This window comes from Chenopodium album, chromosome 22, assembly GCF_948465745.1.
Source record: "Chenopodium album chromosome 22, dcCheAlbu1.1, whole genome shotgun sequence".
NCBI lineage: Eukaryota > Viridiplantae > Streptophyta > Magnoliopsida > Caryophyllales > Amaranthaceae > Chenopodium > Chenopodium album.
Genome location: NC_137855.1, coordinates 3,354,948 through 3,477,016, shown reverse-complemented (window position 1 = coordinate 3,477,016; position 122,069 = coordinate 3,354,948). Strand labels below are relative to the sequence as shown.

The 122,069-nt window shown below is 36.0% G+C and overlaps 16 protein-coding genes, 1 long non-coding RNA gene and 7 pseudogenes across 28 annotated transcripts; 4 read left to right on the top strand and 20 right to left on the bottom strand.

Moving 5' to 3' along the window:
* Window positions 1-696: 696 nt before the first annotated feature.
* LOC145605303 (wall-associated receptor kinase 17 pseudogene) lies at window positions 697-5,624 on the bottom strand (annotated as a pseudogene). 3 transcript variants are annotated; one of them, XR_014105033.1, is made up of 3 exons: window positions 5,467-5,619; window positions 3,764-4,956; window positions 697-2,115 (listed from the first exon to the last, which is right to left on the bottom strand). The product of XR_014105033.1 is annotated as a wall-associated receptor kinase 17 pseudogene, transcript variant X2 (transcript). The 3 variants fall into 3 exon arrangements; XR_014105034.1 differs by lacking the exon at window positions 697-2,115 and adding an exon at window positions 2,981-3,158 and having other exon boundaries at window positions 5,467-5,594; XR_014105032.1 differs by having other exon boundaries at window positions 3,764-5,624.
* Window positions 5,625-6,252: 628 nt separating this feature from the next.
* On the bottom strand, window positions 6,253-11,882 carry LOC145604685 (wall-associated receptor kinase-like 1). Of its 3 annotated transcripts, none has more exons than XM_081660597.1 (3): window positions 11,749-11,882; window positions 8,877-10,644; window positions 6,253-7,564 (listed from the first exon to the last, which is right to left on the bottom strand). In XM_081660597.1, exon 3 carries the CDS (start codon window positions 7,548-7,550, stop codon window positions 6,513-6,515), a length of 1,038 nt encoding a protein of 345 aa, XP_081516723.1. In that variant the 5' UTR covers window positions 7,551-7,564; window positions 8,877-10,644; window positions 11,749-11,882; the 3' UTR covers window positions 6,253-6,512. The 3 variants fall into 3 exon arrangements, with proteins under 3 accessions (XP_081516723.1, XP_081516725.1, XP_081516722.1); XM_081660599.1 differs by lacking the exon at window positions 11,749-11,882 and adding an exon at window positions 11,154-11,480; XM_081660596.1 differs by lacking the exons at window positions 8,877-10,644; window positions 11,749-11,882 and adding an exon at window positions 7,685-8,151.
* LOC145606234 (wall-associated receptor kinase 17-like) lies at window positions 9,641-10,561 on the bottom strand. Its single transcript, XM_081662271.1, has one exon. It carries the CDS (start codon window positions 10,559-10,561, stop codon window positions 9,641-9,643), a length of 921 nt encoding a protein of 306 aa, XP_081518397.1.
* Window positions 11,883-11,906: 24 nt separating the features above from the next.
* LOC145604686 (uncharacterized) lies at window positions 11,907-17,558 on the bottom strand. 2 transcript variants are annotated; one of them, XR_014104952.1, is made up of 8 exons: window positions 17,321-17,558; window positions 16,466-16,566; window positions 15,771-15,848; window positions 15,596-15,667; window positions 15,173-15,270; window positions 13,467-14,180; window positions 12,782-12,870; window positions 11,907-11,987 (listed from the first exon to the last, which is right to left on the bottom strand). XR_014104952.1 is itself a non-coding variant. In XM_081660600.1 (6 exons), exons 1-6 carry the CDS (start codon window positions 17,342-17,344, stop codon window positions 13,612-13,614), a joined length of 942 nt encoding a protein of 313 aa, XP_081516726.1. In that variant the 5' UTR covers window positions 17,345-17,558; the 3' UTR covers window positions 12,957-13,611. The 2 variants fall into 2 exon arrangements, 1 of the variants encoding a protein (XP_081516726.1); XM_081660600.1 differs by lacking the exons at window positions 11,907-11,987; window positions 12,782-12,870 and having other exon boundaries at window positions 12,957-14,180.
* A 2,368-nt stretch (window positions 17,559-19,926) lies between these two features.
* LOC145603565 (uncharacterized) lies at window positions 19,927-36,816 on the top strand. Its single transcript, XR_014104875.1, has 4 exons — window positions 19,927-20,104; window positions 20,181-20,252; window positions 24,797-24,882; window positions 36,540-36,816. It is a non-coding gene; the product is annotated as an uncharacterized LOC145603565 (long non-coding RNA).
* On the bottom strand, window positions 20,597-24,289 carry LOC145604880 (wall-associated receptor kinase 2 pseudogene; annotated as a pseudogene).
* On the bottom strand, window positions 25,425-28,849 carry LOC145603563 (wall-associated receptor kinase-like 8). Its single transcript, XM_081659490.1, has 3 exons — window positions 27,627-28,849; window positions 27,017-27,193; window positions 25,425-26,831 (listed from the first exon to the last, which is right to left on the bottom strand). Exons 1-3 carry the CDS (start codon window positions 28,558-28,560, stop codon window positions 25,636-25,638), a joined length of 2,307 nt encoding a protein of 768 aa, XP_081515616.1. The 5' UTR covers window positions 28,561-28,849; the 3' UTR covers window positions 25,425-25,635.
* Window positions 33,828-36,510, bottom strand: LOC145603564 (wall-associated receptor kinase-like 8). Its single transcript, XM_081659491.1, has 3 exons — window positions 35,510-36,510; window positions 35,204-35,380; window positions 33,828-35,023 (listed from the first exon to the last, which is right to left on the bottom strand). Exons 1-3 carry the CDS (start codon window positions 36,441-36,443, stop codon window positions 33,828-33,830), a joined length of 2,307 nt encoding a protein of 768 aa, XP_081515617.1. The 5' UTR covers window positions 36,444-36,510.
* Window positions 36,817-37,846: 1,030 nt separating the features above from the next.
* LOC145605976 (wall-associated receptor kinase 2-like) lies at window positions 37,847-40,439 on the bottom strand. The gene is made up of 3 exons (XM_081662046.1): window positions 39,488-40,439; window positions 39,193-39,369; window positions 37,847-39,045 (listed from the first exon to the last, which is right to left on the bottom strand). The coding sequence occupies exons 1-3, from the start codon at window positions 40,437-40,439 to the stop codon at window positions 37,847-37,849; spliced, it is 2,328 nt and encodes a 775-aa protein (XP_081518172.1).
* Window positions 40,440-40,963: 524 nt separating this feature from the next.
* LOC145606233 (Protein kinase superfamily protein) lies at window positions 40,964-41,410 on the bottom strand. The gene has a single exon (XM_081662270.1). The coding sequence runs from the start codon at window positions 41,408-41,410 to the stop codon at window positions 40,964-40,966; it is 447 nt and encodes a 148-aa protein (XP_081518396.1).
* A 3,515-nt stretch (window positions 41,411-44,925) lies between these two features.
* Window positions 44,926-47,722, bottom strand: LOC145606232 (wall-associated receptor kinase-like 8 pseudogene; annotated as a pseudogene). The gene is made up of 3 exons (XR_014105227.1): window positions 46,747-47,722; window positions 46,226-46,405; window positions 44,926-46,151 (listed from the first exon to the last, which is right to left on the bottom strand). The product of XR_014105227.1 is annotated as a wall-associated receptor kinase-like 8 pseudogene (transcript).
* Window positions 47,723-51,061: 3,339 nt separating this feature from the next.
* Window positions 51,062-54,546, bottom strand: LOC145604705 (wall-associated receptor kinase-like 8). The gene is made up of 3 exons (XM_081660628.1): window positions 52,911-54,546; window positions 52,637-52,816; window positions 51,062-52,305 (listed from the first exon to the last, which is right to left on the bottom strand). The coding sequence occupies exons 1-3, from the start codon at window positions 53,887-53,889 to the stop codon at window positions 51,122-51,124; spliced, it is 2,343 nt and encodes a 780-aa protein (XP_081516754.1). The 5' UTR covers window positions 53,890-54,546; the 3' UTR covers window positions 51,062-51,121.
* A 1,937-nt stretch (window positions 54,547-56,483) lies between these two features.
* LOC145604684 (pentatricopeptide repeat-containing protein At1g10270-like) lies at window positions 56,484-58,952 on the bottom strand. Its single transcript, XM_081660595.1, has one exon. The coding sequence runs from the start codon at window positions 58,869-58,871 to the stop codon at window positions 56,919-56,921; it is 1,953 nt and encodes a 650-aa protein (XP_081516721.1). The 5' UTR covers window positions 58,872-58,952; the 3' UTR covers window positions 56,484-56,918.
* Window positions 58,953-59,966: 1,014 nt separating this feature from the next.
* On the bottom strand, window positions 59,967-65,130 carry LOC145604683 (wall-associated receptor kinase-like 2; annotated as a pseudogene). The gene is made up of 4 exons (XR_014104951.1): window positions 65,003-65,130; window positions 61,937-64,151; window positions 61,588-61,704; window positions 59,967-61,354 (listed from the first exon to the last, which is right to left on the bottom strand). The product of XR_014104951.1 is annotated as a wall-associated receptor kinase-like 2 (transcript).
* A 1,782-nt stretch (window positions 65,131-66,912) lies between these two features.
* Window positions 66,913-69,566, top strand: LOC145604681 (putative wall-associated receptor kinase-like 16). Its single transcript, XM_081660594.1, has 3 exons — window positions 66,913-67,801; window positions 67,895-68,011; window positions 68,240-69,566. The coding sequence occupies exons 1-3, from the start codon at window positions 67,003-67,005 to the stop codon at window positions 69,418-69,420; spliced, it is 2,097 nt and encodes a 698-aa protein (XP_081516720.1). The 5' UTR covers window positions 66,913-67,002; the 3' UTR covers window positions 69,421-69,566.
* Window positions 69,567-70,504: 938 nt separating this feature from the next.
* Window positions 70,505-72,190, bottom strand: LOC145606231 (protein NUCLEAR FUSION DEFECTIVE 4-like). The gene has a single exon (XM_081662268.1). The coding sequence runs from the start codon at window positions 72,188-72,190 to the stop codon at window positions 70,505-70,507; it is 1,686 nt and encodes a 561-aa protein (XP_081518394.1).
* Window positions 72,191-73,009: 819 nt separating this feature from the next.
* Window positions 73,010-75,533, bottom strand: LOC145606230 (wall-associated receptor kinase 2 pseudogene; annotated as a pseudogene). The gene is made up of 3 exons (XR_014105226.1): window positions 74,705-75,533; window positions 74,476-74,595; window positions 73,010-74,232 (listed from the first exon to the last, which is right to left on the bottom strand). The product of XR_014105226.1 is annotated as a wall-associated receptor kinase 2 pseudogene (transcript).
* Window positions 75,534-78,947: 3,414 nt separating this feature from the next.
* On the bottom strand, window positions 78,948-82,050 carry LOC145605242 (wall-associated receptor kinase 2-like). Its single transcript, XM_081661282.1, has 3 exons — window positions 81,060-82,050; window positions 80,834-80,950; window positions 78,948-80,556 (listed from the first exon to the last, which is right to left on the bottom strand). The coding sequence occupies exons 1-3, from the start codon at window positions 81,922-81,924 to the stop codon at window positions 79,367-79,369; spliced, it is 2,172 nt and encodes a 723-aa protein (XP_081517408.1). The 5' UTR covers window positions 81,925-82,050; the 3' UTR covers window positions 78,948-79,366.
* A 1,140-nt stretch (window positions 82,051-83,190) lies between these two features.
* Window positions 83,191-86,669, bottom strand: LOC145605773 (wall-associated receptor kinase 2-like). The gene is made up of 4 exons (XM_081661837.1): window positions 86,545-86,669; window positions 85,055-86,025; window positions 84,820-84,939; window positions 83,191-84,562 (listed from the first exon to the last, which is right to left on the bottom strand). Exons 2-4 carry the CDS (start codon window positions 85,887-85,889, stop codon window positions 83,370-83,372), a joined length of 2,148 nt encoding a protein of 715 aa, XP_081517963.1. The 5' UTR covers window positions 85,890-86,025; window positions 86,545-86,669; the 3' UTR covers window positions 83,191-83,369.
* A 207-nt stretch (window positions 86,670-86,876) lies between these two features.
* LOC145606229 (putative wall-associated receptor kinase-like 16 pseudogene) lies at window positions 86,877-87,713 on the bottom strand (annotated as a pseudogene).
* A 2,571-nt stretch (window positions 87,714-90,284) lies between these two features.
* Window positions 90,285-95,740, bottom strand: LOC145604616 (flavin mononucleotide hydrolase 1, chloroplatic-like). The gene is made up of 7 exons (XM_081660519.1): window positions 95,383-95,740; window positions 94,363-94,438; window positions 93,383-93,434; window positions 92,465-92,579; window positions 92,296-92,366; window positions 91,329-91,416; window positions 90,285-90,725 (listed from the first exon to the last, which is right to left on the bottom strand). The coding sequence occupies exons 1-7, from the start codon at window positions 95,616-95,618 to the stop codon at window positions 90,584-90,586; spliced, it is 780 nt and encodes a 259-aa protein (XP_081516645.1). The 5' UTR covers window positions 95,619-95,740; the 3' UTR covers window positions 90,285-90,583.
* A 4,330-nt stretch (window positions 95,741-100,070) lies between these two features.
* Window positions 100,071-105,008, top strand: LOC145604761 (protein TRIGALACTOSYLDIACYLGLYCEROL 3, chloroplastic-like). The gene is made up of 10 exons (XM_081660706.1): window positions 100,071-100,662; window positions 101,163-101,291; window positions 101,392-101,487; window positions 101,584-101,667; window positions 101,762-101,823; window positions 101,937-102,012; window positions 102,160-102,267; window positions 103,886-104,061; window positions 104,144-104,228; window positions 104,409-105,008. The coding sequence occupies exons 1-10, from the start codon at window positions 100,471-100,473 to the stop codon at window positions 104,445-104,447; spliced, it is 1,047 nt and encodes a 348-aa protein (XP_081516832.1). The 5' UTR covers window positions 100,071-100,470; the 3' UTR covers window positions 104,448-105,008.
* Window positions 105,009-105,291: 283 nt separating this feature from the next.
* LOC145605238 (receptor-like protein CLAVATA2 pseudogene) lies at window positions 105,292-108,209 on the bottom strand (annotated as a pseudogene). Of its 2 annotated transcripts, XR_014105017.1 has the most exons (2): window positions 107,875-108,209; window positions 105,292-107,547 (listed from the first exon to the last, which is right to left on the bottom strand). The product of XR_014105017.1 is annotated as a receptor-like protein CLAVATA2 pseudogene, transcript variant X2 (transcript). The 2 variants fall into 2 exon arrangements; XR_014105016.1 differs by lacking the exon at window positions 107,875-108,209 and having other exon boundaries at window positions 105,292-107,866.
* A 7,583-nt stretch (window positions 108,210-115,792) lies between these two features.
* On the top strand, window positions 115,793-121,077 carry LOC145605552 (CBS domain-containing protein CBSX6-like). The gene is made up of 2 exons (XM_081661621.1): window positions 115,793-116,606; window positions 119,846-121,077. The coding sequence occupies exons 1-2, from the start codon at window positions 116,263-116,265 to the stop codon at window positions 120,747-120,749; spliced, it is 1,248 nt and encodes a 415-aa protein (XP_081517747.1). The 5' UTR covers window positions 115,793-116,262; the 3' UTR covers window positions 120,750-121,077.
* The last annotated feature ends 992 nt before the right edge of the window (window positions 121,078-122,069 follow it).

Below are 122,069 nucleotides of genomic sequence, written 5' to 3'. Positions count from 1 at the left end.
ACTAATCTTGTAAAAACAAGTTTCATGAGAACATTTGGGCTGAGGAAAAACATTAGTTTAATGTGCACATTTGATAATATATATCTTTACCTAAGTACTCCTATCATATAGCAACTCCTATCATATAGCTGAATGTTTTTTGGGGCAGCACATGAGTTAAGACTTAAAAGTCGGTGAGAGGAAAGAATCAAGGAGAGGCAATGAAATAGAGAGTATTGCCAGTTCCTAACATTCAGAACTCTGATAGTTGCATAATAGCACCAGCAATAGTTCAACTGACATTGCTAGTAGCTCTATCAGTTAGATTAATGACACCAGAAAAGCTGTATAGAGCCAAGTAGCAACCTCACTATCTCAATACCAAGTCAAGAGCTAATGTTCGGTTGGTTTAGTCTGTTTTGATTTGCACGGAACGATCATAAGGTCTGGTGATTGGAGATAGATTTGCTGTGTTCTACAGATTACACAAATTTGGCCAGCCTACAGAAACAAATCAATTCAATTCCCATCTGTTTTTTATGTTTTCAATTGGTAGATGGGAATTAATGAATTATTGACTCATTTCTCTTGCTTTATACTGTAAAATGATTGAAGATATGGCCAAAGAGCACATACAAGGGAAATTGGAAGCAAAGGCATTAAGAAATATACCATAAGGTCCAGAACCTTTCGGTATTCTAAGAAAGAAAAACAACAGATCGAATTTGGAGCCTGTTTTTTCCCCCAGACACTATATATATTAAGAGCGAGTATATATACCTAGATCCTGAAAGTAAAGACAGTTGTACTAGGAGACTAAAAAATTGAAAGATTGTAAAGATTAAAGAGTACTTATCCTAAACCAAAGGACCAAAGCTACTGTTATTCCGGAGAAACTACAGTACTGCAACTATATTAGATACATTACAAACTATTTCTAACTAATCAACTACCTGCTGTCTTCTGCTGTACGCCTTGCTCGTCTGCATAAGTTTCTAAGCTTGAACAGTCGAACCTGACATGTCATACACAATTTCTGTACCACTTCATGTCTCGCCCTTGTATGCTCCAAAGCTCACCAGCAACATCAATCATTGTCGGTCTCTCAGCTCCTTTCTTTGCCACACATGCCAAGGCAAGCTCTGCAACCTGTTGAATCTCATCCCTACTTGCTTGCTGCACGACCTCATTGTTGATCATTTCCATCATGCAATTCTTCCCCACAGCTGAAACAAAAAGGTCAACCAAGTCTGTTCCATCTCTGGCCATCAAAAGGGGCTGCCTTCTGGTTAATAGTTCCAGCATAACAACCCCAAAGCTATACACATCACACTTGTCTGTCACCTCTTGAGTTTCAATGTGTTCGGGATCAATGTATCCTGGAGTGCCTTTAACTGGCCATCTTTGGGGAGGTTTCCCTGGTGTAATGGACACTGAATAGCAAAAGTTTGATAATGTTCCATGGAATGAATTATCAAGTAGTATACTTTTTGAATTAACATCCCTATGCACCACTGGCTTTGACAAGGCATTATGCATATAGGATAGTGCATAGGCTGTATCAATTGCGATCCTCAAACAATCAGCCCACTTAATACGCTTGCTACACGCAATATCACCATGTAAACACTCAAAAAGGCTTCCATATGATACGAATTCATACACTATCATTGGTACAGCTGTCTCAAGGCAACATCCATATAGTTTCACCATATTGTCATGATTCATCACCATTGCTGTTGACGCAGCAGTCAAAGAGAGATCAACCAGTTCAGGCTTTGGTTCTAGCTCAAGCGCGGTTTCAATGGCAACAAGACGGCCTTCAAGGGTTGCTTTATAGATGGTGCTATGAGCACTAAAGCCAAGAATGGAATCAGGGTCAAAGTTGTCCGTAACCTTTTCGATTTCCCGGCTAGAGAAAATCTTCAGCTGCCCAGCTCCTTTATGTTGGCCTTGGCTAAGTGCAATCTGTTTTTCAAGCAGAATTCCACCATTTTTGATAAAATTTTCCTCCCGTGATTCAAACTTCGACCGTCTCTTGTTCTTGTACTTTGTTTGAGTTTGACCCATCTATATCTTGATGAATAATTCCTTGTTTTAGCCCAAAATTTCAATCACCTCATGAAATCAAATTGCCTGTGAAGCATAAAATATGATCAGCATATTGTAAGTTAACAATACAAAACACAGATGATAGAAATTTGACTCTTGAATAAAAAATTTATGATTATAACTCAACCCGATTATTGACTACAGACGAAATAGTGATCTACCTTTGAAGTTTGAACACATCTATACTTTTTGAAATGAAAAACTCAAAAAATAATCGAGGAATGGATGACAGAAAACTCCTTTTTGGGATAAAATAATCAGTAATAATAGTGAGATCTACCGTTGACTTTATCTACTCTCTTTGGCATTTTATTATCTAACAGGTTTTAGGCAGGATGCAGGACGGCCTACTATTCCATCTGGTCCTTTCATAATTTTTGATTGCTGCAGGCCTGCAGCTCGTTTTATTTAAAATCATATAAACAAATTTGTATTTAGATGTTTTATTTCTAAAATGTTACTTCAGACACTAAATGATTACATGAAATTCTCACATTCAATACATTTTATCAAAGCCACTAGTTCAGACTTCAGAGTGATGTGCAGCCATGGGCCATAATAATGTCATTTTAGATGATACAAAAATTGCAATAATTTTACTCATGGGTTTATTAATCTCAGAGACATCGAAACTCGAGGTCACAGAGAACTGTGACATTCATAGCTATCAGGGTTGGTAAGTTGGGCCGCTCCAGGAGGCCACCCCTTGTGAAACCAGGAAGGCCACAAACCTTAGCTAGATAAACTAAAAAATGCAGGAAAGGGAGAAAGACAGCAAGAGCAGTATTACCAGTTGATGACAGTAAAACAAGGTTTCACAAGGTATATAATCTCATTTTCCAAATAAAATCTGGCAGAAATTGTACAGACATATCACATATGTATACGACGTACTAGATTACTAGACACAAGTTCATTTCTAAACACAACTCTAACATTTAACTACACAAAGTAAATGCTCTGCATGTTTGCTCCATTGGATTGGTAAGCTGTTGCCTTCTGCTGAGTACCTGAATTTTTATACCTTTCTGCATCATTCTTTACAAAGCCTGAATCTTGAATATTTCCTAGTCAAGAAGAAAAACACATACATCCCTTAGCAAATGCCCAATGCATGTGGTCACTGTGGACATGAATACCTATGACCGCTGTGAACCGTGATGCTTACTATTTCTAATAATTCTTGATAACTAATTGTGCTTGATGTGTTCAATCGGGAGGACCAAAAAAATTGATTTTTTAAAGCGAGAAATTAGAACTAGTTTTTCATTCTATAAACCGAAAATGATTGAAGATGTGACCAAAGAGCACATAAAAGGTGAATGGGAAGCATATATAGGCATTAAGAAACATACCAGCCCCATTTTCGGTATTTGAAAAAGATCAACTACGTAAACAGTCCTTTTTTTTTTTTTTTTTTTTGGTTATTAGTTATCTTCAGATACTACTAAAAAACATAAGTCTAGAAAAACAATCAAGTTTACCTTAAACCTGAAAGTAGAGAGTATTACTAGCAGACTAAAAAGTTAAAAGATTGTAAAGAGTATTTATTCTAATCCAAATAAAGGACCAAAACTACCATTCTTCCATAGCAAACTACATATTTTTTGCACCAAATACTAGATAGTAGAAACAAATGTAAGAACAGGATTCTAGAAATGTCAAAATTTACCAGAAATGTCCTCTGCTGTGTGCCTTGCTCGTCTGCATCTTTATTTCTGGGCTTGAACAGTTGAACCAACACAATTTCTGTTCCATTTCATGTCTCATCCTTGTATGCTCCAAAGCTTACCAACAACGTCAATCATTGTCGGTCTCTCAGCTCCTTTCTTTGCCACACATGTCAATGCAAGCTCTGCAACCTGTTGAATCTCATCCCTGCTAGCTTGCTGCAAGACCTCATTATCGATCATCTCCATCATGCAGTTCTTCTCCACATTTGAAACGAACACATCCACCAAGTCTGTGCCACCTTTGGCCATCAGAAGAGGCTGCTTTCTGGTTAATAGCTCTAACATGAAAACGCCAAAGCTGTATACATCACACTTATCTGTTACCTCTTGAGTTTCTATGTATTCAGGATCAATATATCCTGGAGTTCCTTCAACAGGCCATTTTTGGGGAGTCTCCCCTGGAGTAATGGACACTGAATAGCCAAAGTTTGCTAATTTGCCACGGAATGAAGAATCAAGCAGTATACTTAATGACTTGACATCCCTATGCACCACCGGCTTTAATAGGGCATTATGCAGATAGGATAGGGCATAGGCCGTGTCACTAGCAACCCTCAAACAATCAGCCCACTTTATACGCTTGCTAGGTGCAACATCACCATGTAAAGATTGAAAGAGGCCACCATTTGGTAAGTACTCATACACTAGTACTGGTATATATGTCTCGAGGCAACAACCATAGAGTTTTACCATATTGTCATGGTCCATTACCATAGATGTTGAGGCTTCAGTTAAATAAAGATCAATCATTTCGGGATTTGGCTCACTTATATCTAAATGTGGCGGGGCTTTGACAGCTACAATACGATCTTCAAGTGTTGCCTTATATACAGTGCTATAAGAACTGCTGCCAACAATAAGATCAGGGTTATAGCTATCTGTAGCCTTTTCGATTTCCCGGCTAGAGAAAATCTTCAGCTGCCCAGCTCCCTTATGTTGGCCTTGGCTCAGGGCAATTTGTTTCTCAAGCAAAATCCCTCCATTTTTTACAAAATATTCCTCCTTGGATTTAAACTTTGGCTTTCTCTTGTTCTTGTACTTTGTTTGAGTTTGACCCATCTATACCTTGATGAATGCTTCCTTATTTCGGCCCGATTTTTTGCTCAGCTCATGAAATCATATTGCCTGTGAACTGTAAACCCACAAAACACAGATGATTAATTGAGTTACCTTTTTAAGGTTAAAGAATTACACACCATTACAGATGACAAATGAACCACTTTGACTAATCTCTTCTCTTGGACATTTTAACAAACAGGTGGTAGGCGTATAAAAACTAATGAGATACTGTTGGAATTATCCACCTTTACCAATAAAAAAAAAATCTTCCAATGAACAAAACATTGAGCAATTTTATTTGTTCTTGATCTTGCTTATTCTTGTTTCTCTTTGTTGGAATTTGTTTGGAGATAGAGCTTCCTGTACTTGTGCAAATCAATAGAAAGACAATTGCTCTGGGTCAGGGTTACTCCGTCCCTTCCGTAATTAATTGTCACGTTGATGTATACTCAACAAAATTTTAAACTATTATCGCGACAACTAAATCTAAATGCCATAGCTTTAAGATTAAAGCTTTAGCAAAATAAGTAACTAAGAAATACCCAGTAGGTCCGTAATTCAGTATGTTATTGACGAAACTTACCTTTGAGGGCTCTGACTTTCATCTATTTCTGTAGGGCATTTTAACAAACACTTTGTTAGCAACGAATTTATGATTTGACTCAAAAATTATCGAGATATTCTGGGATACAAGCAAAGAATACCAATGACATAAGGGGGGTGCTTTAAAAAATTCTATTGACTGTCATGTCATGTTAAAGATGTTGAAATTTGGATGCCCTGTAAACTAGTTTACTATTCAATGAGTCACCTACCATAATTGATTAATGAGGACACAAGTCCGGCACGATTCCAGCCCGGCCCGGCGGTTCACTTGTGGGCCGTGGCCCGTGAACAAAAAATTGAAATTCGGGTGGCACGGTCGTCGGCCCGCCGGCACGACACAGTCGTGCACTGCCCATGCCCAATTATATAAACTTATTTAAGTTAATTAAATAAGTTTATTTATATCAACTTTTTCAAAAAAAAAGTTTATATAAACTTACACATAAATTATTTATATAAACTTAATTAAATTAAAAAAATATATATTAACATAAACATAAACATAAATCAATAACATTATTTATATAAACTTAAGTTGTTCTAAAAAATATATATATATATATATATATATTAAAAATTTACGGGCTGGCTGACAGCACAGCACTCGCCGACTTGCCGTGGGTTGGGGTATGCCAAAATTTGGCACGGCACAGCATGATGCCCATCTTTAAATGAGGCGATAGAGTTTGTACTTGTATTATAATGCATTATTGTTTAAAAAAAAAAAAAAAAAAAAAGAAGAAGAAGTTTGTTTATTACATACAATGATACAACTATGTAAGAATCACAAGAGATTCAAATTAGGAGATAGAAATTGTTAAAGCTATTACATGACTTAAAAAATATTAATATGATGAGAAAAGAGATAGAGAGAATCATTATCCAAATAAACTAGCGTGTTACTTTTCAAAAAGAAAAAGACAAAAACAAAAAAAGTGTGTACGGTAGTATACATTATATTAAAATAAAACAAACATTCATCATCAATTAGTCAAAGGAGACTTTAGCGTGCCATCCTTTTGTTTACTCAATGCTATGATCTTGCATCAGCCAAAGCTCTCTAACTATTTCAACCATTGTCGGTCTTTGTAGACCTTCCTTTGCCACACATTTCAAAGCAAGTTGGGCAACCCTTTGAATATCATCTCTACTCGCTTGTAGCAAGACCTCACTGTCTATGATCTCCATCATAAGTTTTTTTTCCACCATAGAAACAAACACACTGACCAAGTCTATCCCATTTTCGGCCATAACACAGGGCGCCCTTCTGGTTAGCAGCTCCAACAATAAAACTCCAAAACTATATACATCACATTTATCTGTCACCTCCCGAGTTTCTACATATTCGGGATCAAGATATCCCGGTGTTCCTTTGACAGGCCATCCCTTGGTATTCTCCCCTGGAGTAATGGACACTGAGTAGCCAAAGTTTGCTAGTATGGCACAAAATGAATCATCAAAAAATACACTCACTGATTTAACATTTCTGTGCACCACTGGCTTTGGCAAGGCAGTGTGCATATAAGATAAGGCATAGGCTGTACCAGTTGCAACCCGCAGACGATGAATCCATGTTATAGCACGTTTGTTAGATACTATGTTACTATGTAAATAATAAAAGAGGTTTGCACAAGGTGGAATTTCATAAACTAGTATTGGTATAAAAGTCTCAAGGCAACAACCATACAGTTTTATCATATTGTCATGATTCATCACCATCACTATTGAAGCTGCAGTCAAAGAAAGATCTCTCAGTTCGGGCTTTGGTTCTGGCTCAGACGGGGCTTTGATTGCTACAGCACGATCATCAATGGTTGCTCTATGAAGGATATAATGACCATCAGTGCCAGATAAATGGTCAAGGTTATAGTTGTTTGTAGCCTTTTCAATATCCTTGCTTGAGAAAATCTTCAGTTGCCCAGGTCCCTTACGGTGGCCTCGGCTCAAAGCAACTTGTTTTTCCAACAGAATACCGCCATTTTTAATGAAATACTCCTCCTTTGAATCAAACTTTGGCTTTCTCTTGTTCTTGATCTTGCCTTTTGTTAGAGTTTGCCCCATCTGATGTAAGGGACCTGGATACAATGTTTGACATTGTTTAGCACGACAGACAAATACCTCACGTTTTATACAGAATACTATTGTTTCGTAACTTAAAACATGATTACCAACTATGTTTCTATTATAATGATTACCTTTGACACACAAAATCCCAAGAAAAGAGGATCATACAAGCAGGAGAAACCCAGCAAGATGAACTGACAATTTGGCTGCTGCTCTTTTCATGAAGGGTCTAATTTAACACTGCTCTTTTCACGCAAGTCACACTGGTCTAATCTACTAATGGTTACATGGCTGAATATCTCCAAAGACAGACCACAATTTTGTTAAGGCATATGTATTATTTGAGGAATTGAGGGACAGTTAACTACCATAAATATTGGTTTTTTTTCTTTTTTTTTTTTTTTTTTTGAAACCCTACCATAAATATTGTCTGAAGAGAAAGATTGGCTTACAATTTGAACCAAAGTCAAGCAATTAGTTTCTTTTTACACATCTTTGACATTCCTACACCGAAGAAAGAGAGACAACTGCACGTAATCAGAAATGCTAGATGAATAGACAGCTTGACTCAGCTTATTAAAAAAAATATGGTAACCAAATCAAGAGGTCAACAGTCAACCTACATATTGTTATTATGAGTGGTCAACAGTCAACCTTCTCCTAATGTAATCAAATTATTGTTATTATCAGTGAAGAAGAAATTTAACACAGTGAAGAAGAAAGTAGCAAAGTCACAATTGTTATTATCAGTGGCAGACCTACATAACAGTGATGTGTTAACCAACACCCTTAAATAAGAGGCGGACTCAGCCTGATTGACAAAATTTCGTCAATCAGTAGCTGATGTGGGCCATATACTGTCCTTTTTAGGAGTATTATATTGTATTGTACGGATTTTCGCAACAGTGAGAAATTGGCCGTTAGTAACTGTAAATTTAACGGGTCACATGAAACTTTAACAGGGATTCGAACACCTAGCCATAAAAACCTCATTCTTTACATCATCCCCTGTTTTTCTTCATCACCAAAAAAAAATTAAAACTGGCGGTTGAATTATAAACAGATGGTCCTTCAAATAGAGGAATGAGTCCCAGAATTTCATTCTCTCATGACCTTAAAAACTCAGAAATTGTTCCAATTGAACCCTTAAAATCATATGTTCTCGATTACGATTTCGACTTTTGTGTAATTCGAAAAAGCTCTAATCAAGAACCTATATTAGCCGATGAATTATTTGCAAATGGGATAACTATTCCAATTCAAATCAAGAAAAAAAATATACCCACAATTCAATTTTAAAATCAAAATCATGAACAAGCTTACCGTGATTCGAGGTCGCCAAATCAGATCGCAGAAACCTGGTAATTCCCCGAACTAAATTTACGGGAATCGCTCGGCATCAAAATCTTCCCAATTGATTTGACAAAGAGCGGACTAGTTTAGGGGAATTGGTATCACAATCTTCCTTGTTAATTTGACTGGGAACGAACAATGATTCAAAACGGACGAAAGTAAAAAAAAAAAAAAATCACATTTGGCCTTACACTAACTGGAATTAATCTTCAATTGGTTGGAGAAGATGATTTCGCTCGCTTTGAAGTTGATTACAGTTTACAGGGTTTACAATTTGAGAAGGTAAAGTAAACTCACGGACAACTAACGTCTTGACTCATGAAGCCGTTAGTCAAGAATTTCCCCCGTTAGTCAACAAAAACCCATCAAGTTACCGTTTATATAACTTCAGCATGAATTGACACATTTACCACATACATAAATGTGTAAAAGACGAAAAAACCAGCTGATTTACATGGGATGTAAATCAGGCTGATGGACTTGGAATTCCTCAATTTTGACTGTGTTATAAACTACTATTAAATCACCTGTTGTCTTCTGCTGTACGCCTTGCTCTTCTGCATCTTTATTACGGAGTACTAATCTTGAATCAGGCATGTCATACACAATTTCTGTTGCACCTCATGTCTCGTCCTTGTATGCTCCAAAGCTCAGAAACAACGTCAATCATTGTCGGTCTCTCAGCTCCTTTCTTTGCCACACATGCCAATGCAAGCCCTGCAACCTGTTGAATCTCATCCCTGCTTGCTTGCTGCAAGATCTCCTTGTCGATCATCTCCATCATGCAATTCTGCTCCACATTTGAAACAAACACATCCACCAAGTCTGTACCACGCACGTTTGGCCATCGGAAGAGGCTGCCTTCTGGTCAATAGCTCCAACATAAAAACCCCAAAGCTGTACACATCACATTTATCCGTCACTTCTTGAGTTTCTATGTATTCAGGATCAATATATCCTGGAGTTCCTTCAACAGGCCATTTTCGGGGAGTCTCCCCTGGAGTAATAGGCACTGAATAGCAAAAGTTATCTAATTTGCCGCTGAATGAAGAATCAAGTAGTATACTTGATGACTTGACATCCCTATGCACCACTGGCTTTAACAAGGCATTATGCATAAATGATAGTGCATAAGCGGTATCAGTTGCGACCCTCAAACGATCTGCCCACTTTATACACTTGCTATGTTCAACATAATGCAAACATTGAAAGAGGTCTTCATTTGATAAGTACTCATACACTAGTACTGGTATATATGTCTCGAGGCAACAACCATAGAGTTTAACCATATTGTCATGGTTCATTACCATTGATGTTGAGGCTTCAGTCAAAAAAAGATCAATCAACTTGGGAGTTTGGTGACTTGTAAGTAGATCTGGCGGGGTGGTGACAGCTACAATACGATCTAAAAGTGTTGCTTTATATACGGTGCTATAAGAATTCCTGTTAACAATAAAATCAGGGTTATAGCTATCTGTCGCCTTTTCGATTTCCCGGCTAGAAAAAATCTTCAGCTGCCCAGCTCCCTTATGTTGGCCTTGGCTCAGAGCAATTTGTTTCTCCAGCAAAATTCCTCCATTTTTAATAAAATATTCCTCCTTGGATTCTAAATTTGGCCATTTGTTGTTATTGTACTTTGTTTGAGATTGACCCATCTATACCATAATTAATTAACCCTTCCTTATTTTGGCCCGATTTTTTTTGCTCAGCTTATGAAATCATATTGCTTACCTGTGAACTGTAAACCCACAAAACACAGATGATTAATTGAGTTACCTTTGAAAGGCTTAAGAATTACACGCTATAACTGATGACAATCATGACATATGAAGCCCTTTAACTAATCTATCATTTTGGACATTATAACAAACAGGTGGTACGCATATAAAAACTAATGAGATACAGTTGGAATTTTCCACCATTAACAATGAAAAAAAGTCCTCCCAAGGATAAAGCATGGAACAATTTTATTAGTTCTTGATCTTATTCTTGTTTCTCTTAGTTAGAATTTGTTTGGGGATAGCTTCATGTGCTTGAGTAAATCAATAGAAAGACAATTATGATTTTCTAGATCAGGGTTACTTTGTCCCTTCCGTAATTAGTTGTCACGTTGATATATACTCGTAATATTTTAAACTACTATCGTGACAGCTAAATCCGAATGAACTAGTGATCACTTAAAGATTAAAGCTTTAGAAAAATAATTAATTAACTAAGGAGTACTCAATATGTATTGATGAAACATACCTCTGAGAGCTTTGACTTTCATCTAGACCAACGAACTTATGAGCTCAGAATTTATTGAGATATCTCATTGTTGGGAAAAAAGAACGCTGTAAAGGGCAATAAACAGATGGAATGTAGGCCAAAAATTAATGTAATGCTGTCACGTGAAGAATCACTGCCTTAGAATAAGGAGAGTTTGGAACTCACATAAGCTCAGATCAGCAATGTAAGATGATCAATTTTACTCTTTATGAAGAAAAGCTGTAGTTTACAGCACTGGAAAAACGCTTATTTATAGGGCAAAATCAATAGAAAAGTTGAGAAGAAAGTGGGAGAAAATCTGTCCAAATTGAGTTGGAGACCATTCAAAATTTCAAATAGTTGTAAAATGTTATGACATTCAAATAAACATTAAAATCATGGTAGGACTAGCAACACTGAATATTCTTATACTGAAGAATTCTATTGACAGTCATGTTGAAGATGTTGAAATTTAAATTCCCAATAAATTAATTTTAAATTAATTTACTACTCCCTCCATCCTAAAATTAATTGTCCATTTTTATTGCTACAATACAATCATTGATGGTTGCTGTATAAGGGATATAGTTATTACCATCACGTCCATTGGTGCCAGATATTTAATCAGGGTTATAGTTGTTTGTAGCCATTTCAATATCCTTGCTCGAGAAGATCTTCAGTTGCCTAGCTCCCTCACAGTGGCCTTGGCTCAAAGCTTTCCCAACAAAATACCGCACCATTTATAGTGAAATACTCCTCCTTTGAATCCAACTTTGGCTCTCTTGTTCTCGATTTTGCCTTTTGTTAGAGTTTGCCCCATCCGATGTAAGGGATCTGGATACAATGAAACTTTTGACATTATTTAGCATGACAAATACTTCACATTTGATACAAATATTTCATAACTTTAAACATGATTATCAACCATGTTTTAGAACCAAACTTATTTTTGACACACAATCCCAAGCAAAGAGAATCACCCAAGCAAGATGAATTCACAATTAGGCTGCTCCTCTTTTCATGTAGTCTCTAAATTAACACTGCTCTTTTCATGCAAGTCACGCTATTCTAATCTAATAATTGATTCATGGCTAAAAATCTCCAAAAACAGACCAAAATTTTATTAAGGTATGTATTATTGAGCAACAGTTAACTACCATAAATATTGTCTGAAGAAAAAGATTAGCTTAAAATGATTACATATGAAAACAGCCATTAAGGTTTGAACTAAAATCAACCAGCTAGTTTCTTTTTACACATATTTGACGTTCCCACACTGAAGAATGAGAGACAATTGTCATCAAAAATACTACTCCGTAGATGAATACACAACTTGACTGCTCAGCGCTCAGCTACTGAATAATCTGATACGAGTATCATTTATTCAAAAAGAAGGAATACTGAATGAATGATACAAGTCAAGTGGTCAACTGTCAATCTTCTCCTAATGGAACCAAATTACTAATTTGTATTTTTTTTTTATAGGAAATATTAGGGGAAATTTATCACAGCGAAGAAAAAAAAGTAGCAAAGTCACACTTCTTATTATCAGTGGCAGACCTACATGTAACAGTGATTTGTTATCAGTTAGCAAACAGCCTTGAAACTACTCCGTATATAAATCATACCCAGATCGATTTGACCAGAATACATGTGTATACATTCAGTGAACAGAATTTGTATCCATGCAATAAGATCTGCAAATGTCCAACTTGTGCTGCATACAAAACAAAGTAGAAAATTAATATTCTCTCTGGTTGACGAGCACCAAGTCATAAACTCATAATAAACATTAACACTCAGTAGGTATCTAAGCTTACAAAGTTGTGACAGCTTGACTATTAAAAAGATAAGATAAAGGATAAATAACAACGATTTCATGTATTACTTTAAGATATAAAGTACATAATAAATTATGTCACAAACAATCATTCTGATTAGAAGACTTAAGTGTTAACTAAAACATCCATAAATATAACAATAGTCCTAAATTCTTGATACGTTTAGCAACATCTCAGAGATCCAGTAAAGCCTGCACTTCATGCCAACTGTTAACCATCATAATGGTTGAGCATACGTTTAGAAGACTGGGTGGGATAACAAACATTGCTGCCTTCGGAATGAGTAGCTATAGGTCCATTTCAATCTTGCAGCTCTGGCAATTGATATAAACAAAGCACATTGACCTAAACAAATCAATCCTGAGGCGAACAAGAAAGGTTGAACTGTCAACAAATAGGCATTACTATATCCATGGCCAATTCTTTTGCTATGCATCAGGAAGGATAGAAAAAAATCCCCAGATCTTAATACCTCAAGCATCCAACTCTGATTAATGGCTTCAACTGTGGGCTCTTCCAGTTTCCTGATTCATACAGAAGCTGAGAATGGCACAAGAGATACTCTTGATAGTATGTTCAAATATCCGTCAACTCTTTATCCATACCAACTATAACTTTCACTTTCCCCGAGAAATGCCATCTTTTGAAGCCGGTATACCCAGGGCATGAGCAAACATTCTTTTTGCAGCTCCCATGTTTTCCTCTTTCATACTCATTTCAGAGATGACCAACCCATTTCTTCCACTAGGTCTATGACCACTGCCAGAAGAGTTCCTATCTGATGCCTCCGGTAATAAGATTCCATGAGCAGCAGGGAAACAGTCACCTGCATTATTACCTTCTGCACTAATGCATTCAACAATGTTGTCAGTGCTAACACTGGAGTCAGGGGAGGATTCGTGGCGCAAATCTAAGTCATATTTGATACTTCTTTCAAGGTCATCCACCATAGCTTGCCCATTAGAATGTCTACCATCATAACCTTGGTCCTGATTGCAATGATTAATTCTTTGGCCAAGCGCATGGGCAATCATGCGGCGGGCAACAACAGGAACATTTCTTGGCCTTTGTCTTGCAGCTTCTTTTGCCTGAACTTCGTCCATACCAAATATGCGTTCACGTGCAGCTAGATAAGCTGCTTCTCTCTCAACAAAATTTGGGGCAGAGGGTAAATTCATCTTCAATACTAAAATGAACAGGAAAGGAATTTAATACAAAATCTGATAGAAGTTCCAGAGTCCTAGATATGTTACATGAAACCAGATACTAAAAAAGCGAACAGATACATATAAAATAAAATAAAATAAAATAAATCAATTTAAAAGACAAATGCCAGAAAATAAAGTGCACTAAACACAGAGGGCAACAAGAGAGTAAAAAAACAACTCTAACTAAACAATCACATTTGATTGTATATGCAAAGTCAAGGAAACATGCTGCTACACTTAAAGCTTATGGGCCTATGGCTCCAACTAAACAAACAAGACAAAATTACTTACAAACCTCATATCAACAAGCAAAAAACCAGTCCATATATAATTACTCCCGACAAGAAATAAACAAAGAATCTTATTCAATTCTACTGCAGAAGATGAGATTGTATCACCGACTCATCACTTCATTAATTATGACACAATCATGCAAAAAGGAAAGTGAAATTTCAACCCTCAACTCATCAATTCACAACCAGATCAGGTAAAGTCAGTCAAACTTTATCTCTCTCAAAAACCAAGCAAAGGCTTACAGGCTAAGTCTTAATAATACCACAGTTCAACCATCTTACCTTTCTCCATTTTCAAAGATATATTATTAAGAAACAGCCACACAATTTCATCATTATTACTATGCTTTAGTGAAACAGGATCTCAACTCATTAAGACTAAATGACCTGCAATTACCAGCAGAAATAATATGAATCATATTCAACTGTTAGGAACGTAGGTTATAAGCTAAATCATGTCACAGAAATTCAAATAAAAGATAACTGAAGACCATCTGAAGTGAAATTACCACCAGATAGAACTGCTGATATGACTTATGAGTTATGACTGTTATGAGAGGGATGGACTTCGACCTTAGACAAATAGGTAAATGCTGCTATGGATCAAAGTAATGTTATAAAATAATTATCAATAATCAATTAATGAACCTCTAGAAAAGTGGAAGGGAAAAATTTACCAGTGCACTCATCATCTCTTCTCAATAGTTGGTAAGGCATTGAAGGAGAGTCACATGCACCATATTGCCAGAGAACATCACTAACAAGTATAGAAGGTCTGCGAATTCAAAGATTCTTTCAGCTAAATCAGTATACATCATAGAAGAACCATTGCAACTAAACTTCACAATTAAGTACAACAGAACATGGCAGACATGTAACAACAAACCATTTCAATTTAAGACTTAGATCTACAATGCAAGTGTAGAGTATGCAGGCTCTAAAATAGATAAGCATCCCAACTCATTATTCGTAATTCCTAACCAGTAAAGCCCACACATCAACAAGAGAAAGTAATACCAAAGAAAAGCTTATAATTGAAATCCGAAAAAAAAAACCAAAAAAACCAATGAGTATTTGAAATAACGTAGAACATCACATACATTGATGTCTCCAAGCACTGTTGCAGAACCAAGTGACGATCATTTCCCTCACCTACAGATTCGTGAACAAATCTAGAAAACCAAACAATACATCAGAAAAGAAAAATAACCAGACCAAATAAACAGTACTCGTACAGTCGTACATTATTAATAAATCTTAAGATTCATATCATACCCAAAAATGTCAGCAAGACGGTGTATGATAAGGCGGTTGTATGAACTCATGGGTTCCAGCTCAAGAATCCCACCTGGACTGTAAAAAATAACATTCCGATTACCGATCATGATAATATACTAACTACAACTCTACTACCATACATGCTATACACATCACAACCACATCCCTTTTCCCCCCAATGCCAAACAAAATAATAATCCCTACACGGACATTAATGAAATCATTAAATCTGCTTGCTTCATCATTTAGTAACTTAAAAAGTATGCAAGCTAAAAAGTATGCAAGCACCTTTTACCAAGTGTAAAAATGATTGGTCTCATTAAAAAACAGACTATTTCAAAGTGATAATACACTTGAAGGTATGGCTGCAAAGCCTGCAATTCCATGCCAAAATAAGGGAAAAAGACAGAAGGCTATTGTGTAAAGTAAGTTCAAAATATTAAATGCAAAGATTTATAGGTTATATAATAATGGCAGTCAGCAGTGCCTATAATACAAAGTATTATCATGACCTATACTCCTATGGGGGTGCATGAATCAAGTTGAGAAAAGTGGTCAGCAGGGCATAACGGTGACATAAGTATCGGTAATCGGAATGTAAAAGAAAAAAGTGTTGCTGGATCCCAGTAGCACGAACTTCCATTTATTGTGTTCAATCATCTAAACAATACAAAGAAGTTTATAATATAAACCTCGGATCATCCTGAAGGTAATTAACCAAGGCCTCTTCAACTGCAAGCACAAGATGTCTGCTTGGATAGTTATCTTTTATGAGGGAACCAAGCTCCTCAACCTGTAAGTACGACACAATTAAATTGATGCAAAAGAAGCATAAGCAAATGCAAGCATCATCGAAAGGAATATAGAAATTACTAAAGAATTCGCTAGTTTATTTACTTAAGATGTTAGTCACCGCGAATGCAATTTACATATACTTCACTTCAGAGCCATAAATTTAGAACTTAAACATATGGTCCAAAAACTAGAACCTTGGTCAAAAAAGATCAAAAGAATATCTACTTCAAATTCTACTGTTCAAAGCTTCAAACCAACAAAAATCCAATTAAAATCTAAGTGCGGCACAGACCGACATCATTAATAAAAATGCATGAATGGATTGTGGGTACAACAATAGAGCTGCAATCAACAACTAAATGGCTGACTTACAATTGAGCACACAAAGGGGAGCCAAAAAAAAAAAAAAAAAGCAATTGCAAACTAAAAAGGCCACCAAATTCCCTTATTCTATAATTGGTAAAGATCTTTACTTTCATATTCTCTAGCCTAGGAAACTTGGGAATTATTTGCCAATTGATTTATTAAAAGAGGTCTACTAAACAAGGATTAATCAACAATCAAAGAAAGAAAAGGTCACTAATTTCAGGAAATTACCATTAATCATTGCTAATTGTGAAATTGTTATACCTAAATTCGCAAATTTATCAACAATACAATCAAATTCAAATTCAAATTAGAATGAATCAAAAACAACAGAAAAATTCACAAAACTGATGATAGAGAGAAAGAAAAGGGGAGAGAAAGAGTACCATTGCAAATTGAGTTATACTCATCGTGGAATTCTGCTCAGAAATAATTAGGAGTGAGGATGTTGAATTGGGGAAGAAATTCTGTGGAAGTCGGAAACCCTAAGCTCTGGTTTGTATTGTCGGAAATCGTTCAGTAGATAAAAACCGAATCTGAATTTTGTGGGTGGTTTGACACTTTGACCCTTTCCTATTGAACCGCCAATATCACTGTTGATTTTTTTCTTTTTTCTTTTTCTCCCGGCAAAACGTCAAACATACATTCCCGCAAGGCCGCAATTGCTCCCTTGCTAATTTGCTATTAGGTAGACCACTAGACCGTAGACGTATTCATTAGGCGGGGCAGGGCGGGCCGTGGCCAAATAAATCAGACCATTTTTCGGGCCGGATCAAGCTTCGGACTGAAAATTATGTACCCAAACTAGCCGAGCTAAGCCCCCCCAAAAAAAATTAAAAAACCAGGCAAAAGGCTCAGCAAATTCTGTCAAAAAACGGTTCGGCTCAGTGTGATCAGGCTTAGGATTCTCATTCTCATCCTCATTCCCGCCTAACATTCTCATCCCCATCGCATCTCCATCTTAATCCCCACCCATCGCGGCGGTTTCAAAATTCAAAATCATCCCCTGCCACGACAGGTACAATTTCAAAATCATCCCCATCCCACACCCCCACCTAATCCCCACGACCCCACCCAAGACTCGTTTAATCCCCGCCTCCAAAATACAACATCACTACATATTATAGATTAGAATATTTAGAATGATAATAATAATAATAACAAAAAACATTGTTAATATAATATTTTTAAATTTTTTTAAAAAATATAAGTAAATTGCAATGTATTTTATTTACTTTTTACATAGTTTTTTAAAATAGAATACTACGTAGCATAAAAGTATATATTTTCTCAGTTTTTTTTTATTAAATGCATTATTTTTGTGATGGCAGATTCTTAGGCAATTTTTAGAGTATAGAGAGGTATATATAAAAAATAAAGAGAGCTCATGTAATATGAGAGAGATAGACAGAATTTACTAACTAAAATGAAAAGTAATGCATCTAAATTAAACTTCCATTTATAGAAAGTGATGCATCTACTAAAAAAATGAAGTTAGTACATTTTTTAAAGAATAAATAGATGTGATATGGGGTGAGTACAAAGTGGGGGCGAGCTGGTATAAAGTGGGACGAGTACAACCTAAAATCCACCCCGGCCTATCACTTATAGCGGGTATGGTCTTTATCCTTATCAGCTATCACCCGCCTATAATTTGAAATTTGAATGTTTTTTTTGGAGTTAGACTAACTTTTTCTATAATTTTAAGTTAATGGAATTAAAAAGATTTGATTTTATCAAAATAAAAATTTTATAACTTAGTTCAATTATACAAAAACAAGTATTACGACTTTACGAGTTTTATTTAGATTTGTCAATTCAGATGTCTAGGTGGTCTAGTACGGTTTTTTTAATAAATTTTTGAATAATGCTAAATTATTATGTTAAAATAATTCGACAATTTTAAGAAAAATTTGAAAAATACCACCATGCATGTAAAGTAGTGAATTTTGACATTACCGCCTCAAGTTTTATTTATTTATTTATTTTTCTTATTTATTTTTATTATTTTTTTTTATTTAATCGTACCACCTAGTTTTTTCCAAAATGCTAAAAAGTACCACCATTTTCCTGAGTGACGTCATTATGGGAGTGTGTTAGTTTTTTCACCCTAGTTGCATGTTTTAATTGTATTTTTGTTCCAATTACATGTTTTAGTTGTGTTTTCGCTCCAATTACATGTTTTAATTGTCCAACTATTCATCCAATTAATCAATCCATAAACCTTAACGCTTTGTTTGGATAGCAAAGAAGGAAGGAAAAGAAGGGGAGGGAAAATGGAGGAAGGGAAGGGAAAAGAAAGGGAGGGGAAGGTGAGCTTCATTTTCCCTCTAAATCTCTCCAATTTTGGAGAGATTATGGTTATTAAAGAGAGAAGGAAAATGGATCCCTCACTCTCCTTCCCCCAATCTTTTACCCAAACAAGAGATTTTGTCCCCCTCCATTTCTCTTCTCTTTTTTTCCTTCCATTTCTTCCTATCCAAACAAAGTGTAATATTTTGGATGAGCAAAACCCCCAAATTGATTACCCAAACCCTAATTACACAAATCAATTCAATTCGTTGAAGGTTTAATTCTATAATAATATACGAGTAATTGAAAAATCAAATTTGCAAGATCAATACGTAGAAAGAGGGTAGAAGATAGGGGAAATCGAGGGGAAAAAGAGGGAAAATGAAAATGCAGGACCCATGATGGCATTACGTAGAAAAGTGGTGGTACTTTTAAACATTTTGGAAAAAACAAATAATACCCCAAAGTTGCGAGTAATTTGGACCGGAAGTAGTAAATAAATAAACTTGAGGTAGTAATGTCAAAATTTACTACTTTACATAATGGTATTTTTCAAGTCGACGGATGATAAGAATCAATCCCAAAATCTCTTGAAACCAGAGGGATCTCTAACCACTTGAGGTATAAGCTATTCGACAAAAATTGATTTTTGACACTCCTTGTACTACGAGTAGTATTTTACTCCAGACTCATTATTCTACCTCCACTCGAAAATCAAGAATCATAGAGGACTAAGAGGAGAATGTGAAAATTGTGTAATTTCTTATTGAAATCTTGATCATTATCAATTAAACATCCCTCAAATTCGTCGAAAGTGCTCCGTAAATATTTTTACCGTTATGAATACACAATCACCAACTGTTACTCTCCAGTTATTGGTATGTGAAGAAAAACTTCTTTGATTAGTTTATTTATAATTGCGTATCTAATTACAAAAGGTTGCTTGATTTCCAGGTTTGATCAAATTGCCAAAAAAATTAACACAACCTTCTGCACGCCAACTGTTTGATGAAATGCCTGAAAGAGGTATGTGAATATGCTACTACATTGATGCTAGTATGTTATTAATTCAATTTTTTTCTTAATTGTTTCTTATTTTCCTTGCACTATTTATAGATTGTTAAATGTTAGAGTTTACATATAAATGAATCTTATATATATACCCAACAAGATTTGCACTTTTCTGATTCACCCAATTGATTATATTACTTGTTAAGTTTATTTGACAAATTTCGTAACAATTTGAGGAACAATATAAATGCAAGACATATATGATCTGTACATGTACTTTAAAGAAGAAATGATAATTGATAAAACTATCCTTCAACTTGAATCGAAAGTGTAAGTAGCAAATGTCGAAGATATCAGTGTCATCTGGGACTGAATGACCGAGACAATTCACTAGGACTGGAAGAACTATTTTCTGGGGAAGGACCACATTTTACTATTTCAGTCCACGCTTCTTGGGACTTTGGCCATTTTGGAGTAATTGTTTGGGGCAAATGATGTGATTTGACATCTTCTATTTCTTGTTGAACTTCTTTCATGGGGGGTCTTTTCTTCCCTTCCAAGTTTAAACACCTCATTGCGAGATTGGCAATAGCAAGGAACTCTTCCTTTGAACCCTCTTCTAGGATTTGAGGATCTATAATGTCCAGCAATTGAGAATTTTTCATGTGGGAATGGAACCATGAAATTAAACTTCTGTCTTCTTCATTAGTTGTGCGTAGAGGCTTTTGTGCAGTTAAAAGCTCGATAAGAACCACTCCAAAACTATAAACATCACTTTTTTCTGTATATTGGCCTAAGTGGAAGTATCCCGGATCCAAATAACCAAAGGTTCCCATTAGACGAGTAGTTGCATGGGTTTGATCAATAGCAACTAATATTGAAGTCCCAAAATCTGATATTTTTGCCCTGTATTTGTCATCCAACAATATGTTGGACGATTTGATGTCTCTGTGAAAAATAGGATTAGAAGATGATGAATGCAAATAAGCTAGTGCTCCGGCTGAATCAGAAGCAATTTGCAGGCGCATTTTCCATGTGATTGGAAAGTCCTCATTTGGGTTATGAATATGATGGAAGAGATTTCCATTTTGAATAAACTCATAAACTAATAGTGGAACTTCTGTCTCCAAACAACATCCTAATAACTGAACTATATTCCTGTGGTTAATCTGTGATAAGATTACCATTTCATTGATGAACTGTTGTAATTCTATTTCATTCACTATGTTTGTCCTCTTTATGGCAACAAGTTTTCCTTCACTCAACATTCCTTTATACACAGTGCCATGGCCACCTTTTCCATGTATCCTGTCCTTGTTAAAGCCATCAGTAGCTCTGTATAACTCATCAGCAGTGAAGATTTTCATCCCTGCTATAACACTTTCACTACAAGAAATTTGTTGCTGTAACAACATGCCACTGTTACACTCTAAATTTTTTCTTTTTTGAAGAATTTGTTTTCTTTGTTTCATAATTGCATACAAAAACCACCCAGCTAGGAGCAGCATTATTGTTCCCAGGGATGTGCCAAGTCCTGTGGTATAGGTTGCAAAAAAAAAAATGCATTTATGATCAATAACTACGATTTCTTGAGCTAATTCATTTGCATCTTATCGTATCAAAAGAAAAATAAATTCTTACTAGTAGGTATACACAGCTAAGTTACTCCTTCCATTCTCTAATAAGTGTTTTTTTTTTTTTTTTTGAAAGCATAAGTGTTTATTAAGTATATTAGTATCAAAAAGACAAAAAAAAAAAAAAAAAAACCAAAAGTCTAATATCCCTTTATTTTCATGTTTCTAATAAATTATAGACAAGATACAAGAAATTTTTTTTTATTCAGGGGAGTATTAGTTAAATTTAAACCCATAAGATTTATCTTAAGTAGTATGCTATCTTTCTACAAGACTGCAACTGATTTTCTCATTGAGTACATAACAGAGAAACAATTCAATTTGTTGCTTTACCAGTGAAAACATAAAAAATAACTTCTAGGTAATCAGAATTTGGATACACCAGGAAGCTACAAAAACACGCATTTATATATGTTTAAGCTCAACATTTCATTTCTCTCATTGATTGGGCCACCCATGCTAGTGTTGTGACTAGGACTTTGTTCTCTTCACCTTACTCTTATTGCTTGTGATTTTTATCTTTGTTAAAACCAAACTAGATCAAATTAAATGAAATAATTCAGATCTGACTTGAAAAATCAGACCAAAGTAGAAACAATCATGAAGAACCTAACTTAGACCAAACATGAAAATTAGTCTAGATCAGAAAATTTCACACCAGGTTCATACTAGACCAGAACTATAAATATTTAAATGAAAACACCTTAAGTTATAGAGAATATAGCCTGACATTGTTGTTGTAGCGACATGATTGAAGAATGAAGTCAGATTAGAAAATCTGTTCCAGATATTTTCTTATTGAAGCGATTAATTTCTATTTCTCACTTAAATTTTTTTTGTTACTTTGGTTGAAAGACCAAGCATTATGAGTGTTCCCAAGTAGACTTTAATTGCTTGAGGTAAGAAGCCACTTAGCCACATAGGGTGGCTTTGTTTTGTCAGATCAATTTTGATATCTATATCCACACTGATTATAACTATAATGTATTAGAATCATGGTTTGTTGCCTTGTTGTAATCTTTTGCAAGGCTTGAATGTATAATCTAGTTATGCAGTCCTAGAGCATCGTTCAATGTCTTTTTAATGCCACATTTCAGTAAAATTTCACTTTGGTAGTGTCAGCATATAGGAAGGACTTATTATTAAAAAGTCAGATGAATTCAGAAATTACCAATAATGACATCATTGAAGCTGTTGTCTGAAATCTTTACACAGCCAGCTTTAGACTTGAATCCGTCACCAGAATATCCATTTGGGCAAGAACATTTGTAACTCCCTTGAGTATTTATACAATCCATGCTACATGGGCTATTTGAACCAGCAGCACACTCATTAATATCTGGAGGAAAAAAAGCAATTTGGTTGTTAAAATTCCATCATAAAATAAAGAGCAGGGAAAATAGGGCAAGTCTGATAAAGTATGGAGTACCACCAACCTGTGCAACCTGGTTCCAGGTAAGGATTGCCCTCGTATCCAGAACGACAACTGCAGTGATACTTTCCCCCATCTGATTCAACACACTCACTGTTTGACTGACAAACATACGCAGTAGTGTTCTTTTTCGCCTCTTTGCAGGAAGCACTACGTTCAAAAGCCCAATTAAGCACTACAGGGACTCCCTGCATGGTTCTCTTGAATACAGTGCCATTTGGTGTCAAATCTGAAGCTCCACCAAAGCTGAAGCTACCCTCTCTAGCAAAGAAAGCGTATGTACATGGTTGAAGTTCACTAATTGTTTTATTATGGGGATTCTCAAAGAACCTGTAAAGATCAATTTTGAACTTTTGCAAGCCAACTGGGACAGATGTCTGGCAGCAACCTAAACCTGAGCAAGACCCTGGGATCACCTCATTTGTTTTATCTGGCTCAGCGCACATTGCCATGCAACCAGCACCATAATAAAAGGGAGTCTCATGAGACTGATTCCCTCTATAAACACCAATCATTGCATAATCATTACAGCCAATGACTGTGAGCTTGTTTGCTGTGTGTGATATAGTAAAGGGAGAACCCACTATATTTAAGTCCCCAAACCTCTCTGGGATCTCATTCACCTGGGATCTGTAGCACTTGGATGCTATTTTATTCCGAATCACTACTTCGGTCTCTGTTATTTCCACGATTTCCCTATCTTTTAAATCAATGGGTGTCTCAAGGAAGGATTTCGGTGGGTTGTAGGTGTAGTCGCATTTGATTATGAACCAGGCATCAAGTGCACATTCTGAACCAATGCCAAAGGGATATGGGATGGTTAGATTGCCACACTCCCTCTGACAGCCTTGTTTGGCGGTGTTTCTTGCTGTGAGCATGTTTTTAGGTATTATGGCTGTGTTGTTGCTGGCAAGAGTGGCTAATGCTATGGCTTTCATTGAGACCAGCAAGAGGAAGAGGAGAAACCATGGAACTGAAAGACTCATTTTTACAATCCTCAAAGTTCAATTACCAAGTTCTCCATTGACAAATCTATTACTTGCATTGATAAAACCAATGACCTCAGCCAGAAAACGTCCATTGTGCAGAAATTGTCCTGATTTAGCATATACTATTTGTGTCTGGTAACATCGTGCGCGACTTGAAATAAGAAAAATTCTCTTTTAGAGCAACTTGACAACCGAAGAATACTTCTATCTTAGAGCTTGAGTTGCATACAAATTATAATTGCTCTTGGTCACAGAAAATTTCATAATGCATGTAATACATATAGAAAGGGAAATAAAAGAAACAGCCTGAAGTTCTTATTTGCCATATTGTTATAATAATGTGATCTGTTTTGAGAGACGACTGAGCTTCAGTGCACCACTTGGTTTTTTTATTTTAATTTTATTTATTTAAATAAAGATAAGTATGCTTTAGATAATTGAAGCACTATATACTTTTCACAGGATTGACTGTGCATTTATATATGTGTTTTTACTCTTTTGCAGGACAATGATGTAGGCGAGAATGAAAGGTTACCATCCACAAGACTAACCAAGCAAGCTGGCAGAGATGTTTTACATACTTTTCACAGGTTTGACTATGCACTTCATTTATTATATGTATATGCTACTCCATGATCTTTCTAATTAAAATAAGTCAGTTCAGAATAAGTGGGTTTACTTTAGCAAAAATGATTTTCAAAAGTAAAAATCCATTTTAGCAAATACGAGTATTAAATTTGTTTTTGGATAGAGAATATACGTAAAACAGTCTTCTCTAAGGTTTGAGTTATTTAATTTTAGTAAAATAACACTTAAAATAACTTGGTTTCTTAAATTAAGACTTTCATTCTAGCCTTATACTAGATATATATCAATGAGTATCAACAGTTTTATAAGAAAAATAAACTTTAGTACTCAGATTTTTGATCCTGAACCTATACTGGCTTGAGAGGGGGGATAGCTAGATAGCAGCGATTGTCTAGGTATGCTAACTCGTTTTATTTTCACACGGAGTACTTGCTGGAGTTGCTGCTACTCTGCTAATAAGGTAGGCTTAACCCAACACAGTTCACACTACACAGACTCGTTCACAGAGATGTTATGGTCATTTCACATGGGGTAAAGATGGTAAATAATTAGACAACACTTTAATTAAGAGTTCATTTCATTTAGTATGAGACTAGAATTCCTAAGCTAGAATTGAAGATAAACAATAGTTAATTACGTAGATCATTTCAGTTATAATGTTTTCAACTGTTTTCCAGATTTTCCCAGTCTAAAGTTTTTTCCCTTGATTTCTTGACTAACTGAAAGACTATTCCACCATCTACTAGAGATGTAAATTATCGGGGATTGAATAACAGTGACATTTCAGCAGAATCTAAAGAGCTATTCTCTGTGTAAAACGAGCTAGAACTTATAATCCCATCATAAGTATGTTTAGCTGTTCCAGTGTGCTCGGTTTCTGGGCCGTTATCTCGATTTCTTTCGGGGATACGAAGTGACATTGCTCCCTCGATCTCTATTAGAACTTCTTTCATGGTTGGTCTTTTCTTTCCATCCAAGTGTAAACACTGCCTTGCGAGATTAGCAATAATATGCAACTCTTGCTCTGAACCCTCTTGTAAGACTTGAGAATCGATAATATCGAGCAAACGAGTATCATTCATATGGGAAAGGAACCAAGATGTCAAGCTTCTGTCTTCTTCTGTCGTGGCACGTATTGCTTTTTGTCCTGTTAAAAGCTCGACGAGGACTACTCCAAAGCTGTAAACGTCACTCTTTTCAGTGAATTGACTTGATTGAAAGTACTCTGGATCAAAATAACCAAAGGTTCCCATGACACGAGTGGTTACATGGGTTTGATCAATAGCAATCGACTTTGAAGTCCCAAAATCTGACAGCTTCCCCCTGTATTTATCATCCAAGAGTATGTTGGAGGATTTGATGTCTCTATGAAGGATAGGAATAGAAGACGATGAATGCAAGTAAGCAAGTGCTCCTGCAGAATCAGAAGCAATCTGCAATCGCATTCTCCAAGTGATAGGAAACTCTTCACTTGGGTTATGGATATGATGATGGAGAGTTCCATTTGGAATAAACTCATAAACTAATATCGGAACTTCAGTTTCCAAACAACATCCTAGTAACTTCACTATATTCCTGTGGTTTACTTGTGATGATATAACCACTTCATTGATAAAACCTCCTAGCTGACTTTCATCAACCACTTTAGCCTTCTTTATAGCAACAATTTTTCCTTCACCCAACATTCCTTTGTAAACTGTTCCTTGACCTCCTTGTCCAACTATCCTGTCTTCATTAAAATAGTCTGTTGCTCTTTCTAATTCGTCAGAAGTAAAAATCTTTAGTCTTGCTACTACACTTTCATCAGTAGCCATCTGCTGCTTTAACAGCAACCCGCCGTTCCGCTCGAAGTATACAGCCTTTTGCTTGACGATCCTTCTCCTTTTGATAACAGAAGAAAACCACCAACCAACAAGGAGCAAAATTACTGTTCCCAAGGATATTCCTAATCCTGTAGTTCACACAAATACAGATTAAAATTATTACATCATTACCTCCGCTACAAAACACATTTTATCTATTTATTTATGTATTAATTTGCATCAAAAAACAAAAAAAATTCAATGCCTATTGCATAATCGCTTGACATGTTCTGCAGTCATCATTTAACCATAAACAGATTAACAGATAAATTACCTAGAGTGATTTTCTTGAGGGAGGATGAGCTTTTGCCTAAATTCTTTATGCAGCCGATCCCAGATTTTAATCCGTCGCCAGAATATCCTCTGGGACAAAAGCATCTGTAACTCCCTGGGGTGTTAACACAGGCCGTGGTACATGGATTATTTGGACCAGCAGCACACTCATTTATGTCTGTGCGAAAGTTCAACAAAAATGGAATGCTTTATTTAGAATCAAATTGAAAATTTTCCCTTATACTCCCTCCGTCCCTTTTTGATAGTCCCTTATGAGTATTTTTCACGGGAATTAATAAACACAAATAAAAATAGTTAAAGTACATTAACAAAGTAAATTGACATTGGGTATGCAAAAAAGTAGAGAGAGAAAGTAATAAAAGTACATGGGAAAACAAAATTTACATGGGAAATTTATTTTTGCACAAGTATTGTTGCAAATTGGAGGGAATTTTGGTAAAAAATTAATATTAATGGTGGTTGATAAAAGCAAATGGGATGAACATTTTGGGACTAAAATTTGCCCGGACTATTAAAAGGGACGGAGGGAGTATTAAGACTCAAAATAATTAGGACACAAACACCAAATCTGAAAATGCTGTAGACTGTACCTTTGCAACTGGATTGAAGATAAGGATTTCCCTCAAAGCCAGGGAGGCAGCTGCAGCGATATCCTCCCATATCAGTGTCAATACACTCAGTATTGGACTGACAAAGATATGGTGTAGCAGTCCAATTGTTTTTTTTCGCCTCTTTGCAGGAAGTATTAAGTTTTGCATTCCAATCGAGCACAATAGGGGCTTGCTCCAGGATTCTATTTTGAACAACACCCTTATTTGTCATGTCTGAAGCTCCACCAAATACAAAGCTTCCATTTCGGGCAAAGAAAGCATAGCTACAAGTCGACTTATTAGTAAATGAACGGCGGTTTTCCAAGCTAAAGAGCTTAATATTGAACCCTTGCCAGCCAGTTAACACAGGCGTCTGACAGCAACCTGACCCCAAACAAGAACCTTTGGTCACCCCTTCTGAATTGCACAAAGCAATGCAACCACCCTTTTCATAGCGTAAATTCTCTGTAGAACCATCAATTAATGCATACTCGTCGCAGCCAATGACCGTAAGCTTGTTTGCAGTTGATACAGTAAAGGGTGAACCCCACATATCCAAGCTCCCTCCAGACTCAGAGCTTACATTCCCCTGGGGATTATAGCAACGCGAAGTTACCTCTGTATTTCGGAAAATTATTTGGGTCTCGGTTATATCCAATATGTCTGTATACCTTCTAGAACCAAATTGTATCACAGGGATTGCTTTAGGAGGGTTGTAAGAGGTGTTGCATATGATACCAAACCAGCCTTGAAGGAAACAATTACTACCAATACCGAAGGGGTATGGGATGGTCAGGTTACCACATTTCTGCTGGCAACCGGGTTTGGTAGTGTTTGCGGTTGTGATCATGGTTTTTGGTGTTATCAAAGCGTTGGTGACTACCAAGGTGGTTGCACTCATTGAGAGCAAGAGGAGAAGCCATGGAAGATGCATGTTTACTGCTCAAGTTATTTTAGTCTAAGCCTTGAGATAAATACAAGTAAATTAAAATATGCACAACAAATGGTAGGTTTTTTTTTTTTTTTTTTTTTTTTTTTTCCTCTTCTTAATAAACAAATGGTAGGAAATTAAGCAAAGAAAGATCTTGAAGGAGTTGGTGAAGGTTTTCAACAATGACAAGCTCCAACTAGGCAACAAGGCTTTGATACACCACAGACTTAACAAAATAAGACCGTGATATAGCTCAAGCGGGACAGTGTCGGTTGAGGTAATTTTTTTTATTCAATTTGTATTTCATCAATTTTCATTTTATAATCTCCATTTCAAAATAAATAATGGCATTTCTTGCAAAACCTCGTTGACGAAGACTTCAGTGTGGGGGCCAGGTAGTCTAAGCGTAGAATAGTCTAATAGAGAAACATTAGAACTAGTAATGCAGTAAAAAGAGATTGGGTCCCAAAGTAGCTCCAAAATATCTACTCGTGAGTATTTAACATAATGGTCTTGAATTCTTGATCCAATTTCAATTGTGGATCCTAGGCTAAAAAATCGGATATTAGGTTTTGATATGATCTTAATTCAATCCACTGCCATTTTATTTACTACTTCTATGTCCTATTACAACAAATATTGGTGGGTAGAGCTTGATTAAAAGGAGTCCCGTTATGCTAGAATAATTGCATGATGATGGGTAAGAGTGTAATTGCACGTAATGCATATTTTGATTTTAGAGTAGAACCATTGAATAATCAATAGTATCATTGGGTGATCAAATAGTATCGTTGAATATTTCAATGCTACTATGTATGCATTCAATGGTACTTAGGCTCGGCGCTTAGGGTGTGCGGCCTGCGCAACCGCACAGGTGCCCAAAATCGCTTGGGGCTGTCTTACAATATATACAAAATTGTTGTAATAAATGTTTAGCGTAATTGTTGTGGCTTAGTGATAAATATGGTGATATTAATTCCTGTAGGTACGAGGTTCGAGTTCTACTATGTATTTTTTTTTTAGTTTTTATTTTTTTTTATCTTTTCTTTATTTTAATTTTATAATTTAAAGGTTCAGTTATTCTTTCTATTTGCAAATATTCCGTATGTGCTTTACTTTTCATTTTTTTTTTAAAAAAAAATTCCATTCCTATGCGAAGTATTTTGGAAGATTGTAACAATATTTTTATACTTTTATCCCTACTAATGGTTTCACCAGAATATACTTTTTTTTTTTTTTTTTTTTTTTTTTTTGCTTTTCAACATGTTTCGATCTTTTTAATGATATTACAAAAATTACATTTTTTTTTATAAACCTTTGCAACAAATTAGCAGAGCACTTATTAAAAAGAATGCAATATATTATACGTTTCTTTAAGGGGGGGGGGGCAAATGTATCTCAATTGCACAAGGCCTCCATAATAGTTAGGACGACCTTGGTACTTGGATGCATAATTTTGCATTGCCAAGTGAAAAAATGATATACAAAAGTCAAATATGAAGGTTATAATACACGAGATCTGATCAATTTAGGAGGTGTCTGGACCCCATGTCGGAAATTCACGGAACACTACGGGATGCATCAGGGGTTTATGGGTTCATATAATTTTGTTTCGTCCCATATATGACCATTATTTGGCTATGTAAAGGCCCCGTGAAAGCTTATAGCCAATATAAGAGGCATGTACGAAAATGGTTAAATTGGATGCTTAAAAGCAAATTGGATGGTTCCACCCACCCAAATGGACTCCCGAAGGATACTAGGGTCCATGGTAATCATCTTGGCAACTTTTATTTACGGCCCAAAAAAAAGTAAAAACTTGTCAAAATTTAAGGCTATTACCCACGTTTTTTGAGGAATTTTGGAGTTTTCGAGACTCGGTACGGGAAAGTCTTGAGATGTTAGAGGATACAATCCGGGGTCATATAATGACGTTTGGAACCATATCTGACCGTTATATGTTGTCATAAATGTCCGTGGTGAAGATTGATTTTATGAAATCAGTGCAAGTTGTAATCGGGTAAGTTGACTCTTTAAAGGCATATTGGATTGTTTTTATTCACCCAAATGGGCTTCCAGTGAGTATTAGGGACCATGGTAAATATCTCGGCAATTTTAATTTCCGGGCAACAAACGGTCAAAAAATTCTAAAATCGAAGGCTTATCCATGCTTTTTGAGGAATTTTGAAGGTTACGGGGCCCGGTGGTGAAAAGTGTTGAGATTCTAGGGGATACATCTCACGGTCATATAATGTCGTTTGGAACCTTATATGACCACTATATGTTGTCATAAATGTCTGTGGTAGGCTTGAGTTCACAAAATCGGCGCAAGTTGCGAATGGCTAAATTGACCGTTTAAAGGCATATTACATGGTTGCACCCCTTCAAATAAACTCCCGGGATGCATTAGGGTCCATGGTAAGCATCTCGACAATTTTTATTTCCGGGTCAAAATAAGTGAAAAATTGGTCAAAATATAATACACGATTTCGGGTTAGTTTTTGACATTTTTTCAAAAAATGAACTGAATGTGTTGGATGACTCCTAGGGTCATATAAGGAGGTTTGAAACCATAAGACACCAATAAATATGTCTATAAAGTATCAAGAATGAGTTTTGACTCTATTTTGAAATTTATGAAATACAGTGATGTCATTTAAGTGTAATAATGTGATGTGACCTGAGTATAATAATGTCATATATTTATAATGATGTTATATAAATATAATGATGTTATGAAATTATATATGAAGTGATGTGACTTGACTATAATGATGTCATACATTTATAATGATGTCATGGAAGTACAAATGAAACAATGTGACTCGACCAAGGGCGGAGCCAGAAAATTTTTATTAGGGGGGCCAAACTTAGTATATGTACTAATTTTTGTAATGTCAAAAAGAGTGAGACCAATTCAAGTATTATCTATGGAGTAAAATGAAAATTTAAAAAAAAAAAAAAAAAAAACTAAGTACTGAAATTTTTTGCAAAAGGGATTCTAATGTTCTAGAGTAGCGATATAATCTATTTAATACGAGATAGTACAAGAAGTAAAACATTAGTATAAATTGCAAAGTAAAAAAAAAAAAAAGATGAAAAAATGCAAGGGATGGTGTTTGAACTTGGGATATTGGAATTGACTACAACTCACTTATCTACTAACTGAGCTATGGTATAACTAACACAAAATGCTGCAACAATTAATAGATAATTTAAACCAAGGGGGAAGCCATGGCCCACCCTTGCCCCCCTTGGTTCCCACCGGACTAGACTGTAAATCTATAATAATGTAATGAAAGTATATATATAAAATTGATGTGACTTGACTATAATGATGTCATATTATGAAAATAATTTTTTAATTATGTGATGTCATAATATGGCATGACTTGATGATAACGATGTCATAAAAGTATAATTATGCTATATAAGTGATGTAATATGGGTAAAATAGTGATGTGATTTGACAATAAAACTATTGGAAATGAACACATTACAAACATAAATATTGACTATTCATTGTTACTATTTGATATGATGTGATGTATTATGTTGATTGATACTTTCTCCGTTTTTTTTATAGTTGCAATAGTTTAACTTTTACATTGTTCATGTGTCTCACTTTGATTAGCTTTAACGATTTATACTTAAGTAAAAATATAGTCATGTGGAATCTTGTTAGATTCCTCTAGATTTATACAATTTTAATATCTAAGGTTTATAATTTTTACATATTGGTAACTAAAGACATTAACGATTGAAAATATACATCGACAAGCGTGAAAAGAGAAGTGTTGCAACTATAAAAAAAAACAGAGGAAGTATACTTGAACAAACTATTATTTACATGTTTGTATTGTAAGTGTCATATTGGCTCATGTAAACAATCAAACAACCCATTTTAGCAAATGTTAAATGGATTTAATATACGTAAAACAGTCTTCTCTAAGGTTTGAGTTATTTTAATAATACATGACACAGTCAAACATTGCACACATGTCAATGCACTAGTTTGAATTTATTTTTATATAATTAAATATTAATAAAAATTATTTTAATAATTATATTATGAAACTTTATATTAAAACCTATCTAACAACATATTTTGTGATAAAATATATTTTTATTATGTTAGTAAAATATTATGGTCAAACCTAATGCATGAATAGTGAAAAAAGTCCAACGTCTCATGTATTGTGGGACGGATGGATTATATAACAAGGGAAACCACATTTTCCTCCCTCCTCCTTACCTCTTATTTTCACTTTCCTCTCATCCTTCCTCACATTTCCACTATTATTTTTTATTTTCTTGAATTTCTAGTATGCAAACAGACAAAAGTGTGTAAAATAAAATACCTACCTGCCCCATAAGAAGTTGAGCCTACAACCAATATAGTCATATAGATATGTTTTTTGGGTGTGAACACGCGGACTTGCATATAATATATTTTTAATTATATTATTGCATGCATTATTAACAGTACTAATGATGACTGTATTCCAAAGAAAACATATGAGTCCAAATTCTCAATAATTATTGCATGCATTATCAACAGTACCAATTGTGAAGCAGGGAAAAAAGATGTGACTTTGCCAGTTAATACTGGTCTACTTGTTGGGACAATGATACAGTAATATTTACTTTATTCCAAATAATTGCTTCGCATTGGATTTTACGTGATTGACTTTTAAAGGAAATTTGGTCCAATTTCGATCATGGAATTTTCTTAGAGCTAGCAAAGCAGCAAAAAGAGATTGGGTCACAAAATAGCTCTAAAATATCTACTCGTAAGTATTAGCATAATGACTTTGATCCAATTTTGATGGTGGATCCTAGGCTAAAAGAAATGGATATAGATCCGGATTATTAAGATCAAATTTGACATTCAATCCATTGCATGGAACAAATTTTCTTGGCCAGTGTTTTGGTAGAGTATATGTCCATGTTTAAGAAGTTTCCATTCAATCAGTTGACATTGTTGAATTGGTATAGGACTATAGATGTAGTGTTGTGGTGGATGCGACCAGCTTAATTTTCATTGGGAGTTTCAAGTTTGTACAAAAGTTAGGCCCTTCAAAAGAAAAACGAAAAAAAAAGGAAAATGGGAAAGGAAATAGGCTTATAAATGATACGGAGTAATGTTCTTCAATTTATACATAATACAATCTTATCAACTGTTTTTCCAGATTTTCCCAGTCTATAGTTTTTCCCCTTGAATTCTAGACTAACTGAAAGACTATTCCATCATCTACTTGAGATGTAAATTATCGAGGATTGAATAACAGAGACATTTCAGCAGAATTTAAAGAGCTATTCTCTGTGTAAAACGAGCTAGAACATAAAGTTCCATCATATGTATGTTTAGTTGTTCCAGTGTGCTCGGATTCTAGGCCGTTCTTTCGATTTCTTTCGGGGATATGAAGTGACATTACTCCCTCTATCTCTATTAGAACTTCTTTCATGGTTGGTCTTTTCTTTCCATCCAAGTTCAAACACTGCCTTGCCAGATTAGCAATAATGTGCAACTCTTGCTCTGAACCCTCTTGTAGGACTTGTGAATCAATGATATCGAGCAGACGAGTATCATTCATATGGGAAAGGAACCAAGATGTCAAACTTCTGTCTTCTTTTAACGTAGCACGTATTGCTTTTTGTCCTGTTAAAAGCTCGACGAGGACTACTCCAAAGCTGTAAACGTCACTCTTTTCAGTGAATTGACTTGATTGAAAGTACTCTGGATCTAAATAACCAAAGGTTCCCATGACACGAGTGGTTACATGGGTTTGATCAATAGCAATCGACATTGAAGTCCCAAAATCTGACAACTTTCCCCTGTATTTATCATCCAAGAGTATGTTGGAGGATTTGATGTCTCTATGAAGGATAGGAATAGAAGATGATGAATGCAAGTAAGCAAGTGCTCCGGCAGAATCAGAAGCAATCTGCAAGCGCATTCTCCAAGTGATAGGAAACTCTTCACTTGTGTTATGGATATGGTGATAGAGAGTTCCATTTGGAATAAACTCGTAAACTAATACCGGGACTTCAGTTTCCAAACAACATCCTAGTAACTTCACTATATTCCTGTGGTTAACTTGTGATGATATAACCACTTCATTGATAAAACCTCCTAACTGACTTTCATCAACCACTTTAGCCTTCTTTATAGCAACAATTTTTCCTTCACTCAACATTCCTTTGTAAACTGTTCCTTGACCTCCTTGTCCAATTATCCTGTCTTCATTAAACTGGTCAGTTGCTCTTTCTAATTCATCAGAAGTAAAAATTTTCAGTCTTGCTACTACACTTTCATCAGTAGCCATCTGCTGTTCTAACAGCAACCCGCCATTCCGCTTGAAGTATACAGCCTTTTGCTTGATGATCCTTCTCCTTTTGATAACAGAAGAAAACCACCAACCAACAAGGAGCAAAATTATTGTTCCCAAGGATATGCCTAATCCTGTAGTTCACAAAAACACAGATTAAAATTTATTACATTTTTGCCTTTGCTACAAAACAGAAAATTTTCAATGCCTATACCAAAATTGCTGATAACGTTCTGAACTTATCTTTCAAGATACGACTAGCTAAACATTGATATCTAGCATTCCAATTTCCATTAAACAGATTAAGAGATTACCTAGGGTGATTTTCTTGAGGGATGATGAGCCTTTATTTACATTCTTTATGCAGCCAATCCCAGATTTTAATCCGTCACCAGAATATCCTCTAGGACAAGAGCATCTGTAACTTCCTGGGGCGTTAACACAAGCCGCTGTGCATGGATTATTTGATCCAGCAGAACACTCATTGATGTCTGTGTGGAAGTCAAGACAAAAATGAAGAGCTTTACTTAGAATGAAATTGAATTATTGACCTCTAAATTATGACCCATAATGATTAGGACACAAACACCAAGCCTGAAACTGATGTAAACTATATTTACCTTTGCAACCGGATTGAAGATAAGGATTTCCCTCGTAGCCAGGGAAGCAGCTGCAGCGATATCCTCCCAGATCAGTATCAATACACTGAGTATTGGACTGACAAAGATATGGTGTAGCAGTCGAATTGTTTTTTTTCGCTTCTTTGCAGGAAGTATTAAGTTCTACATTCCAATCGAGCACAATAGGGGCTTGCTGCAGGATTCTATTTTGAACAACACTAGTATTTGTCATGTCTGAAGCTCCACCAAATACAAAGCTTCTATTTCGAGCAAAGAAAGCATAGCTACAAGTTGACTGATTAGTAAATGAACGGCGGTTTTCCAAGCTAAAGAGCTTAATATTGAACCCTTGCCAGCCAGTTAACACAGACGTCTGACAGCAACCTGACCCCAAACAAGAACCTTTGGTCACTCCTTCTGAATTGCACAAAGCAATGCAACCACCCTTTTCATAGAGTAAATTCTCTCCAGAACCATCAATCAATGCATACTCGTCACAGCCAATGACTGTGAGCCTGTTTTCTGTTGATACAGTAAAGGGAGAACCCCACATATCTAAGTTCCCTGAAACCTCAGAGCTCACATTTCCCTGTGGATCAAAGCAACGTGAAGTTACCTCAGTATTCCGGATAGTAATCTGGGTCTCGGTTATATCCAATATGTCTGTATACCTTCTAGAACCAAATGGTATCACAGGGATCGCTTTAGGAGGGTTGTAAGAGGTGTTGCATATGATACCAAACCAGCCTTGAAGGAAACAATTACTACCAATACCGAAGGGGTATGGGATGGTCAGGTTGCCGCATTTCTGCTGGCAGCCGGGTTTAGTGGTGTTTGCAGCTGTAATCATATTTTTTGGTGTTATTGAAGCGTTGGTGACAACCAAGGTGGTTGCACCCATTGCGAGCATGAGGAGAAGCCATAGAAGATGCATGTTTACAATTCTAAGTTATTTTTAGTCTAGGTGTAGTAAATACATGATTTTATTGTGGAGAGAAATTTGAAGTAAAATTTGTACAACAATTGACAGGAGTTGGTGTAGCACATGAAGATTTTCAACATCAACAAGCGCCAACAAAGAATGAAGTACTAGGCAACAGGGCTTGAGTATACCGCGACTTCATCAAATAAGACCATGATATAGCTCACGCGGTGTTAGTTGAGGTAATTTTATTTTTTATTTTGTTTTTAAACAATTTTATTTCATGGAATTTCATTACCATCTTCATTTCAATAATTTTGTGGAATAGAAGAACTGAAACACATTGCATGTACTAGTGGAATGAAATGTTGACTTTGGATATTTATATGACCTCTCTTTTTCTCATTCTAAATGTCGGCTAAGGGTTAGAGTCAACCGAACATGACGGAAAGCAATGACGTGTAAGAGTAACCCTTAGAGTCAACCAAACATTTCGAAAAGTAAAGCATAAATCTTTCTTATAATAAAATTGTAACTCTTGTTTGGAGTATATTCCTGTCCTGTAAGGACTTAAACATACAACCGGTATATAGTTTTTGGGTGTGAACACATGACTTGTATGTACATTGAAATCACAAGAATTGCTTAAACAGAGAACTAAATGGCAACTTGTAGTATAGTATTATAAATTTATATCGTCACAATGAGAATTATTCCAGCCATATTTTCAACGAGTCCATATTGGCATCGCAATTAACCTTCTATACACGCTAATGAGAAAAGAAAACCAACAAAATGAAAGTTAATGAATATTTATATACTAGCAATACCATTTAGGATCTGTTCACTTTAGCTTAATTTCAGTTCAGTTTAGTTCTAAGCAGTTCAATTCAGGTTCGTTCCTAATTTCCTTCTCTCATAAAATATTCATTTCAACTCTATTCAGTTCAGCTCCAATCAGTTCACTTCAATAAGTGTGACTAGGCCCCTAATTGAACATCCTATACATCCCATAAGTTTTAATGACAAACAGTGTGCAAGCAAAAAAAAAAAAAAAAAAAGTGTTACCTTTTCACAAGTTTTTGACAACAACCGGTATAATATACTTCATATATTTTATTTGTAATGTATGAAGTAACGTTTTATATTGACAGCTCAAAATATTTTATAGTAACTAAACGGCTAATAATGAATTTATGAGATGTTAATTCATGATAGCTCAAAATAACCAGACTTACACAAAGCTTGAGAAAGAGATTGTATTTTAGGAGATTGTACTTTTACAAAACATATTCAAATTATGATAAATGGAGTAGCATATTACGGAGTATAAGTTATAACAATATGACTTTACAGGAGCATAATGCTGAGTGAAAGGGGAAAACATAAGATTAATTCATCAGAATCAAACTGAATCACCTGGAGTTGAATAGTAAAGATACTTCAGCAGAGCTTGAAGAGCTATTTTCCAAGTAATAAGTGCTAGGATTAGAAAAAACACCATCACTTGTTGTTTCACTGAACATTTGCCTTGATTTTGGCTCGATTTGCTCGTTTGCGTGTGACAAATGAAGTGACCACACTGCCTCAATCTCTAGTAGAACTTCTTTCATGGTGGGTCTTCTGTTTCTGTCTAGGTTCAAACAACGATTTGCGATTTCAGCAATAATGAGGAATTCTTCCTTCAAATCCCCTTGCATGACTTGAGAATCTATAATATCGAGCAAACGAGAGTTTTCCATGTGGGACAGAAACCATGATGTCAAGCTTTTTTCTTCTTCTGATATACTTCGTATTGCCTTTTGTCCTGTTAAAAGCTCAACAAGAACCACCCCAAAACTGTAAACATCGCTCTTTTCAGTATACTGGCCTAGTTGATAGTATTCTGGATCCAAATAACCAAATGTTCCCATAACACGGGTAGTTGCATGGGTTTGATCAATAGCAACTGATTTTGAAGTCCCAAAATCTGATAACTTTGCCCTGTATTTGTCATCCAATAGTATGTTGGAAGATTTTATGTCTCTATGGAAGATAGGAATAGAAGATGATGAATGCAAATAAGCAAGTGCTCCGGCTAAATCGGAAGCAATTTGCAATCGCATTCTCCAAGTGATTTGAAATTCAGAGTTTGGACTATGAATATGATGATCAAGAGTTCCATTTGGAATAAACTCAAACACTTGTAATGGGGCGTCATGTTCCAAACAACATCCTAATAACTTGACTATATTCCTATGATTAATATTTGATAATATGATGACTTCATTGACAAAATCTCCACACTGAGTTTGATCAACAATAACTTTGCACATTTTTATGGCAATAATTCTTCCTTCACTCAGCATTCCCTTATAAACCGTACCTTGACCGCCTTTTCCGAGTATTCTATCTTCATTGAAATGGTCAGTGGCTCTTTCTAACTCATCGATGGTGAAGATTTTTATTGCTGCCACAACACTTTCATCGGTAGCGATTTGTTCTTGTAATAGAAACCCGCCATTTCGCTCAAAATTTTTAGCCTTTTGCTTAATAATTCTTCTTCTTTTTACTATAGTTGAAACCCACCAAGCAACCACGATCAAAACTATTATTCCCAAGGATATGCTTGGTCCTGTAGCTCACAATAAACATAGATTGAAATTACTAATTGAATACTACTCATATATAAATCCAAACAGTTCAAAGTCACAGTGTTGTCTTACATAGATTGAAATTACTAATTGAATACTACTCATAATTAACTAGATTCAGAGATTACCAAGAGTTAATTTCTTGAGGTTTGATGAGCTCTTATCAATAGTACTTACGCATCCAATACCAGACTTTAATCCATCGCCAGTATAACCACGAGGACAAGAACATATGTAACTCCCCGGAGTGTTAGTACAAGACGCGGTACACGGATTATTTGGACCAGCAATACACTCATTAATGTCTACAAAAAAGCTAGATGGGATTAAACTCAATTCAAGCACCTTAACTAGCTTATTAAGAATCAAATTAATCGAAAATCCAACAAACAAGAAAGGAAGACAGCATCAAGTATGACTAACCTGTGCAACCGGGATTAAGATAAGGGTTTCCCTCGTATCCAGGGAGGCAGCTGCAGCGATATCCTCCCTCCTTAGTGTCAATACATCTAGTATTTGACTGACAAAGATACGGAGCACTGCTTGATGAATTGCTCATCTTCATCTTTTTGCAGGAAGTATTGAGTTGTACGTTCCAATCGAAAACTATAGAAACTTGCTCAAGGATTCTATTTCGAACAACATCAAAATTAGTCCTTGCCAAGTCAAAAGCACCATCAAAGGTAAACCTGCCTAATTTACCATAGAAAGAATAGCTACAACGTCCTGGGTCACCTCCAACACTAGTACCATGAACATTTATAATAAAATTTTGCGAGCCAAATGGGATGGAAGCCTGGCAGCATCCTCCTAGACAAGAACCCGGAACAGGCTCAGTTTTATTACTGCACAGGGCAATGCAACCAATCCTTAGACGATCCCCAAGATCGTCTCCAGAACTAGCAAACACCCCGTAATTATTACAGCCAATGACGGTGAGCTTGTTTTCAGTCGTTGAGATAGTAAAGGGAGAACTCCGTATATCTATGAAATTTAATAACCCTTTCTTAGAGCTTATTTCATTCCCCAGTGAATCATAGCAAAGTGTTGCTATGATAGTATTCCTGACCGTTGTTTGGGTCTCAGTTATATCCAAGATGTCGCCAAAGGCGGGTACAGAAGTGATGAAGGCTCTAGGAGGGTTGTAGGAGGTGTTGCATGTGAGATTGAAACCGTGTGAACCTGGAAAGGAGCAATTATAACCGATGCCAAAGGGGTATGGGATGGTTAAGTTGCCACATTTCCGTTGGCAACCGGGTTTTGTGGTGTTTGCTGTTGTGATCATGTTTTTGGGTATTACCATAGCGTTGGTCCCGACCAACACTGTGTTGGCTCCCATTGAGGAGAGTAAGAGGAGAAGCCATGAAAGATGCATGTTTACCAACTCAACATAAATTTCAGCGGTCCTAGATTCTTAGTTTTGACTTATGATTTGGTTGGGGGAGGGGGGGTTGTTAAGCATAGAATAGTCTAATACTGTTGAAATGCAATTGTGGCTAGCTAGAGTACACATGATTTCAAATTTCTAGATGATTATTACTTCATCCCAACGTCCCCTTACGACATCTTGACGCTGATATTATATTAAAAGACCAAGTCAATCAAAAGCTTAAGTGAATCATTAAAGCCGATGATAAAACACTTGATGAAATCATGAACACAAACTTTTAAATAAATCGGATGTACAATAAATATTGTACATCCGTTATAAAGTTACCCCTAAAATAAGCAAAAGTTACCCTAATATGGATAAATGCTACCCTAATATAAATAAATGTTACAAAGTATTTATACTTTATTGATAAAAGTTACCCAAAAAATTGTAAAAGTGACCCTAAATTTGATAAAAAGTGACCCCCGATGTACAGTAAATTACTGTACACCGGATGTATACAAAAGTTAGGAATGAATTGGAAACTCTTCACTGGGATAATGAATGTGATGAAAAAGGGTTCCGTTAGGAATAAACTCGAAAACTAGTAATGGGACTTCCGTTTCCAAACAACATCCTAACAACTTGACAATATTCTTGTGATTAATTTGTGATAGTATAGACACTTCATTGATGAATTCCCTTATTTCGCTTTCCTCCAATCTCTTTGATTTTTTCACGGCAACAAGCTTTCCTTCGCCCAACATTCCCTTATAGACAGTCCCATGGCCTCCTTGTCCAAGGATTCTGTCCTCACTAAAGTTATCAGTGGCTTTTCGTAGCTCAGCAATAGTGAAGATCTTTGTTCTTTCTACAACTCCTTCACCCAAAGACATTTGTTGTTGTTGCAACAGCAATCCGCCATTTTTCTTAAAATACAGAGCTCTTTGTTTGATAGCTTGTCTTCTTTTCATCAATTTATATAACCAGCAGCCCATGAAAAACAATAGTATTGATCCTATGGTTACACTCAGTCCTAAAATTGACAAACAATAAAGCACACAACAATTATTATCAATAATTCGTATAATTCAACTTACAATAATTCGTATTAGTCAATATACTAAGCTATGAACTATTTTAATATAGAAACATAGTACTTTTTTTTTTTTTTTTTTTTTTAATGCATCCCTTTGATTTTTGCACTATTCACATACCATGGTTGACTTAATTTTTTCACCTCTATTCACATTTTTTTTTATTTTTGCACTATTCAACCCGGCCATGTTGATAACTACTACAATAAACTGATGATATTGTTGATGGTGAGCTGATTATAGCCTTCTATTTTGTAATTTTTTGACCTTTTTTCGCCCGAAAATAAAAATTGCCGAAATGTTACCATGGTCCCTAATGCCTTCCGGAAATCCAATTGAGCCGTTAGAACCGTCAAATATGCCCTAAAACAATCATTTTACCCATTCCCAACTTGCACTGATTTCGTAAGCTTAAGCCTACTCTGGACGTTTCTGGCAACATAGAATGATCATATAAGGTTTCAAAAGACATTATACAATCTCGAGATGTATCCCCTAGGGTCTCAAGGCTTTTCATCACCGGAACATGAAACCTCAAAATTTTCTCAAAAAGCGTGGATTATAGCCTTCATTAAGTAATTTCTTGACCTTTTTTCGCCCGGGAAAAAAAAATTGCCAATATGTTTAACACGGTTCCTAATACCCTCCGGGAATCCAATTGGGTCAGTGAAACCATCCAATATGCCCTTAAACGGTCATTTCACCTGTTCACAACTTGTAGTGATTTCGTAAACTCAAACCTACCACGTACGTTTATGACAATATACAATGATTATATATGGTTTCAAACGGCATTATATGACCCCGAAATGTATCCCTAGGGTCACAAAGCATTTCATCAGCGGTCCTCGATACGTCAAAATTTCCTCAAAAAGCGTGGATTATAGCCTTTAATTTTGCAATTTTTTGACTTTTGTCGTCCGGAAAAAAATTGCCGAAATGTTTACCATGTTCCGTAATATCCTTCCGAAGTCCAATTGGGTCGGTGGAACCATTCAATATGCCCTTAAACGGTCATTTTACCCGTTCACAACTTGCAGTGATTTCGTAAACTCAAGCCTACTACGTACGTTTATGACAACATATAATGATCATATATGGTTTCAAACGGCATTATATTACCCTGAGATATATCTCCTAGGGTCTTAACACTTTTCGCCACCAGGCCTCGAAACTTCGAAAAGCGTGGATTATAGCCTTTAATTTTGCAAGCTTTTGACCATTTTCGCTAAGAAATAAAAATTGTCATGATGTTTACCATACATGGTCTCTAATACCCTCCGGGTGTCCAATTGGGTCGGTGAAACCATCCTATATGCCCTTAAATGGTCATTTAACCCATTCGCAACTTGCACTGATTTCGTAAACTTAATCCTACCACGAACGTTTATGACAACATATAATGATCATATATGGTTTCAAACGACATTATATGACCACGAGATGTATCCCCTTGGTTCTCAAGGCTTTTCGATACCGGGCTTTAAAAACTCAAAATTTCCTCAAAAAGCGTGGATTATAGCTTTTAATTTTGTAATTTTTTTTACCTTTTTTTGCCCAGAAATAAAAATTGACTTGATGTTTACCATGGTTCCTATATCTTTTCGGGAGTCCAATTGGGTCGGTGGAACCATCTAATTATGCTCTTAAACGGTCATTTTGCCTGTTCATAACTTGCAGTTACTTTGCAAACTCAAGCCTACCACGTACGTTTATGACAATATATAATGATCATATATATAGGGTTTCAAACGTCATTATATGACTCCAAGAATATCTCCTATGGTCTCAGCACTTTTTGCCACCGAGCTCGAAACCTCAAAATTTCCTCAAAAAGTGTGGAATATAGCTTGAGCTGTCAAACTTAACACGACCCGAGAACCCGACCTTAATTGATAATTATCTGAACTCTGCCTATACTCGAACAATGGGGTGAAACTAATGACATGTAACCCGACCTGAACCTGACCTGATCTTAACCAAAAATTGATTTGATCCAATACTTAATGACTTGAACCCGAACCTGCACCAGACCTGAAAGTAACCGTTAACCGTTTTAATCCGACCTGAAAACAATCTGAACCCGAACTACGACCCGACCAATTAAAACCTGTACCCGAGTCATGGAAGGTTTAATAAAAAAAATTTATACCTTTTATTCAGCTTATGTACTGGTATATTTCTATAAACCCTCAATCCGATTTAATAAAATCTTTTGTTCAACTTATATACCCTTTGTTATTTATTACTCGTATATAGGTTTATATCTTGATGATGTTTGATCAAATTATGGAAGGCGTAATTATATAGTTCAACTTGGCCACATCGAGATTAATTAGAATTGAACTTGAACCAAAAGCCGGCTCAACACTCACCCAAACCCGAATGTACCATCTTGTTAATCCATCCAAACCCGTCTCAACGTAACCCGAACCTGAAATTGAACTCGATATAATTTTAACTCGAATTGAACCCGACTTATATCCGAAAAGGTGAACGACCCGTTATAACTTGAGCTGAAATTCACCCGACCTGAACCTAAACGTGATCTGAGGCTAGATTGACTCGACATAACCTGATCCTGATTTAACCCGAGACCTAATTTGACCCAACCCAAACCCGACTTGAATTCTCGAATTAACAGCTCTAAATAAGGTTCGTACGTTACGTGGATTACAAGTTCGTTCACAATATAAAACTGCTATAGAGCTATAGTGCTACTGGTATTTGTGGTTTTACCTTGTATTAATATACACGTACCACGTGCTTGGCCTAAGCTAGCTAAGTACCTAAAACAAAAGTAACTTATGTTTATGAGAAATTGGGCATGATTTGTTTAATCAATACTCCGTAATGTTTTATGATCCTATGGACAAGTACAATTCCTTTTTTGTGTCTATGATGAATTATTGTCTTATTGAATTACTATACTAAGTGTAGTTCACCTTATTTTTGTTGATTTGGTTGTTTGATTTAATCAAACTTTGACCTTATGTGTACGATAATACAATATATCAAGTGGGATCTTGTTAGATTCGTATTAATGTCGATTTTATTAATAAATTCGACCATATATTTATGAAGGGTGACTCAACTTCTCAGCTAGAGTTGGGGATGGGACCTGTTGGCATAATGCACGCTGGAACGTGGGAATTCGATACTATTACATATTGGTAAATATTACAAAGTATGAAAATTGAAGAGAAAGTAAATAATTGGTAAATATATAAATATTACATATTGGTACATATTCATCCAATAACATTTGATTTATATAATCAATGCTCATCTTTGATATAGCTTTTCTGCTAGTTACAATATAACTCATACTATTATAGATGTACAGCACTAACAGTAGCATAAAAATTGAAGAGAATCATAATATAAGCTCTTCAAAAATAAAATTTACATGAAATTATATATGGAGCATCCTTGTGGACACATATTACCTAATGTCATCGACTGAATAATAGAGAAGGTTCAGCAGAGCTAGAAGAGCTGTTTTCCATATAAGAAGTGCTAAAACTTGTAAAATCATTGTAGTATAAACCTTTGGATGTTGTTCCAGTAGACAGATGAATGGACAATACTGCTTCTATCTCTTGCAAAACTTCTTTCATGGCTGGTCTTTTCTTTCCATCCAAGTTTAAACATCGTTTTGCGAGATTAGCAATTGTAAGAAACTCTCCCTTCAAACTCTGTTGTAGAATTTGAGAATCTATAATATCAAGCAAATTAGAGTCTTCCATATGGGTAAGAAACCATGTTGTCAAACTTCGATCCTCTTCTGATATTGCGCGTATTGCTTTCTGTCCTGTTAAAAGCTCAACAAGTACCACACCAAAACTGTAAACGTCACTCTTTTCAGTAAACTGACTAGATTGAAAGTACCCTGGATCTAAATAACCAAATGTTCCCATTACTTCAGTGGTTACATGGGTTTGATCAGTCGCCACTGATTTTGAGGTTCCGAAATCTGATAATTTAGCCCTATACTTGTCATCCAAAAGTATGTTGGAAGACTTGATGTCTCTGTGAAATATAGGAATAGATGATGATGAATGCAAATACGCGAGTGCTCCAGCTGAATCAGAAGCAATCTGTAAGCGCATTTTCCAAGTGATTTGGAACTCTGCATTCGGATAATGAATATGGTGGAAAAGAGATCCGTTGGGTACAAACTCGTAAACTAGTAATGGAATTTCCGTCTCCAAACAACATCCCAATAATTTCACAATATTCCTGTGATTAATTAGTGATAAGATAACCACTTCATTAATAAATACCTCAAGATTGCTGTCTTTCACTAGTTTCGCTTTTTTTACAGCAACAATTCTTCCTTCACCAAGCATTCCTTTATAGACAGTACCATGGCCTCCTCGTCCCAGTATTCTATTTTCGTTGAAGTGGTCAGTGGCTTTCTCCAACTCCTCAATTGTGAAAAGTTTGGTTCTCTCAACAACTACGTCACCAGAAGACATTTGTTGGTGCAGCAACAATCCAACATTTCTCTCGGAGTATTTAGCTCTTTGTTTGACAATCTTCCTTTTCTTGATTAAGGAATTTACCCACCATCCACCGAGAAGCAGAAGTATCGAACTCAGTGTCACACTCAATCCTGCAGGATGACATATATAAACATTAACCAACATTTCAAGGGGTTTAAGAAATAATATATGGACTTATGCTTACCTACTAACAACTTGTATCGACCATGATGATTAGTGTTGAGATCAGGAATACAAGGATCAATCAGCGTGCCATTGCCACTGTAGCCTCCGGGGCATTTACAATTATAACTTCCACGAGTGTTGATGCAGAGTGCCGGTTTCTTACATGGATTATTGTTTTTATCCGCACATTCATCAACATCTGAATATTTGCACATGATTTTGATCATGATATTGTTCAATTGTAAACTACACAATAATGATGCTACTATACTACACTAATAGTACTATTCTTTGTTTTAAGGATTGCCCCTTTAAGGCTCTGACTGTTTGGTCCGGCTTACATTTTATTTCCTAAACAGGCAGGTTTTACCATGGGTGACCGTTCATGTTGAGGGCAGGGTGAACCCTCAATAAGTCAACCCTTTACGGGTTTAGAGTTGTTAATGGGGCTGAGCCTCTATATGTTTGTAAGGGAGGAGTATAATGTAAGAAAAAAAACTCGAGAAGAAGAAACAGAACAAGAAGAGGAGTGAAAAGTACCTTGGCAATCATGAAGGTAAGGGTTACCCTGAAAACCTGGGTTGCATTTGCAGCGGTATCCATCCTGGTATTGCTTCTCATAACATTTGCTATTTCCCTTGCACATGTATATCCCAGCTGCTCGAGCAGCTTCACAAGTTGTGTTCCCAAGAGACCAATCAAAGAAAACTGGAAACTTCAGATTCGGGTAATAAGTATTATTTTTGGTTAGAATCTGTCTGATAGGGTAAGGCAGTGCATCATTTGTAGCATGATCTTTAGCCAACACAAATGCAACACTGCACGGGTTGAGATCTTGCACCAACTGCTGGGCACTCGGACTACTAAATGTTAAATCAACATTGTTCACTCCATTCGGAATTGAAACCAAGCAACAGCCTATGCCAGTGCATGATCTAGTATCAACATCTTCAGGTGCAGCACACACAGTCATACACCCTGAACGGAACACTCTCTTGTTGTTCATTGTACCATTCAGCATCACAAAAGTATCACACCCAATGGCACCAATAACATTTTTGGTTGTCGAAAGAGGAAACCTTTTTGTACGTATCCAGGCTCGATATTCAGCAGAAGGAGCAGAAGTATTAGACTTATCATAACAACGATATGAAATAGGGTAATGCACCAAGAGTTCACCCTTCAAAGTAATTTCCTTTATCTCTACCTTATTTCCCAAAGCAAGAATTGGAGGATTGGCACTAGTGTTACAACTGAGGTTGAAGTATCTACCATCATCAGATGGGGTTCCATAGTGACATTTATCTCCTACACCAAATGGGTAAGGGACCGAGATGTTGCCACATTTTTCAGGACAATTTGGAAGGGCTATCTGTGAGGTAGCATCAGCAGTTGCTGATGCTACCCCGGCGATTTGTAGACTGGCCAATGAAGCTAGTATTGGCCATAGTAGAGCAACAATAACATTTAGCAATACTGTGCGACAACCCAAACAACTCCATCCCTCTTTTAACATTCTTCTGATTTTTGCACCAACTTAGCAAAAAGTGTGCACATAACTTTAATTATATGAAATTGTTGGTAGAGTACTGCACAGTTAACAGCTGCAGGAAGAATTAAAACTAAGTTAAACTGAGCCAAAGTCTTGTTCTGCATACCCCAGAAGGCAGAAACCCAGCAAAACAGATTCGTCTAGAATTGATAATCACAACTATACAGAACTTGAATATCATTGTTGTTACATTCATTAACATACTAAATAATGCACACAATGCGTGTTTTATATTCAAATCCATGTGTACATAAAATAATTAAGAATATTTTAAGTGGACATCAAACTTCACAAAGTAGTAAGTGATGAGTCGGATGACGAGAAGCCAAATTAACACAGTTTATACTTATTGATATATGTTACAGAAAAGAAATACAAGTTGTTAATCATATAAGGTTAGAATAATTGGATTATATGATAATTCTATTAATAGTAGGTGTCTTTATTCTGTTGACTAGAGCTTGCCTTCTTTCCTGGTATTTGTTGTAAATTGCAATTAAGATGATAAATAAGCATAATTTAATATAATATTTGGATAGAAAATTATTTTTAAAATGACTAGTGTTTGACTACAAAAAGTTGTTTTGTAAACTTTGCACATGCATATATCTCTTGATGAGGTGTCCGTCTTAACTCTTAAGTGCAAATAATTGCAGTCCATTAATAGATAGTTGATTTTTAATAATCAAGTGGTAAGTGTAAACAAATTCTTATACTATGCTATTAATTCGAATCAATATGACTAATTGAGCAATTGACTAAAGTCACTAACTCACTATACACACTTCCATTAAGAAAGTTAATTGTGGTCAATGCAATCCCAATTGCCGAGGTCAATGCCTTCAAGTGGAAGAGAAATAACAGTTGTTTATGCTTCAAATCAAATACAAAAAATTAAACTAGAATCTTAGAATATAATTATAATACAAAAGATTACTCCACATACAAATTGCATATATTATACGTCAATGTGCTATTATGAAGTATGAGTTTACGAGTAAGAATATTAATATATTATCACCCAAAAGGTTAAAATAATGGAATAAAAGGAGCAAAAGTCACATCCCAATGGGACTAAACTACCAACTAAGACGGGCTAGTTGATGATAGATGTTATAGTTAGAACTTAGGAAGTATGTAATATGAACTATGAAGTATAAGTTATAGTATTATTTTCAATATCAATCAATTAATCAAAGCCTTAATACCGTAACAATGTGTCAGCAAACATGAATCGAATTTGATAAGTTATACTTCGTATTATTTTCACTACGAGTATTAATTTTTCATATTCAACTTAAATCGTATAAATTTATAATTTTTGATAATTATATTTTTAAAGGGAAAGAGAATGGAGCTTAAGCAATTCGTGTCAAAAAACTATGGTTGTTATCCTAGAATTGTTATTCTTGATAACAGAAAATTAATTACTTGATATTGAATAATTAACCAAACAATTCTATTTATTGTGAGATTATAAGACAAAACAGAATTTCATAAAAATAAAAGTTTACAAAATTTGTATAAAAAAAAAGGAGGAAAAAAAAAATACCTGAGTAAGATCAGGCAAATTAAAGTGATCCATTGTAGCACGACAATGCTGAACTCAGTTCAAACGAAGCTGCAATTTGATGAAGAGTTCTGAAGTGATTTGAATAAGCAGTCGAATTCTGGGTTGATTTCAGTTCAATCCAATCGACTTTCTCGACAAAAGTACGATATAATAGAAAGAAATAATTGTAAGAAAATTGTTATAAATGAAAAATCGATTTCTGCTAATTGAAGAATAATTAAGCTTTTGATGAGTAGTGGTATTTCAATGGAGCAGTTGAGAAGAATAAGAAACAAGTCAAACAACGCTTCAATGAGAGGGAAAATGGGTTAGTCGTAAATGTATTGCGGACCTTTATTAGTGGGCGGGTATTATTATGACTGTAACGTAATGATTTGGGCAATTGGCCCTATCATTATTGGCCCATCATTACAGGATACAGAAAACCGTCTATCTCAAAATAAGGACACGGCTACGAAATGTTAAAATTCATTGAATAAATTTTTTTTAAAAAAAAAAAAAGAATTTTAACCATATATTTGTCATTTCATTGTGTGCCCCACGAGTGTCAATGTCTGACACGGTGTCCAACACGAACACGGCAATTGGATGAAGTGTCCATGCATCCTAGGTATTTATTCGTAGGGAAAAAAAAATTACCACCTCCATTTTACATTAGTTGTAATTAATGAATTTTTTGTCTCAATAATGAGTATCATTTTGTTACAACTAATAATAAACGGAGGAAAGTCGAAACAACTGTTCTTCATAAGCCACAAGGGAAAATCCATATCATGAAGTAAGCTCCTTCTTAAACTTCACCAAATCAATTTATGACAACACAAATAAAATCACTCATTTGAGACAGGACTGAAGAACCAAAACAGTCAATTCCAGCAATGGTGGTTTCACAGGTATGAGGTACAAAATATACCTGGTACAAATAGCAATCTTAGGACCCTTTCACCCTTCAAATAAAGTTAATTTTATCCTTTATAGAAATTTTAGCAAAGTTACATGCAAATAGATAAAGAAATTCAACACCCTAAAATCATGATAGAACATTTGAACATCAATAATGAAAAGATAAAGAGAGACTTTCAGAGCTGCGGCTCAGTGGCAACATGGTAACATCAAGGCCAAAGGTGAGTGTAAACATACCTGGTAACGTGACATATCAGATCATGCCGCCAATGACAAGAACTACGACTGAGATGCAATGGTTGCCAACTTCGTCTTCTTTGCATCCTCAATCTCCCAGAATCAGATTCCTCCTAATGCCACTTATCAATCCTTTTTCTCTCATAATCAAAGAGTACACAAGGCATTTGCCCCACCATTGTGCCCCTAAATTATTCACCCTTCCTTTGAACCTGCAAACTCTGAATGTTTTTTTTTTTTTTTTTTTTCCCAATGAAATGAGCTGAAAATTTTATTTCGACAGTTAAAGAGTGGCATAACACTTTTTTGTCTTCCCTCTTTTACTGTCAGTACGTATATCAATTATCTCCTCTTTCTTAATTTTGCAGAGTAAAATATCATATATCAAGAAAGGACTCTTGTTAGAACACCTTCCTTATGTGAGAACACTTCCTTGTTACGTAAGAATATATCTAAATCCACACAATGTGTCGTTTACTAAGCTCATATGGATACAAGGACAAAAAAAGCTTATGCAATTGTAAATTTGAAATAAGAAACAATAACCAATGGATTAATAAAATTAATGTCTCCTTATTATCTGAAAATAGAATGCTTAATCTTATACCAATTATTTAAAAACGGATTCAAGAAAAGCAAAACATGAACCATCACCTAGGATTGAACAATAAAGATAGTTCAGCAGAATTCAAGGAATTATTATCTAAATACGAAAGACCATCTTGTGTATGTATAGCTGCTCCCTTACCACTTGGCGTACTGGCCATGTACTGAGTTTCTTGTTGTGGCAAATGAAGTGACAAAACTGCTTCTATCTCAAGCAGAACTTCTTTCATTGTTGGTCTGTACCTTCCTTCAAAGTTTAAACACCGCTTTGAAAGATCAGCAACACTTTGAAATTCCTCCTTTGAGCCCTCTTGTATGAGCTGTGTATCAATGATATCAAGTAAGAGAGAATCTTCCATGTGTGAGAGGAACCACGATGTCAAACTTCTATCTTCTTCGAGGATACTACGTATAGCTTTTTGTCCTGTTAGAAGCTCAATGAGTACCACTCCAAAGCTGTAAACATCACTCTTTTCGGTGTATTGGCTTGATTGAAAGTACTCTGGATCTAGATAGCCAAACGTTCCCACAACACGAGTAGTTACATGGGTTTGATCAAGGGCAATAGATCTCGAAGTGCCAAAATCTGATAACTTTGCTCTATACTTGTCATCCAAAAGAATATTGGAGGATTTGATGTCTCGATGAAGAATAGGAATAGAAGATGATGAGTGCAAGTAAGCAAGTGCTCCAGCGGAATCAGAAGCAATTTGCAAACGCATTCTCCAAGTTATTGGAAACTCTTGACTCGGATGATGAATATGATGGAAGAGAGTTCCATTTGGAATAAACTCATTAACTAGTAATGGGACTTCAGTCTCCAAACAACATCCCAATAGCTTAACTATATTTCGATGATTAATTTGTGATAAGATTACCACTTCGTTGATAAACTCTACCAACGGACTTTCAGCAAGAATTTTAGACTTCTTAATGGCAACAATTCTTCCTTCACTTAACATTCCTTTATAAACGGTACCTTGTCCTCCTTTTCCTAGTATTCTATCTTCATTGAAGTAGTCAGTGGCTTTATCTAATTCATCAATAGTGAATATTTTCATTCTGGCTACTACACTTTCATCGTACGACATTTGCTGTTGTAACAACAACCCGCCATTTCGCTCAAAGTGTCTGGCCTTTTGCTTTGTTAACCTCCTAGTTTTGACAAGGGCATATAACCCCCAACTACCAAAGAGCAAAAGTATTGATCCCAAGGATATGCCTAGCCCTGCAATCAAATTCATAAAATGAATAACCAAACAAAAAAAAAGATTAGTTGCAAAAAGATTGGTAAAATTATTGTTATTGTTCCAAGGATTATAAGCAAAGCCCACATGTGAAAATTCAACAGCTCCGTTGCTTCAATATCCAAAATATATATGCCAAAATACAAATGGGTTAACTCTCCAATTATGAGGCTTGCATACAAATCCAACATGTCATTCTGGTAGGCTACTCCACCAATTGTCGATTGGTTTTAAAATGGAGCCCAAACCCGATATACCTAGATGTATGGAAGATTTAAGTTATTCACCAAATATCTAGGGATCAGACATTACCAAGAATGATTTTCTTGAGGGATGATGAGTTACTATCAACAATCTTTATGCACGCAGTCCCATTTGTAATCTTTCCATCGCCAAAATATCCACTTGGGCACAAGCATTTGTAACTCCCTGGTGTATTAACACATACCATGCTACATGGGCTATTCAAACCAACAGCGCACTCGTTGATATCTAAAAAACAAGAGTAAAATAATATGATTTTGGAGATGATATACCAGAGGAAAATTAAACAGAGAAACAGAGCACTTGACTGGTGAAAACTGACCTGAACAACCTGGTTTAAGGTAAGGATTGCCCTCATAACCTGAATTGCATGCGCAGTGATATCCTCCACCGTCAACATCAACACAGTGAGTATTCAACTGACAAGCATATGTAGTAGAGTTTTTCTTAGCGTCATCACACGTAGGCTTAAAATTAGAACTAAAGTTGAAATCCCCAACAAGCCAATCAAGCACTATAGGCACTTGCTCTTTTACTCTATTTATGAGACTATTTGGAACAAAATCTGAAGCTCCACCATAGATGAAGCTACCACTTCCAGAAAGAAATGCATAAGCACAAGGCTGAAAACTCGAGATATTAGGACCGGTGTGATTTCTCAAGCTCGAAAGGGTAATCATGAAAGACTGCAAGCCAGTCGGTATTGAAGTCTGACAACAACCCAAGCCTGAACAAGACCCCGGAACCAGCTCATTTGGATTAGAGCACAAGGCAAGGCAACCAACGCTGTTATACTCGTGTTGGCTCCCCTTCGCAAGGAATCCGGTATAACCTGAGATCAATGCATAATCATCACAGCCAACAACGTTTAACTTGTTGGTGTTGTTTGAGAAAATAAAGGGAGAACCAACTATATCAAAGACTAATGAATTTTCGGAGGTCACTTTCCCTAGGGAATCATAGCACTTAGAAGCTAGTCGGGAATTTCGAAGCATAAGGTGGGTCTCAGTTATCTCCATAATGTCTGCATCTCGATTAGAACCAAGGTCAAGCATTGTGAAAGCTTTGGGAGGGTTGTACGAGTTGTTACAGAAGACAGTGAAGTAATAACTGATAGAGCAATCAGAACCGATGCCAAATGGGTATGGAATGGTTAGGTTGCCACACTTTTGTGGGCAACCGGGTTTGGTGGTGTTAGCAGCTGTAAGCATGTTGGCTGGTGTTATAGATACGGCGATGGTGGTGATTCCCAATAGAGAAAAAATGAGCAGGAGATACCATAATCTTAGTAAGAAAAACATACTATGATATCTCAGATTTCAGCAGTAGTACCAAAAATATTTATCTTTAAGCGTGCTATATTGGTGTTTGGACTAAAGCACTTGAGATTTTGAAAAGATTTTGATATTAATGGCAGATTGGCAGGAATGCAGGATTATGAAAACATAGAATAGAATGAGAGGGCAGGTGGAAACTTGGTCATATTATAAAGATCAATGGCTCAAATGTTACAGTTTGCCAGTCATTTATGTCAATTTTTGATGGTTGTGATCACCTAAAGCAATCTGCCAAGTGTGGAAAAAAAACATATGACTCAGTCAAGTCATAGTCAAAGTATGGAAAGATAAAATCCTAATATGTCAAATATTCAAACGCGCATCTATTTTACACTACTTTACACTAGAATTAACTTTTAGGTACAATAAGGTTCAACTGGTCAATTTTTATATCCCATGCATAATAATATAATATATGATATACAATTACCTAACCCACCAATATGACCCAAAATACATTGACCGACCTTAACACCCAAAATGACAGCTATACTAGCTATCCCTTTATTGGTACAAGGTAAATGTATACAAAAGGAAATAAACACAAGGGAATTGCACAGTTTGACAGCAGACTAGGAGAAGCTTTCTTCTTTTCAAGTGTGTGTGTGTGTGATTGCATGTATGTTCCGTGGTGTGTAAGGAAATGCAAAATTGAAGACTGCTACAGATTCAGATAGCTATGTATACAAATCATGTTCATCCTTTCAGAAACAATGCTTGGATAGATAATTATGCTTAGTCTCTAATTTGAAAGACTCCTAGTGTCCTAGTCTTCTGAGAGTAAGTCTTATCTTTCTATCACAAGAAATGATGATAGATCTGTAAATGAACAACAATTCTATAAGCCAAGGGTTCAAAAGAAGAAGAAATGAGGATAAAAACAGAGTATAAAGAAGGATAATTCAAATGAGCACCTCATAGCAATAGCAATGGTCAAGAAAATAATTAGAAGAAAGACACAATTCATCCCCAAGGTTTATTAATTATGACAATACAGATGAACTATATATTATCCTTTAATTAAAAGCGCTGACAATGTCTTATGTTTACCAAATAGTCCAATTTGAACAGATAATGCACAAGAAAGACACTTCAGCAGAACTTAAAATATTAATGGAAGCAGAAAATTAAATCAGACCAGCTGCATATTTAAATGGCACATAAACAAAGTAGAAATTTAATGCATGACTTAACTATATTTCCTGGATAAGTAAAACTAGGACATTAAGATCTCCATTTGCCACCTTGTTTTAAGCAATAAGGACAACCCAGCTGAATATTAAAAAGCACTTTCCAAAGAAGGCATGCCAGGTTCATAGGGCCATCTGTTCAGTTTCCAACCAATATTGCTGATTTACTCAAGAAAAGTAGAGAAAGATATATCTATCGCTAATAAAACTTTTTTCAAGGAAGACTGTCTCTTCCTGTCCGAGTTCTACAAGATCTGTAACACCCAAAATAGGTTGAGGAAAAATGCATTTAGATAAAATCACACACAAATAGGACAATTTCAGAGGGGGGGGGGGGGGGGGGAAAGTTTTTTTCCCAGACACAATAAGTTAAAAAATATCAATTCATACCAAATAAGCTAAACCAAACAGAGCCTTTGTGTTGGTTTTACCTTAACTTGTAATACCTGCTCTTCATAAGCCACAAGGGAAAATCCATATCATGAAATAAGCTCCCTCTAAAACTTAGCCAATCAATTAAAGCATAACATATTATTATACACTGACTCATTGTGACATAAATGAATAACAAAACAGTCAATTCAAGCAATGGTGGTTTCAAAGGTTTAACTTACAAAATATACTTGGTAGCAATGCCAGAACTTCAGCAGTTCAGCCAAAATTTAAATTTTAACCTTGATAATAATTTTTAGCAAACTTACACGCAGATTGATTAAGTAGTTCAACACCCTAAACTCATGATTGAACATTTGATGCTTTAAACATCAATAATGAAAAAAGAAGAGAGACTTACAGAGCTGCTGCTCAGCGGCAACATGGTAACATCAAGGCCAAAGGTGAGTGTATACACTCCTGGTAAGGTGAGATATCATACCGCCAAGAACTTGGGCTGAGATGAAATGGTTGCCAGCTTCGTCTTCTTTGCATCCTCAACCTCCCAGAATCAGATTCCTCCCAATATCTCCACCCAATTCCAGTTACCAACCCTTTTTTCTCACATAATCAAAGAATACTCAGCCAACCATTGTGCCTCTAAAGTTCCCCCTTCGTTTGAATCTGCGAACTCTAAATGTTCTTTTCATCTTTTTTTTTTCTTTTCTTTTATTTTTAAATGAATGAGTTGAACAATTATATCCTATAGTTTTAGACTGGCATACTGCTTTTTTTATCTTGCCACTTTGACAGTCAGTCTATCAATTATTTCCTCTTTTTTTTTAATTTTGCATTAGAGTGACATACTTGTATATCATAATGTATACATGTATCATACAACAATATAAATATGGGCTCATTTAAGGTTTTTTTATTTCCCAAAAAGTGTGTTATTATCAATATTTACTATAAATCTAACATGCCTCTTAGAATCTTTAAGTGTTTTCTGCATATTGCTTCAGCTCATAATTAAGATGAGTCAATCAAGTCACAATCATTCAGGAACATAATATAAATGAAGGTACAACTTGCGGCCAGCATTTTCAGTCTCATAGGCAATGTATAATTAGGGGAAAATTAAAAGCAAAAGGAAAAAATCAGAGAGAGAGAGAGAGAGAGAGAGAGAGAGAGCATTGAAGACAGTGTATAGCACCTGTAACATATCCTTGTATCAATTGTACCATTTAATTGTAACATATCTTCTTGGTAGTTTCTCGTAAAAAACTATTCATTGACTTTAATCATCAAAACAAATCTCAGTGATAAGTGAAGGCCAAGATTAGACATTGAATTCAAAGTTATCCAAATTACTGATGTTACTCTATCCCCAAGTTCTTGACAAAATTTCAAGTTCTTTAGCTAAACCAACAATCATCTACTACCATTAATAGGGTAGCCTTGCTCAGAGTGTCCTCTTTGCTGTGGAGGTCCGGTAGGTTCAGGATAACCTCTTTGCTGCTGAGGTCCGGTATGTTCAGGATATCCTCTTTGATGCAGAGGTCCGGTTGGTTCAGTATGTCCTGAATACCCTGTAGGTCCAGCAGACCCAGAAAATCCAGTTGGTGGCCTAAACCTGGGAGGACCAGCATGTTGTTGATGTTGTCCTGGTCCTGCTGGTCTAGCAAAACCTGAAGGCTGGGAGTAAGATTGCTGAAAATTTCCCTGCCTCCTCTCATCCAGGAGCCTTTCAATCTCATCTCTCCGTCCCTCCTTTTCAAACTCTTGTAACAGAAACTCCCGAAGTGAAGGAGTGACACCAACACCATACTTCATGATCTGACCAACCATATTCAAACACACATCAAATACACCACCACCACACAGCCCTTTGATGACAATTTCATACGTGGATGAATCGGGTTTTGGATCCCTTTCCCCCATTTTTGTCAAGACTTGTGAACATTCTAGTGCTTTGTTATTCTGAATCAATTCAGTAAACCACCTATTGGCATAGGCTGTAATCACTCTTAAATTAGCATCAACCATCATCTCAAACATTCGCATGGCATCATCAATCCTTTGATCCTTAAGATAAGCATCAATCAGTGTTCTATAACCAGTAACATCCGGGCTCAAAGATTTTGACTTTAGCTCCGTAAAGAACTCCTCCGCCTTCTGAATCATCCCATGTTCAGCAAACCTAACAATAATGTTGTTATAACCAGCTACATCCATAGCAAACTGCCTTGACCCCATCTTGGTCCCTACCTTCTTAAAAGTGCTAACAGCCTCTTCAAATTTTCCCTCCTTAAAACACTCATTCACCATTATATTAAAACTATCCGAATTCACTGCCTGAAAATTCGGTGGAGTATGCCTATCCAACATCGATTCAAACAACTCCCACGCCTCTTTCTTCTTCTCATACTTAAGCAACACCTCAAGAAGCACATTACAAGTGGCAGGGGTCATCTTAAACTGAAGATCAAGCAATGATCGATACGATTCCATAGCCTCCTTCTCTCTTCCCTTATTAAAGAACCACTCCATAAACGTAGCATTGACAACACCATCATACACGAGACACCTCTCCTTAAGCTCATCAAAAAACTCATTGGCCTTATCAAAATCATCCAAATCCAAAAACCCTTTAATCAAATTATTATAAACAAGCGAATCGGCCCCTAGCCCCTTATTAAGCATCTCCCTAAGAAGATCAACAGCTTCCCTAATCCTCCCAACATCAATTAACCCTTTAGTCAAATGCCTAAAAGTAACAGAAGAAGGACTAAAAGGTGCCTCAGCTAAAATTAAGCTATAAATCTCAAGACCCACATCAACCCTTTTACATTCACAATGACTAACAATCAAAAAATTGTAAGAAACAATGTTGGGTACAATATTAGACTGCTTGAAAAAGAATTGGAAGAGAGAGACTGCATCATCGTACCTCTGAGCTCTATACATAGCAGCAATAATGGCGTTACAAGTGAAGACAGTAGGACGAGTGCGGGAGAACACAGCTTGCCGAGCAAGAAGAGCAGCGTTATCAAGGTCACCAGCACGAATGAGGGATTGGACGCGATTATGGAGGTTGAGGCGGGGGCCGGTGAGAGCAGAGGTGGTGTCGGGGAGAGGGCGGGCGTTGGGGTCAGGGGGAGGGCGAGGGGAGTTGGGGTCGCGGCGGAGGGCGTGGAGAGGGGGTTCGATGCGGAGGCGGCGTTTGCGGCGGCGGCGTTCGGCGGCGGCTTCTTCGGCGGAGGAGAAGGCGAGGGTGCGAGGGTGGAGGAGAGAGAATGAAGGGTGAGGGAGAGAGGAGGGTGGTGGGGTGGTGGAGAGAGAAGTGCGGCGGAGGGAGCGGAGGAGCAGGCGGTAGAGAGGCATGGTTGTGGTGGTTGTGGTGGACGGGAGGAAGATTTGGGAAATGGGGAACAGGGGAAGTAGAGAGTTTGTGGAAAGTGAGAGGTATTTCTTAAACCCTAGTACAGTGCTAAGAACTATAGTAAGTAAGATGAGTACTCGTAGGCTCGTAGCATTTTCTTATCCTGGTCCCACTATAGGACAGTTCATTGGTCTGAAATTAGAGTTGGAAATCTTTGACATGACACGACACGACAAGACAACACAATTGAGACCGGCACGACATGATACGAACAAAAAGTTAGTGAAAGAAAGCATGAAGTTAACACGATCCGACATGAAATCAACCTCGATACGAGCCGTTTAGATAAAGTGGTTAACTTATACAATTATCTTACATTTTATTATACTGTGCGTATAGTACTATGTAGTTTTTCATATATTTTATGAACAGCGCGGAATCAACACGGAACCAAACACAAACACTACATGACACTACTTTTAACCAGCTGTATGCCTGTATCTAACATTGGATCAAGCTAGAACGAATGGAACTATAAAATAGAAAAATCAAGTCCCAAAAGAAGACCGATTGTGTAGGTTTGTAACTTTTGATCCTACCATATTTCGAATGTACAGAAGTGGAGTAAATTTATTTTAGGAGTTTATTTCCAACCATTATGGTAATGTCGATAGAATAGGAGTGTAGTTAAATTATAAACACTTATGGTGTGTTTTATTCACCTGATTTATTAAAACATGTCTCGTATTAACTGAACTTAATAAAACTTAATTTAGTTTAAGTTGAACTTGAATAGCCCTTACCTGAACTTACGACATAAAGGTTGATTTTGTATAAGTGGACTAAGGGGTTGTTCTCTTCAGATTATTTTCAGTTCAACTCTATTAATTCAGTTAGTTCTTAATTTCCTTCTGTCATAAAATATTCAGTTCAGCTCATCTCAGCTCAGTCATCAATCAAAACAGGCCCTTAGGGCCTGTTCACTTCACCTTATTTTAGTTGAACTGAAATTATTTTTACTGAACTGAAATTAATTTTGCTAAATTTTAATATTGGTTTGTTAATTAAAGTAGGATTATTGATTTAACCCCATTTTTTCCACTTATTCACGAAACTGACAATATGGTATGGTTCATGCTTTGCACTTTACAAGGCTAAACCAAGTATTGCAATGGAGTTCAATCATAAATGAGTAACTATATAAGAATTACATTGCCTCATAGAAACGACTTGGTTAAACATAATAACTAAACCTATAACTTCAACCTGAATTTCCATAAAAATCGAAAGACTGGCGTACGTGGTACACTGCTCATATATGAAGAATCAGTGCATCTTCTTCCTGTGAAGAGAATGTGCTTGAGCTGAAGGGGGCTGTGTCCATCAAACTTATATCAGAAACCGCTTGGTTCCATTCAGGGAATGTCTGCTGTATTGAAGAAGTTTCATTTCGCGATTGCAGCCCCTCGAGTACTATAGCAACTTCTTTCATAGTAGGCCTTTGCTTTCCGTTCAAGTTCAAGCATTCTTTAGCCAGGTTAGCCACAACCTCTAGCTCCTCCTGCTTAGCCTCCTTTGAGACCTGAGGATCAAGGATATTAGACAAACAAGAATTCCCTGCCAAAAGAAGAAACTCCGTGGCCAGACTTCTCCATTCTTTAGATTTGTCAGGAGATATTGGCTTCTTGCTTGTTAATAGCTCAACAAGGACTACTCCAAAGCTATAAACATCACTTTTTTCAGTGAATTGGTTGGATTGGAAGTACTCTGGATCCAAATGTCCCTTGAACTTGAGTAGTCAAGTGAGTCTGATCGATCAATATAGTCCTTGAAGTGCCAAAATCGGAAACCTTTGCTCTGTATTTGTCATCCAAAAGTATATTTGAAGACTTGATATCTCTGTGGTAGATAGGAGTAGACGATGATGAATGAAGGTATGCGATTGCACCTGCTGATTCTGCAGCAATTTGCAAGCGCATTTTCCAAGGAACATGAAACTCTTCACTTGGATTATGGATATGCTGAGAGAGTGTTCCATTTGGGATGAACTCGTAAACAAGAAGAGGTACTTCAGTTTCCAAACAGCACCCTAGAAGTTTAACCACATTTCTGTGGTTAATTTGAGAGAGGATAACTACCTCGTTTATGAAAGGCTCTAATTGGCTTTCATCAACTTTTTTGGATTTCTTAACTGCTATAACCCTTCCATCTGTCAGCATACCTTTGTAAACTGTACCTTGGCCACCCTGCCCAAGTATTCTGTTCTCATTGAAATTATCTGTGGCTACCTCTAATTCGCTGACAGTAAAAACTTTTGTTTTCTCCACAACACAATCATTATAGCACATTTGTCTTTGTAAAAGCAAACCACCATTTTGTTTAAAGTTCTTAGCTCTTAGTTTTATCTTCTTCCTTTTTTTCAAAATCTGCCACAACCAATAGCAACCAAGAGACACCAATAATGATCCTATGCCAATACTCAATCCTGCAAACAAAACGTTCTGCTTATTAGCATCAATTTTCTTATCACAAACTCAATTTTGAGCAGTGATCCTATTCCTTTCTATCTAGCATTAATTTTAAGATTCAGCTATTTCCTTAAGCCTTAACCTTTGTACCTTGTCATTTGAAATAGCGTTATTACTATCTTAAGTAATTGCTTATGAAAACTGAACTAAATGAGATAAAGCCAAGTGAACAATGAAGTCCAAATGTTACCTAGCACAACTCCCAGAAGGTGTGCCCTGCTCTTTTTAGGAATATAACACCAAACATCCATATAATCATCAGAAGTGATGTAACAGTCACCATTGCAGCTTGCACATCGTGGAGACTCTGCACAGAAGAAATATACTGACAGTAAGGTTCCTATATATATATATATATATATATATATATATATATATATATATATATATATATATATATATATATATATATATATATTATATATATAATAATAATAATAATAATAATAATAATAATAATAATAATAATAATAAAAAAAAGTGGGGGGGGGGGGGGGGGGGGGGGGGGGGGATGGTGGAGGTTGGTTATTCAAACTTACTTTGGCATCCGTTAGGAAGATAAGGATTTCCACCATGACCTTGTGGGCAGTTACATGTATAATCACCATCATCTGGATCCAAATAACAATTGCCAGAACTGGAGTCATTTGATGATTGATCAGGTAAATAATAATACACCCAATCAAGATTAACCGGTATATGATTTCCATTGCTGACAAGGGAAAAAAGTGATTGCTGAGGGTCAGGCAATTCAAGATTATTCAAGAAATCACTATTTGCTAATAAGACATAGCTGCAAGTCCCGTTAGTTTGAGTGATGTTAACACTGTAAACACTCAGAGGATAGGGAAGACGAGATAAGCAAATCGATTTCTGGGATGTCGAATTGTCCCTGATTTGACTATTACAAACTGATCCACAAAGAGCCACTACTTTGTCCCCACCATTGACAAAACAAGTCCCTGCACAATTTACAGGAGCAAAATCATTGTAAATGGAGGAGAAACTATATGGGCTTCCACCCAAGTTAGCACTCGTCCATGTTGTATCTTGTGCAGTACAGTTAACAGTCATGGGAGCATTAATTGTCACTTCTGACAACATTAAGGAAATTTTTAGCACCTGAAAATTGAATTTGGTAAGAATTGGATTTGAAGTGTTGCATGTAATTTCATACCATTCATTGTAAGAGCACCTTGAACCAATACCAAATGGATATGGAATAGTAACATTTCCGCACTTATCTGGACAACCAGGTTTTGCCATTGGTGGAGCTGCAGCTACTAAATCTGTTGATAGCCATAGGACAACTGCTAGTGTTGCAAGCATCATATCCATGGTTGCCAGCTTACCACCCAATACACCTATAGCAAATTCTGTGTTTGTGATTTTTTGGATTAGCAATGCAGCAAGCCTGTAGAACTCAAAAGCAAAACATTGAACCAAGATATCAACAAAATTTACAAGATGCTAATAGTAAATTACTAGAGCTAATAATTCAGCTTCCCTGGCCCACTTCCTGACAAAATTACACTCAGAAACCTATTAGGATGTTTAGTTAGCTAGCTGCATAATATTGACTAAGACATTTGATATAGGAGACCAAACTGCTTTTTATATGAGAGATGGAAAATTTATCCACCTGGATCACCTTCTTAATATTAAATACAGCCGCCATTGAATTATCAGAAAGCATAACAGTCATGAAAAACTTCCAAACCAAACTGATATACAATCTTCCAGAAAGACATCCTAACATCGTATGATACAAATCTTTTCAATTCAGCTAAACGGTAGATTTTAGTAATAGCTCAACTAATTTTACCAGCCAAAATTAACAAACTGTGCATAATTCAATTATCTTAAACATATTCACAAAAAATAGTAGCCAAGAAAAGTCAAAGGTTCTGTAAGTGTATCTGTGTATTAGTGTGTAATACTAAATATTTCAGACAAGACCATGAAATATCACACAATTCAGGATGTTAATTTTTCAGGATGTTGCAATATTCGCAAACAATATACAAATAAATCAGAGAGCCAAGAATAGCTATGTACTTAGGAAGCATCAAAAACTCTACACATAATGTTCACACATCAAGCACGAAATTGGATAACTTCACCTGATTTCCAACTTGAAAACTGGGGATAGACAAATCATGACTGGCTCCAGGTTCCTTTTGTTATCCTTCACATCTGCCATAACCATTTGGTAAGAAAAGAGGCTAGACTGCAAGAAGCATCAGCTGCAGATTTTTCTCATTTATATTTTAATTTTTAAGAGAGATGAAAGTTTAGAATCATGCTTAACCAATTTAGAGTTGTTTGATACATGTCCATACCGATCCGGGCAACCCCAATACAATATACCATTTTGTAATGAACTTCCTATCCACTAAAAAGTAAAAAACTGTGCAACAATCAAATAGTATTTCAATAATTATAGATAAAGTCTTGTAAACAAATTTCTGTAACCCGCTGCAAGTGTTACAACATCACCCACTTATGAAATAGCTAGCATATCTCAAGGAGCTCTATCGAAGGGTCGTGTATCAATGAAACATGTATCCCAAACAGCTTCCATTGCATCCTTGGCAGCTGATTCTGAGCAGAAAGGATTGGCCGAATCTGATTTCATCTCTCTTCTCTTACTCTATACACAATATAGTTCATGACCTCAGAACTTCATATAGCCACGCAATTAGCTCTCATTTGAAGTGACAATCACCACTCAAAAGGCCAGCACGAATTTCACTACAAGCATGATGAGCACAATTAGACCAATTCAATTTTTTTGCAGTACAATCATCATAAGCATGAATGACCTCATGGATCAGATGATCAGAACTTGATCGACCTCATCTTGCATGATCATATAATTACCGCTCTACAGTATGAACAGCATAGGATTTGCCAGTAGCTATCGTAATTTACCAATCACATTCTTTAATTTGGGCACCATTCTACTCCTAAATATGATGTACCTATAAAAGCAAATCAATCTTAAAACCCATCAGTGATTAGACTGATAACAAACCAAACCCCCAACAGCCAAACAATCAAGTCTTACTTAACCCACCAAATCTAAAACAGGTTTTCCTAAAATTGAAGGAAAAAATAGATGTTAAACCCTTATCAAGAGATTGTCTTAAATGAAAGAGATGATTATATTATAGCAACCAGAAACTTACAGCAATTCAAATACACAACCAGAAACTTACAGCAATTCAAATACGATTACTCAATTAAACGAAGCCAAATCTTATCATTGAAAATGCAGACATTCAACTTCAATTTGTAATTGAAATCAATATACCAGGACTGCTGGAAAACCCAATACAAAATAATCAAATTTAATCATTCCCAATTTCCCATCACTATATAAGATCATAAATTATTGGTTAGTAAGAAATGCCCAAATGCAATACATTAATCAAATACCCAAATCCATTGTCAATTAATTCATCATTTATTCATCAATCTTTCAATTTAAAATTCACAAAATTAGAAAGAAAATTTTAAAAAAAATAATTCAAAGTTGCGATGCTGCAAGAAGAGAGAGGAGGGGGATTTAAGCAAGGAAAGAAAGTAAAAGAACCATGTACCAAAAAGCGAGTGACTTTGAATTCGATCAACCTCGAAAAAGTTTGAATTTGGCCGGAATTTCAGAGAGTTTGCGGTGGTGACGAAATGAAGTCACTACAATTGAGAGTGAGTGAGTGACTCAAATCACTCAATGAAGTACGGTAGGACGCTAAATTACTAATTAACCCCTTTTTATCCCGCAAATAATTAGAAGGGGTTAGAAACCTAATCACCAAAACTGATCTCCGAATCCGAATTTACACAAAGGTAAAACGGGTGGAACACTAAATACGGAGTATAAAAATAAATTAATTAACCCCTTTTTTTTCAAGGAAGTCCTTCACTCTTTTGTAACAAAATCTTACAAAAGAATTTGTATTTTTTTAAAATAAAAATAAATACTACGTAAATAAATTTGTTTGAAGAGGAAAAGTGAAAATAAAACATTGATGGATGGAAGAAATAATAATAGAAGGTACTGTAGTTTGGCATTACTTGCAACTAAGGTACTGAAATTTAGAGCGAAGCAAATAAGGTATTGTAATGGTTATCGGGTGTAAGGATCCTTTAGAGTTGAACTCTATAGATTTCAGCAAATCAAGACCCTTAAAAGAAAATCAATGCCTAATATCTATAATGCATAAATTTAAAAAGTAAAAATTAAAGTAAAATAAAATAAAAAAAAATTAAAATACTCCCACTCTCATAACTCCACAACTCTACAAATTTTCAACTCTAGAGGATCCCAACACGGTTACCGGAGGTAACTTTTTAGTGTTAACTTGCTAGAAACGGTTAAAAGATACCCAAAAAAAAAAAATATTTAGAAAAAAATAAATAAAAATGAAAGCATTACTAATGTGTTGCCTTGAAAACATCATTTGTGACTCAAAAAGCACAATAAAAGAAAATTCCTACATCTCCCTGCCACCCATGCACCATGAAAATCCTTCCAAAACATGACCCTGTTTGGGAGAAAACTGAAAGCTGATTAAATTAGCTGATTTTGACTAGCTGATTTTATTAACTGATTTGACTAACTTATTGTATTAACTGATTTTATAAAAGTGTTTGGTAAATAGCTGATAGCTTAAAGGTGATTGAGTATGTAAAATGACCAATAAGCTAATTGTAGGGTAGGTAGTTTAGATAGGATTTTAAACTAAATGAGGTTATAAGTGTCATTTCACAATAATTAATGAATAAGCTAATTGAAAAGGCTCCTAAAATGAGCTTTTTCAAAAAGAGCTTATTTAGTGGAATAAGCTCTTTCAATAAGCTTACTACTAAACACTTGTATTAGCTTGTTTGACTAGTCAATCAGCTAAAGTTAGTCAAATAAGCTAATATACCCCCCAATAAGCTTACTACCAAACAGGGCCATAGATCTTGATATGGAGTAGGACTCAGTTAGTCAGTATAGTAGGAGCTTCAAGCTCCAAAAGGTTGTTGCGGGAAGATCTCCATCAATATTTCTCTCCGCCTTATACATTAATCAACACGTGATTTTATCATATATTTCTAATTAATACCAATTTATTAAATTTATACTCCGTATTAAACATTGCTTTAGAGCGTTGAATTAATTTCTTTCATACGATGTAAAATATGATGTCTTTAGAGCATTGAATAAATCTGTTTGGTTTGGAAGTACTTCATGACTTAATGTTTGCTGATCATTCAATGGCAGTTTTATTAACTATTAAGAGGTGATCCAGGTTGACGAATATTCTATCAGCAAGTGTATAAACAGTTTGGTCCCCTATATCAAGTGTTCTAGTCAATATTATGCAGCTACCTTGATTACTTCCTAAATGGTGTCTAAGTGTATTTTGACAGGAAGTGGGCCAAGGAAGCTGAATTATTACCTTTAATAGTTGACTATTATCATCTTGTAAATTTTGTAGATTATTTGGTTCAATGTCTAGCCCTTGAGTTAGGCCTGCTTCATTGCTAATACCAAAAAATCACAAACACAGAATTTGCTATAGGTGAATTGGGTAGTAGTAAGGTGACAACCATGGATATGATGCTTGCAACACTGGCACTCGTCCTATGGCTATCAAGAGAAATAGTCGAAGCAGCTCCACCAATGGCAAAACCTGGTTGTCCAGATAAGTGCGGAAATGTTACTATTCCATATCCATTTGGTATTGGTTCAAGGTGCTTTTACAATGAATGGTATGAAATTACATGTAACACTTCAAATCCAATGCTCACCAAGTTTAGTCTTCAGGTGCTTAAAATTTCCTTAAGTTCATCACAAGTGATAATCAATGCTCCAACCGTTGTTAACTCTACTGCACAAGATACAACGTGGACTAGTGCTAATTTGGGTGGAAGCCCGTATAGTTTCTCCTCCATTTACAATGATTTTGCTCCTGTTAATTGTGTAGGGACTTCTTTTATCAATGGTGGGGAAAATATAGTAGCTCGTTGTGGATCATTTTGTAATAGTCAAATTAGGGACAATACAACATCCCAGGAATCGATTTGCTTATCTGTTCTCCCCTATCCTCTGAGTGTTTACGGTGTGAGCATCACCCGAACTAATGGGACTTGCAGCTATGTCTTAGTAGCAAGCCGCGATTTCTTGAATAATCTTGAATTGTCTAACCCTCAGCAATCGCTTTTGTCTCTAGTCAGCAATGGAAGTCATGTACCGGTTAATCTTGATTGGAAATATTTTTATTTACCTAATCAATTCTTAAATGAGTCCAATTCTGGCAATTGTGACATGCATCAAGCTAATGGTGTTTACACATGTACCTGCCCGCCACGACAAGGTGGTAATCCTTATCTTCCTAATGGATGCCAAGGTATGTTTGACTAACCAACTCCCCCCCCCCCCCCCCCCCAACCACCACCACAAGAAGGTTTTATTGATAAAACCATACTTTTTTTTTTGGCAGAGTCGCCACGTTGTGCAAGCTGCAAAGGTGATTGTTTGGTCATTTCTGATGATTATATGGATGTTGGGTGTTATATTCCTAAAAAGAGCAGGGCACACCTTCTGGGAGTTGTGTTAGGTAACATTTGAACTTCATTGTTCACATGGCATTATCTCATTTAGTTCATTATCATAAGCACTTACATACTTTGAATATTTAAGGCTTAAGGAAATTGTTGAACCTCAAATTTAATACTAGTACTAGATACATATGACAAAATTAAACAAATAGAAAGGCATATCATTGCTCATACATGAATTTATGATAAGAAAATAGATGGTAATATGCAGAATGTTTTGTTTGCAGGATTGAGTATTGGCATAGGATTATTATTGGCGTCTCTAGGTTGCTATTGGTTGTGGCAGATTTTGAAGAGAAGGAAGAAGATAAAACTAAGAGCTAAGAACTTCAAACAAAATGGTGGATTGCTTTTACAAAGACAAATGTGCTACAATGATTGTGTTGTGGAGAAAACCAAAGTTTTTACTGTCAGCGAGTTAGAGGTAGCCACAGATAATTTCAACGAGAACAGAATACTTGGGCAGGGTGGCCAAGGTACCGTTTACAAAGGTATGCTGACGGATGGAAGGGTTATAGCAGTTAAGAAATCCAAAAAAGTTGATGAAAGTCAATTAGAGCCTTTCATAAACGAGGTAGTTATCCTCTCTCAAATTAACCACAGAAATGTGGTTAAACTTCTAGGGTGTTGTTTGGAAACCGAAGTACCTCTTCTTGTTTACGAGTTCATCCCAAATGGAACTCTGTCTCATCATATCCATAGCCCAAGTGAAGAGTTTCATGTTTCATGGAAAATGCGCTTGCAAATTGCTGCAGAATCAGCAGGTGCAATTGCATACCTTCATTCATCGTCGTCTGCTCCTATCTACCACAGAGATATCAAGTCTTCAAATATACTTTTGGATGACAAATACAGAGCAAAGGTTTCCGATTTTGGCACTTCAAGGACTATACTGATCGATCAGACTCACTTGACTACTCAAGTTCAAGGGACATTTGGATATCTGGATCCAGAGTACTTCCAATCCAACCAATTCACTGAAAAAAGTGATGTTTATAGCTTTGGAGTAGTCCTTGTTGAGCTTATGACAAGCAAGAAGCCAATATCTCCTGACAAATCTAAAGAATGGAGAAGTCTGGCCACGGAGTTTCTTCTTTTGGCAGGGAATTCTCGTTTGTCTGATATCCTTGATCCTCGCGTCTCAAAGGAGGCTAAGCAGGAGGAGCTAGAGGCTATGGCTAACCTGGCTAAAGAATGTTTGAACTTGAACGGAAAGAAAAGGCCTACTATGAAAGAAGTTGCTACAATACTCGAGGGGCTGCAATCGCGAAATGAAACTTGTTCAATGCAGCAGACGTTCCCTGAATGGAACCAAGCGGTTACTGATGTAAGTGTGATGGACACAGCCCCGTTCACCTCAAGCACATTCTCTTCTCAGGAAGAAGATGCATTGATTCTTCATATATGAGCAGTGTATCAATTTCGATGTATATATGATGCTGTTGACATGCAATGTACTACTAGTATCTATTGTAATTTACCAATCATATTCTTTATTTTGGGCACTATTCTACTCCTAAATATGATGTACCTAGAAAAGCAAATTAATCTTAAAACCCATCAATGATTAGACTGATAACAAACCAAACAATCAAATCTTACTTAACCCACCAAATCTAAAACAGGTTTTTCTAAAATTGAAGGAAAAAATAGATGTTAAACCCTTTTCAAGAGATTGCCTTCAATGAAAGAGATGTTAGTATCAATCAATACACAACCAGAAACTTACAGCAATTCAAATAGTTAAACGAAGCCAAATCTTAACATTAAACTTCAATTTGTAATTAAAATATACGGAGTATCAATACACCTAGACTGCTGGAAAACCCAATACAAATGAATCAAATTCAATCATTCCCAAGATCATAAATTATTGGTTTGTAAGAAATGCCCAAATGCAATACATTAATCAAATACCCAAATCCTTAATTGTCAATTAATTATTCAATCTTTCAGTTCTTAATTAAATCATCAATCTTTCAGTTTAAATTCACAAAATTAGAAAGAAAATAAAAAAATTCAAAGTTGCGACGCTGCAAGAAGAGAGAGGAGGGAAAGATAAGCAGTGAAACAAAGTAAAAGAAGCATGTACCAAAGAGCGAGTGACTCTAAATTCGATCAATCTCGAGAAAGTTTGGATTTGGCCGGAATTTCAGAGAGGTTGCAGCTGTTGCGGTGGTGGCGATATGAAGTGTGTGAGAGTGACTCACTCCTTTGTGTTCCACTGTTCCGGTGGTGCCGAAATTAACCCTTTATTTTTTACAGTATTACTCTAAGCTTACAAATAATTAAAGTAAGCCCAAAATAGTATAAATGTCAAAACGGATAAGATATTAAAGGGCGGATGTTATATGTCTTGGGCGTTGACATTCAAAACTAATTGATGATATTGTGTTGATTATTTCGGAATAAAAAAAGTTTCAATTTTAAAATAGTTTCAATCTAAGAATCGGTTAGACTACTCTCTTTTTCTCTTTATTAGGAGGCAAAACTCAATTATTTCTTACAACAATAGGCGTGTCTACTCTAAACTTTTGGTAAATTTCACCTTTATAAAATTTCCAAGTCCTAAGAACCAATATAAGTGAAACCAAACATCCAAACAATGTGGTACCACTAATAATAAAAAAAGAGACCTTGAAACAGTTTGCACCAATACAGTCCAAATCTTCCCCTAATTTTCTTTCCAACCCCTTGTCATTCAATTGTTTCAAAGCCTCTCTATCATAAAGTTTGCCTGTGACCACCACATTGAAAATATACGACCCAATTGGGCTAGCCACGGACCCAAAGTTGTAGAGTGTGGCGTAGTACTTGAGCCCAAAAATCTCCGATATGATAGCATAAACCAATGGCCACTGAGCCCCAAAGCAAAACCCAATGATCACCGATGCTATATAGAGTGAGTTAGGGACCGCAAAAGCGATAAGGAGGTGACCCACACAAGAGACAAGTAGGACTAGACTCATCATCATGGGTCTTGGAAACTTGTATTTTTTCAGAAATATTTCAGATGAAAATCCAGAAGTAACTCGACCTAGGTAGTTCCATATGCTCACTAGCGAGACAAATGTGTTTATGCTTCGAGTTGGATAGCCTAAAGAACTCCCTATTTGGCCCAAATTATCAATCATGGTTAGGGTCCCACCTAGACCACAAATGGAAGCCACAAAAAGGATGAACATGTCAATACTAAAGAGGGCTTGGAGTATGGTGTAGTCTTCTCCTCTATTTGGTGGCTTGAATATGTTGGTTAGGCAAGTACCTTGGTTGTCCTTTGGGTCATCATTTGAGGGCTCTATTCGCGGTTGTTCTTCTCTTTGTTCAGCAACAACTTCAAGAGTTGAATCAATTCTTTTGCTTTGGCTTGCAAGGTAGGAGTACTCTTCTCTTGCAAAAATTACAAGGGGTAGAAAGACAAGAAAAATAACAACCAAGGCGCTTGCATAGTATCCGGCCCTAGTGAACAAGAGACTATTTTGCACTATAATCAAGACCATTAGAAACCCTGCAAGTGAGAGTGATATATAGAGCAGATTATAGAAGACCTTAACCTCATTTTGTTGTCGATCTTGATCCGCCTTCATAACTCTTATAGTTCGAAGAAAAATTATGGAAACAACTGCAGGAAGCCAAGAGATGAACAAAATAAGGTCTTTAGAGTTATTACCATAAAAGGCATGGTAAAGTTGTGTAAGGATTGCACTACTTAAACCTACATAGCCCTTCAAAAGTCCTAGCACAATTCCTCGGCTTTCAGGGAAGTTCTTGACACAAGTTACCAGAGCACCCGTGTTGGCAAAGGCTTGTGAGTCGGCTCCTATGCAAATGTATAGACACATTTGCCATACAGGAACTCGCTTGAGATGGCCGGTGACAGCAAGCCAAATCATGAAGTAGCCAAAGTTCATCAGGGCTCCAATAAACAGGACCACCCAAGGTGGGGTGATCTCGTTGATGAGGCCTGATAACACCCCCACATTAGACCCCAAATCCTTGAAGAAGCTAAGAAGATTTAGTGTGTCTTGGTCATAACCCATTGAGGATTTTATGTCATTTGAATAGAGGCCAAACATATAGCCTGTACCTGACACGGTCATGATCAGGATAGACCCGAAGACCATGAACCATCTTCCAAGGATCAATTGTGATCCAAAGCGACTAATAGAGAATGCCATAGTGTTTTGAGTGCCTAGACAGACAGGAAGTTTCTAACTAAACTCGCTTGAAGGGATGAAAGTTGGGTGCTCAGAGCACCCTTATATAAAAGTGGGACTCGAAAGATCAGTTTAACAATAACATGTCACTGCTAGGAGGCCTGCAGAACAACGACTGCCACAAAATCAAGAAGAAAAATAAGTTTGAAACACGGATTTTGCTAATCACTTTTCCAAGTTCATGAAAGTGACAAGCTCTTTACCATTTTGAATGATAAACTCAAAACTGATGTATAATCTGTGTTATTGACAGAAATTAATTACATACAGGAGTTAGCTAGCAGTACATCTGTACAAATGAAAGGAATTTGGGAGTTTGGCCAGATTGAAAGCTATACACGGCTCTTGCCAAATTCCTGGTAAAATGTCAAAATCACATTTGCATGAGATCTATGTAGTTAAGATTGCAAGAGGAGTTTGATGTTAGGTGTGATTTCAAGCCTAAAAATATAATTTGATTGGCTCATAACATATTCATGAACTCTGAATCTTAAAAATAATGTGTTATGAAAAATTTGCATAATCACAACTCATTGTAATGAAAAAATGCCCCTATTTAACCGTAAGTTTGTTGGAGTTTATAGTTTAGATCAAGTTGTTGAGTTAGTTTTATTGTTTCCTTAGTTTTAGTAAGTTTGTTATTAACTTGTAAATATATATGTTGTAATAATACTTCACGCTTGTACTATTTTCATTTTAACACGATAATAATAAAAACACTCATTTACTACACTCACTGTCTGAAATCTATAAAATTTCTGACAGTTGATGCACCCCGGCCCTGCATACTGTTTTGAAGATATACTATGTATTTTACAAGCTAGCGAGGAGAGCATATCTCAATTATCATATCCTTCTCAAAAGTCAACTGACAGGAAGAACCTTGCTCTGTGGAGGGCTTAAAAAGCCGATGTTCACTTAAAAAGCCAGGGATCTCACTGTTGCCTTGAATACACTTATGATCCTGTGTCTGCTTATTTAATCCTTCTAACACACTGGCAACTTCCTTCATGGATGGCCGATCCTCACCTTTCACACTAAGGCATTGGGCTACAAGATTTCCGATAGTAGTAAGGTCCTCCGGAGATGCTTCCTTCATGAGTTGAGGCTCAAGGATATCAAAATACTGATTGTTCTTGATTGCACTAATGAAATGCATTGCCAAGTTTCTGTCTTCCAGCCCGGTCTCCCATGAAATTGGTTTTTTCTTCGTTAATAGTTCAACCAGAACAACTCCAAAGCTGTAGACATCACTCTTCTCAGACAAATGACTTGTCAGAAAGTACTCTGGATCAAGATACCCAAATGTACCTTGAACCAGGGTGGTAACTTGCGTTTGATCAATGGGAACTAACCGGGAGACTCCAAAATCCGATATTTTTGCAGTAAAAGTATCATTTAAGAGTATGTTGGAAGACTTGATGTCTCTATGGATGATGGGCATTGAAGCTGCTGAGTGCAGATAAGAAATTGCATTTGCCGCCTCAGTTGAAATTCTCAGACAGTTTTCCCATGAAAGCCAACGTGCACCATTATTTTGTATGTGATCAAAGAGAGTTCCATTAGAGACAAATTCATAAACCAACAAGGGCACTTCAGTCTCCAAGCAACATCCCAAGAGTTTTACCACATTTCGGTGGTTAATCGGGTTAGGATTACCACCTCATTGATGAACTGCTCGACTTGACTCTGATCACTTAGCATGGATTTTTTAACTGCAACTGCTTGTGCGTTTGGTAAAATCCCCTTATACACAGTACCAAAACCACCACGTCCAAGAATGTTATGCTTGCTGTAATTGTTGGTAGCTTCCCTCAACTCTTGAGTAGTAAATATTTTTGTTGAATCATTGCTGCCTTGGTTCAAAGAAAGCTGTTGTTTCAACAAAAAACCACCATTTTGGTGGAAGAATTTCTCTTTCATTTTCATATGCTTCCGTTTCTTAATACAAAGATATATGCAGCTTATGTTTCCAGTACATAACATTAAGCCAATGATTGAACCTGCATGAAGCACTTAAAAGGCTCATCACAGTCTTACATTCATATTTGCTTAACATAAGTTTCAAACAGAGAAAAAAAAACATGATAATAATGCATGTAGCACTACTAAATTATCTGTTGCAATCCTTATTTTGTCTTTCATGGTAGTCTAAATGCTAATCCTTGATTAATTACAGTAGAGCATTTTTTTTTTTTTTTTTTCTGAAACATAATAACAGAAGAACATAAATATGAAACACTTACCACCAAGAAGAACCAGAAGGACGAGCCTTGTATAAGCTTTATCTTCATTGTATCGGACACAGAGATAATGTTTCCCTCGCTTGATGCACCCTAACTTACATTCCTTGCATTCTTTAGGAACTGGTTAAATTAGGAAAAGTGAACTGAATCAGAAATTGTAATTCGGAAGCAATTTAAATTTTTCTGAAATGATATAGTATATCAGAAAGTAAGAATCTTTTATGCTTACCTTGGCATCCATACGGAAGATAAGGATTCCCAAAAGTTCCATAATTGCAGTAGCAATCATACTTATCTGGAGGGCCTTGACAATTCTTGTTTTGGTCATCAGCAGGCATTGTTATGTTTCCGGGTGTCCATTCCAGTACTGTCGGGACTACTGCAAACTTAGAGAGACTTGGATCTACAGCCTCGCTGATAATTGATGAGGTTCTGTTCATCAACATGGTGTTTGTGCAGTCCTTAGTACCATTACCAAAGTTGAAAATGTTCACGCTGTAAAAGTCAAGTGAAGAAGGAAGAGTAAAGCTGCAACACCCACGGCCAATGCAGTCATTCGTTATCATAGGACTGTTATCACAAACTGTTGCACACCCTCCTATGATCTTATTGCTTCTATCTAATAAGAGGGTGCTACTCCCACATCCCCCAGCAAAAAGAGAATTGTACCCTGCCGCAAACAAATAAGGAGTTCCCCTAAGGTCGATGCTGCTTATATTTTTATCTAGGATGCTGCAGGTCCTCTGCAGAGGAGTTTTTACTGTAATAGTGTTCTGAACCGAAGTATGAATACCTATCTGTTCAACCTCAAGGTTAAATTTATTCAGAAAAAGTTTTGGGTGCAACAAAGAGGTATTGCAAGTAACCGAGTATGGAAGGCTGTAGTAGCAATCAACCCCTATTCCAAAAGGGTATGGAATGCTCACATTCCCACAGATATCCTGACAGCCAGGCTTTGCTATGGGAGGATCAGCTGTTATCAGTAATGCCGCCGTCAACAATGGGTGCACCCACATACACAGAGCTACAATGATGAGCTGAAACAAGTAGTAACACATGATTCCTAAGATTTTTTGAGCATGGAATGGACAGCATATAAAATATGAACGATGCATTAGTTATATAAAAAACTTCACAGCAATGATCATATAGATAGCAGTCATAGCACCCAAAGAACCCATGATGGTCAGAGCCACCAAATTTAAAAGCTGGTGGAATACTTAATTTTCAGTGGGAAAGTCAACTCAAATAGACTTCCTGCTCACAAGGAGCATAGATAGACAAAGTTGCATAAACTGTAAGGTTATCCCAGGGGAGAGTGTGGTCACCCAACACCGGCTATTGGTAATGACTATTCGTCTGAAAGAGAAGGCGAAGAAAAAAGTTAGACAAGAAGAACCAAGGATAAGATGGTGGACCCTAAGGGATGCAAAAGCTAAGGTTTTTACAGAAAAGGTAATTGAAGAAGCGGATTGGGATGGAGAGGTGGATCCGGACATGACTTGGTTACGAATGAAGAACTGTTTCCTAAGAGTGGCCAAAGAGGTCTTAGGGGAAGTAAGGGGAAGAACTTCGGTACAGAGAGATACTTCGTGGTGGAATGAAGAGGTGAAAGCAGTAATTAAGCAAAAAAGGGAATGCTATCAAGCCTTAGGAAAATGTAGGAGTGATGAAACCTTTGCAGCGTATAAGGAGGCTAAGAGTAAGGCAAAGGCAGCTGTTCGCCAAGCAAAAGAAAAGGCATATCAGGAGGTTTATGAAAAGCTTGATTCCAAGGAGGGAGAAAGGATCATTTATAAGATGGCAAAGAGAAGACAAGAGGCAAGGAAGGATATTGGCATGGTGAAGTGTGTCAAAGATAAGAACCAAATGGTCCTAGTGCAAGAGGAGGGCATCAAGGACAGGTGGAAGGGGTACTTCGATGAATTATTTAATGGAAGTAATGGAGTTGGGATAGGAGATACCTCTATGAGTGATGAAGAAATCAACATGGAGTATGTGCGAAGGATTAGGAGAGTAGAGGTGGAGATTGCACTGAGGAAGATGAAACCTAAGAAGGCGGTTGGCCCTGATGGGGTACCGATAGAGGTGTGGAGGTGTTTGGGTAAGATTGGTATTGATTGGTTAACAAACCTTTTCAACAAGATATGGACGGCTACAAGGATCCCACAAGATTGGAGGAAGAGCACCTTGGTCCCGGTTTATAAAAACAAAGGAGACGCTCAAGATTGTTCTAACTATCGAGGAATTAAGCTTATGAGCCATACTATGAAGTTGTGGGAAAGGGTGATTGAACAAAGGTTGAGGGCATGCACAAGCATTTCAGATAACCAATTTGGTTTTATGCCTGGGAGATCTACTATGGAGGCAATCCATTTGATAAGACAAATGATGGAGTTTTATAGGGTAAAGAAGAAAGATCTTCATATGGTCTTTATTGATTTAGAGAAGGCATATGACAAGGTGCCAAGAGAGATACTTTGGTGGGCAATGTTGAAGAAAGGTATCCCACGAAGGTATGTAGACCTAGTTAAGGATATGTATCGGGATGTGTCAACAAATGTGAGGACATGCGGAGGGTTGACAAAAGATTTCCCTATTACAATCGGATTGCATCAAGGGTCTGCATTAAGCCCTTTTCTTTTTGCAACGGTTCTAGATGAATTAACTAGACCAATTCAAGATGAGGTTCCATGGTGTATGCTGTTCGCAGATGATATCGTTTTGGTGGATGAGACTAAGGATGGGGTTAATGTCAAGTTGGAGCAATGGAGGCAAAGGTTGGAATCTAGAGGGTTTAAGCTAAGTCGGAGTAAGACTGAATATTTGGTATGTCGTTTTGGCACTCAGAGGGGGACAAGCAATGAAGTGGTGAGTTTGGATGGAAAGGATTTGACCATGAGTGAATGTTTTAAGTACCTAGGGTCGATCATCCAGAAGAATGGTGACATTGATCAAGACGTGACCCACAGGATTAAGTCAGGGTGGCTTAAATGGAGAGCGGCCACGGGAGTGTTATGCGACCGCAGCATTCCCTTAAAGTTGAAGGGAAAATTCTACAGGACTGCCATAAGACCAGTGTTGCTCTATGGTACAGAATGTTGGGCTTCTAAGAAAGAGCATATTAAAAAGATGGAGGTTACGGAAATGCGCATGTTAAGGTGGATGTGTGGAAACACTTTAAGAGATAGAATCAGAAATGAGGTTATTCGCAAGAAAGTAGGTGTGGCGGGCATTGTAGATAAATTAAGGGAAAATCGTCTGCGTTGGTTTGGACATGTAAGACGGAGACCCGAGGGTGCACCGGTGCGAAGAGTGGAAGAGTGGGACCATGGAGGGATTAAACGAGGAAGAGGGAGACCAAAGATGACTTGGTTGGAAGGAGTGAGGAAGGATATGAAGTGCATGGATTTACGTGAGGATGAAGTTTTGGATCGTAAGGGATGGAGGAGAAAGATTTATGTTGATGACTACACGGAATAATCATATTTGGTTCATGTTAGCCGACCCCACTTTTGGGATTAAGGCTTTGATTGATTGATTGATTGATTGAGTGGGAAAGTCAACATAAGCCACCTTACCAGTGAATGACACACTACTTAAATCAATATATATTTCTTAACAAAATTCAATTCTATAGGATAGTATATACTTCAATGCTTTTGTACCAGTTGCTAAAAGTTAGAGATGTTAAATTTAAAGGAACCAAAGAAGTTCAAAATCAACAATACACCTTTAGACCAAACAAAATATTCCCTCTACCCTTAAATAAAAGTTATGTACTACCTCTGTTATGTGCAACTTTGGGGTATTATTTGTAAGATATAAAATATTCCAAAGTTGCACATAATATTTATCGAAGGTAGTAGAATATGTTTGGTTGTGTAAAAAAAAATATTATTATTAGACGAAAAGAATAGAAACTTTGACCATTCACATTGCTAATCTTTGACAGTCCCATTTTCATTCTCTCTCTTTCACAATAGATCCTCACACATGTGATTAATCGTACATAATTGACCAAACAAAACAATTAAAATGTGACCACTGATTTCAGCAGTTCCACATATCTGCAGGATTTTGTTCTGTTAGAATTTCCACATTTCTCTGACCACTGAGGTATTTATATTGTATCAACGTACCTTGGCTTTCCGTTGGCAGCCTACTGCAGTACTGCACATGTCTGTGTTCTATCTGAAGGCATGACGGAAACAGACAGTTCCAAAATGGGAAGAACAAGTTAAAACGGAGGGAGTAATTAATAAAAGCCCTAAAAGAGATCAATAATCATAAAGAGCTCATTCAAAATAAATATGCTGAGACTCAAAGCATACGATATTTATCATGCTAAGACATTGATATCATACCTTTGCTGTTAAGAGCAAGAAAGTAAACATTTGTTTCACAGAATATGACAGAGTTAATCAGTTTAGTAAGGGGAATGAACACAAGCAAGAATTAATTCTTAATCAAAATATACTGAAGACAATTCAAGATCTAGAGCTCAAAATTCATTACCTAAACAGAATTCAGGAAACTTGCCTTGATCTGACCTTCACAAATTACAAGTATTTTACTTAGAAAACAGGACTTTGATGTCTGTGATCAGGTGAATTTCTGACATTTGACAATCCCCTGCATCCTGTCACAAACCATATCCTGTAGCCCTGGATTTAATACATAATCAAGATGATCTTATTCAACAAATGTATTACATTCACTAATTCTGAATTCAGATCGATTAAACAAGATAACAAAAAAAATTCAACTATTTAGTTGCTTAATTTCCTTGAACAGATCAAACCATTGTGTCCACTGGTAGGATTCTTATGGAAAATCTCATTTCTTGAAACAATTCTTTGTAGGTGGACAAAGCAATTTCCTTAAAAAGCTAGCGAGGAGAGCTCATCTCCATAATTAACTCCTTCTCAAAATTAATCTGGCGAGATGTATTCTGGTCTTGGGAGGGCTGAACACAAGAGTGCTTATGTACACTTAGCAAGCCATTGTTTCCATTATTGCATTGATTAGACCCAGGGTGCTTTGATTTCTTCATCAATCCTTCTAACTCTTTTGCAATGTCCTTCATAGATGGCCGATCTTCTCCTTTAACACTAAGGCATTGATCTACAAGATTTCCAATGGTAATAAGCTCCTCCTGAGATGCTTCCTTCATGAGTTGAGGCTCAAGGATATCAAAAAGCTGATTGCTCTTGATTGAACTAATGAATTGCATCGCTAAGTTCCTATCTTCCAGTCCAGTCTCCCATGAAATTGGCTTTCTCTTCGTTAACAATTCAACAAGAACTACTCCAAAGCTGTAGACATCACTCTTCTCAGACAGATGACTTGTCAGAAAGTACTCCGGATCAAGATATCCAAAAGTTCCTTGAACCAGGGTGGTAACTTGATCCTGATCAATGGGAACTAACCTAGAGACTCCAAAATCCGCTATTTTTGCTGTAAAATTATCATCCAACAGAATGTTGGAAGACTTGATATCTCTATGGATGATAGGCATTGAAGCAGCAGAGTGCAGATAAGCAATTGCATTAGCAACCTCAGTTGAAATTCTCAGACAGTGTTCCCAAGAGAGCCAACGGGGGCCATCATTGTGTATGTGATCAAAGAGAGTTCCATTAGAGACATATTCATAAACCAACAAGGGCACTTCAGTTTCCAAGCAACATCCTAAGAGTTTTACCACATTTCGGTGGTTAATCTGGGTTAGGATTACCACCTCATTGATAAACTGCTCGACTTGACTCTGATCACTTACCACAGATTTTTTTATTGCAACTACTTGGTTATTTGGTAAATTGCCCTTATACACAGTACCAAATCCACCACGTCCTAGAATGTTATTTTTGCTGTAATTGTTGGTAGCTTCCCTTAGCTCTTGAGTAGTAAATATTTTTGTTGAATCATTGTTACCTTGGTTCAAAGAAAGTCGCTGTTTCAACAAAAAACCGCCATTTTGATGGAAGAACTTCTCCTTCAATTTCATATGCTTCCTTCTCTTAATACAAAGGTATATGCAGCTCATGTTGCCAGTACACAGCATTAAGCCAATTATTGAACCTGCGTAAATAATTTTTTGGCCCATTACTCAGTTGTGTACTTGTATATGCTCAACAAACAGGTTACAGACTTACAGGTGTCTTCATGTATCAATAATATTAATGTTATAAGTCAACATCATTTCTGATTTCAGAAAGCATGACAGATCATGTTATACTGCGCTTTCTTATATCATGCATAATGTATATACCATAAGCCAATATTGTTTCAGTTGTGAGCCTTGTTCAATTCATAGCAGTCCCTCACACATAGTAATACTCAAGTTTGGAGTACTTACCGCCAATGATAAACCAAATGATTCGTTGTGTATTTGGATCACGGTCAATGCCAATACAATGATAAAGATTTCCATCTTTGGAGCACCCTCGTTTGCATCCCTTGCATTCTCTTGGGACTAGAATTGAAGAAGACTGATTATGATCAAGAAATTTTGATTGAACAGCATATATAAACAATAAAACTATAATGATTAATATTAAAAAGTTAGGATCATTTATGGTTACCTTGGCATCCATAAGGAAGATAAGGATTCCCATAATAGCCATATTTGCAGTAGCAATTAAAATTCTCTAGAGGACCTTCAGCAGGATAGCAGTACCTGTTTCGGTCATCAGAGGGCACTGCTATGTTTCCAGAGGCCCATTGCAGTACAGTCGGGATAACTGCAAACTCTGAGAGACTTGGATCAACCACCTTGTTTACAATTGCAGTCTTATTAATCAGCATGATGTTCGTGCAATTATATTCACCTTTACCAAAGTTAAAAACATTTAAACGATAAAAGTCAAGTGAAGAAGGTACATCAATGCTGCAACACCCACGGCCAGTACAATTATTCGTTATTATATGACCCTTATCACAAGCTGTCGTACACCCACCTAAGGCTTTATTACTTCTATCCAATAAGAGAGCACTACTCCCACAACCCCCCACGATAAAAGCATTGGAATCCCCAAAGAACCAGTAAGGAGTTCCCTTAAGGTCGATGCTAGTTATATTAACATCTTGGACGCTGCAGGTCCTCTGCAGCGGCGTGTTCACTACTATGGTGTGTGTATACATATCTTCTAGACTAATCTCTACCACCTCATAGTTGAATTTACTCAGAAAAGGCTTTGGAGACGGCAGAGAGGTATTGCAAGTAACAGCATAAGGTAAGCTGTGGTAGCAATTTTCCCCTATACCAAACGGATACGGAATGCTCACATTCCCACAGATGTCCTGACAACCAGGTTTTGTAATGGGAGGATCAGCTGTCATCAGCGGCAATGAAGATGCCGCCGTCAAGAATGGGTGCACCAACATAAATAGAGCTATAATGATGAGCTGAAACATGGTACCAAAGGTTTTTTGTATAATGGACAGCATATATATGAAGTATTTACAAATGAAAAAAGAACTACACAGCAATAATCATAATACCAAATAGATGAGATGGTCAGTGGATTCAGATCCACCTAATCTAATAATAGGGGTATACTTGGAAAAACAAGAGAAAAGTCAACAAAAGACAACTTAACCCAAAGTGAATGCTGCTTCTGGCCAATTTATATAATATTGACAAGATACACAAAATCCACTTCAGAAAAAGGTCAATGTCAGTATCTATTATCTACAGGGTATTATAATTTTCCTTTTTTTTTAAATACTACTCAATCACGGAGTACTTTATATTAGAATACCAAGGAAAATAATAATAAATAAATAAATAAAATAAAATAAAATAAAATAAACTAGATACAATATAAAATTGAGGGAGGGGAAAGGTAGATAAATTGTGGAGTAATGGGGTTAAGACGATAATAGACATCTAATAAAATTGGAATGAAGGAGAAGTGAATTGATCAAAATAACCCACTAACCAAAAAGTATATAGAACCAAAAAAATAACAATCGCAAACAACTGGGGCGGCTTATTTTTGAACAAGCAAAGAAATTAAGTTAAGAAGATACCTTTAACAAAGTATTACCTCTGTCCGAAAAAAATGGTCACAACTCATGCATACGTGATATGTCGCATCGTATATTGAGACTTTGGAAAAAAAACAACGAAATAGAACTTTGACCTTCCACTATGCAAATCTTTAATCTTTCGACACTCCCTTCAGTATTCACTCTCTTTCACACTAGATCCCCAACCACCATGTGATTAAATAGTTAACAATGCATATTCAGACTGAACAAAACAATGAACAAGTGAATTGTGACTACTGAGGTCACTAGGCCAGCAGTTCCATATATCTGCAGGATCTCTGTCAGAAATTCCACATTACTCTGAGAGTTGTCACTACTGAGATTACTATATACTCCGAATCAATGTATCCTTAGGTTTCTATTGCAGCCTGCTGGCCATGCCAGTGTCATTTCTTTAAGGTGGAATATATAATTATATAAAAGATGATATCACGAATTCACGATACATGAAGCAAACAACTACAAGCAGCAATTGGTCTTGCACGTAATATACAACTTAAAAAAAACATCTAAAACTCAAAGCCATTAAAATTAAACAAAAGAATCTTAAAAACATGCCTTAATCTGATTGACCGCCACCTATTGTAGATGGAATTGGATCAATTCATCTCCCAGGCAATTTCATTGTTTGCTTCAGTAAGTTTGAAGCGTTGTTGCACTTATGAAGAGTGGACTTTATCAGTCCTGAAATTATTGTTTACAGTATGGATAAAAGAATTTCTTGATCAGCCAACGAGCAGAGCTCAACTCAAATACTCAATAATCAAATCCTCCTCAAAATTTATCTGACGGGTTGGTTACATTCTGCTCTTGGGAGGGTAAAAGAATTTCTTGATCAGCTAACGAGGGGAACTCATCTCAACAATTAAATCCTCCTCAAAATTTATCTGACGGGATACATTCTGCTCTTGGGAAGGCAGAATAATGAAGTGTCTATGTTCCATTGACAAGCCAAGGTCCCCATTATTGTGCTGATTAGAACAAGGTTGTATTATTATCTTCTTCATCAGTCCTTCCAACTCCTTTGCAACATCCTTCATGGATGGCCGATCTTCTCCTTTTACACTAAGACATTTCTCTACAAGATCTGCAATGCTAAAAAGCTGCTCCTGAGATGCTTCCTTCATGAGTTGAGGCTCAAGAATATCACAAAATTGATTGCTCTTGACTGAACTAATGAATTGCATCGCTAAGTTTCTATCTTCAAGTCCAGTCTCCCATGAAATTGGTTTTCTCTTAGTTAAAAGTTCAACCAGAACCACTCCAAAGCTGTAGACATCACTCTTCTCAGACAGATGACTTGTCAGAAAGTACTCTGGATCAAGATACCCAAATGTTCCTTGAACCAGGGTGGTAACTTGAGTTTGATCAATGGGAACTAACCTGGAGACTCCAAAATCCGCTATTTTTGCAGTGAATTTATCATCCAAAAGAATGTTGGAGGACTTGATATCTCTATGGATGATGGGCATTGAAGCTGCAGAATGCAGATAAGCAATTGCATTAGCAGCCTCAGTTGAAATTCTCAGACAGTGTTCCCAAGAGAGCCAACGGGCGCCATCATTGTGTATGTGATCAAAGAGAGTTCCATTAGAGACAAATTCATAAACCAACAAGGGCACTTCAGTCTCCAAGCAACATCCCAAGAGTTTTACCACATTTCGGTGGTTGATCTGGGTTAGGATTACCACCTCGTTGATAAATTGCTCGACTTGACTCTGGTCACTTACCACGGATTTTTTTATAGCAACTACTTGGTTATTTGGTAAAATCCCCTTATACACGGTACCAAAACCACCACGTCCAAGAATGTTATTCTTGCTATAATTGTTAGTGGCTTCCCTCAACTCTTGAGTAGTAAATATTCTTGTTGAATCATTGCTGCCTTGGTTCAAAGAAAGCTGTTGTTTCAACACAAAACCACCATTTTGGTGGAAGAATTTCTCTTTCATTTTCAAATGCCTCCTTTTCTTAACACAAAGGTATATGCAGCTTATGTTTCCAGTACACAGCATTAGGCCAACTATTGAACCTGCATGAAACACTTTTAAGGCTCATTACACAGTCGTACACTTGTATATGCTTAACATATTAGAGTTATCATGTATCAATTATGCTAAAATTTTATAATGAGCTTAAATAATTAGACTCAGCGCCATTCAACTCCAGATAAACATGATAATGTATATAGAAATACTAATTTCTCTGTTGAAATCTTTGTTCTGTTCAAGGTAGTGTAAATGCTATTCCTTAATTAATAACAGCAGAACATAAGTATGGAACACTTACCACCAAGAAGAACCAAAAGGATCAACCGGGTATGAGATTTATCAGAATTGTATCGAACACATAGATAATGGTTCCCTTGTTTGGTGCACCCTAGCTTGCATTCCTTGCATTCTTTTGGGACTAATTAAGTTGGGAAAAAGTGAACTGAATCAGAAATTGTAATTGGGCAGCAATTTAATTTTTTTTTTTCTGAAATGATATAGTGTATCAGAAATTAAGGATCTATAATGCTTACCTTGGCATCCATACGGAAGATAAGGATTCCCAAAAGTTCCATAATTGCAGTAGCAATCATACTTATCTGGAGGGCCTTGACAGTTCTTGTTTGGGTCATCAGCAGGCATTGTTATGTTTCCGGGTGTCCATTCCAGTACTGTCGGGACTACTGCAAACTTTGAGAGACTTGGATCAACAGCCCCGCTGATAATTGATGAGGTTCTATTCATTAACATGGTGTTTGTGCAGTCATTAGTACCATTACCAAAGTTGAAGATGCTCACGCTGTAAAAGTCAAGTGAAGAAGGAAGATTAAAGCTGCAGCACCCACGACCAATGCAGTCATTCGTTATCATAGGACTCTTATCACAAACTGTTGCACAACCTCCAATGATCTTGTTGCTTCTATCTAACAAGAGGGTGCTACTCCCACAACCCCCAACAAAAAGAGAATTGTACCCCGCTGTAAACAAATAAGGAGTTCCTTTAAGGTCGATGCTGCTTATATTTGTATCTAGGATGCTGCAGGTCCTCTGAAGCGGAGTCTTTACAGTAATAGTGTTCTGAACCAAAGTATGAATACTTATCTGTTCAATCTCAAGGTTAAATTCATTCAGGAAAAGTTTTGGGTGCAACAAAGAGGTATTGCAAGTAACCTCATAGGGTAGGCTGTGGTAACAATCATCACCTATTCCAAATGGGTACGGAATGCTTACATTCCCACAAATATCCTGACAACCAGGCTTTGCAATAAGTGGATACGCCACCATCAGTGGTGAAGATGCCACTGTAAGCAATGGGTGTACACAAAAATATAGAGCTATTAAGATGAACTGGAGCAAGAGGTAGTTCATTGTTCCCAAAATATTTCAATCTTTAGTCTTTACCTACCAAGAAGCTGTTTGGTCAGAACCATCTGATTCAAAATTATCCTTCTCCTGCAAGTATGAAATCCTTTAGCCCATAATGCTCAAGATAGGGGACTTCAACCTATTAAAAAATGGAAAAAAAAAAAGAAAAAAAAAAACCTTGAAATTTGAAAACAGTGGAAAAGTCAACTTCATACAACTTACCAAAAATGAAGCACAAAGCACAGCTAACCATGTGGAAGAACGTGAATGTTGAAATAATAGGATACTAATCAAATTATATAATAATTCAAACTTTAACTAATAAAATACCAACTAAACAGTGGTAGTAGCTTTTTATTGGACAATCAAAGATTTTTTAAAACTTGCCTTGTTGTCTGAATAATTTAGCATTTCATATCCTTTAACAACTCCTCCTTTAGGTCTCATTCAAACTAGATCCAAACCCATATACTTAAGTACTTACATTGACATATAGAGTACTTCACAGTTTACAACTTTACATGATACATTAAGTATGAGTGGGATGCTGATTGCGAAGAAACTAGAGAAAAATCAAGGTCACTTTAGCATTTCTTTAACTTCATTTAAATGACAGAAATGATAACTTCACTTAAAATGCAACGCAATAGTGCTAGACCTTGGAAATTCATCCATCCCTAGCCAAAGCTCAATTGCTCAAAGGCTTTGTGTATCATGCATCTTCCGTTTTACATCACTCCAGATTCTTTGTCATCTTGCAATTGCAACCTCCTCAACTCCTTGAGCACGAGTCCAAAGGCTTCTGCATTTTTTGAAGCTGTAATACAACTTCCTCCATAGTTGGCCTTCTTTCTCCTTGACTTTGGACACACCTCATCGTAAGCTCAGTAAACTGTGCTATAGTAGATTTTACACTTCCTTCTAGCAATAATCTCTGATCAACAATGTCTAACACGCAATTTTGTGTCATATATGAAAAAAAGTATCTAACTATATCACCACCTTGTATCCACATATTTGCAGGATTTTCCCGGTTATCAGTTCCACCATAACAACCCCAAAACTATAAACATCACATTTCTCAGAGACCACTAAGGTCTCTGCATACTCTGGATCAATGTATCCTTCACTTCCCTCGAGCGGCCATTTTGGTTTCAATTCTTCAGGGTCAATAGAAATGGACAGTCCGAAGTTAGAAAGTTTAGCAGAGAGAGACTCATCCAAGAAAATGCTTGCTGACTTGACATTTCTGTGAACAATAGGCTTTGATTCTGCAGAATGCATATAAGAAATTGCATATGCAATTTCAGTGGCAATTCTCAAGCGATTTTTCCAGGAGATCCAGCACTCAATTGACCTATGCAAATGATCAAACAAGTTACCATGCATTAACTCATGGACGAGCATGGGAACGTGAGTCTCTAAGCAACAACCATAGAGGCGAACCACATTTTTGTGGCTGATATGCTGCTTGATAGTGACCTGATTTAAGAAGAACTCAATCAGTTCATCTGAGCCAGAAAGGCCATGACGGGTCTTTATAGCAACAGCTCGATCTTCAAGGTTTCCTCTATATACAGTGGCAATATCGCGACCAATGATCTGAGCTGGATGATAACCATTTGTTGCACGATAAATTTCTTCATCTGAATATATCTTAATTGGCTCTTTACCCTTGCCTTTAAAGCATGCAATCTGCATCTCCAAAAGAACAGCCCCATTGCGGATGAAGTTTCTCTCTTTTTCCTCTGATGTTAATTCATTAACAGTTGGGATTTTAAGCATGTATGGATCATAAGAACTGCACGAATAACAGCTTTTTAACATCTTAAAGACCTGCAAAACACAGCTACTATTGTGAGTGACTTCAATTGTTGCAATCCAATTAAAAATATATATTATATATCAATTGCCTAAAACAAATAACAGCCTAGCTAATTGCAGCCCTTGCCTACCAAATAGAGAAAAAAGAATAATTAAGTAAATTAACTGCCTAACAAACCCAAGGCAAAGTAAAAATATATCATCAAACATCATGTTCCAAAATGACAGGTAACCTAAGCTGAAAGTCCTATTTAAGATCACATCCATATATAACATGGAATTACTGCCAATAGCCTCAGCACAACCTGTTCCTTTTGAAACTTGGAACAGGAACAATAAAAAAGGTATTCATTGAAATTAGATTTAAAATAACAGATTGCAATCACCACCCACCCAAGTGTTTTTTTGCCAAGAAATGGGAGATCATTTGAAATAGAAACCTCATATCCTATACTAGGCAAGATTCTAAGCAAATCGTAAACAAAATAATGATGAAAAAGTTATTATACACTAGTAACTAGTTACATAATACGGAATACTCCGTATATGATAACAAACTAGCATGTCTAGAAGTGAATTGCAATGCAAATTTTCGTACAAGTTCACAGCCAACAGAATGATGCTCATTAAGATTTTATAAAAAATTTAGGCATCCTATCCTATATTATACAAAGTAATTAACAAGTCATTTTAAAAAGCTATATATTATGTAGAATTTTCCTTAAAAAAAGGTTCTCATACATCATATTTATTCACATTTATACCAACGGAAACTAAGTTAACATGACATGATAATTTCCCCTTTGCTATCAACACTATCTCATGCATTAGCATGGGTATATTCTCGCAAATCTAATTCTATAGACATACTCAACAAATTTTGTAAAGATACTATGATGAATTGAAATCTAAATAAAGATGTCAGTCAAATTAATACAACTACCTTGAACTTCATGGGCTTCTGAAGAAACTATAAATAAAGAGTACAAGACTAAGGTGATCAAAGTTATATTCTTTTGGATTGTCGGTATAATCAGCAGAAACTAAAATTCGTACTTAGAATTTATATTGAAGCCTTCTTTTAGATAAGTTGGTAGTTTGACTCATTACAGCAGTTATAATTGACTTAGTCTTAAGATGCAGTGTACACTGTAACACAATTGAACAGTTGACTAGGTACAATACTCGGTAACACTTAACTAAAAAATGGGACCGTTGCATAGTCTATGGACTTATAACCAACAACATAAAATCGATACTCATACAGTCAGTAAACAACAATAACAACAACAACAAATAGGGTGATTTTGTCGAGAGGTTTCGGAAGGTTCAGATGTACCTAACTTTATCCCTAATGAATGTGAAGATTGTAAACCAATTAAAAGACGGTTTCAATATACCCTAGAAACGCTGCTAAGCCAAACCTCTAAATTCCATTTTCCATGAAAGTAATTTCTATCTCAACCCAAAAAAAGAGTAGCTTCAATTGAAAAAAGATAAAACCCAGCAAATATATGCTCATTATAGATTTACAAGAAAGAAAGCATTAGTAATTTAGTATTAATAGTAAGAAGTCTAGTTTAAAGAAATTACCAATTTCCCACCTTCAGTAGAATTAAGTAAAAACAGATCAGATATAGTAAAATTTGAGTTTCAAATCTAGTTGGGAAAGCCAAATTGGATTCCAATTTCCAATTAACCAGAGAAAAAGCTCAAATCTTGCAAGATCTGGGGTTAATTTGAATGCACTCATTGACGGAAACTTTCTTACAAATAAATGTGAAGAAATGAAGAACGAATTTTGGAGCAGAAAATCAAGGGTATTATTAATCAAACAACAGGTGTGCAAGAACATTTACTGATTAATATCTGAATCAATCAGTAAAATGAATTTGTAGCAGCATACGTAATTTCTCTTAATGATGAAATGATGCCAATCACAATTTTACAAAATAATGATCAAAATCGATCCAACAAGAGAGAATAGGAGCAAAAAAATTTTATAGAAAATCAAGAATTTAAAAAAAAAAATAAATAAATAAATCACTTAAACTCCTGCTTTTGTACCATGAAAAACATCACATAAATCTGAGAGAGAATATACAACTGAGGAAAGTACCAAAGGTTACCTGACTTACCTCATTGCCAAGTTTCCTTCATCCTCAAAGATGGAAAAAAATTGTGCTCACTGCTCAGTACTTTGAAGAGTAAGACTAAGTATAATTACATGCAGAATGTAACAGCATAAGCACCTGTTATTATTTGCATACAATTTTCTAAAACAATAAGCGGTAAATTACAGAGAGAAGAAAAGATGGCAGGCCTAGTATATCTGAGATTGTATATTGAAAGAAGATTGTACAAGTCATATTCCTTGGCTCATGAGGCACATAGCCAAATAGAAGGTTGCAGACATTAAAGTAGAACTTCAATATTACAGTTGTATATAACCACGAATCTGCAAAGTAAGAAAAATTGGGAGCATCAAACTGGTTACGTGATTACATCTTATCATTTTAGCTTCACCGAGACAACAACTATGGTCATACAGAAATGGAAAGCTAAGAGTAAAAATTGTATAGAATTTAAATGACCATGTCATGTAGTTTGACGATCATGTCATGGTGCATCATGATACCGATCAAGTCAAAAGTCATATAAGTTTCAAGCGAGATCATAACACAAAAGAGAAGATAATTTCATATATACATGATGCTACATGAGTCACCCCACACCCAAATGGGAAAAAAAAAAAAAAAAAAAATAGAGAACACCAGGAATTCAATGCAGAGTAACAAAATTAGTGACTAAGGAGTTCTGCAATTGAAAGAATATAAAAAAAAAAAAAAACTAAACCCAAAATGTAATGTCTTTCATGAGCTCATCCAATTGTGGCTGAGTTCATCTGCAGAAACATTTAAGCCAAGGAGAGACAGATCTTTACGTAACACATCTGCACCTTTAAATTGCAGGCCAACCATCCCAACACTCACTGCTCCCTCCACATTTTTTATCCTGCAACCAAAAATCTCATCACAACAGTGACATATGTAGATATTCAAATATAAAATCAGAATAAACAAGGCTTAAAACATATTCATGGCGATGATTTTTCAGATATGTAAACACTCATGGAAGTATCCTGTATCCAGCATATACAGGTCAAACTATTGAAAGATCTTACATATTTTTTTGAAGTCCTATACCCAAGTATCAAGTTTGTGTATAGCTTTCAGATATATTTGCAGCATAGAACAGCAAACAAACCTACTAAAAAGCACTGTGGTTTTGCAGATTTTTAAGTTTCAGTCATCAAATGAGCAGTTTGCTTAAATTCACGGATGATGGATAACATGAAATAGCAAAAGAACATATTAGAATAAAAGAAAAAAAAAAAGAGGCGATGGGAAAGTCCTAAATGAATTGCATGATTCATAAAGCTCAGAAATAAAAATGAGAGCTGTAGAAAAGGTCCGTTTCAGGAAAAAAAATTGAATGCAGGCAGTACACAATCAATTTGGGGGTACAAGTTATAAAAAATTCCCTAAAACCAAGACAAGCATTGAACTACAAATCTACAGTGAGAGTTTAATATTCACAATTGCTGGAAGCACTTACCGATCATCAACAAATATACAGCTTCCTGGCTCAACGTCAAGGTATCTGAAGGCTTCACTATAAAAACTAGGGTCTGGCTTTAATTTACCTGTAGAGCATTAATCAGAAATACTGGTTTCAAAACAATCCTTCATAATGAGAATTGAAAAATAAAACAACGATCACAATTGAGCAAACAATAGTTTAAACATACAACATCAAATAGTACATTAGCTAATTCTTTTTTGATATAATATTACAAAACACATGTTATCAGGTTTTTCAGTCCAAAAATTTATTAAAAAAAAAAAAAGAAAGGTGTGGCATAAAAAAGTGGAAGTCCACAATAATTCAACATAGAAAAAACAAGTTCTATTCTAGTCTGACAGGTCAGTGGAGAGAATAAATTAATTAACAAATGACATTTTAAAGCACGATTGGCTGAAGCTACAACGGAAACCAAATACCGTCCCTCATAAAATCACCAATTCTGATTTGACATGTCAGTGATATCAAGAAGAGAGAATCAACATGGGGAATGAACACAGTTTTATAAAATTTTGAGCAAAACTCAAAAAAAAACAAAAATCAAGGTTCAATGGCATTAAATAAAAGGAACTGACAAATGAGCTTAATCCCAGAGTAGGTTCACAGCCAAAGAAATTCTAATACTAGGCATAGCTAAATATGATGGTTTATACCATTATTAAAATCTAAGGTCAAATTGAAAAGGGGTGATCATTTACAGTTTTGTAAAGATGTTCAGCAATGTACAATGACAACAGTTGATTGTTCACGATTTGTTAGATGGTCCAATCACTCCAATGGAAGGAAGAATTCATCACCACAAAGAAAGAAAGCAAGCAGTCATACATAGGATAGTTGAACATTTTTTACCGACATTCTACTACGCAATGTTGAAAACAACGGGCACAACTGCAGCTGGAAATCCATAAACTGGTAGTAAAAAATTAAAAATGTAATATACCTATTGTACAGGAGCAGAATGTCCAAGATAAATAAGTTGATAGCTTTAACTTATCCTCGATTAGTTGATACCTGCAAACAATTTACAAAAGTACAAAGTAAGTCACATAAAATAGAACCCAGCAAAAACATACTCTATCTTATAAGGAAATGAAGGAAAACTCAAATACCAGATTGGATAATTTGTAAAAGCGTGCATTTCATAGTTGTTTCTCTTTAAAACTTGAAGAAGATCTTCAACACCATCTAGGTAGGAATATCCTCTTTTCATGCATGCTTTGAGGCCTACAAAGAAAATTGTAAAGCTTCAGTTTATCAAATAACTAGTAGCACAAGTTCAAGATATCTACAGGTATCTAAGTATAATACAAAGATCAATTATGGGAGAAAGAGAGCTGGAAATTGGAGAATAGTTACACAGTAAATACTACAAAGTGCTCCCTTATTTACCAAATTGCTCGCAGATTTTCATATTTATATTATATCTCAATATATAACAATAACACAGGCCACTCAAGGAGTCAAGGATCAATAAGTAAAAATATGTATATCGAAGGCAGGAGACAAGGGTACTCTCTATGAAACTATAAAACTAATACCATCATCACTATGCATTTATATAAGCCCATAATTAAACTAATAATTAAAAAAATAAAAATAAGTTGAGTAAATCAATTTTTCCAAACAATCTATTCAGTAGTATTTGGTCTATACAATCCTCTAGTTAATTGCTTGCATGTGAGTATGTGACTCAATTCAGGTCCAAACCATCCAATACACCTGAGTTCCCTCACCTCGAACATCAGTCAAGTTTCAACCATACACCTAAAATAATAAACTTCTGTAGACTACTGGAAAAGAAATGGTAGCAGCGATGACATATACCAACAAATTTGGAACTCAATATTTTCTTTTTATTATATAATAATAGTTCAAAAATCCATGAATGACACATTGTAGAGGGACCAACCTTTAAACCATTTGTGAAAAAATTAATAAAAGAAATAAGAAAATAAATTTGCCCAGCAGTTCAAAACTGAAACTCAGATTTACGATGATCAACAAGAATTCTAAGTACACCAACTCACCTTCCACATCAAGGTGCCTTCCATCTTTGAAAAACTTTTTAGCTAATTCATCCTGCAGAGAGCAAACTTATAAGTCAGGCAGGAGCAATGTAATTATAGGCAGCATTAAAAACATAGAATTTCAGCAGAACATCTTAATTCCTATCTAGAGGTCTAAATAAGTAAATATATACCTTCAAATGTTTTAATATACTGTTGAAACATATCCTGTCAAAGTTCCCATGTATACTATCCAAAATTTTCCCAACAATATTTGCCTCTTGAATTTAGACAAAACATGAAACAGACATGCTATTGGGTTTTTTTTTTTCCAAATTGTGACTGTTTCAATAACAACTCCCATCAAAATAAATCAAAGGGTGCCATAGAACATTCACTTCAGCTTATGCATTACCCAGCTAACCAAAGTAAAACTTTGCAAAAACCTATTCCTTTTTAAATTATTTTCTAGACAAAAATATCAAAAAGGTAGCCGTTTTATGTGACTTACTATACAATAATCAATTTTCTGTTCCACTCTAAAATCAGAACTTGTATCCCAGGTGCACCAAAAATTGTAACCCTTAAAAGCAAGCAAGATGCTCGGGAAAGGCATCCCTGAGACCCTAAGAGCAGGCATCCCACTCAAATACAAGAGATAGTCCCATATATGATGTCGGCTTCTAGAATACAATCAAAATCTATTGAAAAAAATGAAATTTATTAAACTTGAAGAGCAAATAAGTTTTCTTAAACTCTCACATCTGCTACTTACTAAGAAGCATATTTGAGAATGTCAAAGGCAGTCATGTGGGAAGTTAAGAAAGAGTTACTGAAAAGTCTATATATAAAACAGGTGAAAGGAAAAACAACTGGAAGACCACAACATATCCAGCAACAACCAGTACAAGTAAGAACACAAAGACGGCCATCAGACTGCTCAAGTATCAAAATAATTTTATACTACAGATGAATCTCACTTCTGGCATTCACCATTATACCTCATTAATCAATCCCATTTCAAACTCACTCCAGGCAGTTGGATGCTTGCACTCCATCAATTCCTTCATGGACATACTGAGGACAATATCCACAATAGACAGCAACAACATTACTAAGAATAACATATAGCTTAAATTTATAATATAACAACAATACAAAGATTCATGACATCTCTTTCAAGAGCTTCAACTCTAGCAATTTATAGTTCTTGAGGTCAAGAGACCAAAAAATACTTAGGATATTACTCATATTAGGAAAACCCAGATATGACAAACCCAACAGTTTTAATGTATCAACAGAACCAACATCATTGCTCCAAACTATCCAGTGTATTATTATTGTCTTAATAAACGACTAACACCAACACACATAGCATGAGAGGGGAAAAGTGTCTTGCTATATAGGTTTAGCTTGAATTTGACTATGAAGTCAAAAATTTTAAGTGTTTAAGAGTCTTTTACATCAATACTCAAATAAATAAAGAAGTTTTCTCTTCAATGTACATTGAGAATGATGACTGAAACATACTTCTAAAATCCACTTTTCTATCAAGATTTTCTTCCAATTCAATTGGATATACATGTAAAATGCACACATAAAATCTAAACTCCGTAACATTCACAAGTTCCCGCCTTATTCGGCAAATTACCATACCATACCACACACTACCTGCAATGCCTAGCCTCCCAAGTCCCACCTAAGGCAGAGAGGGAAAGAATGCATACAGAAGGACAAATCCCACCCTCCCCCGCCCGGCCGGCCGTACTCGGCTAGATCAATCATGCTCTCAAAAGAACATACAATTCAAATAATCCATATAACATAAACACCCTAGATCAAACCTAATCCAACTTCAGATTAATTTGGTGCAAGTACATTAAATCATAATTGACATAATAATGGGGCAAGAACAAAGCAGCTTAAATTTCAAACCTTTCTTCATTAACCCAGAAACATAAGCACATCCACATAAAAATGGAAATAAAAAAAGAGGGAAAATCAAAGGAATTGAAGATTACCCAAAAAAAGCAGGAACATCATGGTAAAAGGGGTCACGAACAAGTGTATCCATAACATCAAACAGCAAAATGGGCAACTTTTTCTTCTCAATTGCAGCAGAAGAATCAACAATGGTGCTAAAATTGGAACAATTAATACTATCTTTCATGGTAATTGAACTTCTGGGGTTTGATTTTGGTGGGTCTAAAGAGAAATTAAGAGGGAAAGAAATTGTGGGTTTGAAAAGAAGTGCCATTATTTTGTGAAATTAATTAAATAAAAAAAAAACTTGTGTTCGTGATTTTAAGTGTATGAGATTCAATCAAAGAAGCTGAGGAAAGAAACAAGATTATGATGGAAAATTTATAGGAGTTGTGGAAAAGGATACGGGAGTATCAAGTATCGACTATTCAAATCTTTATACTCCGTATAATGGAGGGATAGTCACAAATTCTTGCGTGTAAATGACAGTGTAAGGAAGTGGCACACAATTGGAGCACGTTTTCTTCGCCTTATTTTTGCTATGAGTCTGAATATTAATTTCTTCGCCTTATTTTTTCTATGAGTTGAATATTAATTTTTGTTACGAGTACTTAATTTTGAGCCCTTTCCCTAAATAATGCTGCCAAAAAATTCAATTCCACAAATACGGTTACTTTTTAATAAATTCCCACAATACCGTCCACATCACCGGTTCAAGCATTTTTTTATTTTTTACGGTTTTATGTGAAAACCGCTACTTGAAGTGGCGGTTTACAAAGATAAACCGCTACTTGAAGTAGCGGTTTTTATCTTAGTAAACCGCCACTTGAAGTGGCGGTTTTAGGTCTTTGAGTAATTAAAAAAAACACATTAAACTTCATTCTCTCTCATCTTCTTATTTTTGGCTTCCAGTAAAAACAGAAACAAAAAAAAAACCGCTTGATTCTGCCATAATTTGTTCTCCGACTTCTCACACTGCTCAAACATGGAGAAAAATTGTTCCACCTACTTGATTCCGTCCTCGGAGCCGCACTTCAAGCTCTAGATTGTTGATGTTTAAATTAGGGGCAATGGAGGGTTAGTGTAGTTTATGTCTAATTTCATTTTATTTTTTCAATTCAATTGTTAATTTAGGCCTAATTTCATTTCTATTTTTTCAATTCAATTGTTAATTTATTCAATTTTTGTAATTGTGTATTCCAGATCTAACCATACTAAGTTTTAATTTCTTTTTTTTTTTTATATCTTTTTTTAAGTTTTGTTTGATTCGGAGTATTAGCAATCATAATGGGCTCAGTTTTGTTTTCTTCTAAGTATAACTATTAATCTTGGAGAATTATAATCATTTGATTTCTGTTTTTCTTTTTTGAGTATTTGTTTGTTGAAAGAATTATGTTGCTAGCTTTTAATATATAATTTTTTTAAAAAAAATTACAGCAGAAAACCGCTACTTTTCACTCTAGAAACCGCTACTTGAAGTAGCGGTATTTAGTTTTGAAAACCGCCACTTCAAGTAGCGGTTTCTCCCTGAACCGGTAAAAAAAATCGGCTTTTTCTAACTTGCTTACGTGGACGGTAATATGGGAATAAAAGAAAAAGAAGCTGTATTTTAGGAATTGGAGTTTTTCCCAACATTATTTTGGGAAAGAGCTCCTTAATTTTTGCTATGAGTAGGGGTACTACATTTCAAAGTTACAGAGTGATTTTATTGTTTTTAAAAATTAAGATGAGTTTTATTTTTCTAATTTTTATATTTTTGTTGAAATATTTAAATTAGGGCTTGTTCTTTTCAGCTTAATTTCAGTTCAATTCATCCGTTTAGTTCAGCTCAATTCAACTCAGTTCAGTTCAGTCCAGTTCAGTCCAGCTCAGTTCAATTCAATTCAATTCAGTTCAGTTCAGCTTAGTTCAATAAACGAGAACAAGCCCTTAATTACTGTTTTTATAAACTTGAAATCAACAAATCTATACTACGGGGTAATAATTTTTGTGACATAATTGGTTGTATCCTGCAATATGCGTACGATCGATCATCACAACTAATTATTTTTGCTTCTTTGCACAAAATGAACAAAAAACTGATTTTTCTCATTTCTGCAATGAGCAAATAATTCATCCGCACAAATGAGCATATTGAGTAAACGAAATGCCAAAGTACCTTATAGGCTTGTAGCATGGTGAAGATAAGTTGTAAAACAAAGTTTGGTAGCCTTTATTAAAAAAAAATTAAGTATGAAACTTTAAACTTATCCAACCATAGAGTAGGGTCTTTCTCTTACATCTACTTATTTTTCTATAAATTATTTACAACTAATAAAAATTGGTTTTTGAACTAAAAAAATACTCGTAAATTTTGAGTTGATTAAAAAGGTTTGAATCAATCATTGAGATTAATGTGAAATGTGAAATCCCTTCAAAGTCGAACACATTCTCGATAAAAAATTATAAATATAAGTCCATTTGTACATTTAAGTTAATCGTCATCAAATGAAAATCTAATACAACAATGTTTCTTATAGAAGACAGATAAAACACAACAAAACCAAACAAATTACTCAGATAAGTAGATAACGTTATAACCTTGGGTTTTTCGGGGTATATTATTAATAATGTGCAAGTATTCCATATGACTTCACGCCTTCACTACCTTGCCTTCATTTCCAAATCCTTAACAAAAAGGGGTCATGAAAAATGGCTTCCATGAGACCATGACGTTTACTAGCTAGCAATTGGGATAATCAATAATGTGTGTCATTTAGCTTGATTAACATAGTCGTTTTTCATGCTTCTTGTTACATAGTTGATTTTTGTATGAGTTGATGATTTTTGCAGAGGGAAAAGGGAAAAATAAATAAATAAATAAGCAAAATCATGCAAGTGAGTATGGAATAATAGGTTACTGATTGTGTGTTGTCTCCAACCCCTAAACTTGTAGCAGCAAAGGATTTTACATAACGATTATGAATTGCCTTCATGATGCTCGTGCACCCTTCTAACTAATGCACCAAATCCGGGCCAGGCTGTTTTATGAAGATTATTGATTCATTATGATTTTCAATGATATCCAAAATCCTCATGGATTATGTTGTCGTTCATGACTTACGCCGGATAAGAGTAGGAGAGTTCGATGTGTCGGTTCAGGAACATGGGACGGATTAGGTGAGGTTGAATTAGATCGGGTCTATTACAAAGTTGAGTTATGCTAATTATTGTGTTCATACAAGTCAGAATTCAAATTAAGAGTTTTTTTTTTTTTTTAGGGTTGAATCGGATCGAATCAATCGGGTCAATTTATGACACCTCTGCCTCTGTGACCATATTTTGTCGGGGAAGGTTATAAAAAAAAAAAAGGACCTGTTTATTTCATCTTATTATTTTACTTATTCTTATTTTTTTTAAAAATAATTTCATGTATCCTCAAATAATAAAAAAAAAAATAAGTTAGATAATATAAAATAAGTTCATATAATATCAAACATTTTTCGACACGTAGATCATAAAATAAAAATTTAAAAAAAGTCAGATCCGCCAACGCCAACGAAAATAGTAGTCGAAATGACTAAAGGCTTGCTTTGCACCCAAGTTGTTTGAGTTCATTCATAAGTTTGTTCATGTTCAACTATAACTCATCCAAAATTCATTCAAGCTCGAAAAATCTCTATTACTTTTGCCATTGTTATTTTTTTTTTTTTTTTTATATAGAAAGCTTTAAAAAAATCCTAAATATATGAGTAGAAATTGAAAAAAAAAAAAACTTTAAACGGAATCAAGGCTTGTTTATTTAACCAACTCGATTCATAGCTAACTAAAGCATGTACTCAAACTTGAAATGTAAACATTTGTGTACCAATAAACTTTTTCTATCCCCTCTTCTTAATTTTTTCTTTTTGGTCTCAATTATGAATCGTGTAGGGGCTTTCACTAGTGTTTTTACCGGTGGTAAGTCCATTGAACTTTAAATTGCTTTCAATAAAAAGATCACATCCTTGATAGGGGTTATTCTGGTGTGTTTATATCTTTGTTTATTCATCTGACGATGATTGAATATCTAAGCTTCGTAATCTCCGTGAGTATGCTTCAGATGAAAATTTTTATTTAGGCGGTTTTTAATCAAATCTACGATGCAGTTAGCTCTAAGGTAATATGTACTTGTATTAAAATTTTTGATTTCTTATGACTTGTTTGTAAGTGTCATTTGGTTGTATTTAATATTTTTTCTTCCCGACAAAAAACTAAAAATTTAAACGATGAACACGTGCTTCAGATTAATCGAATACTGATAATTCTTAGCTTAGCTCGAACAAACTCATACTTGACCCGATTTTGCAGCCCTATCACACATACTTACAGCAGACAACACAATCAATACTCGATACAAACTCTATACCAATACCATGGTGGATCTGATTTAGTAGTAGAAATTGATGGTTTGTGTTTTCACCCGATACTATAAACCATAATCAAAACTTTACCTAGAATCATGAACTACAAAACCATAACCATACTCGAATTGACAGCTCTAAATTACGACTTACGGAGTACAAGTGTACATGTACATTACGACTTACGGATTACGACTTACGGAGTACAAGTGTACATGTACATGTATTATTTTCCTTATAATTTATTACAAAAAAAAATAAATAAGTAAAAATAAATAAATAAATAAATTTAAAAAATACAAAAAAATACTTGTATATTTTTGTTTGTTTAAAGATACTGTGGGTGTACTTCCTGGCTCCTCCCCATTTTCCCGTTTCCTGGGACCCCAAATCACTCCTAACTCCTCCACTTTCATCTCTCTCAAAAATCAATTGCATAATCTTACATTTTGACTGCTAATTTTGACCCCAATTATCATCACAAAATTCCCAATTTCTCCCCAAATTTTTCTGGGTTTTCATCAACACCCTGAATCCTCTTTCCTCTTTTTAGGGTTCTATTGATTTGCTAATTATTCTGTATTCGACCCTGTTATATCCCTACCCAATTCCAATTCAGCTACCCAAAACATAAATTTCCCGCCTTTCAATCGAAATCTGCTTCAATTGTATTGAATTTCCCTTAAAATTGCTTTAAAACCCTTATCTTTAATACACCCAATTATTTATTGGATTTGATCAAAAATGCTGTCTACATCGAGCTCATATATGTTTCCTTTACCTTCGTATAATGTGTATTCTCGTTCTACTATATTTTCTGGTACTATTGTTTCCAGTATATCGAATTCCTGGGTTTTTAAGCAGAGGAAAATCACTTGTTCTTGTATGACACCTTCAAGAAATGTGAACGAGGGTTTTTCCCCTTTTAAATTGAGTGTAAGTGCTTTTATTTTTATGCAAGCCATTGATTTGTAGTTTGCTAGCAATCATTTTGTCAATTGGGTTTTGGATTAATGATTATATATATGTAATTATGGCTGTGATTTGATGTCTTTGTCTTTTTACATTTGTCTCTCACTCCTATTTGCAATTTGCATTTACATGATAGCTGCAAAGGCAATGATGTAGACGGAATTTGATCCGAGGTCTTGGTTACTTCATTGGATAGGCTAATAATCTAAATTTGCAATTACATTGCGCATCCCTTTATTTCTGTTCTTTAGTTAAGAGTTCCCTCTCAATCTTTGTTTTTTTTTTATACAGTACTTTTCTTGTTTTTGCTTGTTAGTTGCTTTGATAACTTTGGTTTAGCTATTTTTGCATTTAAGTAATTATTTACTTCTGTTTCCAGTAAAGAATTTTTTGATTCTTTTTGTGTTCTTTGTAATTTATTGCTGGGTTGTAAACTTGGTTGTATGCACTTTTCTTGGTATTAGGATTCTTCTGATATGAAGATTATTAACTCAATTGATGAACCTGAGGATGATTCGGATGTACTTATCGAGTGTAGAGACGTGTACAAGTCATTTGGGGAGAAACATATTTTAAGAGGTGTAAGCTTCAAGGTGCAAATTCATTTTCTTCATATTCCTTTCTTGTGGGGGAAGAGTGTACTTTTTATTTGCATTCCTAAAAATGTTTCTTGATCATTACAACTGCTTGTAGATCAGACACGGGGAAGCAGTTGGAATAATTGGACCTTCTGGTACTGGAAAATCCACCATATTAAAAATTATTGCTGGACTTCTTGCTCCAGACAAGGTAAACAATCTTACTAGGATCCTTTTGTACTTGCTCTCTAGCCTTATAGATTTAACTCAAATATATGCCTGAGTACTGACATACTGTGAGAAACAGGGTGAGGTCTATATTCGAGGGAAAAAGAGAGAAGGATTGATCAGTGATGAGGAGGTCTCAATATCTGGCCTTCGTATTGGCTTGGTAATTGTACATTATTAGTAATGACTAATTATTATTGATTGGAGCAGCTGTATAATGCATATGGATGCTCATTTTTGTACTGCTTGATTGACAGGTCTTTCAAAGCGCTGCATTATTTGACTCCCTAAGTGTGCGCGAAAATGTTGGTTTCCTTTTGTAAGAGGCTCCTCTCCTCCTAATTATTCTTCATCAGCTATGTCTTTTGAGAATTTCTTATGGGTTTGATACAATTGCTTAACCTCTTTTTACATTTATCCACGGTGAATTAGATATGAAAATTCTAGCATGCCGGATGATAAAATTTCTGAGCTGGTAACTGAAACTTTAGCCGCAGTAGGACTGAAGGTATGTATTAACAATACAAATAGCAATCTTTTTTTTCAAAAGTCTTTATGGCCATGACAAGCTTGTTCATGTCACTAATTGCTAGTTGGGTCATTGCATGCAATGTGGTGATTCTGAGATATACCGAAAAATATTGCTTATCTGCAGGATGTTGAGGATCGGTTACCTTCTGAGCTATCAGGAGGGATGAAAAAACGAGTTGCCTTAGCTCGTTCTATCATATGTGACGTCACAAAAGAAACTGTAGAACCTGAGGTATGTATAATACATTAATACCCTATGAGTAAAACTTTAACAGGTCCCAATATGATTGGAAGCATGCCATTTAATAGCATGCTGCTATAATGAATTATATAACATTGTCAGTAATGCCTATCTGTCACTTATTGGTTCATTAATAGTTCTTGGTATTTTTCCGTATTCTTACGGCTGAAAGATCCTATGAATGTAATCCAAGATAGAACTGCCAAATACTGAGAATACTGTTGCAATGGGGCCATAGATTCGCTATAGTTCTATTAGTCCTTTTGTGGTTTGTTGCAGACTTGCAGGACTGTTTGCCAGAACTGGTTCTATTATTTTTCGTATATTGCTGAAAATTTTTATATTGCCCACTTAGATTGTATTCAGCCCCCCCCCCCCCCCCCCTTACAGGCTAATGAACCCGACCTCTTTTCTTCTCTGTTTAGTCTCTTTGATACAACCCACCCATCTACATGTGGTTTCTCTTCTATCTCAAGCTCAAAATTTCAGGAAGGGTTTAGTATAGTCTTAGGAAAAAGGGAGAAGAAAAGATGTGTATGTTGAGATGGAGTCGCGAGAACACAAAGTTGGAATGTAGGACATCGAGAATAAGATAAGGGAGAATTGATTTTGTTGGTTTGGGCATGTAAGATGGACCAAAATAGTGCCGGTAAGAAAAATAGAAATTTGGGATCATGGGAATCTTGAAAGAAGCCGTGGGAGATAAAAAATATGATTTAGGAACGATATGAAGAAATTAGACTTACATGAGCTTATAGCACTTGATAGAGTTGGCGTGGAGGCCTGGAGGGAGAGGATCTTTGTTGACGACTACAAGTAATAAAGTCTTGGTTTATGTAGCCATCGGCCCAACCCAATCATTGGGATTCAGGTTCTGATATTGTTGTTGCTTGTTTAGTATAGTCTGCTCTGCTGGTACATGGCTTAGAAGTTGAAATGTTACCCAGCTGTTACCTACAACTGTTGGTTAAGTTTCCTTATAAATTTCTTGAATTTGTTTTAAAACTCACATGCTCTTCTCCCTATTTGTATGTGCTGCTTTATCCATGTTCTATTTACTTCTACTTGTACCGTTGTACGTGCTCATTTGTCAACAGCTCAACACTATCAAATGTCAAGCCTTGGGTTGTGCTGATCCAGTGGCTCCCATCCCTTAAACACTTCATTTTAAGCATTCTTAGTACATGATGTCATATCTGTGTCTTATATACTTCATATTAATAATGTATATGCATCTATGGATATAGGAGCTTTACATGCTTCTTTTTACTCATTTTTTTTTTACCTTCTTCAAGCCTAGTACATGGTAATAATAAGCTCTGTATCTGCCTTTATGTGCTAAATTTTAGGATCATGAGCTCGTCTTTTAGATGTATACACAACTTAGATTTTAGCAATAATGCTTCTATGTGATTGGATTTCACATTATGTATGATAAACAGAAGTAGTTTGTTTATGTTGACCAGCTTTGTTTGCCAACTTGCCAAGCATGCAATGTCAATTCTAGTATTATATATTGCTTTCGCCACTTTAAAGTCCGTTGTATTAGTGTGAATAGAAATTAACATTTTTTTGGCTAAGTGGTTGTTTTGTTTCTTTTTTTGGGCAGGTGCTTTTGTATGATGAACCAACAGCTGGACTTGATCCAATTGCATCAACTGTTGTTGAAGACCTGATCCGTTCTGTTCATATTAAAGGTGAAGATGCTGTTGGATTGGCTGGGAAGGCTGCATCATATATAGTTGTAACTCACCAACATAGTACTATCCAAAGAGCAGTTGATAGGTAAATGTCTTTTTCAATCAAATATGATGTGTGTGATTAGAGTTTCAGTTCATCGTATCTCTGATAATCTTTATTGGTCCAGGCTTATTTTCTTATACGAGGGGAAAATTGTTTGGGAAGGACTGACACATGAATTTACTTCCTCAACTAGCCCCATTGTTCAGCAGGTATTTACCATGGCTGTAGTTTGAAATTCATAGTATTTTACTGTCTTACTCATCTACTGCAGTTGAGATGAGTGAGACTGATAACTACTACAAAGCAAAGTATTTGCAATGGCAAGTTCATGTGTCAACTAGGTTGTACATTGCTTAAATAATACATTAATTTTGTTGCTGCTTTTCCAGTTTGCATCAGGAAGTTTGGAAGGACCAATCAAATATTAGCAAATGCTTTTTGGAAAACACAAGTTTGTTACTAGGGATGTCAAAGCAGAAAAAAAGGGTGTTGTCTGTTAGAGGATATGCCATTGTGCGATTGGTCTGTATAAGATGGGGTGCTCTGCAGATAGAACAGTGCAAGGTAACCAGAATTCTTAAATGAGAATGGACTGAAGATTGCTTGAAGTCTCGTTCCTATTTTTAAAGATGCTACCTTTACACAGCTTTGGTAATCATCATGAAGGATTGAAATCAAAGTCAAGAACAATGTAGTTTCTTGTTCATTTGGGTAGCCACGCTTGCAATCAAATCATCTGTGCCTGTTCCTGTGATCGGCATATATAACTGGTCACAAAATCTCATTCTTTTGTCAATTTGAATGTTGATTTTTGGGTTATTTAGGGGTGGCATTGTAGGGAGGCATTAGGTTTGTGTTAGTCTAGGAACTGATTTAGCTTCCTTGAGTACCTTAGCCCCCAGGGCATGCTTGAACCTGATGTCATGAATCTCAGCAATTAAGCCTCGTAATAATTCAGTAATTTTCAGAATGTATGCAATTTTGCAAAAGCTCAAAGAGTGTCAATTACAGTTTTTCCTATCAGTTATGAGATACAAGTTATACTCCTTTTGTCCCTCGATATGCCATGTTTCTGTTTTGAGTTGTCCTGAACTAAGTTTCCTTTCTGTATTTGATAAGTTAATTTCCAATATTACCTTCAATATACGCTTTACTAGTAGTCCGGTAACAAAATTTTTGATTCTTAATGTGGCATATACTGCATTGGTGCACATTAACTAGAGAGATGGAGGGAATACCATTGTCCATTTGTCTCATCATCCACTATACACAAGAGGCTTTCAAACATGGTAATTCAAGCTAAGTTAAAGTTAGCTTAAAGCTATAATTGTATTAATAAAAACATGACTTGCTTTCCTCCTTGGAGGACAAATCAAAGTCATATGAAACCAAACAGATATACAAAAGTTTTGTTCTCTGTACAATGCACCTAAATTTTTGACCTAAGAATATAGTTTCTTGATCGGGGCCAACAAAAGAGAGCAATCAGGGTCGCATAGAAGGTTACAGCAGCAGTTACACAAAAAATCCACACTGAAATTGGCCCTTCCTCCATATCATCCCTGAACTTGTCTCCAGGAAGTGCAGGAATTCGTGGAGGTTGGCACTTTCCAGCAGATACCTCAATGCATAAAGCTGGATTACCAGTAAATGCTTCAGGAAATCTCCAGTAACCCTGCTTCCTCGAAACAAATCCGGAGAGAGAATTGTAGGAAAAATTCAGCGTTATCAGCTCTTGAAGGCTTGAAATATTGGCCAAAAGAGGGCCGGAAAGATAATTGTGAGACAGATCAATAGCCCTTAAATTCCACATCTTCTCTAACTCCACAGGAATCTGACCCACCAGAAGATTGTAGGACAAATTAAGATAATCCAAACCATGTAAAGTGAATAGACTCTCAGGTATCTCCCCATTCAGCTGATTATCTGACAGGTCAATTCCCACAGGTGATAATAGACCATAAGCAAAACTAAGCTCATTTCGATCCATTACCATAACAGAAATTTGGATGGTCTTACTTTTAACTGATACCAAATTACCCTCAGTATTACCACTCAAAGCTGCATTGTTAAAACTCTTGCTGATGTTGAAGGTACCATCAGGAATAAAGCCAGAAAATCTGTTCCCTGAAAGATCAATTGTTCTGATGAACGGGAATGTGAAGAGCCAGTTAGGAAGAGTACCTTCAAACTTGTTTTGAGCAAGTGACAGAAACTTGAGATCTGACCATTTGTTCATTGCATCATTTAGAGGTCCAGAAAGACTATTAGAGCTGAAATCCACGACTTCCAGTGACCTGCATCCAGCTAAGGTTTGGGGTATTTGACCAGAGATCTTGTTGCTGCTAATATCTAGTATCTTTAAACTATTCAGTGCATCAAGCTCTGGTTGAATTTCACCAGAAAGACCGTTGTTGCTGAGTATCAATGCAAGAAGCTGAAAACACCCGACAATGTTCAAAGGAATGGAACCTGTCAGAGAGTTGTATGAGAGGTCGATGACTTGGAGATACGTCAAATTCCCAATGCTCCCAGGAATAGCCCCAGTAAGTGAATTGTGGGAGAGAAACAATGCCTGTAAACTTTTCAATTCTGTGATTTTCAGAGGAATGTTACCAGAAAATTGGTTGTGTGACAGGTCAAGAACAAGAAGCCCCGACTTGTCTGTTGTCTCAGCAATTTTGCTAGGAAGAGGACCTGACAACTGATTGTAACTCAAGTCCAAAGCAAGAAGCTTATCCGAGAACACCAGCATTGGTGAAATCCCATACTGCAACCCATTGTTGGACAGATTGAGCTGCCTCAAAGCTCGAAGTGAAGACATACAAGAAGGAATCCTTCCAACCAACGAATTGTTTGCCAAGTTCAGTATGCTAAGTGATTGCACACAAGCATTAAAACAAGGCAATGTACCCGAAATACGATTAGAAGCTAGATTGAGGACCTCCAAAGATTGATGAAACCCATCAAGCTTCCCTGACAAACCATTCTCCGAAAGGTCCAAGTACTTGAGAGACTCCAACCGGAACAGACTTTCCGGTATCACCCCTCCAAACGAATTTGACCCCAAATCAAGTCTTTCAAGAAACCTCGAAAAATTACCAACCCACATTGGCAATTTCCCTCCCAAATACCTATTACCATTCAATGTAAGCTCCCTCAAATGCTTCAACCTCCTCAATGAATCAGGAACCAACCCTCTAAGACCATTATGACTAAAATCAACTACCCTTAAACTCAACACACTTCCCAAACAAGGTGGAATCACAGAAGTAAAATTATTATGAGACAAAACAAGGGTTTGAAGAGAAAATAGGTTGCATATACTATGACTAATACTCCCAGACAAGTTCATAGAGCTTAAGTCCATTGAAATGACCCGGCCGGTCAGGTTTTCACAGGTAATGCCGGTCCAATTGGAGCAATTGGACCCGACCCATGAACCCAAACCCGGGCCCGGGTCAATAATCTTTGATTTGAACTCACTAAGTGTAGCTTTATCTTGTGGGTGAACATCAACAGCTGAAACTACACTAGGGTTTTCCAATATCAACAACATATACAACAAAAATGGCAATAAAATCCTACTAAATTGGAAAAATCTGCAAAATTTTAAACCCTTTTTAGCTTCCATTAAAATGAACAAACTTGGAAGCTTAATGGGTCCCAAAAAAATTAAACAAAAAACCCAAGAAAACAAAAAAAAAAAAACTAACAACCCATTTATTATAATCTTCAAACAAAGGTAAAGATAAGGTCTTTGAGACTAAAAATTGAAACCCATTTAAAAATTTTGGTAAAAATGAATTGGGTTTTTTACCAGAAAAAGGAAATGAGAAGAGAGAAAGAGAAGACCTGAAGAAGTAGCTGAACTGAGGTTGAAGCTGAAGCAGAGGAAGTGAAGAAAATGAAGCTCATGTGACGAGGAAGAGGAACAAACATTCTTCTTTGTTGTCTACTTTATTGAAATTGGCCATTTTCAACAACATAATTACTAAATTAGAGAGTATAATCAAATGTGTAACGGAAAATTAAGCTCAGTTTCCAAGAAAAGGAAAGTGTAAATTAATTAATGAGGGGAGAATTATGAGAAATTCTGGGCATTTATTAGTAGTGATTAATAAAGGGTAAAGGTAATATTTAATGAATAGTGAAATATTCTTTCTTTCGGCAGCTTTGGCAATTGGGAGGGTCCCTTTTGTCTTTGCTATGTTCTCTGTAAAATGGTTTCAGAGACTCTGAGTTGAGTGAGGTGTGTCAGTGTGTGAGTTGTGTGCCCCTCATCGGATGTGAAAATAAAAGTTGTGTGTAAAGAGCATCTTTTGCTTTCTTTACCCTCTGCGTGATGTTCACGCATGCTCGGCATGGATACGATTACGGGTTAGCAATCTTCACATACATATACGACACATAGTCACATTATGAAATCACGATTCTATTTACTCTCTATATACGACACATAGTCACATTATGAAATCGCGATTCTATTTATACCCTATGTTATGTTATGAACTTATGATTGCGTAGTTTTCATAATCAACTAAGCATTTTCTAAGTCCTAGTATTATAGTGTTATAGATGATTGCATTGTACGGATATTGTTTCTAATTTAGAGCAAACTTAATTTTATTTTAAATCCGAAATAATACAATTGTTAACAAAATTTATTGAAGAGTGCCCTATAACACAAAATGAGTTGTAGTTTTCTAACAACGATCTATGTGAAGTACTTTAGTTTTCCTGTAGAGAGGTAGAAACCATCTTAATTAAAATTTGTAATGAGTAAATAAGAATGAAGGATCAATTGGAAATTGTTTTGTGTTTAGTCTAGTTTATGGAATATTTTAGTGTATTTTAAGATCGAGTTATTATGAACACTTTATAGATTTTATAATTCATATGAAGTATATTTTTAAGTAGTTGGTCAGGGAGGGTAATACACTCCTTAAGTGTGGCTGACAATTAGCATGAAAGTGCATTGTTCATGAACCAATTAGTTGGGGTAGTTATAGGAAACATACAGAGTTACTTATTTCAGAATTTTAATATTCTGCCTAGGTCACCTCAATAGTTATATGTAGGGCTGTCAAACGTGTCGTGTCGTGTCATATTCGTGTTCGTGTCAATATTAAACGGGTTGAAAAACACTTGACCCAAACCTAACCCATTTATTAAACGGGTTGAAAACCCTTGACCCAAACCTAACCCATTTATTAAACGGGTTACCTGGTAACCTTTTAACCCACATAATATATAATAAACTAATTAATATTCAACATAATAATTAAAAAGACATACATCATTAACGATACTACAAGAAATTAAAGCTACTTATTTTGGCAAAAGATACTACAAGAACATAAAGATAATGGTTTTAGCAACCCAACCAATACATAAGAGTTGTCCCAAGTCCCAACCTTCAAAATGAGAACTTCTAAAACATGCATCGGTACTTAAGTTTATGGATTACATATATGATTAAGTCTTAAATAAAGATTAACCGAGTACTATCTAGAATCCTCTAAAGTGGAAAAGTGAAATGTAAAAAAGTTAAAAAAAAATTATTTGTCCGCAAAATTAAACCGCCAAACAATCCCCAAAATTATATAGCACCAATGTTTTCTACAACCAGTACAGTACAAGTTTAGAATAATGTTTCAAAAAAATAGTTTAGAATAAAAAATACAAATTTCTTTTTCTACTTAATAATCGGGTTGAGCGTGTCGGGTTCGTGTTAACGGGTTGTCGTTCAACCCATTTACATAATCGGGTTATGCGTGTCGGTTTCGGGTTAAAAATTTCAACCCAAACCTAACCCATTTAATTACGTGTCGTGCTCGTGTCGACCCAATTATTTAAACGGCTCGAGAATTCTTGACCCAAGCCTGCTTATTTCGTGTCGGGTTCGTGTCGAGTTGTCGTGTCGTGTCAGCTTTTGACAGCCCTAGTTATATGTATCATCAAATTGATTTCATATGGGTTAAATATAGGTTGATTACAAAATGTACAATGATAACTATATGTATCATATTTGTTGAAGATCAATGTAGTTTTTAACTGAGTTAGTAAATTGCTTAAATTTTGTTTTGTCATAGAGATGTGCAAGGTCTTAAGAAAACTAAGGACAATGGTGAAAAATATCACGGGGCTACAATTTGATTGAACCATTGGAAGCATATAAATTACAACTGGAATTTTTTTGATTACACAGGGTATCTAATTTAAGCCAAATTACAATTTAACCTAAAATTTAAACACAAAACAAATAAGAAAATTCAAGCTTATCATCTTGATAAACTTGCAATACAATTTAGTGACAAACTAGTACACCGTAATCCGTTATATAAATCAAGTGATAAATTTGTATTAGGGTAATATTGCTCAATGTAGCATTACTCACAGGTAAAATCACTATTATGTTGGCAATTTGACCCACAAATCCACAATATTACTATAGTAGTAAAAATTTACCCTTTAGTTTGCATATAATTAGTTTATCAAGGTCTTTAAACAAGGCTTGTTCTTAACCAAATACTTTTTTTTTAGGATGTCCACTCGGTTTACCGAAGCTTAGCTCCAACCTCATCCGGATTCGACTCAGGTAGCACACTTGATTTATGGTGGGTAAGTCTCCCAGTAAGAGTTTTTGCATACGTTGAGGTTCGAACCCGAGACCTCCCGTAAACGACATCAAGTTGCTTACCCAAATACTACCAGGAGACTTTGGAAAAAAGAAATAGGAGACTTTAGGAAGTCGAAATTGAAATTTCCATTTTCACCCTCAAATTCCAACAAAACAAATACTCCTAAAACACAGTGAATAGTTAGTAGTACTTCCTACTTGAATTCGCCACCATTGAAGAGCACCAAATCCATCCACCTCTTTGCTGTTGCAGATGGGCAAAACCAATTTGATTCAAGGTTTAAAGTCACTCAAAAAGGGTAAATTTTCTTCCTTTCTCTCTTACCTAGAAATTTCTACCTTTCAATTTCACTTTCGAAATTTTGATCATTTTAATTCTGCTAATAAAACCCATTTCTTGTATAAAATTTCTGCAAATGGGTTTCATTCTGATTCGATTATTAGTAACTCTGAAAGTAGTGTAACTAGTTTTGAATACTCCATAAACATATTTGATAAGTTGATTGATGATCGCCCTTTACCTCCAATTGCCACATTTACTTCAATTTTGAAATCAATTCTTAGAGTTGGACATTATTCTGCTGCAATTCCCCTCTTTAAGAAGTTGTATTTGTTGCATGATCAAATTTTGCCTGATTTGTGTGCTCTGAACATGAATATTGAGTGTTATTGCCGCTTAAATCAAGTCGATTTGGGTTTTTCTCTTCTGGGTAAAATCATCAAGCTAGGTTATGAGCCTGACATTCGAACATTCACCAATTTAATTCATGGATTATGTTCAATCAACAGTAGTGTTGATGCTGTTAAGCTATTTTACAAAGGTATTGATCTGGGTTTACAGCCGGATTTTAGTGCTTATGGAGCTTTAATAAAGTGTTAGTCTAAAACCGGGCGAAAGTTGCTTAGGATGAGAAGACTAATGGGTTGTAAACCCGATATTGGGATGTATCATATGGTTATGTATGGATTTTGTAAGGTCAATCTATTGCCTCAGGCTTCGAAACTATTCTCTGAAATGATCAGTGATGGTGTCTTGCCTACTGTCACCACTTACAACCTGTTAATATGGGGACATGGTAAGTTGGGGCAATGGGATGAGTTATGGAGGTTATTGCGAGAAATGATTGATGCCGGAATCTCACCTGATATATCCTTGTATAATATTTTAATCGGTAGGCTTAGTAAAGAAGGGAGGATGAAAGAAGTGGAGCGTGTTTTTGATATGATGATCGATTCTTGTCATGTTCCAGATACTGTAACTTACAACTCGTTGATTGATGGATATTGTAAGAATGGTTTGATTGATAAAGCAAGGCGGACTTTTGACACTATGCTTGATATGGGTTGTACACCTAATGTTGTAACCTACAGCTCCTTGATCGATGGATATTGTAAGAAAGGTTTGATCGATAAAGCAATTCAGACTTTTGACAGTATGCTTAATATGGGTTGTACACCTGATGTTGTGATCTACAGCTCCTTGATCGATGGATATTGTAAGAAAGGTTTGATCGATAAAGCAATGCAGACTTTTGAAACTATGCTTGATATGGGTTGTACACCTAATGTTGTGACCTACAGCTCCTTGATCGATGGGTATTATAAGGAAGGTTTGATCGATAAAGCAATGCAGACTTTTGACACTATGCTTGATATGGGCTGTACACCTGATGTTGTAACCTACAACTCTTTGATCGATGGATATTGTAAGGAAGGCTTGATCGCTAAAGCAATGCAGACTTTTGACACTATGCTTGATATGGGTTGTACACCTGATGTTGTAACCTACAACTCCTTGATCAATGGATATTGTAAGCAAAGAAGGATGGATGATGCCATGCGTCTGTTTAAAGAGATGTCTAGTAAAAGGATAACGCCAGATGCAATCACTTACATCACACTTATTAATGGATTTTGCAAGGTCAAGGAAGTCAGAATCGCACTTTCTCTTTTTTGTAAGATGAAAACTAGTGGTGATGTTCCTGATCTTGTCAATTATAATATCCTGTTACACAGGTTTTTGCAAAGACCATCAGCCTAAAGATATCTATCAAACTCCTTAGGGAAATGATCGATCACATAATATTTCCTAATACAAGTATTCAAAAATACAACAGCCTCATTAACAGCATTGAGTGATGCTCAACTTGATGATCTGATGCTACTTTTCCTAGCAAATTGTCACACTTAAACATGTAGCTTAGTTTTATACACAGAATAAGTTCAGAAAATTCTGTGTAAGGCTGGACTTGTAGCTGAGGCTAGAGGAGTTAATCTGGAAATTAAATGCGATTGGCTGCTTGCATGACTACTAACCATTTAACGGCTAAAAATGGTTGTTCAAAGGGGGTCCGGTGTACTCCTAAGTTCTTCCTTGATAGGCGACTTATTGACTTGTGCTGGATGGTTTACTCCATCATTAATACAATGAATTCCCCGAATTCATCTTGAGATAGATATCTAAATCTTTGAATCTGAAGTCTTCAAGGGAGCGGCAGATGAAGTACCAGTTTAGTATATGTGCCGGAAGTTGCATGGTTATTCAACTATTATCTGCTTGAAAGAAATTTTTATGTGACTGATTCATTTTTTGTCATCCTCTTTAAATTGAAGCATCAAGACAATTATAGATGGACTTGACTGCTCCTTTAAACATGTTGTGAGAATAGCCTATAAGCAATAGGCCAATAGCAGTATACATGGTCTGTTAACTTTGTACATACCACTCTTAGCCTTCAGCCTAAGTGCTACAATCAGCCTACTCTTATTGAAATGGCGTTTTCGTAAAATTACCTCCATACTGCTCTTCAATGTCGTCTTCAGCCTTGACTCTTAGTCTTAGAGTGGAGGGATACATCAAATACAAAGTACTCCGTAATCCATATATATATATATATATATATATATATATATATATATATATATATATATATATATATATATATATATATATATATATACCCAAGAACTCAATCTCCGTGCTTCATGAGTATATCTTTTGAAGCAATACGAGCAGTCGAGTACAACATTATATACACAAACTCTTTTTAAATTATTTTAGTCAAACTGTTCTAATCTTGTACTCATGAGTCATGAGTAGGGATGGCAATGGATCGGACTCGGGTCGGACTGTGCAGGGTCCGAATCCGATCCGTTTACTAGACGGACCTAAAGTTCGACTCCGACTCCGGATCCGACTCCGCTTATATAAAATCCGAATCCGAATCCGATGGACTCAACCTCCTCCGACTCCGAATCCATGTCCGTTTTCCAAACATTGTTTTCTTCCGTATCTTGAATCAGAATTACAAATTTCTTCCGTTTCTTAGATCAGAATTAGAAAAAAATACAAATGGAGGGGTTGCAGAAGTTTAGAATTTAATTTTTACACATAAAAATAATAATGATTATCACTTGAACAATTATAAAAAAATTAAATAATTTTCAGATCTACACAAAAATAAATACTCGTACTCCAAGAACTTTCAGTTCTACCCAAATTACTTAGGGAAAAAGAGAACTTCCAAGGTTTTTCTTGGCTTCGGCCTTCAGATCTTCAAGTGAAACAAGTGGTGTGAAATCAAACAACCATACAAAAACAAAAATTACTTCATAATAGATGGTGAGGGACTGTTCATGAGTTCTTATTATTTTGGTTTAGATTTCCATTATTGATTGATAATTGGAGTAGTTGATAAAAAACTCTCAAACAAATGGAGTAGTTCTGAGAAAATTGAGGAGAGAGAAAGGGGGTTAGGAGAGAGGAAGGAGAGGAGTCAGGAGAGAGGAGAGGAAAAATTGAGGCCTTGAGGTTGACTGGTTGAGGAAAAGTGGCGGAGGAGTAACAAAAGTAGGGTAAAATAAATTTATACTCCGTGTAAAACTCGCGGGTCGGACTCGGGTCGGACTTGGTCGGATGCTATGTAAGGTCCGAGTCCGATCCGAATCCTATTCGGATTCGGAGTTTTTTTATCGGATTCGAACTCGGATTTCCTTATTTCGGACTTGGATCGGACTTTTTTCCTCGGATCGGATCGGACTCGGATCGAACTCGAATTAAATTGCCATCCCTAGTCATGAGTTTATGACACTACAAATTGAATCAAATTGAGCAATAAACTCCATCAACAAATAACAAATCTAAGCCCCACATCTTGAAAAGTCCACTAAATTTTGTTGTTTTTTTTGACTCTCTTTTCTAAATCCCTAATTTTATCTTCTACAAATTAACACCCTATTTCTTTGGACATTACTAGAAAATAAATCAGATAATCTCAAATTACAAAATCTAGGTAAGAGAAAATCAAAATCACTAGATTTGTCATGTTTGTTGGTGGGCTTCTGTGATCAATTTTCCAATGCCAAAAATTTCAGTCTCCCTATTATTGCACTTCATATTCTTCTCATCTTCCTCAATTCCCTTTTATAGCTCATGATTTGGGTTTGCTTGTGTCCCCTTGACTAGCTTGGCCGTCACAAGCCTCGATTACCCGCACTCTATTACTAATAGGTAGGAGGGTCCACTGAAATACATACGTAGGAGGGTCCATTGAAATACATACGTCCACTTGTGTTGCTTTGTGCTAACAAAACCCATTTACGCACAAGGCTTTCCCTTACATGCTGATAAATAAACAAGAATGCACAATTTGACAATTATAATTTTTTTTTTACTTCTATATACATTTGGCCGTTTTGGGTAGAAAAGAAAAAATTGTTTGAATAAACCATGTTCTCCCATCTAACGAGGATAAGGGAGGGTTAATAAAGAATATCAATTGTCATTGAAGGAATAGAGTGGAAACATAAACATCTTCAATTAATACAATTATAATTATAATTGCGGAACATCTTAATCAAACGACTTTAAACAAAACATTATTTCGTAAATCGTCTTAATAAATAAAACAAAAGGAATATATTAAACTCAAAGTATGCTTATATAGTTATATACATATATAACCAATCTAAACACTTCATGAATCTGTATCATTTAAAACAAATACCAGTAAATATGTATACACAAACTCTTTTTTTTAATATTTTAAATCAAACTGTTCTAATCTTGTACTCACCAATCATTCATGACACTACAAAATGAATCAAAATGAGCAATAAACTCCATCAACAAATAACAACAAATCTAACCCCACTTCTTGAAAAGTCTATCACTAAATTTTGTTGTTTTTCGACCCACTTATTTTTTAACCCCAAATTTATCTTCTTCTACAAATTAACACAGTTCTTCGGACATTGCTAGAAATAATCTCGTAAAATAAAATAATTTAGGTCAGAGAAAAATTCAAAATCTCCAGATTCGCCATGTCTGTTAATGGCCTTCTGTGATCAATCTTCCATGGCCAAAACTCTCTCTCTCCCTATTACTGCCCTTCATCTTCTTCTCATCTTCCTCCATTCCCTCTTATAATAATTAATTTATAGATTAATCTACAATTCTCCCAATTGGAAGAAATCAAAACCCTCACTCAAAATCCCTCCAAATTTTCGCAATTCTACAATCTGGGTTTTTCTCAGAACCTTACAAAAATCATACCCAGTTCATCAAAAATCAATTTTCAGTGAAAAATTGGGGCAAAAAGATGGCTTCTGTATTGGTTTATCATGTGGTGGGTGATCTGACGGTGGCGAAGCCGGAGTTGGTGGAGTTTATGGAGACGGAGACGGTGGAGGCGGCGATAAAAGCGATTGGAGAATCAACGGAGGGAGGAATTCCGGTTTGGAGAAGAAAACCTCAAAAGGGTGTGACTGAAAATAGTGAAATGAGGTTGCAAAGATTTGTGGGTATTCTTAATCCTTTGGATATTGTGGCTTTTTTGGCAAAAGATTGGTGTTTGCAGGATCAGGAGAAAGCTATGAAAACCCCAGTTTCTGAGGTTGTTGTTCCTAATAATTCCCTGCTTAAGGAAGTGGATCCTGCTACAAGGTTTGAATTTTGATTTTAGTTGATTTAATTTTTCAAGTTTTTGTTGTGATTGATTGTTTTGATGCACCTTCATTGTGAGATGTTTTGATTTCGAGCCACGTTGGCTTAGGCAATGATGTAGACGTGATTTGATTCTAGATATTGTATCCCGAACTGAACTAGTTGGCATTCCACTTATAAGTTTGCTTTTTATGCTTCTTGTTCCAATCATTTGTTAGGTTTCATTTTTTTTTGTTTTGTAAAGACCAAACAATGAGTAGTGTATACTAGTCACTTAAGGTGGTGTTGTATATATGATTTGATCCAGGATACCACCCAACGGTTTTAAAGAACTCAAGTACTATGTAGTTGACAATTTGACATCCACTAATAAGTTTGCCATATATGATTAATGTTGCAATGATTTGTCGGATTTGATTTGATTCAATTTAAAGGTCATCTTGCAATTCTCGTTGCTTGATGTTAAGTCAGGGCTTGGTTTGCTCTACACTTAGGGCCTGTTCATATTTACTTAATTTCAGTTCAGTTCAGTTCAGCTCCAATCAGTTCAGTTCAGTTCCAATCAGTTCAGTTCAGTTCAGCTCTTAATTTCCCTCTCACATAAAATATTCATTTCAGCTCAATTCAGTTCAGTTCAGCTCAGCTCCAATCAGTTCAGTTCAATTCAGTTCAGCTCAGTTTAGTAAATATGAACAGGCCCTTACTGTAGTATAAGTTTGAGACTTTTGAGTTGACAATCTATATTATGAAGGTGTCATGCTCTTACTCTCCTTAGATCTGATCCTGGTTTTATTTGTCCTGGATTGTTTTGTTATTTTTGTTTATGTGATTTGTGTCATTAATGTATCAAGTATGTAAGTATTGTTTTCAGTCCTAGTTTGATATTATAGCTTTTGGAATTTTGGGGACAAAGATTGGGGAAGGTCGAATGAGTGCTGCATCCAAAAGTTCCATCAATTCTTGTTTTGATTTGAAGTGCTAGAAATGTAACTGGATGATGGATTATATTCCATGCAAATGGCTTTATCAATTGTTTCTGGAATTTCTGGCTGAACATTGAGAGAGTGAAGGATACTGCTTTTAAAGTTCTTTTTGATAGAACTACTTTTGATCTTCTATTGCTTTTAAAGCCCCATTAAATTGTCTTGGATTGCATATAAAGTAGATCCCTTTGCCATGTAGATCATTTTAGCACAAATGATGCATCTGGAAAATCTGAGTGCATTGGGAATATAAATGTCAGATTAGCTACAGGACACGGTCTGTATCCTTCTGGTTTACTGTAATCCCAAAATATAATTAAAGGGCTGATTTTATTCGTCATGGAATCATGGTGCAGCATAGGCAGAGCATGTTGCTTGGATCCCGGGGAGGGAGAGGGGGGGGGGGATGTAAATCAGTTGGTGATGTTTATGTTAACCTTTTTCATAGCTGGTTGGTGCATAACTGTCCGATTTTTGTAGTCAAATTTACTCTACCTATGACTCCGTAGTTGAACTCATGTTGTATCTCTAACCAATTCTACTGTAACTATTGGCATGGTATTTTGGCTTGCAAATAACATATGATGCATTTTAAATTTTGGAGATATAAGTATATATACAACTTCAGATAGTTCATACATAATTGCTCAGTCCAGTACTTTTTACGCAAGACAGACCTTCCCATTTTGTTTATGATTGTTCATGTTCTTTATGATCCTGTTTAAGTAAGCATATCTTTGATGCACTTCTTGTGTCGACTGTCGAATTTTGTCTATTGGCTATTGTAAACATAGTAACAGGGATTAAATTTCTTCATATTGCCCTCTGGTAGTATCCAGCACGTCACAATAAGCCATTTGAACCATTGTATATGGTAAGTTTTAGCTCATGGAATCAATGATCACTTTGAAAGACGAGTCACAGTAGAAACTTTTTTTTGGTTTGATCTTTCTATGGGATAATCTTATGGCTTAGTTGAGTTTCTAGAGGTTACCTTGAGACTTGAGCTGTTGAGCAGTAGAAACCCATTGCATCTTTGCTAGAAGCCTTGAATTAAACTTCGAAGATTAGGGTGGTTGGCAGTCATGTTTAGGTAATGAAACATCAGGAGATTATTTGTGTTAAGTCCACAGTCTGTTACATGTCACTCTCAGAAGCATTTAATGTAGTATGGATAAGTTGGTTTATAAGTGTAGACAGTTGCTTCTACTCTCCATTCAAACACGACTGATAGCTCAGCTGATTGCTTGCCCACTTAGGATGATACTTTAGACCTATCTTTTTTGGAGACCTGGATGAATTTCAATAGGCAGAATTGTTAGAAGCTGTTGCATACATGCTAGAAGCCTAGAATAGTTTAAATGTACGTGGAATAAAAAAATGCACAAAATAGTTGTGTGAAATTGCTCAGAGAAGCCTTTACCTGCACTCACAAGTGAATTTGCCGAGAGAAGCAGCTGTATGATCTATTGATGCACTTATTTATGTTTTACAAGAAACTTGTAGTACAGTTAGCCACCTCCCTCATCCTCATTTGTAGATAGGAAGAAATAGAATATCCATTAATAGGGTCAACACTCAACAATTGGGTCTGTTTTTCCACCACAATGAGTTTCTTGGGTTAATACTCATTCTACACGTCAAAAAATTCATAGGGGGGGGGGGGGGGTGGGGTGGGGGATGCTCTTTTTGTTTTTGAAAAAACCAGAAGAGCATCTACAGACTGTTTTCCAACTTTTTGTGTCCCTCAAAAAATTGAGATGAGAAAAAAAGAAAGAACCTGTTTCAATGTATGAGATTATAGTTTGATATGGTGGAATTTCTTGGAGCTGTTTAAGGCTGCTTCTATGTCTCTAGTAGACATGGTTGGTTACTTGGTTTTTACATAAGCTTCTTCTGCTGCACCGAACAATCGAGATATATTTAGTTTTTTTTTTTTTTAATTACTCATTTATCTTGTTTAGATTGCTTAATCAAGTGGGGGTACGTGATATTGTTCACACATATCTTATATTCTTATAAATTGAAGTTCATGCAATGTTAAAAGGGTTTTTTTTTTTAATTTTTTTCATCTGAAGTTATGTTTGGCAATTCCTGTCAGCTACCTGCTGCATTATTTCTATTCAATCACTGAACAGAGCCCACTCTGCTAAAATAACCCAACATAAAACAGGCCTTTTTAAACTAAGGATTGTTAACAAAGCCCCAATTATTAATGTTTACTAATGTACGTTTTTCATTGTTTATTTTGCCAAGATTGATAGATGCACTAGAAATGATGAAACAAGGTGTGAAGCGTCTTCTTGTGCCAAAGAGTGTCGTATGGAAAGGTGTGAGCAAGAAGTTTTCAATTCTTTACAATGGAAAATGGCTAAAAAACATAGAGGCAGGGAGCAATGCTAGTAGCATCGCGAATCTCAATCGCCCTTCCTCATCTACCGCCACTATCAGCAAAACAAAGTATTGTTGTCTCTCTAGAGAAGATGTTGTTCGTTTTCTCATTGGTTGCCTGGGAGCACTGGCTCCCATTCCTCTCTCTTCCATCTCTTCACTTGGAGCAATCAGCTCTCATTATTCCTCCATAGAGGCCTCCCTCCCTGCTGTTGAAGCCACCAAGAAGCTGCCTCACGATCCTAGTGCTGTTGCAGTTGTGGAGTCTACTCCTGATGGTCAGCATAAAATCATAGGAGAAATATCAGCATGTAAGCTATGGAAATGTGATTACCTAGCTGCAGCATATGCTTTGGCTAATCTCTCAGCTGGGCAGTTTGTTATGGGTGTTGAGGATAATATGTCGCCAAGGTCGGTTCCTGATATTGGAGTTAACTCAACTGTCAAAGGAGACAGTAACGGAACCAATGGGAGTGGTTCAATGAGGCTTAGGAGATTTAGCAGTAGAAGCATTGGATTTTTCGGAAACTCTGTTAGTCCTAATTCTGGGGCTAGAAGTATGTATAGAGGAAGAAGTGCTCCTTTGACATGCAGAGCTACAAGCTCGTTGGCTGCTGTTATGGCTCAGATGCTTTCTCACCGGGCAACCCATGTTTGGGTAACTGAGGGTGAAGATGATGTTTTAGTTGGCGTTGTTGGGTATGGGGAGATCATGCATGCCGTGACTAATAGACCACGACCACCATCAACTGTCTCTACAAACCAGTAAATTTTGGGACTGTCTTTTGATTCTGAATCATTTTAGTAGTTGCAAGCTTACGTCTACATCATGTTCATCTAGAATGGTTCCTAGTATGGTTACATTTTTCACTCTATATCTCAACTCTATACATTGGGAGTCTTATGTTGTAAAGAATGATTAGCAGTGCGGGAACATGCTTTCTTGTAGCTAAATGTTTTGCCGTTAGGCTTGGTGAGATTTGGATTAATTATTTGTTTATATACTTTAATCGAATAAAAACTTGGGAATTCTCCCATGATGTTGAGCATTTGAACCTTTAGAGATTGCAATTTAAGCATTTTTGTATGATTTTCCTTGCAAATTGTGTTTTTGTATTAACTCATGTTTTTCAATTCACTGCTTTGGCCATTAATATATGAAGTGAGATATAGAGTAAAAAAGCCTTAATGTCTAATTGGATCCGCCATGCTCGCTTTCTAGCTTGAATTGGGCTCATGCAAAATTAACATTTGACCTACTTAAGGAGAATAACTCCGACCAAATCTCAACCCTCACGGTGTTTTTGGTTCGATATTTACAGATCAGACACTTTGAGAGTGAGGGGGGAAGGGTAAGGGATCCCCAATCCTCAAAGTGCCTCTAGTGGAGATTGAACCCCCAACCTTTGATGGTGTCATCCTTACCACTAGACCATGCTTAGCTTGGTAACATTTTGCCTACTTGAAGTTGGCCTTTACGAAAACAATAGTCATGATGGGACTTATACCATTCATATAGTATAGTTATTACCTATGCCGATTATTTCTATTATATACCTGAGTGTATCTAAAAAATATGAAATTTTACGGTTAATTTTAAAATAGACATATACAGATAATGGAATTTCATAAATACGAATATAAAGTATGAAGACTATCAACCATTGATTTATCAATATGCTATATTTGCATGATGTAATTCCACCCAAGTGATCCAACAAATTATAAGATAAGCTTCAATTGCTAAAAAGTGAGAAAGAAAGAAAGACAACTAGACAAGACTACAAGAGCATGGTGGAGAAAAGGCCTCATGAAAAAGCCTTAATGTCTTATCCTAGCTAAGTTCTGAAAGTTACAAAACAAGATCTCCCAATTTGGATATACAGCTCCACAATCTACAATAACAACTTTTAGGTGTTCCTTAAAAGGCATAATAAATAACAGCCTAGTTTTATTTTTGACAAATTAATAAAATCTTGGAAAATATTATGTAGGCAAATTTTTTATGGTTAATATTATGTCTTTTTGCATATAAAAAGTCCCAATCTCAGGTACTACTTACTCTACACATGTCAATTTTGGAACCATT

Bases quoted from the DNA above. Each gene is read 5' to 3' on its own strand.
- LOC145604685 (XM_081660597.1), bottom strand. From the start codon at position 7,550: ATGGGGCAAACTCTAACAAAAGGCAAGATCAAGAACAAGAGAAAGCCA.
- LOC145606233 (XM_081662270.1), bottom strand. From the start codon at position 41,410: ATGAAAAGAAGACAAGCTATCAAACAAAGAGCTCTGTATTTTAAGAAA.
- LOC145606234 (XM_081662271.1), bottom strand. From the start codon at position 10,561: ATGGGTCAATCTCAAACAAAGTACAATAACAACAAATGGCCAAATTTA.
- LOC145605242 (XM_081661282.1), bottom strand. From the start codon at position 81,924: ATGCTGTCCATTATACAAAAAACCTTTGGTACCATGTTTCAGCTCATC. The intron at 80,951-81,059 runs GTAACCATAAAT...CTTCAATTCTAG, and splicing joins TCTTCCTTATGGATGCCAAG to TCCCAAGAGAATGCAAGGGA. The intron at 80,557-80,833 runs GTAAGTACTCCA...TTATTTACGCAG, and splicing joins CATTTGGTTTATCATTGGCG to GTTCAATAATTGGCTTAATG.
- LOC145603563 (XM_081659490.1), bottom strand. From the start codon at position 28,560: ATGCATCTTCCATGGCTTCTCCTCTTGCTCTCAATGAGTGCAACCACC. The intron at 27,194-27,626 runs GTACAGTCTACA...ACTTTCGCACAG, and splicing joins TCTTCAATCCAGTTGCAAAG to ACATAAATGAGTGTGCTGCT. The intron at 26,832-27,016 runs GTAATTTATCTG...TGTGAACTACAG, and splicing joins CCTCAAGAAAATCACTCTAG to GATTAGGAATATCCTTGGGA.
- LOC145604684 (XM_081660595.1), bottom strand. From the start codon at position 58,871: ATGCCTCTCTACCGCCTGCTCCTCCGCTCCCTCCGCCGCACTTCTCTC.
- LOC145604686 (XM_081660600.1), bottom strand. From the start codon at position 17,344: ATGAGTATAACTCAATTTGCAATG. The intron at 15,668-15,770 runs GTATGATATGAA...TTGGTTTTCTAG, and splicing joins CGTCTTGCTGACATTTTTGG to ATTTGTTCACGAATCTGTAG. The intron at 15,271-15,595 runs GTATGTGATGTT...TTGAATTCGCAG, and splicing joins CAGTGCTTGGAGACATCAAT to ACCTTCTATACTTGTTAGTG.
- LOC145603564 (XM_081659491.1), bottom strand. From the start codon at position 36,443: ATGCATCTTCTATGGCTTCTCCTCATGCTCGCAATGGGTGCAACCACC. The intron at 35,381-35,509 runs GTAAATATAGTT...ACTTCCACACAG, and splicing joins TCTTCAATCCGGTTGCAAAG to ACATCAATGAGTGTTCTGCT. The intron at 35,024-35,203 runs GTAATCTCTTAA...TGTGAACTACAG, and splicing joins CCTCAAGAAAATCACCCTAG to GATTAGGCATATCCTTGGGA.
- LOC145605976 (XM_081662046.1), bottom strand. From the start codon at position 40,439: ATGCATCTTTCATGGCTTCTCCTCTTACTCTCCTCAATGGGAGCCAAC. The intron at 39,370-39,487 runs GTTAGTCATACT...GCTTTTTTGTAG, and splicing joins TCTTAATCCCGGTTGCACAG to ACATTAATGAGTGTATTGCT. The intron at 39,046-39,192 runs GTAATCTCTGAA...TGTGAGCTACAG, and splicing joins CCTCAAGAAATTAACTCTTG to GACCAAGCATATCCTTGGGA.
- LOC145604705 (XM_081660628.1), bottom strand. From the start codon at position 53,889: ATGTTTTTCTTACTAAGATTATGGTATCTCCTGCTCATTTTTTCTCTA. The intron at 52,817-52,910 runs GTCAGTTTTCAC...CTTGTTTTTTAG, and splicing joins CCTTAAACCAGGTTGTTCAG to ATATCAACGAGTGCGCTGTT. The intron at 52,306-52,636 runs GTAATGTCTGAT...ATTTGATTGCAG, and splicing joins CCTCAAGAAAATCATTCTTG to GGCTAGGCATATCCTTGGGA.
- LOC145605552 (XM_081661621.1), top strand. From the start codon at position 116,263: ATGGCTTCTGTATTGGTTTATCATGTGGTGGGTGATCTGACGGTGGCG. The intron at 116,607-119,845 runs GTTTGAATTTTG...TATTTTGCCAAG, and splicing joins GAAGTGGATCCTGCTACAAG to ATTGATAGATGCACTAGAAA.
- LOC145604681 (XM_081660594.1), top strand. From the start codon at position 67,003: ATGGATATGATGCTTGCAACACTGGCACTCGTCCTATGGCTATCAAGA. The intron at 67,802-67,894 runs GTATGTTTGACT...TTTTTTTGGCAG, and splicing joins TCTTCCTAATGGATGCCAAG to AGTCGCCACGTTGTGCAAGC. The intron at 68,012-68,239 runs GTAACATTTGAA...TTTTGTTTGCAG, and splicing joins CCTTCTGGGAGTTGTGTTAG to GATTGAGTATTGGCATAGGA.
- LOC145606231 (XM_081662268.1), bottom strand. From the start codon at position 72,190: ATGGCATTCTCTATTAGTCGCTTTGGATCACAATTGATCCTTGGAAGA.
- LOC145604761 (XM_081660706.1), top strand. From the start codon at position 100,471: ATGCTGTCTACATCGAGCTCATATATGTTTCCTTTACCTTCGTATAAT. The intron at 100,663-101,162 runs GTAAGTGCTTTT...TCTTGGTATTAG, and splicing joins TTTCCCCTTTTAAATTGAGT to GATTCTTCTGATATGAAGAT. The intron at 101,488-101,583 runs GTAAACAATCTT...TGTGAGAAACAG, and splicing joins GACTTCTTGCTCCAGACAAG to GGTGAGGTCTATATTCGAGG.
- LOC145605773 (XM_081661837.1), bottom strand. From the start codon at position 85,889: ATGAACTACCTCTTGCTCCAGTTCATCTTAATAGCTCTATATTTTTGT. The intron at 84,940-85,054 runs GTAAGCATTATA...CAACTTAATTAG, and splicing joins TCTTCCGTATGGATGCCAAG to TCCCAAAAGAATGCAAGGAA. The intron at 84,563-84,819 runs GTAAGTGTTCCA...TGTTTCATGCAG, and splicing joins CCTTTTGGTTCTTCTTGGTG to GTTCAATAGTTGGCCTAATG.
- LOC145604616 (XM_081660519.1), bottom strand. From the start codon at position 95,618: ATGGCACTTCTTTTCAAACCCACAATTTCTTTCCCTCTTAATTTCTCT. The intron at 93,435-94,362 runs GTATAATGGTGA...TGCTCTCTGCAG, and splicing joins AAATGGGATTGATTAATGAG to GATGAATTAGCTAAAAAGTT. The intron at 92,580-93,382 runs GTGAGTTGGTGT...TTTTCTTTGTAG, and splicing joins AAGGCACCTTGATGTGGAAG to GCCTCAAAGCATGCATGAAA.